The sequence below is a fragment of the Nerophis ophidion genome, linkage group LG15, assembly GCF_033978795.1.
Source record: "Nerophis ophidion isolate RoL-2023_Sa linkage group LG15, RoL_Noph_v1.0, whole genome shotgun sequence".
NCBI lineage: Eukaryota > Metazoa > Chordata > Actinopteri > Syngnathiformes > Syngnathidae > Nerophis > Nerophis ophidion.
The window spans coordinates 26,714,981-26,839,980 of record NC_084625.1 but is presented as its reverse complement, the minus strand read 5'-3'; the positions used below and the strand labels follow the sequence as shown (position 1 = coordinate 26,839,980).

At 40.0% G+C, this 125,000-nt stretch overlaps 1 protein-coding gene and 1 long non-coding RNA gene across 7 annotated transcripts; both read right to left on the bottom strand.

Annotated features, from left to right (window-relative positions):
- Window positions 1-15,064: 15,064 nt before the first annotated feature.
- LOC133569538 (uncharacterized) lies at window positions 15,065-30,602 on the bottom strand. The gene is made up of 5 exons (XR_009809826.1): window positions 30,307-30,602; window positions 28,321-28,372; window positions 21,727-21,765; window positions 18,952-19,027; window positions 15,065-16,140 (listed from the first exon to the last, which is right to left on the bottom strand). It is a non-coding gene; the product is annotated as an uncharacterized LOC133569538 (long non-coding RNA).
- A 6,615-nt stretch (window positions 30,603-37,217) lies between these two features.
- On the bottom strand, window positions 37,218-122,901 carry mllt10 (MLLT10 histone lysine methyltransferase DOT1L cofactor). 6 transcript variants are annotated; one of them, XR_009809825.1, is made up of 22 exons: window positions 122,488-122,901; window positions 111,830-111,909; window positions 100,483-100,537; window positions 88,512-88,621; window positions 88,336-88,439; window positions 88,088-88,181; window positions 76,571-76,663; window positions 65,881-65,979; window positions 62,779-63,115; window positions 61,941-62,153; window positions 61,122-61,559; window positions 50,598-50,746; window positions 46,441-46,558; window positions 44,218-44,290; window positions 43,072-43,271; window positions 42,643-42,792; window positions 42,505-42,551; window positions 40,747-41,006; window positions 40,622-40,642; window positions 38,713-38,800; window positions 38,379-38,611; window positions 37,218-38,164 (listed from the first exon to the last, which is right to left on the bottom strand). XR_009809825.1 is itself a non-coding variant. In XM_061921945.1 (21 exons), exons 1-21 carry the CDS (start codon window positions 122,648-122,650, stop codon window positions 38,597-38,599), a joined length of 2,907 nt encoding a protein of 968 aa, XP_061777929.1. In that variant the 5' UTR covers window positions 122,651-122,901; the 3' UTR covers window positions 37,218-38,596. The 6 variants fall into 6 exon arrangements, 5 of the variants coding, with proteins under 5 accessions (XP_061777929.1, XP_061777930.1, XP_061777933.1 ...); XM_061921945.1 differs by having other exon boundaries at window positions 37,218-38,611; XM_061921946.1 differs by lacking the exon at window positions 40,622-40,642 and having other exon boundaries at window positions 37,218-38,611.
- Between the last annotated feature and the right edge of the window lie 2,099 nt (window positions 122,902-125,000).

Genomic DNA, 125,000 nt, shown 5'->3' with positions numbered 1-125,000 from the left:
TCTACTAAATTCTATACCAAAAAAAAGGTTTGGAAGCACCAATTCTGTCATACTTAAAACATACAATGTAACAATGAGCTACTACAATATTGTGTACTATACTGCCATGATTTGTTGAGTGAATTCATAATAATTTACTAAAAAAAAAAAAAAAAAAAGTTCAGAAGTAACTATTCTATCATATTTAAATTTAATATTTTTTACAATGAGCAACTTTTTTTTGAAATGCTATAATACAGTAATTGTAAACCAAAAGGTCCATTTCTCTATAGCATGCATAGGTCCCCGAATTACGATCACCACACACAATCTAGCCCACGGGAAATCCCAAGTAAAAAAAAAAATATATATATATATATATCATACTTATATGTATATAGGGACAGCGTGGCGCAGTGGAGAGTGGCCGTGCGCAACCCGAGGGTCCCTGGTTCAATCCCCACCTAGTACCAACCTCGTCACGTCCGTTGTGTCCTGAGCAAGACACTCCACCCTTGTTCCTGATGGGTGCTGGTTAGCGCCTTGCATGGCAGCTCCCTCCATCAGTGTGTGAATGTGTGTGAATGGGTAAATGTGGAAGTAGTGTCAAAGCGCTTTGAGTACCTTGAAGGTAGAAAAGCGCTATACAAGTACAACCCATTTATCATTTATTTATATACATATAGACACTATGCATATATATCATACTTATATGTATATACATATATATATATATCATACTTATATGTATATATGTACATATATATACATATATACACTATACATATACATATATATATATATGTATATACATATATATATATATATATATATATATATATATATATTATATAATGTATATAATAAATATACATATATTTTTTTTTATCTTCCTGTTTGAATATTTTTAGTGTTTGGTACAGCCAGACTGGAGCAGGAAGGAATAGGAAGAAGGGGAAAAAAGAATACAGAGGGGGAAATTGTGGGGATAAGAGGGGCGACAAGTCAAAAAAAAAAAATCATAGTTACATATACACAAAAACAAATACATGGAAGTGGGAATGTCATTCATCCATTTATGCGCGTCACCAATTAGATGACGAGGCATTTGGCTACCTTAAGAGAGTCATAGTTACTCCCGCCGTTTACCCGCGCTTCAATTAATTTATTCACTTTGACATTCAGAGCACTGGGCAGAAATCACATCGAGTCAACACCCGTCGCGGGCCATCGTGATGCTTTGTTTTAATTAAACAGTCGGATTCCCCTGGTCCGCACCAGTTCTAAGTGAAAGTTCTAGGCCAAATTCTTAAACCCAATGAGGCCTTTGAGTCAAAATTTAGGGTACCCCTGCGCTATACCAAGGGTCCCCAATGTTTAATGTAGGATTTCTACGTGTGGCAAATAAATACAGCAAAAATAGGAGCGTCAAAGTGAGTCAGACTATATTTAGCCGGAACTTCCCCACCTCGCGCACTAGATCAGGCTCTTTCCCCCCCAGCAAGGTGACGTTCCACGTCCCAGGAGCTAGCTTATGTAGCTGAGGATTGGACCGCCATGTGCCCTGCCTTTGGCTGCCGCCCAGCTCACATTGCACCCAGCCTCTATGGCCCCTGCTATGGGTGGTGAGCCCATTGGAGGGGGGACCCACGTTGCCTCTTCGGGCAGGCCCGGCCACCAGGCACTCGCCATCGTGCCCTGGTGACCTGCGTCCGAGCGAGGGAAATCTGGGTCCTTGGTTTTTATTTTTCATAGAGGTCTTCAAGCTGCTCTTTGTCTGATCCCTCACTTAGGACCAGTTTGTCTTGGGAGACCCTACTAGGGGGCAATAAAGCCCCAGGACACAATAGCTCCTAGGACCATTGGGACACGCAAACTTCTCTACCACGATAAGGTGGCAGCTCAGAGAGGAGATGGTGGTTCGGGCATCTGGTCAGGATGCCACCCGAACGCCTCCCTTGGGAGGTGTGTCGGGCACGTCCGACCGGTAGGAGGCCACGGGGAAGACCCAGGACACGTTGGGAAGACTATCTGACACCTTGGGATCCCCTGGGAGGAGCTGGAAAGAAGTGGCTGGGGAGAGGGAAGTCTGGGCTTTTTCTGCTTAGGCTGCTGCCCCCGCGACCCGATCTTGGATAAGCGGAAGAAGATGGATGGATGGGCAGTTCTCCTTTAAGTTGGAGTAAATGTTGTTGTTTTTTTTTTGTTTTTTTTGTTTCTGTGCAGCCCAGTACTGTATGCTGTTGTATAGAGAAGTGGTTCTCAACCTTTTTTCAGTGATGTACCCCGAGTGAACATTTTTTTAATTCAAGTACCCCCTAATCAGAGCAAAGCATTTTTGATTGAAAAAAAAAGATAAATAAGTAAAATACAGCACTATGTCATCAGTTTCTGATTTATTAAATTGTATAACAGTGCAAAATATTGCTCATTTGTAGTGGTCTTTCTTGAACTGTTTGGAAAAAAAGACATAAAAATAACTAAAAACTTGTTGAAAAATAAACAAGTGATTCAAGTCTAAATAAAGATTTCTCCACATACCATTAATCATCAACTTAAAGTGTCCTCTTTGGGAATTGTAATAGAGATCCATCTAGATACATGAACTTAATTCTAAACATTTCTTCACAAAAAAATAAATCTGTAACATCAATATTTATAGAACATGTCCACAAAAAATCTAACTGTCAACACTGAATATTGCATTGTTGCATTTCTTTTCACAGTTTATGAACTTACATTCATATTTTGTTGAAGTATTATTCAATAAATATTTTTATAAAGGATTTTTGAATTGTTGCTATTTTTGGAATATTTAAAAAAAAATCTCACTTTGTACTAATGGTGACATCTTAGTTAAAAAAAAAAAATCCTATACTGTTAAAATTTACTCAGATTTCCCAACATTTATTCACAGTAAACTATCCATCCGAGGATGTTGTAGTCGTAATGATTTGTGCAGTCCTTTGAGACATTTGTGATTTGGGGCTATATAAGTAAACATTGATTGATTGTTTGATTGATTGATCCTTCCATCTTTCCAACTGCTTGTCTCTCTCTGGGTGGAAGGATTGCTGGACCTTACTGTAATCAAAATGTACTGTAACATTAGAAGAAATGAAAAAATACCCTTATATTTCACTGTCTTACTGAGAAATAGTGTTGTTCGGTATACCGGTACTAATAAAGTACCACGATACTAATTGATTGAAATCGGTACTATACTGCCTTTGAAAAGTACCGGTACCATTCTTTCATCTAAGTGCCGCTGTGCGGCGGTGACTACAAAGCCGAGGCGCATGATGTTGAGTGTGTCAAAATGCACACACAAAGTGCAAACAAGCAATAGCATTGTGTTGGGGAAGAACGGCAAAACAAGTCTACTGGTTAATAAAGAGAGTAGTATGGAGGTATTTTAACTTCAAAACCAACGGTAAAGTTGACGCTTTAACAAGGAAGCGCAACGCTTCAAGTGTTAGAACACGCCTCGCTAAATATGGCGATTAGTCTTACCATCTTTGCTTCAAACTTAGGTAAACATTTAAATAATGAACATTCAGATTTGCACACAGAGTTATAAAGAGTGACAGGATTAATGTAGTAAGTGCACCTGTCCCGCTGTCCGCTCCGGTGCAGACTGTAGTAGGGGAGCGCAGGGGAGATGTTCCCTTCAGTGCAACGTACCCCGCAATGGGTCTGCTAAGATACGCCTTCCGGTCAGAATTCGAGGCCACCAATTTGTGACAATCTTGTTACTTTATTATTACTTTTGCAGGACACAAACAAACCCATTAATCACTTTACTGCACGCGCTCCTCTGTCTGTACTCGCCCACTGACATTACTCAGATAACACGTTGACATTCTCACAACCACATACTGTACGCTACTCTCATGAGTTAACAGCTCTGTAGTGCACATGTATGTACAAAATATGTAGATATGTAGACACGCACATAGCTGCTTGGATTGACGCCAAATATTAGTGGAGTTAATACCGCACAGCTAACGTCAAGGAGTGCAAGTAAAATTACTGAATTTGGTAACAAATGTTACAATTTGTGTTTCATCTTTAACAGAAGTGTGTTTTACCTGCTACATGGCTTATCTGGGTACATTTATCCATAGTTTTATTTTTAATACTTACTAATAGTTGTATTTTTCCTAAAGCACATACCAGGATTGGAAACTATAAATCCTGACACATGTAATACAATGTAAGAGTTTGTATTATATTCCAATCGAATCCTTGATTATGACAGACTATATGTAATATGGAAAATTGTAAATTGTTCTTTGAGTGTAACAAGAAAAACGCAATGTGTTTAATGCCCTTTAAATTTTATTTTAACCTTTTTAAATTGTTCTTTGAGTGCAATAGGAAACATTTGTTTATTGTATTGAAATATTTTCTGTTAAAATGAAGCCCAAATTGACACTTTTTCGTAATTCCCTTTACTTGGAAAAGTATCAAAAAGTATCGATATACATATTGGTGCCGGTACCACTACCAAATTAGTATCGTGACAACCTTACTATGAAAGTAATGGATTTATTAGCCTCTACTGTAAATTTACAATTAACATTTTTACATTGTTGCTAAATTCTTACAAGAATAAAATGAGCTACCTTTTAGTGTGAAATACTGGGATAGAATCCAGCACCCCCCGCAAATCCGAGAGGGACAAGTGGTAAAAAATGGATTGATGCTACTAAATTCTTGTGTACTATATATATTTAGGTTTCATCCACAATTATGACTTGCCTTTTTTGAGAATTCCTTCGAAATCCTCCCAAAAAAGAATCACTTTTATCATATTTACATTATAGAGTAAATATGATAGCCTAAGTACTATATACTTAAGCTTAATTAATATTTACAGTAAAAAAAAAAAAAAATACTGTTGTGCTGTGGAATCCTGGTACATTTTTATACAATGCAGGATTTTGTATACAAACAAGGAGGGTATTTCGGTCCTTCAAGTTAACAAGTATTATAGCATTTCAAACAAAAAGTAGCTAGTCATTGTAATGAGTAGCAAATGTAATGATGATAGAATTTATTCTTTTGAGGGGAGCGGGGGAATTAGTAGGAATTCTACTACAAAAAGCAAGTCGATATGAATGTGAATGTGTGTGTTGCAGTGATGGGAAAGTTACTTGGAAAATGTAGTAAGCTAAGGTACAAGTTATTTTTGATTAAATGTAGCTAAGCTGAAACTACACCCGGCGAATTGTAGCAAAATACACAACAAGCTACAAACCCCGTTTCCATATGAGTTGGGAAATTGTGTTAGATGTAAATATAAACGGAATACAATGATTTGCAAATCATTTTCAACCCATATTCAGTTTAATATGCTACAAAGACAACATATTTGATGTTCAAACTGATAAACATTTTTTTTTTTGCAAATAATCATTAACTTTAGAATTTGATGCCTGCAACACATGACCAAAAAGTTGGGAAAGGTGGCAATAAATACTGATAAAGTTGAGAAATTCTCATCAAACACTTATTTGGAACATCCCACAGGTGTGCAGGCTAATTAGGAACAGGTGGGTGCCATGATTGGGTATAAAAGCAGCTTCCATGAAATGCTAAGTAGTTCACAAACAAGGATGGGGTGAGGGTCACCAATTTGTAAGCAAATTGTCGAACAGTTTTAGAACAACATTTCTCAACGAGCTATTGCAAGGAATTTAGGGATTTTACCATCTACGGTCCGTAAAATAATCAAAAGGTTCAGAGAATCTGGAGAAATCACTGCACGTAAGCGATGATATTATCGACCGTTGATCCCTCAGGCTGTACTGCATTAAAAACAGACATCAGTGTGTAAAGGATATCACCAGATGGGCTCAGGAACCCTTCATAAAACCACTGTCAGTAACTAGAGTTGGTTGCTACATCTGTAAGTGCAAGTTAAAACTCTACTATGCAAAGCAAAACCCATTCATCAACAACACCAATGAACGCCGCTGGCTTCGCTGGGCCCGAGCTCATCCAAGATGGACTGATGCAAAGTGGAAAGGTGTTCTGTGGTCTGACGAGTCCACATTTAAAATTATATTTGGAAACTGTGGACGTGGTGTCCTTCGGAACAAAGAGGAAAATAACCATCCGGATCGTTATAGGCGCCAAGTTCAAAAGCCAGCATCTGTGATGGTATGGGGGTGTATTAGTGCCCAAGGCATGAGTAACTTTCACATCTGTGAAGGCACCATTAATGCTGAATGGTCCATACAGGATTTGGAGCAACATATGTTGTCATCCAAGCAACGTTATCATGGACACCCCTGCTTATTTCAGCAAGACAATGCCAAGCCACGTGTTACAACAGCGTGGTTTCGTAATAAAAGAGTGCGGGTACTTTCCTGGCCTGCCTGCAGTTCAGACCTGTCCCCCATCGAAAATGTGTGGCGCATTATGAAGCGTAAAATACGACACCAGACACCCCGGACTGTTGAACGGCTAAAGTTCTACATAAAACAAGAATGGGAAAGAATTCCACTTTCAAAGCTTCAACAATTAGTTTCCTCAGTTCCCAAACGTATATTGAGTGTTGTTAAAAGAAAAGGTGATGTAACACAGTCGTGAACATGCCCTTTCCCAACTACTTTGGCACGTGTTGCAGCCATGAAATTCTAAGTGAATTATTATTTGCAAAAAAAAAAATAAAGTTTACGAGTTTGAACATCAAATATCTTGTCTTTGTAGTGCATTCAACTGAATATAGGTTGAAAAGGATTTGCAAATAAATATATTCCGTTTATATTTACATCTAACACAATTTCCCAACTCATATGGAAACGGAGTTTGTACATGGCAAAAGTAGCTTGCTACATCAAAGCTACTTTTAACGGTATTTATATCTATGGGAGCACATGCATGATATCAATGTTAATGTAACTGAGAGTGTACAAATGGACCCAATAAGAATCTGGTACTATTAACTATCTGTCATTTAGCTGGGGACACCCTACAACTACCGCTAGGGTAATTTATTAAGTTTCCCTTTTCTTTGGCCTACCCCTATGATGTTATTCATCTTCTCGACTTACAGTAAAAACAGCATCCATCTATATCTTAACAAAAAAACTACGACTTATGTGTTGTTTGGGAACATTTGGCAATGGCTATGTGCAGTAAAACCTTTCATGAACTCAACTCACCTTAATGTGTGTTCCTAAATTTGTGTAGGACGTATTAGATCAGGGGTCCCCAAACTACGGGCCCCCCAGTGTCCAAAATCCGGCCCGCGGGAAGTCCCAAGTTAAATTATTTATTTGTTTGTTTTAATTATTATTATTATTATTTTTTAATCTGTCCTTTGTATTCAATTTCCTACTTCTTGTTACTCTCAGTTTCTCCTAGCCGCTCAGGCAAATTATATTGTCTAAAAAGGCATTTTCCCCATTGATAACGTGACATCGCACTTGCGCGGCAAATACATGCTCTATCAGTCAATTAGTGGATGGGGAATATTAATGCAGTCGTGGTCAAAGGTTTATATACACTTGTAAAAAACGTAATGTCATGGCTGTCTTGAGTTTCCAATAATTTCTACAACTCTTATTTTTTGTGATAGAGTGATTGGAGCACATACTTATTTATCACAAAAAACATTTGTGAAGTTTGGTTATTTTATGAATTTATTATGGGTCTACTGAAAATGTGACCAAATCTGCTGGGTCAAAAGCATACATACAGCAATGTTAATATTTGGTTACATGTCCCTTGGCAAGTTTCACTGCAAAGAGGCTCTTTTGGTAGCCATCCACAAGCTTCTGGCAAGCTTCTGGTTGAATTTTTGACCACTCCTCTTGACAAAATTGGTGCAGTTCAGCTAAATTTGTTGGTTTTCTGACATGGACTTGTTTCTTCAGCATTGTCAACATGTTCTCAATGGGGTTTAAGTCAGGACTTTGGGAAGGCCATTCTAAAACCTTAATCCTAGCCTGTTTTAGCCATTCCTTTACCACTTTTGACGTGTGTTTGGGGTCCTTGTCCTGTTGGAAAACCCAACTGCGCCCAAGACCCAACCTCCGGGCTGATGATTGTAGGTTGTCCTGAAGAATTGGGAGGTAATCCTCCTTTTTCATTGTCCACTTTACTCTATGTACAGTAAGGAGCCAGTTCCATTGGCATAAAAACAGGCCCAGAGCATTATACTACCACCACCATGCTTGACGGTAGGGTGGTGTTCCTGGGATTAAGCCTCACCTTTTGTCCTCCAAACATATTGCTGGGTATTGTGGCCAAACAGCTCAATTTTTGTTTCATCTGACCACATAACTTTCCTCTAGAAGGTCTTATCTTTGTCAATGTAATCAGCAGTAAACTTGAAACGAGCCTTAAGGTGTCGCTTCTGGAGCAAGGGCTTTGTACTTGCATGGTAGCCTCTCAGTCCATGGTGATGCAAAACATGCTTGACTGTGGACACTGACACCTGTGTTCCAGCAGCTTACAATTAATTGCAGACCTGCTTTTTGACGTTTCTTGCTTGACTCTTGATCATCCTGAACAATTTTCTCTCAGCAGCAGGTGATAGCCTGCAATTTCTTCCTGATCGTGACACTGACAAATCTGTGTCATGCACTTTATACTTACAAAAAAATGTCTGCACAGTTGCTCTTGGGAAATGGCTCCAAGTGACTTTCCTGACTTGTTCAAGTCAATGATTCATTTTTTCAGATCTGTGCTGAGTTCCATTGACTTTCCAATTGTCGCGTTTGTAACCGAGTCTAATTACTGCATCACATGAGCCCTATTTAAATGGGCTCAAAGAAGTCAACAGGTGTCATCAATCATAATCACTCACATGCAGTTAAGAGGCCATGCCATGAAGCTAATTTGTTTTGAATGTAACTTTTCTACACCACCAAAATTGATAATGTATGTTGCTGTATGTATACTTTTCACCAGGCAGATTTGGTCACATTTTCAGTAGACCCTTAATAAATTTATAAAAGAACCAAACTTCATGAATGTTTTTGTGTTTTTGTGCTCCAATCACCCTATCACAAAAAATAAGAGTTATAGAATTGATTGGAAACCCAAGAAAGCCATGACATTACGTCGTTCACAAGTGTATATAAACTTTTGACCACGACTGTACATAATGTATATACAGGCCGGCCCCCGGCCAAATTGTTTCAACCCAATGCGGCCCCCGAGTCAAAAAGTTTGGGGACCCCTGTATTAGATGAAGAGAGCAGTTATGATTTTGGTTTACTAGGGTAAACAACTAAAAACTAAGGTATGCATACTGTAAATTTGTCTAAATAGGATTAAGGACACACACTATTGTGAGTTTAGCTCGGTTGGTAGAGTGGCCGTGCCAGCAACTTGAGGGTTGCAGGTTCGATTCCCGCTTCTGCCATCTTAGTCACTGCCGTTGTGTCCTTGGGCAAGACACTTTACCCACCTGCTCCCAGTGCCACCCACACTGGTTTGAATGTAACTTAGATATTGGGTTTCACTATGTAAAGCGCTTTGAGTCACTAGAGAAAAAGCGCTATATAAATATAATTCACTTCACTTTCCTGCGCATCATCTTTATCAATAAAGGAAAAATATAATCTGCAGGAAATAATCCCTCTGCCATTTTCAAGTATGTATTTTTGTTTTTCTTTTGAGTGGTCAGCCTGAAGGGTCCCACTGTCTCTGACTTCTTTGTCGTCATGTGACATGAGTGCGTGACTGTTATGGTTTTGCTTCCTTGTTTCAATGATTTTGCATCTACTTGGCCAGTCCATATCGTTTCACCCTAGCCTCAGCCAATTGTGACTCATCATACGAACACCAAGCAATGATTATGGATTTTCTCCGTATGGATGTTCTCATTCATTAGGTCATTGTATTTTCTCCATATTAGTTTGGCCCTGGATTCGCAGTCAATCAATCGCAGTCAATTGATGTAAACTACCTAGTTAAATGGGTGTAAAAGTACCAAATCTACTGCCAAGCTACTGGAAAATGTAGTTAAAAGGGAACATTATCACCAAACCTATGTAAGCATCAATATATACCTTGATGTTGCAGAAAAAAGACCATATATTTTTTTAACCGATTTCCGAACTCTAAGTGGGTGAATTTTGGCGAATTTAACGCCTTTCTATTATTTGCTCTCGGAGCGATGTGACTTCACCTCGGTAGTCAACCGCCATTTTCTCAAACACATAAACATCGAGTCAAATCAGCTCTGTTATTTTCCGTTTTTTCTACTGTTTTCTGTACCTTGGAGACATCATGCCTCGTCGGTGTGTTGTCGGAGGGTGTAACAACACGATCAGGGACGGATTCAAGTTGATTTACGTAGAATGTGCATCGATTAGCACGGTATGCTTATCGATGCTAAAATGCTATTTGGGCTAACTGTATGTACATTTGTAGCTATATTTGCATCCAGCCTTTCTCTCCACCCACATTTAATGCCAAACAAACACTTACCAATCGGCGGATTTAAGTTGCTCCAGTGTCACAAGATGCGAAAGTCCCGATCGTTTGGTCTGCACATTTTACCGGCGATGCTAAGGCAGACATGGCAGAGAGATGTATGGATATCCTGCAGACGCATTTCCAAAGATAAAGTCAACAAAATCACAAAGGTGAGTTTTGTTGATGTTATTGACTTATGTGCTAATCAGACATATTTGGTCGCTGCATGACTGCCAGCTAATCGATGCTAACATCCTATTTAGGCTAGCTGTATGTACATTTGTAGCTATATTTGCATCCAGTGTTTCCCTCCACCCACATTTAATGCCAAACAAACACTTACCAATCGGCGGATTTAAGTTGCTCCAGTGTCACAAGATGCGAAAGTCCCGATCGTTTGGTCTGCACATTTTACCGGCGATGCAAAGGCAGACATGGCCGAATAGCGTCAATAGCTATTCGCTCAATAGCTTCAGTTTCTTCTTCAATGTCATTATCGCTATCTGCCTCCATACTCCAACCATCCGTTTCAATACATGCGTAATCTGTTGAATCGCTTAAACCGCTGAAATCCGAGTCTGAATCCGAGCTAATGTCGCTATATCTTGCTGTGCTATCCGCCTGGATAGCATGTATATCACTGGATGACGTCACAGGAAAATGGACGGTGGCTTCACAGATAGCGAAAATCAGGCACTTTAAAGCCTTTTCTCGGAAAATTCCACAATGTGTAAAATTTTGAAAAAAACATCGAAAAATAAAACAAGCCACTGGGAACTGATTTTTATTGGTTTTAACCCTTCTGAAATTGTGATAATGTTCCCCTTTAAGCTACGTAGCTTAGCTACATGTATTTTGTTACTGTCCATCACTGGTGTGTTGTGTGTGTGTCCAAAATGGCTTATCACAAAGAGACAAGGAATGGTTGTTATTATTATTGCTTCTCTAGCAGGTTTTGGGTGTGGCTTGGGCCAGGAAGGTTGACCTGCTCTTTTTGCTTGCCGCCCCAAGCCACACCGTTTTATAATTTCCAACTGTCGGTGAAACCGTCGTGAATTCACACAGGCGAGTCCTGAGGCGCAAGGAAGGCAAGTAAAAGAGACTGGAGAGACTGTGTGTTTAGTTCAGCTTCTCGAATGTGCAACCCCTTGGCCAAGCTAACCATGAATACTTGCCAAAAAAGAAAAGAGAAAAAAAAGTTTTAATTTCACATGGATTTCCCGTAAAACAAAAAATAAAAAAATATAAAAACTTTTAAAAGTTTATAAGTTGTGTTACGTTTTGTGGCTCTGTACTATTTGTCTTTAGTGGCAGAGGAGGTAAAATGTCTCTTTTGATACTAAAGGTTGCAGACCCCTGCTCTATACAATACTTAAGTATTGCACTGATTGCATCATCTTAGTTTCTGTATTTAATCCTACAATATAAACCATTTTTTCCACAGTAAAATACTGTAATTAAAATGTCCTGTATGATTACAAAAATATTACAATACACTTATATTTCACAACAATTAGCTGTTATTTCTCACTAATATACTGTAAATTACAGGGGGGGGATGAGTCTGCATACAGAGATGAGGTCCTGAAACTATCAGCGTGGTGTTCAGTGAATAATTTGGCACTGAACACCACAAAAACCAAGGAACTCATCTTTGACTTCAGGAAAAACACTGCAGACCCCGCCCCCCTCTACATCAACGGCGAGGAGGTGGAGAGAGTCAGCTCCTTCAAGTTTCTCGGCACCCTCATATCTGCTGACCTGTCCTGGACCCAAAATACAACTGCGGTCATCCAGAAGGCCCAGCGGAGACTCCATTTCCTGAGGGTGCTGAGGAACAATAGACTGGAGAGGCAGCTGATGGTGACCTTCTATCGCTCGGCTGTCGAGAGCCTGCTGACGTACTGCATAACAGTGTGGTACGCCAGCTGCACTGAAGCAGACAAACAGGCGATTCAGAGGGTCATAAAGTCGGCACAAAAAATCATTGGCTGTCCCCTGCCCTCCCTGAAGGACTTACACAACTCCCGTTGCCTCAACAGAGCAAAAAACATTACCAAGGACAGCACACACCCTGGCTTCCACCTGTTCGACTTGCTACCATCAGGCAGGCGCTACAGGTGCATCAGAGCCAGAACCAACAGGCTCAGAGACAGCTTCTTTCCCAAAGCTGTCACCATGTTGAACTCTAACTTATAATAATAATAATTCACCCCTATACAATAAATGCTCTAATACCCTACTGTGCAATACTACCCTTCGAGTGCAATACGTCCGTCACTGATTGGTATTTATTACTTCGGTACTCCTGTCTTGCTCTGTATATTGTACAGTATTTGTATTTTGTACTTCTATAGTGTTTTGCATATTGTACAAAATTGCTTATTATTTTTATTGGATAGTAGTCTGTTTATTTCAATTGTTAGTTTTTCTTTTTTACCTCTTATGTCATTTATTTCACCCCATATTTGTTCCCACTACCGCACCTTAAGTTGGAGTCTTTATATAATGACAATAAAGTTCATTCTTCTTCTTCTTCTTCTTCTTCTAAATGTTTCTGTGAAAGTAATGCAATTATTAGCTCATAATATGGTGTGAATTTACAAGGAACATTTTTACAGTGTCACTAAGTTCGTATAAGAAATGGTAATATAATGAGCTATGTTTTTGTATAAAATGCTACAAAATTTTTACATACTATAACTGTATTTTTGCTCCGTAATGATCTGCTTAATGTACAAAATACTGCTAAATTGTCAAGGGAACAGGCTCAAAGAGGTCTTATAGGTCAGTTGTTTATTAAAGGCAAATCGTTACTTTTCTTTTTAAACCTACTACCAGTGTTGGCATGCTAATGGGAAAATTAATTTTGATTAGATGTAACTAAACTATAGGGGAAGCTTACACAGCAAAGTAGCTTGTTATATTTAACAGTTTTTACATCTATGGGCCCAAATGTGTAATATTAACGTTATTGTTAATGAGAATGTACAAATGGACCCAATTAAGGTCCATTACTATTAACTATTTGTCATTTTGCTGGGGACCTACAAAAACTACCATTAAGGGTATTTATTCAGTTTGCCTTTTTTTTTGGCCCACCCCTATAATGTTATTAATTTTCTCTACTTACAGCAATGACTTGTATGTTGTTTGGGAACAGTTGGTACTAGTTATGTGCAGTAAAACTTTTCATGTGTGGTCTCAAATTTGTATTGGACGTCTTAGATTTGGTTTACAGAGTAAATCATAAATTGTCATGTGACATGAGTGTGTTACTGTTATGATTTTGCTAACTAGTTTCGATTATCTGCCTTATCTTGCCTCTGATTGGCCAGTCCATAATTTTTCGCTCTAATATTAGCCAATTGTGACTCATCATACGAACGAACACCAACCAATCATGGATTTTCTCCGTATGTATGGATGTTCTCATTCATCCAGGTCATTGTATTTTCTCCATATTTTTTTGGCCTGGATTTGCAGTCCATTTTTTCTCTTTGTAGTTTGTATTTTTGACGTAAGCTACCGAACTACATGTGTCTAAAAGTAGCTAAGCTGCAGGGAAAGCTCCTCGTTGAAAACGGTAGCTACTGAGAAATGTGGTTACGCTATGTAGCTTAGGTAAATATAGCTTGTTACTGCCCATCACTGCCTACTTCATATTCAAGAAACTAATTTACTTACTAACAAGTTACTTTTTGTATAAAATCCCACTATATAGTACCACAATACTAATTCTACTATATCAGGGGTCGGGAACCTTTTTGGCTGAGAGAGCCATGAAAGCCAAGTATTTCAAAATGTATTTCCGTGAAGTGAAGTAAATTATATTTATATAGCGCTTTTCTCAAGTGACTCAAAGCGCTTTACATAGTGACACCCAATATCTAACTTACATTTAAACCAGTGTGGGTGGCACTGGGAGCAGGTGGGTAAAGTGTCTTGCCCAAGGACACAACGGCATTGACTAGGATGGCGGAAGCGGGAATCGAACCTGCAACCCTCAGTTTGCTGGCACGGCCGCTCTACCAACCGAGCTAAACCGCCCCATATAGAGCCATATAATATTTTTTAACACTGAATACAACTAAATGCGTGCATTTTTAAGTAAGACCAACATTTTTAGAGTATAATAAGTCTCTTATTATTTTTAACAACATTGTTATTCTAAAGGTGTGATAGAAAACAGATGGTTGGATTAAATACATGAAAATGTTTTATAATTTGAACGTTATTTTTAACACTGTGATTACCATCTGAATTATTAATTACTTATCGTGTTAAGGAATGTCAGCTAAGATTTATCTGAGAGCCAAATGCAGTCATCAAAAGAGCCACATCTGGCTCTAGAGCCATAGGTTCCCTAGCCCTGTACTATATGATACTTTTTGTATAAAATGCTATTGAATTCTTAAGCAAACAGGCTCAAAGGGCTTTCTATATGATCAGTCAGGCAATTAATCACAGGGAGTTACTTTTTTTTTGTTGAAATTATTGGATAGTTGTTAAATTGTTGTTAAATGCATACCATAGTTTGTATGAAATCCTACTAAATTGTCATGACAACAGGCTGAAAAGGACCAATCCTGCTAATTTCTAATAGTGTACTTTTATTTTGAAATAATACTAAATGTGCCTGTGTTATAGGAGATTTTTTCCTACATCTCCTGTGATGTTCACTTGTGAGTTAAATAAAGACTAACACCGTGTCGCTCTAGTGGAGGCACGATGGCCGCCATGTGGAATGAACACAATGTCGCACACAAAAGGAGCCCGGCGAGACGTGGGGGGGTAGTGTCAATCTTCACCTGACTGGAAGCCTATTATAGGGTGAGAGAAGAGAAGGAGAGGCGGCGTCCATTCACTGTCACGATTAGCGGCCATTATCAAGGCTGCCCGGCCATCATTATCAAGGCTGCCCGACCACCATGCTGGATTATTCTGCAGAGAATCGACGCGCGAGCGCTTGACCGATGAGTGCAGGAACAAACACCACGTCTGATTTCATTTGCAGGCCGTTCTGTCTTGCTGTTCATTGATTGGCTGCTGTGCCGCTCCTTTATTTCTATTACTGGGCTTTTTTTTTATATGTATATGTGTGCATGGGCGTAAAGCTGCAGTCTGATCCATACTAATGTTCATTGATAGCAAAATCAATGGAGCATTGATCCAAGACTTGGCTCTCGCAGTGCGGGTCTGCGAGGGGGAGGAAGTGTGACATGCAGAATGAGGAAGGAAAGGATTAGGCAGATGGGGATCACACCAAAAAAAAAAGCTATCCTGCAGGCTTTGCTGTGTGTTCACTAATGTCAGAGATGAGATCCCAGCCGAGGTGTGGAAGTACAAGTGTGAACAACCTGTCGTGACCTAACTACTTCTTTTTCCCTCCAACTCTCTCTCTCTTTAGAGTGCAGCGACAAATGGGAATAAAAGGAGGGAGAAAATCAATTTTCCCAGACAGATGCAGGTTGGTCTAATGGAGGTCTAAAAGACGAAGAGGAGGAAGGGGACATATTTTCCTCTGATTACCTCCTGTAGCCTCCTTGGCCAAGCTTCAAAGCAAGCTTGGCTACAACGGCCTCGCTCATCTGACCTTTTTTTTTTGCGGCGCCTCTTCCTCCTCCTCCTCCTCCTCATCCTCCTCCAATGCTTCTTCCACTCGGTACCAATCAGCCTCTGAGGCGGAGCAACTCCAACATGATTGCAGCTAAACGTCTAAAAGAAAGACATTTAGAAGAAAATATCCTCTTGAATTAAGTTATATGGATACATTTTTTTAGAGCATAAAGAAGAAAAAAAATGTTATTATACCCAGGGTTTTTTCATCAGATGTCATATGATGTTCAAGTTCATGTGTGGTGCTTGAATATTAATACATTGCTGGATGCAGAAGACGTTCAGCAAGATACTCACAAATGCAAGCAAAAATGTGTTACTTCATGTCCTCAACTTAAATATTCTGAGAATAATTTAGTACTACTGGTGACGTAGTTGTGGGGTTACTTAATGTCCATCATTAGTTTTTTTATTATTTCCCACTAAACGATTGTGATAACCTGTTGCTTGATTAAAAATGTCCTGTTACTGTATGCAATTTATCATATTTAAATGTATGCATTCACATAAGGAATCCGTTTTTGGTGTATTTCTTTGTCAGAGTTGCAAATTTCGCTAAAAAAACAACCTCGTTGTGCAAAACACAAATGTCCACTGCAGAGGACACTGGTTTGCAAATAATACATTTTTAATGAATACGGTATAGTATATTTTTTATCACATAGAAATTGATAACGTCCCACTTCAAATATAGCAGCTTCACCCCATTGCTGATTGAAACATTCTGGGCCTACGTTTAACATTTTCAAGCATAAAAGTGGCTAAATAATTTTTTTCTTAAAAAACTACAGTAGTATTGGCCACGAGATGAGAGCAAACCAATCAGAGCTCGCTGTTCAGTATCGTGTTCACCGATTGGCTCAGCCTCAGGCTTGGATTAAAAGCATGTAAAGGTGACTAAAGGGTGTTGTTTCATGTCAAGATGGTTCTCATAATATTAAAAAAACGTATTCAGAAAGTCATATGAAGGTATTTTTTGCTGTAAATATTAGATTTACAAATATTGATTCTTGTTTAGTGAAAGAAAATGTGTTTATCGCAGTCATACAGAACGAATTAACTGGGGCGACTATATCTCGGTTTTCATACAACCCACTTTGGGCAATATTTGCCAAATTTTGCCCTGATTTTCGTCTACTCATCGATTATCGTCATTAAACATTGTGCGTAGCAAACTAATCCATTTACCCGTGTATAATTCCTTGGAATCAAGTGTCCAAACAATGAAGGCCATGCGTCATTATTTATTGGCTACAACTATAAAATAAGCCCCATTGGGTCCAAAAAAGTTACGAGTGCCAACACTTTGATAATGAGAAACACTACTTAATTCAAGAAAGAACATGAAGACTTTGTTACTTAGTTTTTTATTTTCTAATAAAGAAGTGATGAAAATATGTGCAAAATCTAAAAAAAAAACAAAAAACGAATCACATACAGAAATACAAATGTCCAGATTGAAACTTTTTGAAAGTGCTGCTTTTTTTAACAAATTTCTGGAACTATGCAAAAAACAATGCAAAGTCTTACCTGTCCTGCGCTTATCCTGGTCTACAGTGTTTGCATGTACCATTGCTTCATAATGCAACATGTTACTGCAACTTATCTGGCTTTGTGGCCTAGTTTTTAGTATTTTATTGTAATTCCACATAGGCAAATACTGGTGGCAAGAGCAATGACAATAATGATATGATGTACATATTACACAAGCATGTGTTTGTGCATTAGTGAGAATACCATGGGCTTTAAGTTCTAGTCTTTTCTATTGATTTCTATTATTTACGGCATCAGTTAAACAAGGTGAACTTCAGGTGTCAAATGTGCCTTAAAGATGACAAAGTGTGTTAAACAAGTACCTCTGCTTTGGAAACGACAGTGCTCACACAGGTTTGGAGAAACCAGTGAAATGTTACCAAAGGATTGAGTTTTTCCTTCACCCTGCCTTTTTCCTTCTTCCCTCTCCTGTGTCTCTTTGTGCTCTCTCCTCCTATCTGGGCCTGAGAGGTGAAAGTGGCTTCCATGGTAACGGCACACTCTGTTTACGCCACTACGTCTCACTTCATCACAAGCTGTCGATGGCTATGATTTGCATGCACCGACCCGCCCACCTTTTGCTGGTGCCAGAGGCCCCCCGCAGGCACGACATGTAGGTATTTGCAGGTTATATGACACATCGTTGGCTTTTAAAGTTTATATTAAAATGATATATGTAAATGTAATCACTTCCTGATCCCAATTTGCACCTGCATTGAAATTAGTAACAGAAACAATGATTACGACTTATTTTTACGACAACCAGTCTCCTCCAATTAGTAGCGTGCGTGTGTGCGTGCGTGCGTGCGTGTGTGCGTGTGTGTCAGGGAGGGTGGGGGCGGTGGGGTTGTTCTGGCAAGCCGGACCCCCTGCAGGGCGAAAAGGGTGGGGAAAAATGGATTCCATACCAGGAAATCCATTAGGGCAGGGGCTGGCATGCACGCACAGAACGGTCAGCGTGTCTTTTTTGAAAATATCCTCATTAAGTGTCATTTCTAAATGACAATCATGAAAAAGCAGCTCAGAAACGCAAAAACACATTTAATTGGTTGTTTTTTTGTTTCGTTTTTTTTACTCGTTAGTGTGTTACTTTTTTCTCTTGAGGAACAGTGAAGAAGGTAGAGAAAAGAGAGAGAAGGTTAATTTGCACATATTAGAGAGGGCAAGATTTTTCATTAAAACGAGATTGAAGGTGATATATGCCTGTGTGCTCCTGACACACTGTACTCTCTGATTGTGTTAAGTCCTTGACAGAACAAAGGCTCACCCCCCTCTTCCTCCCTTCCTCTACCTCTCCCTCTAACAGGCATTGTAGCCCATTGCAAATCTGGAAGATAAGCAATGCATGCAACAAAAAAAAAGTCACATCAGTCTTACCTTGATATTAATCATGTGTACTGATGATGAACCCTTGTGATGCATCCAGCAGGTGTACACTCAGCATTACGAACACCTGAAGACCCAAACGAGATTGATCCCAAAGTCAGCTTTAACATAAATAGCAATGCTGAAGTGTCAAACAAACAGTCATTTAACACTGCTAATGTTATGGCCCTGATTTAAATGTCTAACGCAGGGATGTACCAGGGATGCCTGATGGTTCAATGCAAGATGAGTTTGCGAAGTGTAAAATTGAGCTGCATTTTTTAACTAAAGGAACCAGCTATTCTAAATTTTAAAGTTAAAATTAAAGTACACACTAAGTGTGGCAAAATTATTCTCTGCATTTGACCCATCACCCTTGATCACTCCCTGGGAGGTGAAGGGAGCAGTGGGCAGTAGCGGTGGCTGCGCCCGGAATAATTTTTGGTGATTTAACCCCCAATTCCAAACCTTGATGTTGAGTGGCAAGCAGGGAGGTAATGTGTGTCGCAATAGCAATTCTGTTAGGCAAGCAAATAATTCATACCTGGGCGAGCAAGTATACCAAGCAAGAGGTACACTGTAAAGCTGGACAGTGATTCCTCCCCCTTGACCGAACGTAAAATAAACAGGAGTAAAATAAACATTTGGTAACCCCACTTAAAATGCTGCATGAAACACTGCACATTGATATCGTTCTGTGAAAAATACTATCTTCTGTGCAAATTTAAAGCAAGTGAACAGTGGAAATGTCAAAAAGTTGATACATAAAAGAGTTTTTATTTATGCTTTATTTTGTTTTGTTCAATCCTAGGTGGGCTGTGACTTAAAGTTTCATTGCTTTGTAGATACACTGAAATTAGGTTTACGGTCATTGTGCATCATGGTGTTTTTGAAACTGCACCACTTTTTCGACAGAATGTTCAACTAGCATGAAGTGTTTTGTCAAGAGGATTATTAGTGATATTTACATTTTCAGAATATGCTTGTTCTATTTTGAGCCTAAGTAAAACAAAGAAAAAAATCTGAAGTTGTTTTAGTTGTATTTTTAAGGTATTATGCCATGATTACACCCGTCTGGTCCACGTGGGAATGGATTTTCCTCCATGCGGTCCCGGAGCTAAAATGAGTTTGACACCGTTGGTCTATACTGGACAGTGCAATGCTTGTTGTGTTTTTATGAGTCCCTTAAAGACATAAAACAAAAAAATCAGCTCGGACAGAGCATTCGGTACATTCGGACCTGACCGCGATAAATTAGTTTCTCTTGGAATATTTTGATAACTAGACCATCTAAAAACTGCTTACTACCTTCTAAATACAATTTACAACATTATGAGAGCTCTCTAAACATTAAATAGGATAAATAAATATATTAATACACAGTCACCTTTCCATTCTTTTAATATAGTATAGTTATGCTGTCTGAGGCAGAGCCAATCAGTGGCCACAATATTGAACAGCGCATTCAGATTGGTTTGGTCTCCTTCAGTGGCCAATACCACTGTAGTATTGATATTTTTAGTTAACTGGGCCATTTGTATGCTTGAAAATGCTGAATTTAGGGGCAAACATTTTAGACTACAATTTCAAAATATACATATATTTGGTAAACCTGCAATGTGGGGTAGCCACAATATTTGAAGCGCAATGTGGCGAGGAACGACAGTAATGTGATCTAAAACGAGAGCTTTACAAAGATAATTTTAAAAAAAAATAACTACAAATACATACATAAAATACAGAATTAAAAAGTCCATAAACACATTTTATTACTTCAATAATATATATTGTTTTACTGTTATAAAAATTTGTATTGTTATATTGTTAGGTTGTAATATTATGGTGAACATTTCACTGCATTATACTGACCAAAAAAATATTTTATGGAAAAAAATATCCATCCATCCATTTTCTAACGCTTGTCCCTCTTGGGGCGGCGGGGGGTGTTGGAGCCTATCCCACATTATGTTATTAACGTGGACCCCGACGAGTTGAAAAACTTATTCGGGTGTTACCATTTAGTGGTCAATTGTACGGAATATATACTAAACTGTGCAATCTACTAATAAAAGTTTCAATCAATCAATCAAAATAAAACATTCTACAATTTACTATTCTTTATTTTATTTTATTTTGCATTCATTAACACACTAACATATACATTTCTGGCTGGCTGCAATATTGTGTAAATTGTTCTAAAACGTATTCTGGTGCAGTCCTCAATTACAGAATGATTAGCAGGCTAAATATTGAATTTTATTAATTAATAGAAAAGGTTAAAACATTGTCATGCAGCAAAATGAAGCCACTCCTCCCCTGAAAATTATCTGTATGGGGTACAATTATTAATGATGAAAAATTATACTTATATGTGATTAATCGTGAATATCTTTGAGTTAACTATGAACAACATGTGTTTAATCGCTATTAAATATTGTAAATATTTGACAGCCCTAGTTTTTTATGTAATGTTGTATGCTGTTTTGGGGTTATTTCAACAACATATTTTATTGTTGTTATATTCATTACAGTTTTAGGTTTGTGTTTTGTCGTTTTTAACTAATCATGATTATTTGATAAATCACTCTATTATCGTATCTTTCATGCTGTACATTCCTGCATCATGAGAGAGACTACATGGAAATGCAATACTTGTAAGGTATATTATAGTATATGATATTGCATTAGAGTTCTTTTATTGAGTTTGTTGGATATAATTGTGCAGTGCATGTGTACTTGTAGAGTCCACTGAGTATAAGGTGACATCCTGAAGGCAGAAAGGTTGACCTGCTGTTTTTGCTTGCCGCCTCAAGCCACACCCAAAACCTGTGAGAGAAGCAATAATAATACCAACCATTCTTTGTCTATTTGTTATCAACCACTTTGGACACACACAACACACACACAGTGGACTAACATTGAGCTCTCCCTTTTTGCTCACTCTTTTTATCTCGTTTTACCTCCGGCCATGTCTGTCATTCCATTCTGGAGAGTTATATCTGACCTTTGACCTTAGCACAGCCCACAGACCTGTTTGGCATAGACACACACACACACAGAGCGGAAGATATCGATTGGCTTGGCGATAGATAGACAGAGGAGGCAGGCCTGATAAGGAGGCCATATTTGATGTTTGTAGTGAGATGAAATCACAATGAGCAGCCTGCTCTGTCCTTGGCTCCGTCCCACTTGAGGCCTTGCACGAGTTTAGAGCTGCGGCTTAAGGGACGACGCCAGACAAGAGGTGCCCGGTCTGCCCCCTGTGAGAGCCATTGATTAACACGGCCTCTGATATTATTCAAGGGCGAGTTTTTCTTCTACATCCCACCAACCATCTCAAGCTTTTAGATGTCTCTCTCTAATGACAAACCTTTGTGTTTGCCATCCTGTCTGCTGAAAGGCATCAATACTTGTTTGGAGCCTCAGAACAGATGACCAACAAAGCCTTCAACACACATACAGGAATGCTGTTGAATGGCCTTTCTGGCAAAACTGGTAATTTCTTATATGAAATGAGAATTATTACATTAAAACATGTCACAAAGCACATTTCTGGCGTCTCTCTCTCTATATATATATATATATATATATATATATATATATATATATATATATATATATATATATATATATATATATATATATATATATATATATATATATATATGTATATATACATATATATATATACATACATACATACATACATATATATACAGACATATACATAGATATATATACATATATATACAGACATATATATAGATATACATACATACAGACACATACATACACAGATATACATACATATATATACAGACATATATATACAACAGAAACATATATATATACATTCATATATATAGATATACATACATATACAGTACAGGCCAAAAGTTTGGACACACCTTCCCATTCAATGGTTTTCTTTATTTTCATGACTATTTACATTGTAGATTGTCACTGAAGGCATCAAAACTACATGTGGAGTTATGTACTTAACAAAAAAAGGTAAAGTACCTAGAAACATGTTTTATATTTATAGTTTCTTCAAAATAGCCACCCTTTGCTCTGATTACTGTTTTGCACACTCTTGGCATTCTCAATGAGCTTCAAGAGGTTGTCACCTGAAAGGGTTTTCACTTCACAGGTGTCATAGTTTAAATGCTTCAGTGACTTAAAATGATGACAGAGGTCTGTAATTTTCATCATAGGTACACTTCAACTGTGAGAGACAGAATGTGAAAATAAAATCCAGGAATAAAATCCAGGAATTCACAATCTACAATGTAAATAGTCATGAAAATAAAGAAAACGCATTGAAATGAGGTGTGTCCAAACTTTTGGCCTGTACTGTATATATATATATATATATATATATATATATATATATATATATATATGTCTTGATTGGATTATCCAGAGAATAGTGCTCGATACCGTGGTAGAGCGCAATATGTAGGTGTGGGAAAAAATCACAAGACTACTTCATCTCTACATGAAACAGTTCTGTAGAGATGAAGTAGTCTTGTGATTTTTTCCCACACCTACATATATATATATATATGTATATATATATATATATATATATATATATATATATATATATATATATATATATATTAGGGGTGGGCAAATTAATCCGTTAATTATGAGTTAATTCATCGATGTATTAACGCCGACAATTATTTTAACGCGCATTTGCGTATGTTGTTTACATGCTTTTATTTTGTTAACGCCTTTTCTTAACAAGATGGCGTCCCCCGGACGGGCTTCGGTGTCGAGGAGCTCTTGGTAAAGATGGAACATTTGGCAAAAATACCGGCCAATTCTGCAAATTTTATGGCTGGCTTACAGCGTGGTCACTCCGGGATCACTTACGACCGCCAGACAATTCTGAATGTGGATAGATCGGGCCGTTTTGGACTGAATGACGCGTGCTTGCTAGACCGGCTAGCTAGCATGGGAATACTTTGCCGGCTACATCCAGCGGCCTGTGAAGCAGCGGAGTATATGTGTCGTCTGTCTATTTATCAATAATGCAGACCAGGAGTGTTGGCTGAATTCTTAACGTTTACTTTCAGATCGTGCATATCACAACATACAAGATGCCGTCATGGCGACACACAACCTTTACCGGGCTATCGCGCATGCTCGTCACTCCTGTTGCATGCTGGGTAGGGTAGTTCTTTATTTCCCTGGCTCATAACATCACAATATAGTACCAGGTATATGATGCGTTCAATTTATCAAAGCACCAAGCAAACAATCACAAAATTCCCATCATATCAATTCCTAGATATGGTCATAATTATTTTAAGTGCACTACGTAGAATAAACACAACATTATTAATATTGCTACTACGGATAATTTGATCAAAAATTCCCTAAAACAGCCCACTACCTATAATATAGGTTTTTTAAACATAAGATCCCTGATAAAAAAAATGTTTCTGCTGTTACCTCAAAAAATTGCCTGTTCAGATGTTATGATTGTGGCTCAGAGATTTGTATGTAGATTATATTTATTTTCCATAACAAACAGGATAACTTAAATACCCTGGCAGTGGCAATAAGCTCAAATGTTTGTGTTTACATTTTTTGAGTTGATTTTCATAAAATATGCTATTTAACTGCTACTGTTTAACAAGGACTGATTTAAATTGTGTTTGCACAACAAATGTTTTGGCGCTTTTGTTCATGTGAGAGAATATTCCAATAAAGGTGCACTACACACTACTTTTGAATTCATTATTGGGCTTTGCGTATACAATGCAGTTAATCGCGATTAATTGGAGAAATAGTGCGATTAACTTCCCATATCCATCCATCCATCCATTTTCTACCGCTTATTCCCTTTTGGGGTCGCAACTTCCCATATTCAGTTGAATATGCTACAAAGACAACATATTTGATGTTCAAACTGATAAACATTTTTTTTTTGCAAATAATCATTAACTTTAGAATTTGATGCCAGCAACACGTGACAAAAAAGTTGGGAAAGGTGGCAATAAATACTGATAAAGTTGAGGAATGCTCATCAAACACTTATTTGGAACATCCCACAGGTGTGCAGGCTAATTGGGAACCCGTGGGTCCCATGATTGGGTATAAAAACAGCTTCCCGAAAAATTCTCAGTCTTTCACAAGAAAGGATGGGGCGAGGTACACCCCTCTTTCCACAACTGTGTGAGCAAATAGTCAAACAGTTTAAGAACAATGTTTCTCAAAGTGCAATTGCAAGAAATTTAGGGATTTCAACATCTACGGTCCATAATATCATCATTAGGTTCAGAGTATCTGGAGAAATCACTCCACGTAAGCGGCATGACAGGAAACCAACATTGAATGACCGTGACCTTCGATCCCTCAGACGGCACCGTATCAAAAACCGACATCAATCTCCAAAGGATATCACCACATGGGCTCAGGAACACTTCAGAAAACTATGGTCTCTAAATGCAGTTCGTCGCTATATCTGTAAGTGCAAGTTAAAGCTCTGCTATGCAAGGCGAAAGCCATTTATCAACAGCATCCAGAAATGCCGCTGGCTTCTCTGGGCCTGAGGTCATCTAAGATGGACTGATGCAAAGTGGAATAGTGTTCTGTGGTCTATCGAGCCCACATTTCAAATTTTTTATGGAAATATTCGACATCGTGTCATCCGGACCAAAGGGGAAGCGGACCATCCAGACTGTTATCGACGCAAAGTTCAAAAGCCAGCATATGTGATGGTATGGGGGTGCATTAGTGCCCAAGGCATGGGTAACTTACACATCTGTGAAGGCACCAATAATGCTGAAAGGTACATACAGGTTTTGGAACAACATATGCTGCCATCTAAGCGCCGTCTTTTTAATGGACGCCCCTGCTTATTTCAGCAAGACAATGCCAAGCCAAATTCAGCACGTGTCACAACAGCATGGCTTCGTAAAAAAAGAGTGTGGATACTTTCCTGGCCCGCCTGCAGTCCAGACCTGTCTCCCATCGAAAATGTGTGGCGCATTATGAAGCGTAAAATACGACAGCGGAGACCCCAGACTGTTGAACGACTGAAGCTCTACATAAAATAAGAATGGGAAAGAATTCCACTTTAAAAGCTTCAACAATTAGTTCACTCAGTTCCCAAACGTTTATTGAGTGTTGTTAAAAGAAAAGGTGCTGTAACACAGTGGTGAACATGCCCTTTCCCAACTACTTCGGCACGTGTTCTTGTGAGTTCAAAAATGAGCACGATCATCACAAGAACCTCCTGGGGGCTGGGCCCCACCTGTTCTTCAGACCTAGTGAATCCCCTGGGGAACACTGTATAAGTTAGTGCACCCGTGTAGCAGTATTGTGACAAATATGCTAAATATTTATAAATACATACATAATGCCACATGTGTTAAGCGCTCACTGCCGCTCATGGCTGATGCTTATGGAGCCACACAGGTGTGGTCCAGCAAGGTGTGGTCATGTGAAAAGGGCATGAGCTGTGCAGCATGTGTGTGCATGCATGACAGGCTGTCTATACTGGCCAGTGTGCGCACGGTCTCAAGGGTCGGGAGATTATGTCGACAAAAGGTGCACCTGGTGCTTTAGATTGAGTTTCTCTCCTCCCCTGTCTGCCCCTTCATCTCCCCACCAGACCCCCTCCGACGCTTTTCCTGCGGCCATTCCCCAACGTCACCCTGGGACTTTTAAAAGATTAGCTTGAAGAACGGCACCGGTAATAAGTGTCAACAGCTTAGGAACGAGCGACAGAGTTTTATATAGGGTGCGAGCTTGAAGCAAAAACCACTTGTTCTAGTTCTATACTTGTCTCTGGGTGTGTTTTGCTGTTGGGTAATAGAACTGCGTAACATAGATCAGTTTTAAATGAGGGTCAAAATATTACAATACTACTTAATTAAAAAGAAAGCCACAAGCCTTTCTATAAGGATATGTTTGCTTTACAACTTTTTAGGCAGTGTTGCGTGGCATTAGTTACATGTTACTTGCACACACACACACAACCAGCCTTGTTGATGCTTTTACACACACACACCTGTTATGAACCCCTAAAAACTGTACAACAAACTGTTATAATTCTAATACTTCACGAACTTAATCGTTTCTTCTCTTATCCCTTAGTACTGTGAAGTTTTGTGTTTTAGTTTTGTGTGTGTTTCTCTACTGATCATTGAATGTGAACTGCCCCCTCAATTCTCCTCTCTTCTCCTAACTTCCAAAACACACACACCAACCATCCCCTCCAGCCCAGTGGTCTCCAGTCTGCATAATAAATGAGGCAAGTGGATAGGTGCAGAAAGAAAAAGGGGGGTGCGCTCCCTCTCCCTCCTACACACACTTACACGCATACATTAAAAACGGACTGTACCATTAAACAAGCCAGGGTGCACAGCATAACAGCTGTTGACATTGGGAAAATCCCTCTTTTAATTCTTGTTAACCCTTTTCTTCTAAATCAGCGTGACAAAAAATGAGCCCTCATTTAGCGGAACTATAAAGTTTAGCAATAGCTTGAACTAACCAAATTGTGACTTGCAGTTGTAAACAAAAGTCTGCGGAAGTGTTTATTAATAACCGTTGTTACCTATTTACCATATTTCATCCTATAATTGCCTCTGCTTTAACAGACGCCATGCCTCAATTAGTCGCAGGCCTCGCTGACACTATTTTTATGTGCTTTGTTTGTTTCACGTGGGTTGTTGAAAATAAATAATTTATATAATAAAACTAAATATTGGCAAACACAAATAGATACAGTCGAGGCAGTAGTCAGTGGTCGCATTTATCATTCGATTAGAGTCTATGAAGTGATATTTAGCGCCATCTCTAATGCACTGCATTATTCATAGGAACTAATAATAAAAGTGTGTGCTAATAAATGTTGCATATACACAGTCATTCACTCGTATGCAAGTATTTGTACCAATAAAGGCCTCTTTTCAAGCAGACGCCGCATTCAAATAAACGTCTGGTGCTCTCTGCAGTTAAGTAATTCAATGTTAACTGTCAACTCACTCCTCATTTTTTATGAGCTAATAAGAACAAGATACACATGCACAGGTGGGTGCATGGAATCAGATGAGACGATTTCTTAATCATACCATATGCATGTGCTTCTTGATGAATACTAAAATCAAATTTATCAACCTGACAACTCTGACAAAAAGGGGAAATAATTAATAACACATCCCTCCACCCACTGCTAACACACACATGCAGGAGAGTCCCTCCTCATGCTGGCCTGAGAACAGTTCATACTGAGAATAGAGCACACAGCCAATCACGTGGAAGTAATTATCCGTAATGATCTGCTGGTGACTGATCTATTTTTACATGATGATCAAACCATCTCACATCTATATCCTGTCACATTCATTAGAAGCTTACATTCATCTCTGCCAGCACCACTTGTCCACTGAGCTCCTCGAAGGTCCATTTACTATAGGAGGCAAGAAATACAGCACGGGTCATTTGTGTATACTTTCCCACTTTCTCAGTCAAAAGAAGGAAAAGCAATGTAAAGACAGAAAAAAAAATAAAAGACATCTGGGGGAGTTTAATTATTGATACAAATATCAGTGACCTCTATATAGGGCAGTGGTTCTTAACCTTGTTGGAGGTATCGAACCCCACCAGTTTCATATGCGCATTCACCAAACCCTTCTTTAGTGAAAAATAAAGTGTTAACCATTCAAATTTTTTTCAAATTCAAGACAAAGTCAAATGTTTTTGGTAACACTTTAGAAAGGGGAACACATTATAAGTAACAAAGACTTAATTTTGAGTTATTCGGACAGTAGTGGAACATATTCTAAGTATTAAAGACTTATTTTGGAGTTATTTGGTTAGGGTTAGTGTCAGGGTTAGAGGGTTAGGGTTATAATAAAGCCATGCCGAATAAGGCATTAATAAATACCGTATTTCCTTGAATTGCCGCACGGCATATAGTATGCGCCTGCCTTGAATTACTGCCAAGTCAAACTCGCTTCCCAAAATAATTAGCGCATGCTTAGTATTATCGCCTGGTCAAACTCGTGACGTCACGAGTGACACTTCCCCTGTCATCATTTTCAAAATGGAGGAGGCTGATTTCAATACCGGTAATTTGAAATCGCATAAAGGGAAGAAGATTAAGAGCTATTCAGTAGGATTTAAGGTCCAAGCTTACATCACACTCAAATTTTTACTGCATACCTTTGGTAAGTGCCATAGTGAGAAGAGTTTTTAAAATAAATAGCGCATGCTTACTTTTACCGCATGCCTTTGGTAAGCGCAGGAGTGAGAAGGGGTTTTAAAATAATTAGTGCCCCAGCAGCAATTCAAGGAAATACGGTACTTAACAATGACTAGTTAAGAGCCAATATGTTACTAATTTGCATGTTATTAAGCAACTAATTAATGGTGACTATGTTCCCCATGCTAAAGTGTTAACATGTTTTTTTTTACTGGTGCACAAAATGAACCGTGCATGAACATCACCTTGTTCAAACAACAAAACCCAACACAGTGCATAAACTCACAACAAATTACACACCTGCAAATCAGTCAGCTGTTGTCGTATCCGTAATACGCCGACAAGGAGAAGTTTGTATTTACACGATGAGTCGGGTGTGTTTTGACCTCTGCCGAACCCCTATAGGGTTCGATCGAACCCAGGTTAAGAACCACTGGTATAGGGGTCATGTGAGCTTCACTGCCCTCCTGCCTGTTGGTGCTTAAAGGCGAGACAGCCATAAGTCTTATTGATTTTAATTGCATAAAATGCAATTAAAAACAATACACGCGCAACAAATCACATCGAAACAAAACTAGACTGTTTTATATATGTGTAAATATTTATTTTTTTAAATAAAAGGATTTTTGAAAGTCCAGGCTGACCATGAAATCATCAGTTCCAACTATGCTAGCTGTAGTTATATTTTCGAAAAACAAAGTTAGAAAAAAAAAAGAAAGCTACTTAGACTTAAACAATTCAGCTAAATAAATTAGAAACACGACTAGAGTTATTCAAAATGTAAATATTTTATATATAAATGATTGCACTCAGACCTAACTGGCCGTGAATTAATCAGTGCCGACTATGCCAGCCTTTCTACATTTTCGCCATTTTGTATTTAATCAGAAAATATACTTAAAGTTAATATGGTTGTTTTTAAACATACAACGCTATTCGGACTTATTCTGGGGTTTTGATTCGAGCTTCCTGGTCAAAGCTGACAAGGAACCTGCTCTATCTTCGCTGTAAAGCTGCATTTCCCTTTCAAAAGGGGGGAAAAGCAGACTCCAGACAACCCATTTAAAAGTCACATTCCGAATGTTTGACAGATATTGAATTAAAACATACATTTATATCCCCTCTAATCTACAACTCACCCGTTATTTGTTGTTTTTCTCGCGGGACCGCGAGCCGAGGTCAGCGGAGGAGTGACGGCAGGCTGGCCGGGCAGGGAGTCACTCTGGCCGGCTGGCGTGCGGAGAAGACACCGCCGCTCGCGACACGTACGGAAACATGATTATTTAGATGTAAAAAGTCCAAACACACAGTAAATGCAAAAATATTCACATAGCGTGTCCGAATAGAAATGTATCATTCGGGTTTTTTTTTTAATTTAAAGTTACAGCTGTTGTTTAGACTTTGCATCACGCATTAGCCCTAAATACACACCATAGTCACGCTGTCAGTATGTTGTTTTGTTACTGTACGTGCACTACTTTAGTACAGTGGTACTCAACCTTTTTTCAGTGATGTACCCCCTGTGAAAATATTTTTAATTCAAGTACCCCCTAATCAGAGCAAAGCATTTTTGATTGGAAAAAAAAGAGACAAAGAAGAAAAATAAAGCACTATGTCATCAGTTTCTGATTTATAAAATTGTATAACAGTGCAAAATATTGCTCATTTGTAGTGGTCTTTCTTGTACTATTTGGAAAAAAAAGATATACAAACAACTAAAAACTTGTTGAAAAATAAACAAGTGGTTCAATTATGAATAAAGATTTCTATACATAGAAGTAATCATCAACTTAAAGTGCCCTCTTTGGGGATTGTAATAGAGATCCATCTGGATTCATGAACTTACTTCTAAACATTTCATCAAAAAAAAAAAGAAATCTTTAACATCAATATTTATGGACCATGTCCACAAAAAAACTAGCTGGCAACACTGAATACATTGTAGTATTTTTTTTTCACAGTTTACGAACTTACATTTATATTTTGTTGAAGTATTATTCAATAAATACATTTATAAAGGATTTTTTATTCGTGGCTATTTTTAGAATATTTTAAAAAACTCTCACGTACCCCTTGGCATACCTTTAACTACCCTCATTTGAGAACCACTGCTTTAGTACTATTAACTACAACATGTTATTTTTTTTAATTTCCGCACATATGCTTTATTTGGAAAACAAACTCATAGAATGTATAGAATTGTTTTATAATAACCTTTTAAAAATATTGCATAAATTCTCCAAATGCTTCTCCCTCTTTTGTTGTTTAATACATTTACTGGTATAGCACAATTTATATATACTACACCACACTGATGATATATATATATATATATATATATATACATATATATATATATATATATACATATATATATATGTATGTACAAACCCCGTTTACATATGAGTTGGGAAATTGTGTTAGATGTAAATATAAACAGAATACAATGATTTGCAAATCAGTTTCAACCCATATTCAGTTGAATATGCTACAAAGACAACATATTTGATGTTCGAACTGATAAACATTTTTTTTTTCAAATAATCATTAACTTTAGAATTTGATGCCAGCAACACGTGACAAAGAAGTTGGGAAAGGTGGCAATAAATACTGATAAAGTTGAAAAATTCTCATCAAACACTTTTTGGGAGCTTCCCACAGGTGTGCAGGCTAATTGGGAACAGGTGGGTGCCATGATTGGGTATAAAAGCAGCTTTCATGAAATGCTAAGTAAATCACAAATAAGGATGGGGTGAGGGTCACCAATTTGTAAGCAAATTGTTGAACATTTTTAGAACAACATTTCACAACGAGCTATTGCAAGGAATTTAAGGATTTTACCATCTACAGTCTGTAAAATTATCAAAAGGTTCAGAGAATCTGGAGAAATCACTGCACGTAAGCAAAGATAATACCGACCGTTGAGGCGGTACTGCATCAAAAACAGACATCAGTGTGTAAAGGATATCACCACATGGGCCCAGGAACACTTCATAAAACCACTGTCAGTAACTACATCAGTAAGAGCAAGTTAAAACTCTGCTATTCAAAGCAAAACCAATTTATCAACAACACCAAGGAATACTGCTGGCTACGCTGGGCCCGAGCTCATCTAAGATGGACTGATGCAAAGTGGAAAGGTGTTCTGTGGTCTGACGAGTCCACATTTCAAATTATATTTGGAAATTGTGGACATGGTGTCCTCCGGAACAAAGAGGAAAATGACCATCCGGATTGTTATAGGCGCGAAGTTCAAAAGCAAGCATCTGTGATGGTATGAGGGTGTATTAGTGCCCAAGGCATGGGTAACTTACACATCTGTGAAGGCACCATTAATGCTGAATAGTCCATACAGGCTTTGGAGCAACATATGTTGTCATTCAAGCAACGTTATCATGGACGCCCCTGCTTATTTCAGCGTGGTTTCGTAGTAAAAGAGTGCAGGTACTTTCCTGGCCCACCTGCAGTCCACACCTGTCTCCCATCGAAAATGTGTGGTGCATTATGAAGTGTAAAATACGACAGCAGAGACCCCGGACTGTTGAACGACTAAAACTCTACATAAAACAAGAATGGGAAATAATTCCACTTTCAAAGCTTCAACAATTAGTTTCCTCAGTTCCCAAACATTTATTGAGTGCTGTTAAAAGAAAAGGTGATGTAACAAAGTGGTGAACATGCCCTTTCTCAACTACTTTGGCACGTGTTGCAGCCATGAAATTCTAAGTTAATTATTTGCAAAAAAAAGTTTATGAGTTTGAACATCAAATATCTTGTCTTTGTAGTGCATTCAACTGAATATGGGTTGAAAAGGATTTACAAATCATTGTATTCTGTTTATATTTACATCTAACACAATTTCCCAACTCATATGGAAACAGGGTTTGTACATATATACACACATATATAGAATATATACATATATAAAGACACACATATATAAAGACACACATATATATATATATATATATATATATATACACATACATATATATATATATACATAAATATACACGCATATATATGTATTACACATATATGTGATAATATCTATTACACATATACATATGTATACATACATATATGTATACATATGTATATATAAATATAACAAGCACGCCAGACTAGGAAGCAAAGATAATTAGAAAAAAAATAAGACAGACTTTAGCACAGAAAGTGAAAGGAAAAATGCAATCGAAAATTTACAAACTATTTTTATATTTTACCTAACATTAGTATGTTTTATGCATATTCCCAACCGTTTCAGTTAGTACACAGACTTTAAATGATTTACAGTTCTGCTATATTTTATGAAAAGTTGTAGATGTCCTTCATGGAGGGCTCTCTTGGAAAAGGGTGTGTGTATGTGTGTGTGTGTGTGTGTGTGTGTGTGGCAGGAGAGTGTCACTTTGCAGAAGAATACTGGCTGTCTGCGAATGAAGAGAGATGAAGCCGAATCCTGCTGCTTCTTTTCATCACCATTGTCCTACAGGAGAGGGAATTGTGACACACACACATGCACACACACACGCACACACACACACACACACAACTTTCCTGGGAAAAACTGTTAACTCAGAACTGGGGTTCCTCAGGGTGCTGTACCGGGCCCTCGGCACCCGACTGCAGATTGACAGGCAGGATTAAGCCCCTTAATGACAGCCACTCTGTGATGATTTACACTGCATTACTGTGCACTTACACACAACCTGTTTTGACTGCCTCGTCTGTTTTTTAACTCTTGATACTACTTTCGCTTTTGTTTTTTCAATCATTATTCGCTCCCCCTTCCTTTAAAGTAGGCCATTTGATTGAATCATTTAAGTAAATTAATAAAAAATGTAAAAAAAAAAAGCTTAAATGCATTGGAAGTAACCTAGTAATAGCACTTGAAGCAATTTCTATGAATGGTAATTATAATTGAAGGGCTCTGTGACATGATGGCGTGCATTTAAAAGGGTTTAATGAATTTTCCTCAAGTGGGTTTGAAATTAGAGATACTTGATCACTTTGAATAATAATATATATTATTGGACTGTCCATATACTTAAAAACTTAATAAAATCTGCATTTTGGAAGTAATTTAAAGACGTTTGCATTATATTACGGACAATAACGAAATGTCTGATGAATAAGAAATAAAATATATTTAAAAATTTCGGAAAGCCATCAGATTTAATGGTAATTTAAAACAAGACCCCAGAATTTGGACGCAAAGGCAATGTTTTTGAAATAACGTAATACAAGAACGTCATTTTAATATTTTAATTGAATGCATGTCATTTGCTAAAAACTTGATAACAATTTTAGCTGAAGTTTTGTCTGGGTTCATTTTAAAGTGAAATTTAACGTCTGCACTGACCTGATCTCTGAAAGTAAAACAACCCTCGCCATCTTTAAGGTGTCTGTCCGCGGTTAAATGTATAAACTCGAAACGTGGGCTGGAAATGAAATAGGAAAATACATCTGAGGGAAGACCATTTAAAAAAAAAAATGGTTGAAGTGGAGCCTTTATTTAGAAAAAAACCTTTTTGATACTTACAGAAACACCTTTTTCAAAAAGAGTTGCCTCTGGGATGGGTAGAAAAAAAATGTTTTCCCAAAAGCTTATTTTGTTTTATTTTATTGAACAAAACACAATTGCATTGATTCTATATATCTTTTAATGTTTGCACTTTTAAGATATGCCTTTAATCAGGTCTTAGTATAGTCATTCCTTCTAATAACGCCATTAACAATGTGTTTAAAAAAATAAATAAATGGAAGTGACGCCAGTTTCAGTCATAGCATTAAATTAGTAGATTTTAAAATATTTCAGAGTTGGATTTATATAGCGACAAATAAGCCCGATTAGTTATAAAAAAAAGCATAAAATGTATAATATAAGACGACAATTTGAAATAAATTTGTTTTTGCTTTCATCTGAAAGAAATCCTACTTTGCTTTGTCGGGAAAAATGAGGACTACAGCTAATTATGTATTTCACTGAAAAACATTGCATAAAAGAGACATTAAGCAAATATGTCATAATGTAATTATTCAAAAATGTATACTGATTCATATTAGAAACAAAAGATGTAACAAAATACATTGAATAGTTTATTTGCATTTTGAGCCAATGTATCCACCAATTAATTGCCAATAAAAAAGTGGTACATTCCACACACGCACACACCTGAGCCTGGGCCTGCTGCATTAGTGTAATCATCCAGGGGCTTAACCCTCCCCCCCTTGCACAGGTCTTCTGTTTCCGTCCACCAGGGCTTAGTCATGTCTTCACTTCACCATCAGGCACCTGGACAGGCGGCACACACATGGGGTCCTCCATCAGCTGGTAAGCCCTCTATATGGGTGGGTGGGAGTGATGATGGACACAGTGGCTCTGCTGTGTGCAGGGTGCAGAGTGGAGGGGAAGCAGCTTATAAAAGAGAAGGTCTAGGTGGGGTGTGTGTGTGTGCCATTTAAACAGGCCTGGTTTGATTGACAGGCCTGATAGTGTGCATGGAGGAGGGGGGTTGGGGGGGGATGGGTGTTTTGGGGGTGCAAGTGGTCGGTAAAGAGGAGAAGGGGGGGGGGGTCTGTGTCTTTGAATTCAGGTTACATTGTGTGCGTGCCTGTGAATGCAGGGGAGATGGGGAGTCACGGGGGGGTGTCTTGGTTGGGGGCGGCAGGGGTGGTGGAGGAAAGTGAGCTTTTAATTACCAGGGTAGAAGCAGATGTAGCAGAGTGGTGCCCCCACCTTAAAACACACACACACACATACATAGGAGTGTTCCTTGGCAGCTGGAAGTCATCAGATATGTGTGTGTGTGTGTGTGTGTTAGGACAGCAGTCTTGAAGCACGTTGTTTAAATGTAAAGATTTTCATTCACTAGTCCCACTTCTCATTACACTTTTTTCTCCTTTTACCTCTTTTTGTGTGTTTAAAAATACATTAAAAAAATCCCCATCCATTTTGTGGCCACCACAGCTGCATGTGGAAGTCCCCATGCAGTTAATAGCATCCGACATAAAGGCGGTCAGGTTGGTATCGTCGGTGCAAGTGTCAACTGCCTTTAAATAAAAAGTGTTTACATAGTCTCCGGAGACTGCAGACTGGTAAATATTTTCACAGCTTTTAATATGTTCCTTTAGGTCAATCCCACAGAGAGACCGAGGCCATATATCAACCAAGAGTTTGCCATCTTTTATCAAAGCATGGACAATATGTGAGCAATGCTAAACCAGTATACTATTTAAGTTCATCTAATGTGTATGACTGCTGACATATTACATGTTTCTGTGGTGCTTTTTTTTTCTTTTACAGTTTCACTTTCTTTTGAGCCTGTATCCACAAGAAATAAACAGTAATGCAACATTTGTACAAATCTGGCATTTTATTGTGTTTATTTGAATAAAAAGGGTGCATTTAAAAATATTTATTTACCACTAATAATTTCTTACACATTTTTAAATGTATTTTTTAGGAATGGCAGTGGTTCAGTGAAAAATGTCTTAAAATTAGAGTAGAAAATTGACGACAGAAATACATGAATAATGGTTATTCAAAAACATACTTATACATTTAAAAAAACATGTTTTTTGTTAAATGATTAAAAAAAATGTATTCAAATAAATCAAATTTTTGAATTTGGACTAATCGAGATTCATCCCAGGTCATTACTCGGTTGCATACGTAAAATTATTTGAAGACCCCAGTATTTGGACGCAAAGGCAATGTTTTTGAAATATTGTAATACAGGAACATCTTTTTAATGTTTTAATTGAATGCATGTCATTTGCTAAAAAATTGATAACAGTTTGAGCTGAAGTTTTGTCTGGGTTTATTTTAAAGTAAAATTTTACGTCTGCACTGACCTGATCTCTGAAAGTAAAACAACCCTCGCCATCTTTAAGGTATCTGTATGCAGTTAAAATAATGTCAAACAGGCAAAATAAATGTGTTTGCGTTCATTCGTAATTAATGCAATATTTTTTGTGATTAATCAGGAGTTAACTCATTTAATATGCCAGCTCTACTTTTTCCAATTACAATACACATAAAGACCTGTTAATTAATACAGAGTGTTTCTTTAATTTGTGATCTGAAATACAATGTCATCCCACCCACCCATTATTTTTTTTTATTTGTACAAAACTGATCCAAAGCAAACAAAAAAAGAAAAAGTGCAGAGATGAAAACATGGTGCCCAGGAGTATAAAATGTCAAGAAAAAAAAATGTCCCTGCACATATAAAAATAAATTAATACTTTTTGTGTCCAGTCACCTCCGACCTTAATGTCTGGTCCTAAGAAAAATTCACACATACATTGGCGTTCCTTTGCACAAACACGATCACTTATGTACATTGACGGCCAATGAAAAAGATCTATTTACATTTAACGAGGTAAAAAACAGGTACAATGACACCACTCCCATCATCAATGATCCGCTTTTAACACACTGAATTGAAGTCAAGAGCTTATTGGAAGGAGAAAAAAAAATATCAAATGAAAGCAAACTTTACACAGTAGTACAATGGGATGTTAACATCGGAAGGCTCGGAAGATGCATCATCTTGCAGCCGTGACATAAATAAATAAAAAGCACAATAGGAAAATTGCCTTTGATATTTGAGAATACAGCACAATAAGATTTCCTGGTTATCATTGACAGAACAGAGTGTTTTATTAGCAGCTGCCTCAGCAACTAGCAGCAGAAAGGTATGAGTGATGGGATAAAAGTACAAGAAAATTAAAGTTTGGCCTCAGGCACTTGGGCGTGGACCCTGATTGGCCGTTGTTTTTTGTTTGTTTCTTGGTCTTTAATTGGCTGCTGCTGTCAGCCATTTAGGTCCTGTGTGTCAAAAAGAGGTAGGTACAGCAAAAGGGGCTGGCCCAGAGAGTCAGATGCTAAGACAGACACAGCAACTGCTTTTGTGGAAGGGAAATTGTCTTTTTTTCCGTAGTCTTTTGTTTGCAGCCTAGCGCGTGTGCTAACATGTGCACAGAGGCCCCCTGAGAGTGCGACACAGCAGAAAGACAAGGTCGGGGTTGGAGAGTGTGAAGAGGACGGGGGGGGGGGCGGAACAAAAATAAATCAGTATGAAAATAATAAAAGTGGCATCACAGCAGATTTTAAAGCAGCACACAAATGAAAATAAATAACAAAAAAAAACTTCAAAATACAAAATTAAGTTTTGCTACTTTTCGTTGTAATAATGAATTTTACTTGGGACTTCATGTCTTCTGCAAAACGTTCCTCTCAGTCAGCCCTGAAGGGGAACGTGTAAGTGCAGTAGATGCCATGGCGGTAGACGAGCAGCTGAGGAAATGTGGCTGATCCTGATGCTGCTAGAGCTGCTGGGTGGAGCAAACATGATGGGGTGGAGCGGAGGGGGAAATAACGACGTTGTAGACAAGAGGCAGGGAAGGGACATAGGGGTAAAGTCAATGAAAGTGCTCCTTTAAAGAGGACGAGTATGGGGAAAAGGGGGGAAATAAAAAGATTTAAGAATACGTTTTTTGAAGAATATTGTGTGTGTGTGTGTGTGTGTATGTCATACCGCTGAGGGCTGGGATGAGAGCAGCTGCTGGAGTTGATGCTGCTGGATGAGAAGCCTCTGCGTGTCGGACAGGGCGAGCCGTGCAGCGCTACGCACACAAAAACAAGAAGCAGGACATGGTGGCAAGTGTCACTTTATTTACTATTTAGTCATCTCTCGAAACATTAAAATTACACCACTGTGCAAAAGTTGTTTGAGTTCAGGAGTTCATTTAATTCAGACTCAAGACGCGTTATTACGTTTTTTTTTTTCCATTTCATCTGCTCAGTAGAGCATGAAACATGCAATTAAACACATTATTGAATTATTTCACATTTTATTGTGAACCTTAGCTTCATACATTGTCAAATGTGGAACAGCCTGCCAGAGAGCCTCGGGACTGGAAAAAACGTTAAAAAATAACAAAAAAAAGGTAAGAAGCACACAACTTTTTAATCTTTTTAGTGATCACTTTAAACCCTCCTAGTTTTCTTCATTTTTATATTCTGTTATTTCCTTTTTTATTGCATTACTACTACTATTATTTTATCTATTTAAGATTTGTGTTAATGTATTATTTTTACATACATTTTTAAATGTTTTGTATTATTTTTTAGATGGCGCTGATTTGAGTTATTTTCCAGTGTGGATGCCTCAAATGTGGCGTTTTTCCTAAATTTTCAGTGCGATGTTTTGTTATTGGCAATAGTGCTTTATGTGTGTGTGTGTGTTTTATTTTTGGTGAGACACACGTTGTGTTGCAATTTGCCTGTGCATGAAAAGTGCTATACAAATACATTTTAATTGAAATATATTCTAGTTTATTGAGATGCACTTGTATATTCATCTTTTTTTTTTTTTGTATTTAACTATAAGAAGGGCTGTCCGGATCAACATTTCAGATCTGATTCAATTTCAAGTCCATACTTGTTTTATACGTATACTTGTATACAAATGTTTTATAGCAAGTAACTAATGTAAACATGACACATTTTTATAAAGCTTATCTTATTCAATTCAGAATTGTTGTAAATCGGACGTATTAAATTTGTGTTATGGAATGCTGCAAATTATTTTTCAACAAAACGACGTGGGTTGTGCACAATAACTCAACAAAGCAAAAGCTACTATTGGCTCCCATTTAAATCATTTGAGTTTTGCCCTCAATGCCCAAAGAGAATTAATCCTGAGTTTGTAAACAATAAAAATAGACCCAAAAAGATTTAGTAATAAGAACAATAAAAATATCCATCTAATCATTTAAGTATCATTTATATACTAATGCTATACTCGTTATCAACATCTGTATCGATCACTTCTACTTTACATCAAAGCTTTAGTGGTTAGCATTTAGTGTCGTCCTGCTCGGTCTGTGTGTGTGTGTAGCATGCTTAGCCATTCATTTTCCTGTAGTACTTCAGTAATAATGATACTTGGGAAAAAAAATGAAGTTTATTTTCCGGCCATGGTTGTTAGAATTACCATCTTAGAAGCAGCTTCGCACAGTGGATAGACGACGCGTTTGTCGCAGCTTGCTCTCAATTTCGAACCAGTGTTCTGATAAGACACGCACCCTTCTGGAATTCATGCAACTCCTGCATGTGTGTAATAAGAAATTTGAGAATGTAATTGTGTCTCTCTTGAAAAAAATCTTTCCTGTTAGCACACCTTTTAGCCATGTAAACATTTAGCACACGTTTTAGCCATGTAAACATTGAGACACAGCTGTGGTGAAGTTAAAAAAAGGCAAATAGTGGCCGCAATCGGATTCCATGAAATCAACTGTTACACATTCTTATGTTTTGCTTTCCCTATTGAGAACTGGTATCATTCAAACACAGGAAGTGAACAAACTATCGGTTTAAATAAGCTCATCATATTACATATCCTTTTCAAACAGGTTTGAAAAAAACAAACCCGTCTGTCTCACCTGGTCTTACTCGTTCCAGAGCTGCAATAATCCAACATGCCAGCCAAAGGAAACAAAAGTTCCAATCAAGCTCAAACATCGGACATGTCGTGTTTTAAGTACATACACATTAGCTAATACAATACCTGTTGTTGCCGGGCAGTGTGATGGTCGTGATGGCATGCGGGCTCCCTGCCGACGTCTGAATCACACCGTTCAGAGTGACGCCCCCCATGCCGAGTGCGCTCCCAGCCCCGAACGTGCCCATCAGGCCCGACACCGGGGTCGCCCCAGGGGCACTGATGCCGTTCAGCTGCGGCTGTGGCGGGCTCTGGGAAAGTGAAGGAGGGGTGGACAGGGAGGAGGTGGAGCCGCTACTGCTGTGGCCACCGGATGACGCACTATCCTAGAGGGAGTATAAATACTGACGTGTCATGTGGACTACTTGATGAGATCATACATTGGTGCTGTAGCTCTTTGAAAGGTCTGATAAAAAAATAATTTGCAGGCGATTACTCTAAGTGCATGGCAACTTAACAGGTGGCAATTTAACACCAAAGAGAGAAAGCTAAATCAAGTAATTTCAGGAAAAGGCGAAATGACAAAGTACAACTGCAGGCTGATGGATTTCAACAATCTAATACATATAAAAAAGAAATCACATTTTCAGAAAGTTTTTCTGTTAATCTGTGACCGAAAAAATAGGTTGTGCAAATGTGTAAATGTTATTATTCTAACTAGATATATATGGGAGATAACCGCAATGTACTGTTTACATATTAAAACCAACAACTTGGCTTTATCAATTGAATCTATGATACATTTGTGCCATTATGACAATTCAAGTGCAGTCGCCCCTCGTTTATCGCTGTTAATTGGTTACAGTCACAACCGCGAAAAACTAATTTCGGCAAAGTAAGAAATATTAATTATAAATCAAATATTTCATAGATACAGCATACACAAATCAGATTATTACCTAAATACGTTTTTCAACATTATGAGAGCTTTCTAGACATGAAATAACCCCCTTTAGTCAACTTTACACTCCTTCATTCCAATATAGCAAAACTTCTTGAGGCTGAGCTAATCTGTGGCCACGATACTAACAGCACTCTGATTGTTTTGGTCTCCTCTAGAGGCCAATAGTACAGTTGTATTAATATATTTAGAATTTTTGATTAACAGATACCCCAAAGGGAATAAGCGGTAGAAAATGGATGGATGGATAGCAGAATTGTATTACAAAAATAAATACAAATCTGCAATGTGGTAAAAAACACTATTTGAAGCGCGATGTAGTGAGGGACGACCATACTTGCCAACCTTGAGACCTCCGAATTCGGGAGGCGGGGGGCGGGGTTTGGTGGTAGCGGGGGGTGTATATTGTAGCGTCCCGGAAGAGTGCTGCAAGGGCTTCTGGGTATTTGTTCTGTTGTGTTTATGTTGCGTTTTGGTGCGGATGTTCTCCCGAAATGTGTTTGTCATTCTTGTTTGGTGTGGGTTCACAGCGTGGGGCATACTTTTAACAGTGTTAAAGTTGTTTATACGGCCACCCTCAGTGTGACATGCATGGCTGTTGATCAAGTATGCAATGCATTCACTTACGTGTGTTTGTAAAAGCCACATCTATTATGTGACTGGGCCGATGCGCTGTATATACGGAGTAAAAGCGGACGTGACGACAGGTTGTAGAGGACACTAGAGGCAGTGCCTTTAAGGCACAGCCCCCAATATTGTTGTCCGGGTGGAAATCGGGAGAAAGGTTGTCCCAGGAGATTTTCGAGAGGAGCACTTAAAACTCCCGGAAAAATTGGGAGGGTTGGCAAGTATGGGGACGACTGTAGCTAAACCTGACTGTGTTCTGTGCCCAGCAAGTTTCAAAACTGAATGTGAGGGTTTACCTGAGCTGCCACAGGTAATGATGAGTCAGTGACTGCTCCCTTTACATCTAGAACACAATGTTTGGAATAAATGACATGCACAGTTAATTTACTGAAGTGAGTTTAGTGACCTCTGTGTGTGTATGTGTGTGTGTGTACCAGAGGACGCTGATGCAGGCGTGAAAGGCACTGATAGCTGAGCACTGAGAAGCTGCAGTCTCTCCTTCTTCATGGTGAGCGTTTTAATTTGCTCCTCCAGCTTCCGATTCTCCTGCTGCAGCTGATGGAGGGACTTCAGCATGGCCACCACTGAGTGGAAGGGAGAGAAAGCAGACCACATTTGACAGTCAGCAGCTGAACTGTTGTGAGTTTATGTTTCTGAAAAGTCCTTCAAACTGGCACCGGTGACAATGAAACCCCTGCACAGGCTCCACATGGCATGTTTTCACAACTGGTTTGACATATAGACTCCACAGAGAGGTTAGAGGTCAAGACCAGCTACAGCACAGTCTGACACAGGGGGCTGGACTTGCCAAAAACAAAAACTTCAACCTGATCCTTGAAAGGATGTCCAATGTTTGCTCTCACCGTCCCCTTGCGCTCCCTGCTGCAGAAGGAAGCTCTGCCCTTCATTCCACTGCCTCTCCAGGAGCTGCTCAATGGTGGTGGCCACCGGGGGCAGCGCCTCCCCGACGCCTTCTCCTCCGCCCGCCCCTAGCAACCCGAGCCCTGGTCCCGGCAACGACCCTGATGGGTCATAGCGTATCTGCAGGCCACCAATAGGCGAGCTGAATAGAGGGAGCGCAAGAGAATGCGAGCACAGATAGAAAAGGAGAGATAGAGAGGTCAATAGGGAGATTAATGACCCAACATAAATGTCAGACAAACATAGACACTGCTGGCAATAAAACTACATCAATTTGTTGTTACAGTGGCCTCTAGTGAAAAGGGGCCAGGCTTTTAGTCAGAGAGAGAGAGAGAGAGAGAGAGAGAGAGAGAGAGAGAGAGAGAGAGAGAGAGAGAGAGAGAGAGAGAGAGAGAGGAAAGAAGATGGAGAAGGGCGGACAGGCAAGGTGAGACCGATACTGTGTTGACGCGGTAAATCTTAGAATGTCTGTGAATGTGTGTTTTCACAAGATATGGAATCAAAATCTTTTAAACAAAAAAAGAGCAAAAATATGGTCCTTTATTAAAATGGAATGTGGTAAAAGATGATGGATTACATCATCAAGAAGTTAAACTTTTAAAACTAAGTACAACTTTTTATTTGAAACTGTCAGGTATTCCAACATAAATTACTGACAATGTCACCCACCTTATCAAATGAACTCAGCTGTCCCGCAAAAAAAATGAAAAAGGATTTCTATGATCAACATCCCCGTCTTCAAAACATTTCCAAATGAATAAAAACACACTGGGAAGTCCTTCCATGGCCGATTAAAAGCTGGTAAAAAAAATCCAATTGCAGTTGAAGGATGGTTACCACCTTCAAAAACACAGGTTATCGTTGGCTGACAGAGCGAGAACTGCCTGTAGGCGTGTAGGAGCAAAATGGGAGTGTGTGTGTGTGTGTGTTTACGTGTGTGTGTGGTATGAGAGCAAAAAAGAGGAGATGAGGGGGCCAGCGGAGGGAAAAGCAGAGAGGGGGATGGGTGAAGAGGGGGGTCAGTTTGGAATGTAAATGGGGACGGAGGGAGGGAAGGAGAGCATCTGTGTGTGTGTGTGTGTGCTCACTGCGGGGTGGTCTTGGGAGAAGCCCTTATGGAGAAGCCCTGCACACCAACGCTGCCGTCTCCAGCCTCTTGATCTGTGAGCACACACACACACACACACACACACACACACACACACACACACACACACACACACACACACACACACACACACACACACACACACACACACACACACACACACACACACACACACACACCATACTTCCAATTAAACTGTAACAAAATAAAATAATTATTTGGACACTTTATGAGTCGGCACAAGTTAAGAGGTTAATTCAATTGGATTAAATTGTTTCTTTCTACTACTGTTACCAGGACAACAGAAGCAAGCAAAAATGGGTCACTCAATGTGGTTTGTAATTATTTATTTTTCCAAGATGGACAATAAATTGATGAATTGAATACACATAACTTGTCTATTGATGATAGGTACTTAATAGTCACTTTATGTGTGTCAAGGGAACGCTGCATCACTTTCAGGTGAGAATTATCTCTTCATTTTAATAGTGACATCATTACTCTGTAACAGTCACACACCAGCCTTCACTCAATTCCGCTCTCTCTCTCTCTCTCTCTCTGTCTGTGTGTGTGTCCAGTAGGCCTTGCTCGCTCTCTGTGTCCGCCTTCTTCTGGGCCTCTGGCCAGACGCTTCTTTTGATTTCCCTCAGAGACAGTAATGAATCACACATGCACGCAAACGCACGCTTTCGCATTTACACGCTCGTACCAAACTCCCCTCCACTTAAAGACAGTCAATCCAAGCGTTTACCCCACCGGGTCAGCACCCGTGGTCCCGCGCCCGACTTGTTTTTTCCCTCTCTCTCTCTCTCAAATGTGCGCTCCGTTCGTAACCCTTTTCCATCCTGACTCCTCCCACCGCACACTCAAAAAGCAAAGAGAGAAACGGCTGCCAAAGTAAACTGGCGGATGCGCACACGTGTTTACGCTACACAGACTGGATAACAATAACAATAAGGAAACCGTAGCTGTACTGTACAACAAACACATTTATAACATGTAAATAACATAGTTTACTTTAGTTGACTTCATCTAATTATTAAATAAAAAACTAGTGCTGTCAAATGATTATTTTTTTGCATCAGATTAACCACACTTGAATTTATATCAATCACAGGCTACTACTGGATTACATAATTTAAACTAATTCAAAAAATAGTCTAATACATTGACACAAACAACATTTTATTGTCAGAATTTCATAGATGAACATTTTTAAAAGTTTCACTTGAATTCACTCCATCTATTTGCTCAAAACTTGCTGGTAGTTGAATTGACATTTGCCAGAAAGCCCAATAGACGGAGTCTCCTCATCTTTGCACTGACGTTTGTATTGACCTGATCATTGACCGTATAACACACACTTTTTAGGTAACTATCTGCAATTAATGTAAAAGAGCCTGCACGTTCAAAATCATTTATTGTGATTCATCTGCATATATACATTTTTAATGCCATAATTTGTGTGGTAAGTCACATGAGTTAACTCTGTATTTTTGACAGCCCTACTATTTATAATTGTTTGTACTTTCATTTATTAATACAAACACACACACACTTTAACACATAAAATAAATATAGACGCACATTTAAATAAAACAATTTAGCAAGTAAATTAATTCCAAATAATGTGCCGTTAAATGTATAGGATTTAAATTAGTGTTGACGTTGGAATAGCCGTCATCATGTCTAAGAATTACACAATACGTTGCTACTCACACACAATGCAAGCACGCGCACGCACACACGCACGCGCACACACACACACGCACGCACGCACACACACACCCCTGTGGCCCTGTCATTCAGCCTGATTAGTGACTTGACCTGCGGGTCAAAGCGGATCTGGCTCTGATGATGGCGACATCAGTCGTCCTCAGGTCTTAACCTTCTCCTTTCAAACTCTCCACAATGTTTTGTTTCACAAAGTAGCTACTCTTCTTGATCATCATCACTGTAGATGCCATTTTTCACTTAGAGTCTGAAAACTTCCCATGTTCAGTTGATTGTTCATGGGGAAAAAAGGAAGTTGATGATGGAGTGTCACTCGAGCCGGCAGGGAGGAGTTTGAAAATTTCACCAGCATTGACCCTTGACCTTACCGCAGGACCACGAGAAGGGGGTGGTGACAATCCATTATCCCCCCCTCTCGCTATCTCTCTCACACACACATGCTTGTGTCACATGGTTGTGTGCGCCGTACCTGCAGGCGAGGCCTCCGACTGGGCGATGAGCGCCGCCATGGCCGAGTTGGGGTTCAGCCGGTTGCCGAACATGTGGGAGGGTGCCATGTTGAAGACGGACCCAGGAAGGCCGCTCACCTGCAGTAAAGAGACAGTGAAAACTTACAATAACATTTTAAGACAAACGCCAATACAGCTTGATGCTTTGTGCAATAAAACAAGTATATAAAGTAAAAGCCATTCTTTGACATGAAGCGATATTTATAATGAAATGTAATGGTCTGATATTTTAAAATAGTTTCAAAGTGTAAGCTACAGCATTAATTTGTATGTTCCATATAGAGTATTTAATGTACTGCAATTAGTAGAAATCCCACGAATACTGTAAGTCTCTTCCTAAAAATGCTTTTCATAATAAATACAAAAAGTGTTTTTAAAATTCTAGTGTAAATGTACTAAATGTTTGTGTAGAGTTATGAGGAATGTCCTTTTTGTGGTGCTTTGTTGTGCTGTTGTATTGATTGTCACTGTCATGGCAACAATTTTACATTATAGAGTACTTACCTTTATAAAGGTGGTTTTTTTAAATAAAGCATTGCAAAAACAGCAAAGGGCCAAATACAATGACAATTTAAAGGATGTGGGTATTTTTTCTTTGATCGATTGAAACTTTCATTAGTAGATTGCTCAGTACAGTACATATTCCGTACAATTGACCACTAAATGGTAACACCCCAATAAGTTTTTCAACTTGTTAGGTCGGGGTCCACGTAAATCAATTCATGGTAGCACATTTGATACATTTTTTACATTAAAAATGCTATCATCAAGCCAATGTACATCAATATAAATTATAAAACATCCATATCTTAGCTTTGGGATAGAAGTGACAGAGTAAATTAGTATAAGATCTAATAACATCTCAGTATTGAATTAATTCAATTTTTATAATATAGCTATGGCCAATAATAAACAGGCTAAGGGCTACAAATGGACACCCTTGATGTAGTGTGAAAAAGTGTTTAAATTTCCCTCAAACAACAATGTAAACAAGGACTACCACTCACAATTATGCTAATAGTCGACGAGTCATCAATTATTATTTTTTACATTAGTGGACTAGTCAAACGATTATTGCTTATGATCTGCTGTACAGTGTCTTGATTTTTTAACTCATACAATTTATTATAGTGAATTCAATTATAACAAAATAAACATTCAAAATATTAATTTTATTCCTCAAAGTATATAACCACAGTGAAAAATAAAACAGCTTTAAAGTGCAAAATGTCCTGTTAACATGACATTAAATGCAAAAAATATTTTTATCCAGTACTATACTTTTAGTGTTATTTTGCTCCAATTATTAATATGAAAGAAAAAAAGTGTAAACATGAACATTCCTGGTGGTCTAGCAATTAAAACTCTATTAAGCTACAATTTGACAATAAATCTTTGTTGATGAATTTCTAGAATCGACGTTGTTGATTATGTCGAATAATCGTTCCAACTAATTTACATTTAAACATTTCTAGAAATAATTTTTTTTAAAAGTGGGGATTTCTACTTGTGTTTTAATTTCCATCACTGCTCATGACGAGATATTGATAATGTATGTGCATGACATCCTTGTATGTCCATAAATAAATAAAGACAAATTAAATCTGCAGGTTTAACAAATCTGATTGTTTTCTACTAAAACATTTTTAAAAAACTATAGAAAAAAAGTTTAAAGAATATTGTGTTGCCACATCCATTGTGTTCTGTTTCACGCGTGAGGCCCGCCAAGCCCTTTGGAGAACCGCCACGGCGCCAACATACTGACAAAGTGTTACTGATGCATAGAGTTTAATCCAATTAAGGTATTTCCCCAAATAGGGGCCACGGAGCAAAGGGTGTGGTGAGGGTGAGAGGGCGGAGACAGACAGGAGGGGAAGGAACAAAATGGCCTACTGTTTTGCTACCTATCAGATTTATTAATACTGAAAGATGCGCAGTTTGGTTTTTTTGTTTATCATGACTATCGTGAATACTGCGAATTTCTAAAATAGACTAAAAAAAACTGGAAACTAGAGGTGGATGAAGGGTCATGGAAAGCGCTGTGGTCTCTCATTTACATTTGCTCAAATAAGATATCTTAAGGCAGGGGTAGGGAACCTATGGCTCTGGAGCCAAATGTGGCTCTTTGGATGACTGCATCTGGCTCTCAGATAAATCTTAGCTGGCATAATGAAATAATTCCGCTGGTAATCAGTGTCAAAAATAACGTTCAAAATATAAAACATTGTCATGCATTTAAAACCATCCAACCGTTTCCTACCACACCTGTGAAATAAGTGGCTTTAAAGGTAAAAGCATTTGATCTACGATTGGTTAGCTTCAGAATAACAATGTTATTAAAAAGAATAAGAGACTTATTATTCTCTAAAAATGTTGGTCTTATTTAAAAATTCTCGCATTTAGTTGTATTCAGTGTTAAAAAATATTATATGGGTCTATGGAAATACATTTTAAAATATTTGGCTCTCATGGCTCTTTCCGCCAAAAAGGTTCCCGACCCCTGCCTTAAGGGTTGAGACAGCCATTATCCCCCATTACTAATTAAACATCAAATATGGAAAAAATCCTGGAAAATTCCCTGCAAATGAAAAAACCAAAGAAGCAGCCACCACCAACCACCACCCGCTGTCCATTTTCCCTTCACTGAAATCAGTAGAAATTTTCCCCTCACTCCCCCTCCTCCTCCAAGCACCATATTCCTGCCTCCTTCCCATCAACATTCATTTTTCATTTACATTCATTTTTCATTCAAAGACGCTCTGCTTCTCTCTGTCCCGGGCTGATAGCCAATAACATGCAGCCAGGAGCTGGCTAGTGGACTGAAAATCGCAAATGGCCTTTGCGCTGTCTTCAATACACACACACAAGCATGTCGGAATCTTTTCGCTTTGTCAACTTTTGTGTGTCAAAGATATACAGGCAAAAAACACACACACTCTCTGTATGGGTCTACCTTTAACTCAAATAGCCGTGGTGTTCTATGCTCCCCGAGGCCTCCTGCCTGTCCTAAACAGACGGAACTGGCTAAGATGAGTGCCAGGCCTGAAAAAAAAGGTCACCCCAAGCACACGCACGCGCGCGCACACACACACACACACACACACACACACACACACACACACACACACACTTTCTACGGCCCATTCCATCCCTACTGTGGTGCCTGTCAGATGTCATTACATCACAGGACAACGAAGGGAAAAGGAGAGCGATGGATGAATTGGGCGGGAGGAAAAAGAGAAAGGGTGGATGAGCGAACAAATGACAGACGGAAAAAAAAAAGAGGTGCTGAGGGGACACAGAGAAAAAAATGGAATTGGGTGGGCAGTGACAGAAAATGCTCTCTGAGAATGTTTTGAAAAGCAGAACAGTGAGGTTACAGACTACAGATAAGGTGCACCCAGCCTCTTTTAGGGCACTTAAATGCTGCTTTTTTAAGATACAAAATAGCAAACATTAACATAGCAAGAACTAAAAGATGTTTTGAAAATGTTATTAGTGAAACCCAATTAAACACTTTGTTTAGTGAAATAGTTTTCAGCAGGTTTCAGCAATTTCGATTTTTTTGTCTTGCAACAAATTTACAATTTTATTGTTAATTAAAAAATATTCACTATTGTATATAATTTTTCCTTATTCTCTGTTTATTATGTGACAACCCCATCTCCACATTGTACAAACTATTCAACAACAAACCTGTATCAGTTGTATGTAGCCTATTCAGTTGTTAGGGATGATTTTCGCATTTTTGTGGTGACGCTGTTCAGTGTAATTATGAAGGCCATCGTATATTAAAAGAGTATCCAGCTTTCTTGAATAAACCCGAAAACCCCTCGGCGTGCACTGTACCATCAGCTGTCCAATAACTCACTGACAATAGACAATTCACACAAGGTCAGGACGCGCACGTCTCGCGTGTAATTAACGTGCTGTGGGAGATGAGATTTGCGATGGAAGACATTTAATTAGTGAACGGTGGTTTATTTGCGGTCCAGCAGTCAATTTGCACTTTATTGTAAAGATGTAAAAATAAAAAATAAATATTTTTGAATAAACTGTGGTTTTTGGTGTTGGGGAGGCAAACAGAAGGATGAGCACTCATGTTTTTGGGACTTACGTGTGTGACCGCCATGCTGGTCAGCGGTGCGGTGGCAGTGAACGGAGAGGGAGGGGTTAAGGACGGCGTGGGTTGCGGGTGCTCAGCGGGAACTCCGCCCATGGTGATAGTTCCTGGCCCCAAGGAAGCATCAACACCAGAGAAAACACCTGTAGGTATACGGTCAAAAAAACACTCCAAGATTAGAGATTTCGATCAATATCTGACATAAAAATTACAAATGGTGGCTGCGCATGAAAATATACACATTTTTCATTTTGTTTAAATAGACACCTCTCACTGTCATCTAACATCACAGTGGATTCTGCTAATTTAATAAATTTATTATATTTCTAGGGTGAAAAATGGTGGTGGTCGGTTTGTTTTGGACATGCTTACACTACCACTTTGCATTTAAAACAATTTGCATTTAAATACCAAACACAAAAAAAGGTATTTAATAAAAAGGATGTCAAATTAAAAAAAAAAAAACTATTTCATTGTGTGGCTCATTCATTATAGTTTGAAGCCAATAAACTTTGTAAGTTTTATTGTTCTTCAAATATTACGCTTTTTTGTGCTGAAATGAATGAATGAAAATGAGCAAGTCAAATCAAGTCCTCAATAACAGAGCTAGGGAGTTAATATTAAACATAATTTAAATAGACTTAAATGTGCAGGAAACCCCCCCAAATGTAAAAAAATATGCTGATAAAAAAAACAACGGAATTTTCTATTGCACATAGAACGAGACAGCCCATTTTCCACACATGCCATATTCTCTTATCTCTGCCTGCTTCCCTCACACACCCCCGTGCTCAGCCACTAACCAGGGATAAGCCCTGCCCCGGCCCCCTTTGACCCCAGCAGAGGAGGTGGTGGTGGCGGCGGGGGAGAGGGCCCCCCAGACCCACAAAAGCCTGAATGGCTCAGGGCAGCATACATTCACTGGGGGAACAAGAGATCTTTGTGCCACGAGGGAAGAAGAGAGATGATGGCGGGGGAAAAAGCAAGAGAGATATGAACGCTACGTGGGCCTACGTACTATTTATAACACGTTGTAATATGCACCCTAAAAAATGAATGGGCAGAGAAGAGTTGCAGTCACCCAGAGGGCATATACTCCTCTGGACAAGAGGCCAAACCAACAATTTTTTAGTCTTGCTTGAAAATTGTCAACAATGAAAATGCAAAAAAAAAAGATGGCATTGTAATGAATGCATCAACAGATCAAATTTCATTTATATTTGCTTAATCTGGTCTGCTGTAATTTCTAAATAACCCTCTGCATGACTGTTGAATACAATACATAATGTCTACTCATATTTAAGCAAGCTTGCAATACATGCAAAGAAACTGAAACTCAGACTTATTTATCCTTGTGATTGATAGGAGATATTGGCCGTGATTACTCCCTGCGTTAGCTCCTGTTCCCTTTCGCTTTCCCGCTCAGCACATCTGTGTGCTTTAAAATAGGCACCGTGATTAGGTCAGGCTGCTTTTCGCTCTACATAGGACATACAGTGTTTTCCTTTTATGGGCGGTTAAGTTGACCGACAAAGCAAATGCATGGTATCATGTTGTGGTTCGAAGGGCAAGAACAAGCACACGGAAGCTCCCTCTAAAAAAACAAAAAACAACTATGATGTGTGTGAACGCATGTGTGCTTACATTAAAAAGAATATGGTTTTGCAGTCGGACCACCAGGCAACGTCCAATGGATTCAAAACAAAATGCATTTAAATAAACTCCAAAAGCCATATTTATTTTTACATAACAAAATTTAAAAGTTTTTTTTTCCCCATAAATTCCAAATTGTTGAAGATGTTAACGACATTAATGTTAACCTTAATTTTACACCTTCACCTCTTTACACACAATTGTGATCTCTATAAGACAAAATACATATAATTATAAATAAAGTTTGTTATTTAGACACACACACACATTCATGCATGTCGAGCCCATATGTTCCACACAAACAAACACAAAACCCATCTGTAACTCCCCCCGCCATCAAACATTAACCTAACCAAAAACTAACCCCCTGCCTCTCACCACCCACCAGCACATATCTATCAAGCTAACTATCTATCCATCAGCTCGATGGAGTCGGCAGACAGAATGATGGCGGCCAAGGACCCTCCCCATTTCTGCCCTGCATTAACCCTCAGCTAAATATTTACAGTGGGGAAGACGAACACAAACACACACACACACACACACACACACACTTTGTGTGTGTGTGTGTGTGTGTGTGTGTGTGTAAGACCATGTATAACCACCACATCCTCACACTGGTCACAAATGAAACACCGCTGCGAGAAGCAAAAAGCAACAGACTGGTGATACTCATTGAATTGCAAATACATTTTTCCCAGACTACCAGAATACAACCAAGTAATGTGTCCTAAAGTCCCCTCAACTGTAATTTCAAACACCACTTGCTTTTAAATGACTTTGCCTTAAATGTGAGGCTTTGAAAAAAGGGGCTAATTACAGCATTAAGCATATATTTTTTAATAGTGGTAATTAAATATGATGGCGACTTGTCCAGGGTGTACCCCGCCTTCCGCCCGGTTATAGCTGAGATAGGCGCCAGCGCCCCCCGCGACCCCGAAAGGGAATAAGCGGTAGAAAATGGATGGATGGATGGAATTAAATATGACGTAAAGAACAGTAAAACAACGTATGTATGTGTAGAACCAGGAATTAGTTTAGATTACCTACTTTGATTAAGCATCTACTGTATATTTATATTAGGGCTGGTAAAAAAAAAAAGCAGTTAACTTGCGATTAATCACCAAAAAAAATAACGCATTAAACATGTACACACACCGTATTAATCACACAATATATTTTGACCATACACACCCCTTTACCCTAATTGCGGATGGTTACACTAAAAGTAAGTACACTGTATATGCCAGTGTAAAGGGCAAATTTCACTTCTAAATAAACCCAGATGAGAATTTAGAATTAACGGTTACCAAGTTTTGAGGAAATAAATGCCATGTATTCAAGTAAAACCATTTTAGAAAATGTTCCTGGATTACATTCTGACAATAAAATTGCATGTGTCCAAAGATTGGGCTAATTTCTAAGTGAATTTTAATTATGTAAGCGGGTAAAAACCAGTAACAAATCATATTTAATCCAAATTCAAAACTGATTAATCTAATTTAAAATATATGTAATTTAAACAGCACTTGATAATATTTATATATTTACTTGGAGAAAATATTTACTTGGAGAACAGACATTGGTAATTATAAGACAATCCTTAGGGTTTCTTAATCAACACTGTTATACACTTGTTTATCCATTTTGTCATGCAAGCTATTTTATTCTATTCATCAAGCATTACTTTACATTTAATTTGCTTATCTCTTTAGAAAAGGTAAAATAAAATCATCACGTTACAAAATGGTGACACTTGTACTGACGACAATAAAGTGTAGTATAACAAAATCTGACATTAATAGTTAAGTTAAAGCTGATAAATATTTAATCAGCAGTCAGACTCCCAACACGAGACACCCTGTTCACAGTTGGCTGATTCTCTTTAGTATTGGCCATAATTGTGGCTCACTTTCCAAGCATCATTTGCAATGTGGAAAACAGGTGAGCGTCACCAAGTGATGACAGGAAGCAGAGGGGAGAAAAGCTCAAAGTAAGAAACAATGGGGATAAACAAATAGGTGGTTATTCTGGAAGTAAGTAGAAAATGTGGGCTATTTGATGGCTGTACTGAACCATTTCCTCCAGCAGAGGGAAACTCCAAAGCAGTTGCCAAGCAACTGAACACAAAGAAAATTGCTAGCAAATATCATACAGTTCTGTACCTTGACAAACACGCCAAAATTGCAGTGCAAGAAGCCAATTACAAGGGTTTGTATAACTCTTGTTATGGGGTAATGTTAATATATTTCTGTCCAAAGAAAATGGGCAGTCATTTTGAGTCATAATCATCATTTGGATGAAAATGGGATGGAAGTACCAAACATAAGGGCCTGAAGAACGGAAAGATGCTGCAGCTATGTAGCAATGACTAACCCTATTAAGAGCGCACTTCTATATTTTAACTGGTCTTACAGTAAATACAGCACTTTAATCACTTTGCCGCCAACCACAATCTCTTCCAAAGAAATGGGTACATTACCTTACTGCCTTTGATGCATCCATATGGAGGGATGGGAATTATTTTATAGCATCAGTGTAATTTCCTTATATATATATATATACATACATATATATATATATATATATATATATAAACATATATATATATATATATTATATATATTTATATATATACATACATACACATACAAATCCGTTTCCATATGACTTTTCAACCCATATTCAGTTGAATATGCTACAAAGACAACATATTTGATGTTCAAACTGGTAAACATTTTTTTTGTGTGCAAATAATCATTACTTTTAGAATTTCATGGCAGCAACATGTGACGAAGAAGTTGGGAAATGTGGCAATAAATACTGATAAAGTTAAGGAATACTCATCAAACACTTATTTGGAACATCCCACAGGTGTGCAGGGTAATTGAGAACAGGTGGGTGCCATGATTGGGTATAAAGACAGCTTCCATGAAATGCTAAGTAATTCCCAAACCAGGATGGGGAGAGAGTCACCACTTTGTAAGCAAATTGTTGAACAGTTTTGGAACAACATTTCTCAACTAACTATCGCAAGGAATTTAGGGATTTTACCATCTACAGTCCGTTATATCATCCTAAGGTTCAGACAATCTGGAGAAATTACTGCACGTAAGCGATGATATTACGGACCTATGATCCCTCATGCAGTACTGCATCAAAAACCGACATCAGTGTGTAAAGGATATCACCACACGGGCTCAGGAACACTTCATAAAACCACTGTCAGTAACTACAGTTGGTCACTACATCTGTAAGTGCAAGTTAAAACTACTCTGCAAAGCAAAGCCCATTCATCAACAACACCCAGAAACGCCGCCGGCTTCTCTGGGCAAGGGCTCATCTAAGATGCACTGATGCAAAGTGGAAAAGTGTTCTGTGGTCTGACATTGCCACATTTCAAATTACATTTGGAAACTGTGGACGTGGTGTCCTCCAGAAAAAAAGAGGTAAAAAAAACATCCGGATTGTTATAGGTGCAAAGTTCAAAAGCCAGCATCTGTGATGGTATGGGGGTGCATTAGTGCCCAAGGCATGGGTAACTTACACATCTGTGAAGGTGCCATTAATGCTGAATGGGCCATACAGGTTTTGTAGCAACATATGTTTTCTTTCAGGCAACGTTATCATGGACGCCCCTGTTTATTTCAGCAAGACAACGCCAAGCCACATGTTACAACAGCGTGGCTTCGTAAAAAAAAAAAAGAGTGCGGGTACTTTCCTGGCCCGCCTGTAATCTCCCATCGAAAATGTGTGGCGCATTATGAAATTTGGTAAATAAATAACCAAAAAATTAATATTTTGTTGTTTTCTTACTGTACCGAAAATGAACCGAACCGTGACCTCTAAACCGAGGTACGTACCAAACCAAAATTTTTGTGTACTGTTACACCCCTTATATACATATATACATACATACATATATATATGTATATATACATATATACACATATATATACATATATACATATATATATATATATATATGTATATATATATATATACACATACATATATATATATACATATATATACACATCCATCCATCCATCCATCATCTTCCGCTTATCCGAGGTCGGGTCGCGGGGGCAACAGCCTAAGCAGGGAAACCCAGACTTCCCTCTCCCCAGCCACTTCGTCTAGCTCTTCCCGGGGGATCCCGAGGCGTTCCCAGGCCAGCCGGGAGACATAGTCTTCCCAACGTGTCCTGGGTCTTCCCCGTGGCCTCCTACCGGTTGGACGTGCCCTAAACACCTCCCTAGGGAGGCGTTCGGGTGGCATCCTGACCAGATGCCCGAACCACCTCATCTGGCTCCTCTCGATGTGAAGGAGCAGCGGCTTTACTTTGAGTTCCTCCCGGATGGCAGAGCTTCTCACCCTATCTCTAAGGGAGAGCCCCGCCACACGGCGGAGGAAACTCATTTCGGCCGCTTGTACCCGTGATCTTATCCTTTCGGTCATGACCCAAAGCTCATGACCATAGGTGAGGATGGGAACGTAGATCGACCGGTAAATTGAGAGCTTTGCCTTCCGGCTCAGCTCCTTCTTCACCACAACGGACCGGTACAACGTCCGCATTACTGAAGACGCCGCACCGATCCGCCTGTTGATCTCACGATCCACTCTTCCCTCACTCGTGAACAAGACTCCTAGGTACTTGAACTCCTCCACTTGGGGCAGGGTCTCCTCCCCAACCCGGAGATGGCACTCCACCCTTTTCCGGGCGAGAACCATGGACTCGGACTTGGAGGTGCTGATTCTCATTCCGGTCGCTTCACACTCGGCTGCGAACCGATCCAGCGAGAGCTGAAGACCCCGGTCAGATGAAGCCATCAGGACCACATCATCTGCAAAAAGCAGAGACCTAATCCTGCGGTTACCAAACCGGAACCCCTCAACGCCTTGACTGCGCCTAGAAATTCTGTCCATAAAAGTTATGAACAGAATCGGTGACAAAGGACAGCCTTGGCGGAGTCCAACCCTCACTGGAAATGTGTTCGACTTACTGCCGGCAATGCGGACCAAGCTCTGGCACTGATCGTACAGGGAACGGACCGCCACAATAAGACAGTCCGATACCCCATACTCTCTGAGCACTCCCCACAGGACTTCCCGAGGGACACGGTCGAATGCCTTCTCCAAGTCCACAAAGCACATGTAGACTGGTTGGGCAAACTCCCATGCACCCTCAAGAACCCTGCCGAGAGTATAGAGCTGGTCCACAGTTCCACGACCAGGACGAAAACCACACTGTTCCTCCTGAATCCGAGGTTCGACTATCCGACGTAGCCTCCTCTCCAGTACACCTGAATAAACCTTACCGGGAAGGCTGAGGAGTGTGATCCCACGATAGTTGGAACACACCCTCCGGTCCCCCTTTTTGAAGAGAGGAACCACCACCCCGGTCTGCCAATCCAGAGGTACCGCCCCCGATGTCCACGCGATGCTGCAAAGTCTTGTCAACCAAGACAGCCCCACAGCATCCAGAGCCTTAAGGAACTCCGGGCGGATCTCGTCCACCCCTGGGGCCTTGCCACCGAGGAGCTTTTTAACTACCTCAGCGACCTCAGCCCCAGAAATAGGAGAGTCCACCACAGATTCCCCAGGCACTGCTTCCTCATAGGAAGACGTGTTGGTGGGATTGAGGAGGTCTTCGAAGTATTCCTTCCACCTGTCCACAACATCCGCAGTCGAGGTCAGCAGAACACCATCCGCACCATACACGGTGTTGATAGTGCACTGCTTCCCCTTCCTGAGGCGGCGGACGGTGGTCCAGAATCGCTTCGAAGCCGTCCGGAAGTCGTTTTCCATAGCTTCCCCGAACTCTTCCCATGTCCGAGTTTTTGCCTCCGCGACCGCTGAAGCTGCACACCGCTTGGCCTGTCGGTACCTGTCCACTGCCTCCGGAGTCCTATGAGTCAAAAGGACCCGATAGGACTCCTTCTTCAGCTTGACGGCATCCCTCACCGCATACATACATATATATATATACATACATACATATATATATACATACATACATATATATATACATACATACATACACATATATACATACACACATATTTATATATATATATATATACACACACACACATATAGTACATACATACATACAAACCCCGTTTCCATATGAGTTGGGAAATTGTGAAAGATTTAAATATAAACGGAATACAATGATTTGCAAATCCTTTTCAACCCATATTTAATTGAATGCACTACAAAGACAAGTTATTTGATGTTTAATCTCATAAACTTTATTTTTTTTTGCAAATAATAATTAACTTAGAATTTTATGGCTGCAACACGTACCAAAGTAGTTGGGAAAGGGCATGTTCACCACTGTGTTACATCACCTTTTCTTTTGACAACACTCAATAAACGTTTGGGAACTGAAGAAACTAATTGTTGAAGCTTTGAAAGTGGGATTCTTTCCCATTCTTGTTTTATGTAGAGCTTCAGTCGTTCAATAGTCCGGGGTCTCCGTTGTCGTATTTTAGGCTTCATAATGTGCCACACATTTTCTATGGGAGACAGGTGTGGACTGCAGGCGGGCCAGGAAAGTACCCGCACTCTTTTTTTACAAAGCCACGCTGTTGTAACACTTGTCTTGCTGAAATAAGCAGGGGGCGTCCATGATAACGTTGCTTGGATGACAACAAATGTTGCTCTAAAACCTGTATGTACCTTTCAGCATTAATGGTGCCTTCACAGATGTGTAAGATCCCCATGCTTTGGGCACTAATACACCCCCATACCATCACAGATGCTGGCTTTTGAACTTTGCGCCTATAAAATTCGAATGGTTATTTTTCTCTTTGTTCTGGAGGACACCACGTCCTCTGTTTCCAAATATAATGTGAAATGTAGACTCGTCAGACCACAGAACACCTTTCCACTTTGCTTCAGTCCATCTTAGGTGAGCTCGGGCCTAGCCAAGCCAGCGGCGTTTCAGGATATTGTTGATAAATGGGTTTGGCTTTGCATAGTAGAGTTCTAACTTGCACTTACAGATGTAGTGACCAACTGTAGTTACTGACAGTGGTTTTATAAAGTGTTCCTGAGCCCATATGGTGATATCCTTTACACATTGATGTCGGTTTTTGATGCAGTACCGCCTGAGGGATTCAAAAGTCTGTAATATCATCGCTTACGTGCAGTGATTTCTCCAGATTCTCTGAAATTTTTGATGATTTTACGGACCGTAGATGGTAAAATCCCTAAATTCTTTGCAATAGCTTGTTGAGAAATGTTGTTCTAAAACTGTTCGACAATTTGCTTACAAAGTGGTGACCCTCACCCCATCCTCGTTTGTGAATTGCTTAGCATTTCATGGAAGCTGTTTTTAAACCCAATCATGGCTCCCAACTGTTCCCAATTATCCTGCACACCTGTGGGATGTTCCAAATAAGTGTTTGATGAGCATTCCTTAACTTTATCAGTATTTATTGTCACCTTTCCCAACTTCTTTGTCACGTGTTGCTGGCGTCAAATTCTAAAGTTAATGATTTGCAAAAAAAATGTTTATCAGTTTGAATATCAAATATGTTGTTTTTGTAGAATATTCAACTGAATATGGGTTGAAAATTATTCGCGAATCATTGTATTCCGTTTATTTTTACATCTAACACAATTTCCCAACTCATATGGAAACAGGGTTTGTACATACATAAAAAAAAATTCAAATATGCTTGCTTTGCCGTTCAGTGGTTTGTCCTTTAGTGTCTTTGTTAAAAATGGCTTTGTTGAAATCAAGAGCGCGCACACACACATAGGCGCGCACACATGCACAGGGGAAGCCACAGCTACAGCACCCGTGAAACAGTTGGCATTAGATGCCTTGGTCGAGGTAAGGGCACATTCAATAACTCAGCCCAAGTTTTTTTGCCTGCTTGTTGAGGGGTTCAAAACCAATGACCTTTTAAGGCTAGCTGTCCTGTTTTACAACTTCTAAACCAGGGGTATCCAAACATTTTCCACTGAGGGCAACACACTGAATAATCAAAGGATGCGGCAGCCATTTTAATATCTTTAAAATTAGATTTTTTGAAAGAAAAACAACCTGCATGTCAGCTTTGTTGTTATTAATTGGGGTGCATGATTAATACTGGATGGATATTTACAATGCTGTTATGTGGAATTATGACGTCACATTGATAAATCTGATAAGAGTGAAGAATACCTCCAATAACCGATTTAATAAAAAATTGTTCCAATCAGGTGATATCACCCGTACTATACTGTAGGTGGAGTAGGTGGCAGAAATCAAGCTCTCCTTTTTGAAAACATTTCCTGAGCGCATTGTAAACAAACATGACGTTGATCGTGTTGGACTGTTTCACTGTTTAATAAGAGGATGACATTTTGTGTGCTATTTGCACCAACTGTTCTGCAAAAATTCTGCAAGGAGGCGGAAAAAAACATTGTGCTTCAACACGTCAAACCTAATCAGCCGCCTGAACCACCATCGTCACTATAACAGTGTTTTGAAAGCCTGCCACAAAAGGTGCGCTAAAATAATGGCAATAAATGACTTAATCAGTTATCTGTATTGTTCTTGAGAAGCTGAAGTTATATGTATCAATATTGACCTAGATACTTAGTTTCTAGTGTCAACATTTCAAATTTTTCCTGTTACTTTACACCTATGCGCGTATGTATTCCACTTTTCATGTGTTTTTTTTGTAGAAATATTTTTAGAAACAGGCCGTTGAAAAATTGTGTTATGGCTACACTTTGGACTAAATATTTTTTTTAAAATCTATTTTAAAACAAGACACTAATCAAAATACATCTGGACTTGGGATTATTACTCAAAAAAAAAAGCAGCATGTAAGGTATGTTATGTTTTGGTATTCTCCTCACCTGACCCATTCCTGAGTAGTGAGGGTGACTTCTGAATCCCGCCGCCGACACCTATCACACCAAGAGCCCTCTCCGCACCTCCTCCCACTCCTAAGCCACCACTTGAAACTAAGCCGGGCCGACTAGAGAGCGCTGAGGACGAGGAAGGAGAGGCAGCGGAGGACGAAGTGTTGCCAGTGGAGGAGATGGGGAGAGTAAGGGAGGGTGCAGACTCTGACGGCTTGACGTCTGTGGTGAAGCAAGGTCCAAATCTGTTGCGCCAGTTGCCTTTCTTTTTCTTCTTTACGCCATCCTCCCCTCCCAACCCGCCTACGGCCGCCCCGGTGATCCCCGGTCCGGTGCTGGAGGACTGGGGCCGCTTGTAGGCAGCGGACCCACTGAGGCTTGTCGTCTCGCTGGCTGACAGACTGTGGGAATTCTCATACAGCTTTCCGCCCACTGCAATAATAAGAAAGAAGCACTGAATATTTTAAGTGTGGTTTCTTTTGAGTTTAGCCATGGGGAAAGGGAGAGAAGGGAAGGAGGTTCACTTGTGTGGAATGCTTGAGGAAAGAGACGCTCTTAAAAGTGTCAGATGAAAGGCATGTCATCATAAAAGCCAAGATTGTGTTAACTTTCTAAAACTGACTACTTAACGTCTTACACAATAAATGCAATACTGCAGGTTTGTCTTTGCAACCAGAAGAGGTTCTGATGGCTTTCTATATTAAAAAAGGTCACATGGTATGAAGCTTGCTCCAGATGAAAAGTGTCACCTGCTAATGTGATGTCGCACTGCATAAATCAAAGTTGGTAAAACTGCTACGATAAAAGTATCACCTGCCACGGCGGTAGTTGCGAGCGAACCAAACAGGTTTGTCGTTCCCTCTGAAGCGCCGCCTTCCGAGCTGGGCTTCACAAGGCAGCTGCTGAAAGATGGCGGCGAGGAGAAGGTAGTCCCGCCTCCCGGGCGCAGGGAAGCGTCGGAGAAGCTCAAAAAGTCGGAGGAGGAGGGGGCAGAGGGCGCCTTGCTGGCACTTGTCAACAGCAGCCCTGGGACAGGTGTAAGTACGAAAAGGCAGAGGAAACGGGATAAGACCAGTGAAGATGGAAGATCCAATAAAAGACAAGAAGAAGCAGACATTAAGGGTATGAATGTCTCAATGCTACTCTCCTGTGCATCACTGTGGGAACAGCAGAAACAAGATAACCGAAACAAGAGTTTCTTTTTTTTTTTATCAATCTCCACTATAACCCTGCTTGCATCTTTATGTAGTCCTCCCACAGAGGAAGCACGCAGGCGGATCCATACATACGCTACTCCTTCGACCGACAAAACACACACCTGATGAGAGCTCAAGGTTCTGATTATAGAAAACACAAGAGCTTAGTGTAAGCACCGACTCTTTCAGGCGCTGACCTCCCCACATGTTCTGCGTTTGTGTCTTTTCTCAGACAGGGCCCCAGATTACAGGAGCCAGAGGCCGGAGACAAAACACCGTTATCAAGGCCACACAAAAAAAGTCTGGTGTCTGGTCAGAATCTAGTCACACAGTATAAACACACACACACGCACGCAGTGGTATCCGTCATTTTGTTGCCATGTTTCTAACTGCAAGAATAATTCCCTGTTGGGTCCAGATTAACATACAGGAACATTTGCAGCTATCAATTTTACCTTGGTGGAAAGGCCCACTGGACACAGAGGCAGATGTGGAGGAGGTTGCCATGGTTACTACGGTGGAGGGGAGGGCTTTCCCTGAGGAGGTGAGCGACTTCCGCCCGCACCTCTGTCCCACTGTGTGACTTCCGCTGGCGTTCTTCTTGCTCTTCATGTCTGACGGCACCTTCCCGGGGTCTGTAGCCAGACAGTCCTTGGAGCTCCCGACGGAATGAGTGGATGAAACTTCCTGAAAGTTGGCGTTGGTGAAACGAGCGCTACCTTCATCTAGTCGCTTCTGCAAGGCTGCTGGTAGCGGGACGCCCCCTCCCACTGAACCGCTACTGCTGTAGGGCTGGAAGAGGACGAAAGGAAGGAGAAAAGGAAGAATGAATGGTCGTTGCAGGAGTGAGGCATGGTTAGCACAGGAGCAGAAAAAAACATCAAATCTATGGCTGTGTCTCAACTCGCGCACTTCCATAGTCACACTTCGCGTTTCGAGCGCATAAGTGTGCATATGCCAAAATGCATTGCGCCGTCAGTACCATGATGTTGCACTCAACATGCCTCGAATGGCAAGTATGCAGCAAATAACTCTGAATAGTAGCCATCTTGACTTCGTAGAAGATGGGGCAAGGGATTAACTTGAGTGGTGACAATTTACAATTAAAAATAAGACGAATAAAAATAATGGAATAACTACTAAATAAGATAGCCATATCTGTTAAGTGTGCAACAACAATAATTGATTTAGGACAGCCCTTCAAAGTCAAAATGACTGCCTCCAGGAACTACGCAGTGTACTGTGGGTGCTGGATAAAAATCGATTCACATCTGAATCGCAAATCTTATTGATTAGGATTCAGAATTGGCGCCCTAATTTTTCAAAAATATGTTCTTTACACCACCTCAGTGCTTACTCGCTGCACTTGCTGTCTGTCATATAACAATCTCTGTAGAATTTTGTTCCAGTGCACTACGAGCGGTAGCTCTCTAGCTTTAGATGTGAATGGTTCAGCATCAAGAAGAAAACAATACAGTCAGCCTGTTTTTACTAAAGGCAAATGTTTGGGGTGCACTTCAGATTCTATAATTGGGTAAGAAATAGCTTAACATGAAAAATTCAATGCGGTTAGGTTACAATGGCTTGCTTGAACTGGCAGCGCTAATGTTCCCTGTGTGTCTGCGTGTCTTATTGACACACTTGAGGACCTACACGAGATTCCCTCAAAAATTAGGCACAATAGCTGGTTGAATTTTTTTTTTATATTTCAATACTGGTTAGTAATGTGAGTTAGACTTTCCGCTTTATTTCAGTATCAAATTTACGTGCAGACATAAATCAGTGATATAAAAAAAAATACAACTTGCAAATGCAGTAAAACCCGTTCCAACCGTAAGATCACAACATCAGACTATGATAGAGTAAATATTCAGAACATGTCCTGTCATGTTTGCAACATCATACATACGTGTGAGTGAGTGAGTGAATGTTTGTGCTTTATTGATCTGTATGAGTGTGCTACAGACATAACTGACCACTTATGGTAAATATTTTAAGTCAGTTAAAATACAAAATTGTTCTAACACCTTTCATATGCTGAAATCTAAACCTGTTAAACATTTTATTGAGTTCAGATAAGTAATAGGAAAGATACTAAACACTTTATCAGATCTCACAGCTTCACCACATTACATAATTTTTAAAAAGCATATTCTACATGTTTTTAGGCTAAATTACTTTTAATGTTTATTTTGCTCTATTCACCACTGCACTCTTTTTATTAGCCTTGCACATACTAGCTATCTAAGTAATTGTTAACATTTGAGTTATTGTTAATATATATTTTTTACATTGTACCAAGTGAAATTGCTTGTTTGTCAAACATACTTGGCCAATAAACCTTATTTTGATAATACTATATGTTCAATCTTCTGCTGCATTGATATCCCATCTCCACATTGGTGAAACGTTAATGTGAACGACATCAGATGACAACAGCGGAAGTAGCATAGGAAATTCGGCACAGCCCTTCAGAAGGCGACCTGAGACTGCTATAAACTCGCAGCAAATGCCCGGTCAAAGTGGTGATGAACTCCTTTGATACACTTCCACATCCATAACACAACTTGGACGTGATTGATATGGAACGACAACGCAGACATGAAAAGCAAACATGGAATGCTAATCTAGTAACCTCACAACTAATGGTGTAGCTAAGGCCAGCAAGTTGACCAATGTTGTGCAGAATAAGTTATGCCAGTGGTTTCAGCACTCGAGTCTGTTCTAACATAAGGGGATTTATCCTGGATGTGATGTAGGGTGACAAACACATCAATGACGCCTGTAGGATTCTTGGGGCTACCGATAAGTACAGTACAAACTCAAGGCTAACTTAGTACAAACTCAAGGCTACTAAATAGGATGAGAGAGGGCTGTAAACATGTCTAAAAAAACACATTTAGGAGGTTATAATTGTTTTTTTATATGCTCTAATTAAGAAAATATTTGATTTATTAATAATTCTACTTGACGGAAATCATTATATTGTGTTCATGTCTGATCCCAATTAACCGCGATAAGAGCGATGACTGTAACCACTTTTTAAAGTTGTATATCAATTTCTTAGTTATTTGTCTAGCTCATAATTTTTTTCCAAAGTACAAAAATAGTATTGTCTGGTAAGCAAGAATTGGTTTGAATCGAGAATAATTCTGAATTGAATTGTACCCCAAGAATCTGATCAAATCATGAGTTGCTGAAAGATTCACATTCCTACATTGTACATTTGTACACATATGGATGTTTACAGACGGAAGTATTCAATTTGAGACACAGCCTGAGATGGCCCTCAAAGCACATTACTAGGCCAAGGTCAAAATATATTAAATTATTTGCCTCCATCTCAACCCACCTCCTAAAATTTGAGATGATAAATTATTAGCTGGGAAATATAGGACAAAGTAGAAAAATACCCTGCTTGGGCAATTCTTTGGTCCAGAAATTTAGCTTTATCCAGTAAAATACACAAAGGGGGTCCAATCTAGAAAAAATGTTTGGTAAAAACCTAAACTTGAAGAGCAGTTCTCCAAAGGAAAAAGTAGAAGGCTGCTCCTCACCTTCTCTGGGATCATGATGTTTGGAAGAACAAGGGAGGGGGACATGTCCATGGAGGTCTTCCTGTGTTTGGGTTTGTGTCTGTCCCGCTCTTTGTGTTTCTGAGTATTGACAACGGGGGTAAAACAAAAAAAAAAGAGGAAATATGATATAAGTAAGACTAAATAAGGGAAAAGCTGAAAATAACCAGGGCAACCAAGATGTTAAAACATGTAACCAATGCAGGAATTATTTCCAAAGAGATAGTGACAAAATCATTGGGACACGGCCGGGGGAGTAGAATTGTGTGAAGGAAAGAGAGCATTACATTTCAAAGGATCACTCTAAGATGAAAGCGTCACAAATACAAAGAGAGTGATGGAGGAGAGATGAGGGAGAAAAAAGAATTCAGCCAGCTGAAGTTTGGAGCAGTGTGTCTTAAGTGCCTCGTGCCCGAGTGCACAAGGTCTCATTGTTTCATCCAATCATACCCTCCTCCTCGGACCATCGCTGCTCAATTTACACCCTCTCCAACGTGCACACCGCCAAGCCTCCTCTCGCACCCCCGAGGTGGCAACCGGTTGCCGGCGCGCATTTACACCTCACATGAACACCCCACAGCCTGACACCTTACAGGCAGACACGTGCACAAAAACTTTTTTTTTTTTTTTAAACAAACCGTCGGTTACACAGGCTGTAAAATATGCATCAATTCTAATAGACCTATTGGTGATGCCTACGCTTCTACCCCTCCCCCAGAGCCTCTCCCCTCGGGGTTTCATTGGGAAATGATCACATGAAAGCTGGTGACAGTTTAGCCAGACTTCCGCAATGAGTGGCAGTTAACAGACCCAACCAGCCAAAGGAGGAGATAGCAGAGCTCCACTGAAACCTGCCTTCAAGCTGCTTTCCGCTAATGCTAATGTTTTGGGCCTTAGTTTATTTGTGGGTACAACTGTAAACTGCGACAAGAACGAGTCTGTGCCCATGCATCCATCCATTTTCTACCGCTTGTAAATCTTTTTAAAACACAGCTTCCTTTTGTTTACGTTCAATTGACAATTCAAACGAAAAGTAAACATTTGTGTTAGAGAGAAAATATTGCAAATTAAGTTATTTACAACTTTTTTCCCCTCTAACCACGTTTGTGGCGGTATTTCTGACCGCAGGCAGCAGGTGTTTTCCGTTAAAGGTGTCTGAAATGCAACACTACTGAATGAAGACCAAACCATGTTATGATATGATAACACAATTTCCCACACCAGCAAGTCACAATGCCTTTGCCAGCAGAGCTCGTCACTCTTCTAATACTGGAATTATTTTCAACAATAAATTAAGAAATACAGACTGGTTTGGAATTCCATCAACCTTCATATTGTTTTATAGAAATTAAATAGCTCCACATGTTCACACACACACCATAAGAATGTGATAGTTTTCCTCTTGCAGAGTGCAACAGATGTAAGAAACAAATAACTTATACTCAGTGAAGGAAGTAACCTGGTATGACAAGCTGGCGAAAAGTATGCCCCAAAGCCACAAACAGTTGCGTGACCAGTAGTGGACAATTTTTTATCGTATTTTTTTATATAAGTCTGCTAAATTTGACAATTTATAATAAATCTACTGTAAGTTGATAAGAAAGATGCACATATACACGTGTATTACCATAAATTAGACAATCTTTGAAAACTTAATTCATTTCAGTAATTCAATTAAAAAAATAAAGTTTTTGTATTCTACAGATTTACTAAACAGAGTGAAATATTTTAAAAATCTATTTAATTATTTTGAGCCGCTAATAAAAAAAAAAAATTTACATAAATATTCAAATTTATTGCGATGAACATAAATATAAATACATAAATGGCCATTACAAAAAAGCATCAAAAAACTGCGCTTCTAAATTGATTGATTATTAAACAAAAGCCTATAATGTTGATTACGCCAAGTGTAATTACAGTAAGGTGTTACTTACTTCATATAAAAAAAAATCTAATAGTGCGATTCAATCAAAATATTCCCCCAGAATTCACATTATTTTGCAATTGTCTTTGCTTTATTTACCTTGTTTGTCTTCATGTATTCTAACTAAATTATATTCCATTTCTTATTTTCATGTTCTTCTTATTCAATATTCTTATAAAACTCTTACTTTTATCCTTACTTTAAACTTTTTCTTTAAAACTGCACAAGATTGTTATTGCTTACAATCATTTTTCTTTTTAACACAGGAAGTGAACACAATTGAAATAAAAATATTTTTTAACAAGATGTGAATGAATGATCGAAAATAGATTTGCAGTAGGTGGAAGGCAAATAAGCTCTGCTACTTTATTATTTGGTTAAATGGTGCAAATGTAACCATATGATGTTCCTTATTTTAACTTGCTAAAAAACAAATAAACCAAACAAAAAAAAAAATCTATGTCATGACTGAAAAACAGGAAATTTACCAATAAAGCAATAAAAAATTAATAGAAACTACGTAAAAAATAAATAATACTAACAATAAGAAGATAGATAGGTAAATCCTTTGTTGTCTTTCATTAACATTCCAGAGGACTGTGTTGACTGAGAGAGGCAGAGCTGCCAGGGTCGGATATCACTTGTGCGCACACATAAACCCGAAGCGGCGGGCGTGGGAACACACACACACACACACACACACACACACACACACACACACACACACACACACACACACACACACACACACACACACACACACACACACACAAAATAACCTTATAAAGTATTATCAATCAGGTCAATTGATTATACAGGCAGACTTTCAGCAGGTCTACACCCCCTTTTTTTCCGACTCTGGTGCTCACCCTGAGCAGCGAGATCATTTGACATATCCAAGTGGTCTTTGAAAGTGTGCGCAGTAAATATGATTAGAGGGAGAGGATGAGGTCTGCGTCTATTTATCAACAAGGGCCTACACAATGAGCGGCGCAACAATGGACTGATAACCACTCAGTCCATGCAGGGTAAAAGATCATGAGACTCATTTGGGATGGAAACAGTCACCCAAATCAATGAAATAAATACTTTACACCCTAACAAACAGCAAGTATGAGGTAACTTTTGTGGATATTCCCAATATCTTATTTAGCATATAAAACTGTGGTAATTGCTGACATGAAAGGGAGGGAAAAACAAAATGGGAACAAATTAAATGATGCTGTAATAAAATAAACAGGCTAAATGCCAACAATGGAAGGATAACATAAATTGTCTGTTAGTATGATATACAATTCCACACAAAAGCCTGAGGAGGAAGAAGAGGAGGAGAGGGTACAGACACGGAATGGGGGCTAGCCTAGAGAGGTGAGGGAAGACGGGGTGTAATGGAGGAACAGGAAGCGAGGGGGGGTGGAAATAATCTGCCCTGGCCTGGCAGGAATTCCCCTGTGCCGTTTCCTGCGGCAGAATTTGAGTCTGTGTGTGCGTGTGTGTGTTTCCTGCAGGCATTTCTATGTGTAGGGTCAGGAGTCTTTTAGTCTCTGCTGTAGTTTGACTGTAGGGTCTAACATGGAAGGGCACATAATGAGTGGGATCTGTGTGTGCAAAGAAACACGCACACAAACATCTGAATTCTGTCATTTTAACCAGGAATATAGTGTTGCTGTCACATCTTAATTGTTTCCCATCAATTTACAGAGCTGGATGCATTTTGAGCGAGTTAAGTAAAAAAAGGCAGAAAAAGATGTAGGATGAAAACCCACTGAAGTTGAACGGATGTTTAAGACTAGACTTCTTTGCAACATGTGCTCGCTACAGACACCCTATCCGAAAAAAACTAGTCGCGTGGGGGGCGCATAGTTGAGAGTTTAAACCGGCTGTAAATTCAGATTTTACGCAACTTGTGATTACATATACTGCTAACAGGCATGACTGATTAGCTCACACTAATATAGCATTCATTATAAGCTGTGGTCCCTGGTGGGGGCAGGTGGCATGGTTCACATTCGCTGTTCACATTCACAATTTTCAAGCAGTCACTGTAGTGACAATTTGTGAGTATCAAAAAATAGAATTTAACACAGCGGTGCCTCAGTTTTTGAATACCCAACTGTTCGTATGATTCGGTTTGATAAACATGTTCAGCAAAATGTTAGATTAGACTAGATAGTACTTTATTTATTCCTTCAGGAAAATTACAATTTTCGGCAAAATCCCAATTAAGATCAGACAAACATTACAGGGAAACAGAACAGGATCGCTGACGGGTCTGTCGGCTTCCAGCCATCCTTACAAAAAAGATGAGATACAGGTAAACAAGTGGGGGGGAATGGGATCAAAAAATAGAAGATTAAAATAAAATTAAAAAATTGGTCTAAGCCTGGCAAAGGGGAAAGAAAACAAACAACACCTCATAGCCATAGTACACATCCCTCTCACATCAAAGAACACAAAGGACATTAAAGACATTAAAGCAGCCGATACAACCAGCCACTTCTACATACAGCTATAAATAAAAACTAAAAGAAACATATACACTGTGGTGGCCTCTGCGGTGTTCCACACCATCCTCCGCTGGGGTGGAGGGAGCATGGCCAGAGACAGGAGCAGACCCAACAAAGCAACCAAGAGAGCCGACTCCACTCTCGGCCGCCAACCAACTCTCGGCCAGTGTCCAGTCCGCATGGATGAGCGAGAATACGTCCAAGGAGACAGGTGTCCGACACCTACTCACCCAGCCAAGACATCGCTGTTGTAAGGTCATCTGTTATTGCACGGCCAAACATTGCACACAACAAACTAATTCGTTTGTTCGTGTGTCATAACACAGAATCGAATGCCGAAATTTAAAAAATCCCACACGTTGGTGACTCAGTCTCTGTGCTTTTTCTGTTGAGTACAACGGCAAAATAAGCCACCATGGAGCTAAAGAAAGTTGCAAGTATCAGCACTTTTATAATGATGGGTAGAAACACTGCTGAAATCAGAAAATAACTTGTTGAAAAGTGCAAAGTGGGCGGCTATCTTCTTCCTTTCTTTCTGATCACCAACAGGAGCCTTCAATAAATGTGCATTTATCCATCTCATTCATTTATATGTATATATGTACTAGGGTTTTCAAGCGACTCAAATATTCGCTGATCAGTCATGATTAATGGCCTTTTGTCCATAGTTAACTGGTAATTAATTGCAGTAAGTTTATTTTCACAAGTGTACCTTAGATCAGTGAGATAGATACGCGCGGGCGCACAGACGCGCGCACACACAGAACTTTCCTGCAGAAGGTCTCATTTTTTCCATGTGATGTCAGATGACACAAAAATTGAGCTGTTTGGCCACAATACCCAGCAGTATGTTTGGAGGAGAAAAGGTGAGGCCTAATCACAGGAACACCACTCCTACCATCAAGCATGGTGGTGGTAGTATTATGCTCTGGGCCTGTTTTGCTGCCAATGGAACTGGTGCTTTACAGAGAGTAAATGGGACAATGGGAAAGGAGGGTTACCTCCAAATTCTTCAGGACAACCTAAAATAATCCCCCCAGAAGTTGGGTTTTGGGCACAGCTGGGTGTTCCAACAGGACAATGACCCAAACACACATCAAAAGTGGTAAAAGAATGGCTAAATTAGGCCAGAATTAAGATTTTAGAATGGGCCTTCCCAAAGTCCTGACGTGTGGACAATGCTGAAGGAACAAGTCAATGTCAGAAAACAAACACATTTAGCTCAACTGCACCAACTTTGTCAAGAGGAGTGGTGAAAAGTTCAACCAGAAGCTTGTGGACAGCTACTAAAAGCGCCTTATTGCAGTGAAACTTGCCAAGGGACATGTAAGGAAATATTAACATTGCTGTATGTATACTTTTGACCCAGCACATTTGGTCACATATTCAGTAGACTCATAATAAATTCATAAAAAGCCAAACTTCATGAAAAAATTTTTGTGACCAACAAGCATGTGCTCCAATCAATCTATCACAAAGAAATAAGAGTTGTAGAAATTATTGGAAACTCAAGACAGCCATGACATTATGTCCTTTACGACTGTATATATATATAGACATACACGCACACACATCTGGATATTTTGCCTTAGCCTTGAAAGAACACTTGATGCATATAATCACAGCAGTATGATGAGTCTCTGTGTCTACATTAAAACATTTTTGTTCATACTGCATTAATGTATGCTCATTTTAAACTTTCATGCAGAGAGGGAAATCACAACTAAGTCAATTGACCAAAACTGTATTTATTAAACAGTTATGAAGCAGTGGCACAAACATTTATGTCATTTCAAAACTGAAAGTGCAAGATTGTCAGAGAAATTTTAAAACAAGGTATTAGTGCACTTTAGTGCATAGTGTCAATAAAATGACATATCAAAACAACACTAAATTAAAGTCCAATTTTTGTACAGAACGCCACTACAATAGTTTAAAACAAAGTGCACTTTCGTGCATGATGTCACACAAAATATTTCAATAAGTGTCAAATAAAAATGAACTGCATAACAGGAAATCAAATCCTTTGCTATGTGGTAGGTTCCAGTGGACATTATCGCCTTCTGTTCTTGACTATTTTTTTCCATACGGTGTTGATCTGAAAATGGTTGCTTCGGCATTTTGTTGGTGTGGCACCGGCCGGAGATGTTGACATGCGGAGTTTCGAGCACTCCTTATACTCTAGTGCAGTGGTTATCAAATGGGGATACGCGTACCCCCAGGGGTACTTGAAGGTATGCCAAGGGGTACGTGAGATTTTTTTTTTAAATATTCTAAAAATGGCCACAATTCAAAAATCCTTTTGAATATATTTATTGAATAATACTTCAACAAAATATGAATGTAAGTTAATAAACTGAAAAAAAAAATACAACAATGCAATATTCAGTTTTGACAGCTAGATTTTTGTGGACATAATCCATAAATATTGATGTTAAAGTTTGGTTTTTTTTGCAAAGAAATGTTTGGAATTAAGTTCATGAATCCAGATGGATCTCTATTACAATCCCCAAAGATTAAGTTGATGATTACTTCGACGTGTAGAAATCTTTATTTATAATTGAATCACTTGTTTATTTTTTAACAAGTTTTTAGATACCATATTTTTATATCTTTTTTCCAAATCTTTCAAGAAAGACCAAAACAAACGAGCAATATTTTGCAGTGTTACACAATTTAATAAATCAGAAACTGATGACATAGTGCTGTTTTTACTTCTTTATGTCTTTTTTCCAACCAAAAATGCTTTGCTCTGATTAGGGGGTACTTGAATTAAAAAAATGTTCACAGGGGATACATTACTGAAAAAAGGTTGAGAACCACTGCTCTAGTGGGTGACTTTTTAAATTATGCTGCCAATTAGCAGTGATGCTACTTTTTGTAGCAATGCTTTTGCCCCACACTTGACAAATTACGGTTGTCTGTTCGACACAGTCCAGCTTGAAGCCAAACCACCGCCAGACGATGGGCCCCCTGCTGTTTTTCTAGGGAATTAATTATTCTTCCTTCAATTGTTACCAGATTCCACCTTTTTTCTCTCGTATTACCACTCGCAACACACCGCTAGCAACACAGCTAACGTTACACATGTCGCTAACTCTGCTCTGCGAGGGCATATACGTATGTGCAAATATAAGAAGTTGCACTTGTTTAAAGGGGAACATTATGACCAGACCTATGTAAGCGTCAATATATACCTTGATGTTGCAGAAAAAGGACCATATGTTTTTTTACCGATTTCCGAACTCTAAAAGGGTGAAATTGGCGATTGAAACGCCTTTCAATTGTTCGCTGTCGGAATAATGACCTTTAATCCGTGACGTCACAACAGGAAGCAATCCGCCATTTTCTCAAACATATTACACACACCAAGTCAAATCAGCTCTGTTATTTTCCATTTTTTCGACTGTTTTCCGTACCTTGGAGACATTATGCCTCGTCGGTGTGTTGTCGGTGGGTGTAACAACACGAACAGAGACGGATTTCAAGTTGACTTACGTGGAGTGTGCCAATCAGACATATCAATGGTCACGGCATGCTAATCGATGCTAACATGCTATTTAGGCTAGCTGAATGTATATATTGCATCATTATGCCTCATTTGTAGCTATATTTGCATCCAGCCTTTCCCTCCGCCCACATTTAATGCCAAACAAACACATACCAATCGACGGATTCAAGTCGCACCAGTGGTGATGCGAAAGTCCCTCGCACACTTTACCGACGATAGCGATGCTACGACAGAGATGGCACAGAGATGTGTGGATATCCTGCGACACTCAAAGCAGATGCATTTCCAACGATAAAGTCAACGAAATCACAAAGGTGAGTTTTGTTGATGTTATTGACTTATGTGCTAATCAGACATATTTGCTCACGGCATGACAGCCAGCTAATCGACGCTAACATGCTCTTTAGGCTAGCCGTATGTACATATTGCATCATTATGCCTCGTTTGTAGCTATATTTGCATCCAGCCTTTCCCTCCACCCACATTTACTGCCAAAGAAATACATACCAATCGTTGGTTAGAAGATCGCCGAATTTGTCCTTGCTTCCTCCCGTTCTGCTGTCTGTCGTGATATGGCTCAATATTTTCAGTTTCTTCTTCAATTTTGTTTTCGCTATCTGCCTCCACACTCCAACCATCCGTTTCAATACATGCGTAATCTGTTAAATCGCTTAAACCGCTGAAATCAGAGTCTGAATCCGAGCTAATGTCGCTATATCTTTCTGTTCTATCCGCCATGTTTGTTTGTATTGGAATCACGCAGTGACGTCACAGGAAAATGGACGGGTGGATATAGCGATGGAGAAAATCAGGCACTTTGAAGACGTTTTTCGGGATATTGCGTGATGGGTAAAATTTTGAAAAAAAATTCGAAAAATAAAATAAGCCACTGGGAACTGATTTTTATTGGTTTTAACCTTTCTGAAATTGTGATAATGTTCCCCTTTAAGTCTCTGTGAATAGGAGAGACAACAAAGAGTGAGAAGAGCCTGTAGTGTAATGCCCGCAGCTAAAAGCAACAGCCTTAAAACGTATACTCGAATATCACGATATAGTCTTTTTCTAAATCGCACAGAGACAAACCTGCAATATATCGTCCAGCCCTCCTTACAGCATATTGATACATTTATACAAATATTATGCTTTGACTTAAATTACTGGTTAAAACAGTCCAAAGATGAACTGCACCAATAAATGCGAGGATTTTTGAATTTTATCAACAAGCACAATTAAAAATATATATTCATGACACAAATAGCACACAGCTATAGTGAAAGTGTAAGGATGTTTGCATTTGATTAACAAACACTTAAAAAAATTGTATTTATGATACAAAGAACACAAAACTATAGTGAATAGCCAGATGAATAAGCCTGGGGTAGATGATGAGCAGATCCAGCCAAAGTGAAACACCAAGCATCATGTAGCTGTATTGCTAAGTGCTAAAAATGAAATACAAACTCCGAACATAATAAACCAATTACTTAATGTACAATTTCTGTTTTCACTTTAATGACAACTGATAGGATGTTTATATCTTTCAGCAAAAGACTTGTGTTCTCCGTATAGATAATGAATTAAATATAATTTTCACTCCTCAGTTAAATAGAAAAGATGGGGCGAACGAGCATATATCTGCGTCTTCCTAGCAATGTTGTCAAGTTTAAATTGAATTTCAAACATCGACCAACTTCTTGGTTTACGGACACAACCTTCTACTATACACGTACGAGGCATGATTTATAATGTAGCACAAACTTATCAGAGGCAACGCGGCAGCAATAGCAGCTCAGTATGTCAATAGGTGCACTTGATAAAAGCGCCGTGTTACTAAAAGTAGTTCCTTGGTGTTAGCTTTTATAATAACCATGTTGCTAATACTTGATTAATATGCAAGTCAACGCATGTAAATGGAGTACTGTAGGAAGTTTTTTATGTTTCAGGCTCAGTCCGAATGTTCCCCCTTCCCCCTTTGTTTTTCGAGTTCATGTCAATCAAGTGGTGTCCAAATTCTTCATCAGTTAAGGGGGAAGGGCCAAGTGTGAGGGCCACAGGGCCGTCTTAAAAGAAATGAGCTCGGGGACCTCCCTAAGCTATCGAGAGAGAGAGAGAGAAGAGAAATGTTCAACATTACATTGTGCCTGCTAAATTACGATGGCAGAAACCAAACAAAGCCGATAAATATAAATTGTTTTATTTTTTTAACGCCTGTTAAAACAACCAAGTACCAGTATATTTTGCTTAAACAACTGTAACTATATTATTTGTTTTATCATGTAAAAAGAATAAACCGCACAGCCACTTAAGTCACCTTTTCAATTGTTTGTTTATTGTATGTTTTCACATAGGGATTGTGAAAGATAAAATGTACAAAAAAAAAAAAGTGTAGTTCTCCTTTAAAATAAATGGGAGAATCTCTCTCTCAATGTTCTGAACACCTGTTTCAATGCCTCAACTTTACAGAGTTTCAGACTGAATCAACAGTTGGTTGCCTCAATTCTTTCAACACGTCAATTCTAAACAACGGAGAGAATTACTTTATCTCCTCACATACAATAATAAAGAGTGATCAAAATAAATACAAAGCTGCTAAGTACAATTTCATCAATGGTTGCGCATGTCTGACCATCTCTCCACAGTGTAAGCATGTAAAAACAACATGTTTCTGGTGGATCCACAGTCATGGGTGGAAGGCGAAGCGAGGGTAAGATCTGAGGTCTGTCTTACCTGCTGGTCCTGGTCTGGGGGTCTATCCATACATTGAGAGGAAGAAGAGTCACTTAAGCTTTGAGATCTACTACCGCTGCCCCTGCTCCTTCGCTAAAAAGGTAAAGAGGAACTCCACGTTACTGGTTGAAGTTCAAAGAAAAAGAGGCTTCATCTTAAAAATGTTTTACTAACTAAATAAAAAAGAACAAAACCAAAAAAAAAAACAACTGAAGTGAGGTAAAAAATAAAATAAAATCACAATAAATTTGCATGATTATGTGCTCCTATGTAGTAAGAGATAGTGTTTTATAGTTCATAAATACACATCACCTGCAGGCATTCACTTAGATTTTGTAGTGATTTGTTTGTATATATATATATATACGCTAATATATCATTTAAATGTGCATTAAAGTCACATTCAAAACCTTCCTCCACGCAATATGCTATGCACCACGTTACATGCTCAGTGTATTTTTGAGGGTATGATTTTATGAGGTATCCTGGGATGCTTTGGGAGAGCCTTGGCAATCGATCTCAGTCCAAGCGTGTTTGGTATTGCTCGCAGCATCTCTAGCCATGGTGATTAGGAACCAGTAAGATTACCTCCAGGCATAGATTAAGGCTTGCATTCAATGCAGGTATGTGATTTTGTCTCTCTCTTTATTTCATACAAAAAAAAATCCTAAAAAGAAAACCTTGAATTTGACAACCTCATTACGCTTTATCTTGGTCACATGATGGCATCTATCTTTACAAAGGTATAACTCACTGGTGTTAGACTGAACCTTTTTTTTTTAATCAATCTTTAGTATCATGTAAATATATATATATATATATAAATAAAAACACAAAAAATAAAGATCCGACCAAAACCTAAACACCCAAAATAGTAATTGCCATAATCTTGCTAACAAAAACACTATTGTCCTTTTTTCATAATTTATAAAACCATTCCGCTAACATTGTGCACCCCATCACTGATTCACTCTCATACAGCAATCTGTATAATTCAACCATTTCCATCGGCGCAAGTCTCCAAAACCATTTGCACACAATCAATACGCCAGCATGAGTCTTTCCATTCGTGTTCGTTACCACTAGCAAAAATATAATTGATGTGTGCTCACGTAAAAAAAAAAAAGCTTGTGGCATATTTTCATGTTAGCACTGGTCTCGAAAGACTTCCATCCATCCATCCATCTTCTTTCGCTTATCCGAGGTCGGGTCGCAGGGGCAGGAGCCTAAGCAGGGAAGACCAGACTTTCCTCTCCCCAGCCACTTCGTCCAGCTCTATACCGGGGACCCCGAGGCGTTCCCAAGCCAGCCGGGAGACATAGTCTTCACAAGGTGTCCTGGGTCTTCCGCGTGGCCTCCTACCCGTCGGACGTGCCCTAAACACCTCCCTAGGGAGGCCTTCGGGTGGCATCCTGACCAGATGCCCGAACCACCTCATCTGGCTCCTCTCGATGTGGAGGAGCAGCGGCTTTAATTTGAGCTCCTCCCGGATGACAGAGCTTCTCTCCCTATGTCTAAGGGAGAGCCCCGCCACCCGGGCGGGGTAAACCCATTTCGGCCGCTTGTACCCGTGATCTTGTCCTTTCGGTCATGACCCAAAGCTCATGACCATAGGTGAGGATGGGAACGTTGATCGACCGGTAAATTGAGAGTTTTGCCTTCCGGCTCAGCTCCTTCTTCACCACAACGGATCGATACAACGGCCGCATTAGTGAAGACGCCGCACCAATCCGTCTGTCGATCTCACGATCCACTCTTCCCTCACTCGTGAACAAGACTCCTAGGTACTTGAACTCCACTTGTGGCAGGGTCTCCTCCCCAACCCGGAGGTGGCACTCCACCCTTTTACGGGCGGGAACCATGGACTCGGACTTGGAGGTGCTGATACTCATTCCGGTCGCTTCACACTCGGCTGCGAACCGATCCAGTGAGAGCTGAAGATCCCGGCCAGATGAAGCCATCAGGACCACATCATCTGCAAAAAGCAGAGACCTGATCCCACGGCCACCAAACCGGAACCCCTCAATGCCTTGAGTGCGCCTAGAAATTCTGTCCATAAAAGTTATGAACAGAATCGGTGACAAAGGGCAACCTTGGCGGGGTCAGACCCTCACTGGAAATGTGTCTAACTTACTGCCAGCAAGGCGTACCAAGCTCTGACACTGATCGTACAGGGAGCGAACCGCCCCAATCAGACAGTCCGATACCCCATACTCTCTGAGCACTCCCCACAGGGCTTCCCGAGAGACACGGTCGAATGCCTTTTCCAAGTCCACAAAGCACATATAGACTGGTTGGGCAAACTCCCATGCACCCTCAAGGACCCTGCCGAGAGTATAGAGCTGGTCCACAGTTCCACGACCAGGACGAAAACCACACTGTTCCTCCTGAATCCGAGGTTCGACTATCCGGCATAGCCTCCTCTCCAGTACACCTGAATAAACCTTACCGGGAAGGCTGAGGAGTGTGATCCCACGATAGTTGGAACACAACCTCCGGTCCACCTTCTTAAAGAGAGGGACCACCACCCCGTACTGCCAATCCAGAGGTACCGCCCCCAATGTCCACACGATGATGCAGAGTCCTGTCAACCAAGAAAGCCCCACTGCATCCAGAGTCTTAAGGAACTCCGGGTGGATCTCATTCACACCCTGGGGACTTGCCACCGAGGAGCTTTTTAACTATCTCAGCAACCTCAGCCCCAGAAATAGGAGAGTCCACCACAGATTCCCCTGGCACTGTTTCCTCATAGGAAGACGTGTTGTTGAGATTGAGGAGGTCTTCGAAGTATTCCTTCCACCGATCCACAACATCCGCAGTCGAGGTCAGCAGAACACCATCCGCACCATACACGGTGCGGATGGTGTGCACTGCTTCCCCTTCCTGAGGCGGCGGACGGTGGTCCAGAATCGCTTGGAAGCCGTCCGGAAGTCGTTTTTCATGGCTTCCCCGAACTCCTCCCATGTCCGAGTTTTTGCCTCCGTGACCCCTAAAGCTGCACACCATTTGGCCCGTCGGTACCCGTCCACTGCCTCCCGAGTCCTATGAGCCAAAAGAACCCGATAGGACTCCTTCTTCAGCTTGATGGCATCCCTCACTGCTGGTGTCCACCAACGGGTTCTGGGATTACTGCCACGACAGGCACCAACAACCTTGCGGCCACAGCTCCAATCAGATGCCTCGACAATAGAGGTGCGGAACATGGTCCACTCGGACTCAATGTCCCGCACCTCCCTCATGACATGTTCAAAGTTCTTCCGGAGGTGGGAATTGAAACTCTCTCTGACAGGAGACTCTGCCAGACGTTCCCAGCAGACCCTCACAATGCGCTTGGGCCTGCCAGGTCTGTCCGGCATCCTCCCCCACCATCGGTAGAAAGCTCCCCCCCTCTTTTCACCAGAGTGTCCAAAACATGAAGCCGCAAATCCGATGACACAACTACAAAGTCGATCATGGAACTGCAGCCTAGGGTGTCCTAGTGCCAAGTGCACATATGGACACCCTTATGTTTGAACATGGTGTTGTTATGGACAATCTGTGACGAGCACAAAAGTCCAATAATAAAACACCACTGGGGTTTAGATCCGGGCGGTCATTCTTCCCAGGTTTCACTGTCGTTGCCAAAATGAGCGTTGAAGTCCCCCAGTAGGACAGGGGAATCACCCGGGGGAGCACTTTCCAGTACGCCCTCGAGTGTATCCAAAAAGGGTGGGTACTCTGAACTGCTGTTTGGTGCGTAAGCACAAACAACAGTCAGCACCAGTCCCCCCCACCCGAAGGCAGAGGGAAGCCACCCTCTCGTCCACCGGGTTGAACTCCAACGTGCAGGCTTTGAGCCGGGGGGCAATAAGATTTGCAACCCCAGCCCATCGCCTCTCACTTCCGGCAACGCCAGAATGGAAGAGAGTCCAGTCCCTTTCGAGAGAACTGGTTCCAGAGCCCTTGATGTGCGTCGAGGTGAGTCCGACTATATCCAGCCGGAACTTCTCTACCTTGCGCACTAGCTCAGGCTCCTTCCCCCTCAGTGAGGTGACATTCCACGAGCTAGCTTATGTAGCCGAGGATCGGACCACCAAGTGCCCTGCCTTTGGCTGCCACCCAGCTCACAATGCACCCGACCTCTATGGCCCCTCCTATGAGTGGTGAGCCCATTGGAGGGATGCCCCACCTTGCCTCTTCGGGCTGTGTCCGGCAGGGCCTCATGGGGACAGGCCCGGCCACCAGGCGCTCGCCACTCATGGGGACAGGCCCGGCCACCAGGCGCTCGCCATCGTGCCCCAACTCCGGGCCTGGCTCCAGAGGGGGGCCCCGGTGTCCCGCGTCCGGGCGAGGGAAATCTGAGTCCATTTTGTTGTGTATCCATAGAAGTCTTCGAGCTGCTCTTTGTCTAATCCCTCACCTAGGACCAGTTTGTCTTGGGAGACCCTACCAGGGGGCATGAAAGCCCCAGGACAACATAGCTCCTAGGATCATTGGGACACGCAAACTCCTCTACCACGGTAAGGTGGCAGCTCAGAGAGGAGCTCGAAAGACTTATTTTCACAAAAATTGAGCTCATTTGTAACAGACTAGGAAATATGTCCATTTGACCATATAAAATTAGCGGCATTTTTAAAATAATTCAAGGAACTATTTTAACAATAGAGATACAAGATAGAGAGTAATGTCAATGTGAATGAAAGAAGGGGTGGATGGATTGATACAGGGAAAGCGAATGATCAACTAAATAGACATTTTGAAGCGCTCATTTAATTACTCTTTTCTTTCTTTTTGATCATTTTATTTGCCAGTGTCATAAATGGTGTGATGACACAGGATTAGTCAGTGGACATTGAATACAGATGCATCTGCAGACAGACAGCCTTTTTGAGCCCTAAATTTTCACAGGATGTTTAACTGCAACGGAACTTCAACACAGCAGCAGACTCTTTCGGATTTTATTCAAGTCAAAAAGTTGAGGTTGTGCAAAGCAAAAATGTTGCGTTTTCTTCAAGCCAAGTAAATGCTGTCACTTGAGGTGGGACCATGTCATTGTTTTGCAAGTCTCAAATCTTTGCCCTCAAGTCTCGGATCAAGTCCCGAGTCAAGACAGGCAAGTCCCGAGTCAAGTCCAGAGTCAAGACTGGAAAGTCTCAAGCCAGGTCCCAAGTCCTGAATTTTGAGTTTTGAGTCCTTTCAAGTCCTTTTAACCACAGACTAATATATTTACACAGATTGTGTATGCTTTTAAAATGCTGTATTTATTTATTAGAACAAGTGCATTTGAAATTGCAGGGAAAAAAATCGTGCTGACATTGCACTTCATAATAGCACTATTAACCAGTCATTTTAAACATTTAACCCATTCCTTTACAGAATAAACACATTTGAAAAAACAAGTGCAACTGTACTTATTTGCACAAAAGTGTTAACATTGTATTTCCATGGCATATTGCATTGTAACTAGTTCCACAACAGTTTCTATCCTTTTCTTACCTTATCTCATTGATTACATCTCATACTGTATGTGTTTATGTGTGCGTACACATGAAAAACATAACAATGAACAGTTGTTGTAGTTTTAGATGTCAGGGCCCTATGCAATATATACACATATTCTTAATATAGTATAGATTTTAACTGACCTTTATTTTACCGTTTGTCTTTTTGTTGGTGGCTAAAACACACGGTGCTGCTAACCGCCGTCTAACATTACGTTACTATGTGTGACACATTGACTAACGTAATGTTATGTGTGGGTACCTCATGCAACCCTGCTTAAAAAAATCACTTGACAAAAAGTATGAATAAGGTAACGAACTGCAGTGGACGTAAAACATTGCCGTGTTTGCAATGACGTTATAACATTGGCTGCTGTGACGCGAGCAATTTGGCCGCCAACTTGAAGTGGTGATGAGGACCTGGCGAGCAGCCTAATCATACAGTTGACAGGTATAAAACAAAGTTGCCTGGCTGGTGTTCAGCGTTTTTCTGCTCGAATGAGCGGACTGTTGAAAATAGCAATGGGGGATTACTTTTCACAAGTAAGATTTAACATTAACGTACTATTGGTTGCATTTTGTGAAAATAATATTACCACAGTGTTGAGAAGGAGCAAAGATAATAAATAATAAATGGGTAGTACTTGTATAGCGCTTTTCTACCTTCAAGGTACTCAAAGCGCTTTGACACTACTTCCACATTTACCCATTCACACACTGATGGAGGGAGCTGCCATGCAAGGCGCCAACCAGCGCCCATCAGGAGCAAGGGTGAAGTGTCTTGCTCAGGACACAACGGACGTGACGAGGTTGGTACTAGGTGGGATTTGAACCAGGGACCCTCGGGTTGCGCACGGCAACTCTCCCACTGCGCCACGCCGTCCCTCTTCAATATTTGTATGTGAAAATCACAAAGAAATCTTCTGGGGGAGGATGGCGCCCCTAGAGGGATTTGGTTTACAAACTTTCAGCCCCACCTACAACAAAATTCACCAGCCGCCACTGATTATGATGCATTCTCATTTTAGACAAAATATAAGACAATTTCTTAACAGTATAATTTTAACCAGGAATAACTTTTCAAGTAACAATATTCAAATAATCAGATTGTTGGGTTACACAGAATTTGGTTTTAGTCTGAATCCAGTGAAACAGATTGGTGGTTTTAGCTGATATAAAGACTTTCAGGTGTTTATATATGTTTAAGTATTTGGCAGACACTTTTATTCAAAGCGACATACATAAAAAATACATATAAAACAATCAATGTAAACATTATCATTTAGGGGAAGAATTTAATACAAAATATCAATACTAAGTGTCAAGACAGAATAAACTCTCTGCTGCTGCAGCAACAGAGATACCATCTATAGGTCCCTAAGATATATAGATAATTAATGTATTCATACATTGTTTATGTAGGATATACGCATGTATATATAACCTAATCATATTGTTTCTTCAACTAAAAAATAGCTGACCGTTTTTTCCCCCCTTCTCTGGGATTATATTCCCAGTTTTGATCTCGGACGTCTGGTCACTTATAGCATATAAGAATATTATATTACTGTTAAGCAAACTATGAATAATAAAACACGACAAAACATGTGTCCTTTATCATAGTTACACGTGTGACAAAAAAGCGCATCAAAATCATTAGTATTCAGTGAGGTAAAATGAATTAAATGCATTGACAGTTCATTGCTCCTGCCAAATGAATTGGACTGAGTGGAGCGGATAACCATTCCAAGATGGCGGCCCCGCAGTAGCGCTCGATGCTGTGTCTACTTATAAGATGTCTATGGTTATAGCGTTAGCAGTGAGTTTACAGCCTCACTGATTTAATTACACAGCAAATAAAAGTCACGTTACTTAGCCAATAAACGTTAGCTTGAATTCAAAACTTACCCTTCTTTGTGCATCTTCAAATGTCGAATGAAGTTGGAAGTTCTTGCGTCTCCATCTGTAATATTCGAACTGCATGTTTTGCATACTACAATCCTTTTTTTGTTGACCAAGTCGTAGTTTTTATACCCGGACAAAACCAACTCCGGCATAATTTTTTCTCACTGGCGCGTTGTTTGACAACTATTCTTCGTTGGTTGTCCTGCAATTTGATTGGATGAAGGCTGTGGGACGAAACAACGTACAGTGGGGCAAAAAAGTATTTAGTCAGCCACAGATTGTGCAAGTTCTCCCACTTAAAATGATGACATAGGTCTGTAATTTCCATCGTAGGTACACTTCAACTGTGAGTGACAGAATGTGAAAAAAAAAATCCAGGAATTCACATTGTAGGAATTTCAAAGAATTTATTTGAAAATAATGGTGGAAAATAAGTATTTGGTCAACCATTCAAAGCTCTCACTGATGGAAGGAGGTTTTGGCTCAAAATCTCACGATACATGGCCCCATTCATTCTTTCCTTAACACGGATCAATCGGCCTGTCCCATTAGCAGAAAAACAGCCCCAAAGCATGCTGTTTCTACCCTCATGCTTCACAGTAGGTATGGTGTTCTTGGGATGCAACTCATTATTCTTCTTCCTCTAAACACGACGAGTTGGGTTTAAACCAAAAAGTTATATTTTGGTTTCATCTGACCAAATGACATTCTCCTAATCCTCTGCTGTATCATCCATGTATCCATTTTGGTATAAACTCAAATTGTCGTGTTTGGAGGAAGAAGAATACTGAGTTGCATCCCAAGAAAACCACACCTACTGTGAAGCATGGGGGTGGAAACCTCATGCTTTGGGGCTGTTTTTCTGCTAAGGGCACAGGACGATTGATCCGTGTTAAGGAAAGAATGAATGGGGCCATGTATCTTGAGCTTTTGAGCCAAAACCTTCTTCCATCAGTGAGAGCTTTGAATGGTTGGCCAAATACTTATTTTCCACCATAATTTACAAATAAATTCTTTAAAATTCCTACCATGTGAATTCCTGGATTTTTTCACATTCTGTCTCTCAGTTGAAGTGTACCTATGATGAAAATTACAGACCTCTGTCATCATTTTAAGTGGGAGAACTTCCACAATTGGTGGCTGACTAAATACTTTTTTGCCCCACTGTAGATCTAATTTGATTGGCTATTGTACTGAGAGCACACACGCTAATAGGCACCACACAAGCTAACAGGCACCACACACGCTGACAGGCACCACACACGCTGACAGGCACCACACACGCTGACAGGCACACAGGTACAAAATGAAAGATACGAAGCGCTCCTAAATAACTTTTTAATCATTGGGTTTTGGGGAAAGTAGCAAGTCTTGTCAAGTAAAAAGGCTCAAGTCCAAGTGAAGTCACAAGTTATTGATATTAAAGTCTAAGTCGAGTTCCAAGTCTCTTTACATTTTGTCAAGTCGAGTCTAAAGTCATCAAATTCATGACTCGAGTCCAAGTCATGTGACTCGAGTCCACACCTCTGGCAGTCACAGATGCGCACGCCTGTGGGTATTGATGGACAGCAAAGGTCGAGACGTTCCGCAGTGTTTACTTAAGCACGTGATTAAGCGCGAATTCGCAAGATCTCGTAAAAGTCTGTGTTATTTCGCTGCACAGCAAAGCTCGAACAGAACGGAAGTGGGGACTGCCAGGCGGCAGATAGTGATGCTGTTTCATTTCGCTGCCTTTCCGCATCATGTTGAAATTAGGGGTGACGTGTTGAAAAGAAATGTAAAACCTGGTTGTGGTTGCGAAAACATGCACTGGATGACAGCAGAGGCTCTTTTGGGATGATCGACGTCAGAAAGAATGAATGTGAACAAAATTAAAAAATGTGAAGATTGAAAGTTGGGCTGAGCGATACGGTTGAAAACTGTATCACGATATAAGTGTTTTTTATAGATAATTATTTATATTTGTATGACCTATCGAAACTAAACATTTGTATTTAAAATGTAACCTTCCTCTAGGCTTTGGCGATATGGCCTAAAAATAAAATCCCTGATTTTTTTACAAAAAATTGCATTTTGGATTAATTTTTTTCAGATTTTTCCCTACTTTTTAAAGAAACCATTCATCTATCCATTTTCTACCGCTTGTCCCTTTTGGGGTCGCTGGAGCCAATCTCAACTGCATTTGGGCGAAAGACGGGGTACACCATTGAATACAAATGACAAAGATCATTCAAAACAAGCTTTTCTTTTATTTAATGAAACTAATAGTTTAAAATGAAACTGCATACAATGCATTTTACTCTTGGTAAAAATGTAATTTGCATAATATTTTCCTTTTAAGACCAGATATAAATTGTACTTTTTATGGAATAATTTTCAAGTTTTCAAATGAAGAGCTTCCCTTGGGAAGCAATACTTCTACTTGAATACAATACTTTTGTTAGCAAAAATATAGGATTGCACATTTTGCATGCAAATAATCTCCAACATTGAGATCAATAAAGTACAAACTTCGAACTCTGTCTTGAATAATACACTTCTGTAAATAAAAATGTAATATTATATACTGTATCCAAACAAATAATGAAGTAAAACACTGGGGAATGTAGTTAGGTTCAGTGAGCGAAAACAGTAAACACAGCCTTTTTTATTTACACATCGTGGCGGCATGCAGAGCAACTGCTTTAGTGATCGCTCTACGCATTGTGCTTTTTTCACATCATACATACATTGTGTAAATGATTCCTCCAGAGTGAATTATTTTTTAGCCCATAGTTCGTTTTTTTGTTGTTATGTCTTGTTTGTTGTGCTGATGCCTTTTTGAAACAAACTTTGCACAATGCAGTCACTTGTTCCACGCCTGTTGCCGCAAAACCTAAGTACTGACAACACTTTTTTTTTCTTTGAACCAAACGTCTGGCTCTAGTTAGCATTAGCCATGTATGACTCGAAGGATGGAAGTGGACGGCGCAAGCTATGGAAGCGCCGAAGGGGCAAAAGGTATGCTGGAGCAAGAGGAGAAAAAAAAATCGATTCTTAAAATATTTGAATTGTCTGCATCAAAAAAACTCTCATATATCGATAACATTTATATATCGCCCAGGCCTACCTTCCTTTGTTTATAACTCCCTTGAGCTATCAAGGCAAAAAGGAAAGAAAATGGCAACACATTGGAAAACACTCAATGTGAAGAAAATTCTAAAATCACATCGAACACTTAACAATAACCTCTTAAAGTGAAAGTGCAAACATGAGGAATATGTAAGGAATGCTTAATAAAGTGTAGAAAAATAGTGCAAAGTGTGAAAATGTAAACAGTGAAACCTGAGAAGAACTTTTTCCTGCAAGTTCAGTGCCAGTGCTGTGCTCTATTGTGGTATGGTCTTACTGGTCTTGGTGAGGACGAGCGCCTTGCATAAATTACAGACCACAATGGTCTGACTACGGTCAGTTTTTAAAACATCCCCAAAATATTGCCCTACTGTATCGGTGACTTTTCCTGTTTTATCGATTCATTTTCAGTTTCTCTACTTACTCCAAGCAAATAATCAACTGTTAGACAACAATATGGCGCAACCAAAATGGATAGTTGATACTGTTACCTGATTGGATGTTATCGCCCAGCCCTAATTAAGTGGCAATTGACAATGGAAGGCGTAGGTGCAACAAATGTGTATTCTGGGATTAATGCCAGAAAAAACAGATCACTAACTGCAAATATCCAATGTGTGCAAAGCCCATATAGCAGTGTACAAAAATTCATATCAACAGTCATATCCTGATGCTGGTGTAATCTGAGCATAGTGTGTATAATTCAAGCTAATGTCACAAAAACAAAACTGGTGCAAAAACATTTGTTTAATAAAAGCTACTAAAACAAACCAAATCAGACCAATTTACAGCACTGCTGTGACAGTGTCCCATAAGCTGGCAAATTTGATTATGAGTTTTAAATGCAAATTTCTATTATCAACTTAATGCACCATAAAAATGTGTCAGCAGTGATTATGACCAACCTTGCAAATATCCTCACCTTTACGGTAAACATAAAAATCCATGTCTTCCTACAATATGTGGACTTTCGTTAAAGCTGTGTCTGTGGACTATGTGGCAAACAGAAGGGGCCACTTACCAATTTGCTGTGGTGATATTTGCAGTAACCACAGTACTTGACGTTGTCTGCGTCCGAACCTTGCTCCTCACACAGCAACCCTGCAAACTGGGCACTGTGGCACAGATGGGAGGACAGAATAATGTACTTTTAACCTCAAATAACAACTTTTAGAAAGGAAGGGTGGGGCGGGGGCCATAACCAATCTGTAAAACGATGAAGAAATCTCCTTTGACCAGTGACGTAAATGTAATGTCAGCAAGTCTCACCATGTGACATGGAAGGCCTGCCTGCAGCCGTGTTTGTTACAGGTCATACAAGCACCACATGCCGCTTTACTCTCTCTGCCCTGGTCCTCACAAATGTAGCAGGTCTATAAATCACACATAATGGGGTAACAGACAATTGTTTTATACAGCTAACGTTTAGATGTGTGGTTTGTTACCTTGTTATAGCGATCGTTGGGTACAGACTGGAGCACTATGGGCTCCATCGTTGAGACATTTGCAAACTCTACCTCGGGTATGTAAAGGGCACACACCACATGAGCCCAGCCTGTAAGAGTAACAACAGAAAAAAACATCGATAAATATACATAACATAAACAAATCTTAATGAGCAGGCTTGGTGATAAAGTTCTCCAAATAATTGTTTATTTTGACTGCTAAAAACAAATTTTGTTAAGATTGCTCCATGTTTATACATGTTTATGCAGAAACTCTTATTTTTAAATTAGGGCTGAATCAACTCCTTAACTGATGTAATTAATAACAAAAAAATATTGCATTAACCATGAACACACTTAGATAAATCACTAGAGGTGTAACGGTAGTTTGTTGTGGTCTTTCTTGAACTAAATGGAAAAAAAGATAAAAATAACTAAAAAGTTGTTAAAAAATAAACAAGTGATTCAATTATAAATAATAATTTCTACACATAGAAGTAATCAACTTAAAGTGCCCTCTTTGGGGATTGTAATAGAGATCCATCTGAATTCATGAACTTAATTCTAAACATTACTTCACAAAAAAAGAAATGTTTAACAACAATATTTATGGAACATGTCCACAAAAAATCTAGCTGTCAACACTGAATATTGGATTATTGTATTTATTTTCACAGTTTATGAGCTTACATTCATATTTTGTTGAAGTATTATTCAATAAACATATTTATAAAGGATTTTCGAATTGTTGCTATTATTAGAATATTTTTTAAAAATCTCACGTACCCCTTGGTATATCTTCAAGTACCCCCATTTGAGAAACACTGTTTTAAAGACCACCGGCACATTCTAAAAATACTATTAAAATAAACAAAAACATAAACAAAAGTGAAATAAAAAAGCTTAAGGGCTGAATGTAATTTAGAAAAAGTTGCAACGTTGACTAATAACACAAAGCAGTTTTTTTTCTTTCAAACTGTCATTGCTCAAAACATAACATTGAATCAAAATCAATGGTATTATGAATTATTGACCTATCCAAGGTTCCCATTACTTCACATCAAATATTCCACTAAGAAAAATATTTTTGGTGGAAGATTTTGCAAATTTGGTAACTAACCAAAACATTTATATTTTGTTTTCTTACTGTACCGAGAATGAACCGAACCGTGAACTCTGAACCGAGGTACGTAACGAACCGAAATTTTTGTGTACCGTTACACCCCTATAAATCATACAATTTTTTTTGGACTGTACAAGCTCTTTTACCTTAACCACTATATGGTCAGGGATCAGATCAATGCATACATCAGTAAATAATTGAGTGAGAAGACTGACTTAGTGCTCACTGGCAAATATCACTGCAAAATGCAGCCTGTGAGAACATCAGATAAAACTTTTACAAAGTTTTGTGCAAATAAATTATATGCATTCAAGTAAAAATTTTAAAAACGCTCTTGGATCACATTCTGGCAATAAAATTACATTTGTGTACAAATATTCAAGTCTTATCTTAAGCAAATGTTATATGCAAGCGAATAATCACCATTGATTAATCCAAATTCCAAAATGTGATTAATTGTATTTTTTAAAAATCAATCATTTGACAGCCGTATTTTAAATATTTCGTTTTAAAGGTGTCACTTCACCACATGTTGCCCTAATGTTAAGATTAGGGATGTCAAACCAAAGTGTTAATTACGATTAATTAATAAGTCATATATATATAGGGCCTGATTTACAAAAGGTTTGCGTTTACTAAAACACGTGCAATCTTGATAGCGCACATAAAGCTATCTACTAAGCTGGGGCGCAGAGGAATGTGTCTCTAAAGTGAGCAAAATAAAAAGTACAATCGATTTAGCATGTCTGCCTTCGTGTATATGAAAATATATCAGAACAGCTACAATGCTGGGATGAGAAAACGCAAATAAAATCAACAAGCACAATGTGATTGATCAAGATCAAAACTGTTAACGCTATTAATTCACTTGCAAACGGGCAGAGTTACATACCTACTAACTGTAAGAAAGGAGGGGATCGCACCGCAAAGACACAGACGGAGAATCCTTTGTCCTACGTGTGTGTGTAAATCGTCTATTCAACAATATCATTTTATAGCTGTTAGCTGACTTAAGGGCTGATTAAAACTAATTAAATTATGTTTTGTTGTTTAAAATGGAGGTTTTTTTTTTCAATTCAGGAAATGTACTATTATAACATATCTCCTATTTGAAAAAAAAGTCTTGCAAGAGGTATTTTCTCCTGTTTCTTACAAATCTACAATTTAAAAAGGTGGTAAAAATTATAGATGTGTGCAGAGTGTTCAACAACATCGCACACAGGTTGGAGAGAATGCCAACATAAATGTGGACAGAAATGAGTGTTTACATGGGCACATCATTTGGGTAAAATACACAAAATTCATATTTAAAATGGGCCGTTTTCCACTCGTTATCAATTGTTGCAATCTTAGTAGATTACACACAACCAACCCACTAATAGTAAACACAATTTTATAGTTTGAATATGCTACATAGCAGTTATTTGAATCTTAGAAGATCAGGCCTTTAGTGTGCTATATTCTTTGATTAAGTTAATGATTAATAAAGATTGAGTTTTTCGTATCTCCAATTAGGGCTGGGCGATATATCGATATACAATATAAATCGCGGGTTTGTCTCTGTGCGATATAGAAAATGACTATATCGTAATATTCGAGTAAACGTTCTCACGCAGTTGTTTTTAGCTGCGGGCATTACACTACAGGCTCTCCTCGCTCTTTCCTGTGTCTCCTTCTCACAGACAAGCAGGCGCACAGTCTTACATTCGTCACATACTGTCACGTCATACGTCACAAACGTACACGCCCTCGCCCAGCAGAGAGGTAGCGGCATGGCTAACGTTAGCTGTAATGCTAGCGGGTTGTTGCGAGAGAATGTAGGTGCAAATCTCGTAGCAAATGAAGGAAGAATTAATTCCAAAGAAAAACAGCACGGGGCCCATTGTCAGGCGGTGGTTCGGCTTCAAGCGGAAATATGTCGAAGAGACAACTTTAATTTGTCATGTGTGGGGCACAAGCGTTGCTACCAAAAGAAGCATTACTGCTAATATGTAGCATCATTTGAAAAGTCACCTGCTAATAACTTTAATAAATACAGTTTTGGTAAATTGACTTAGTTGTGATTTCCTTCTCTGCATGAAAGTTTAAAAGTAGCATATGTTAGTGCAGTATGAACAAGAATGTTTTAATGTAGACACATAGAATCACCATACTGCTGTGATTATATGTATCAAGTGTTCATTCAAGGCTAAGGCAAAATACCGAGAAATATATCGTATATCGTGATATAGCCTAAAAATATCGTGGTATTAAAAAAAGGCAATATTGGCCCGCCCTAACTCCAATGTTATTTCTGTATGCAAGTGATCCTCTTGTGCTGGACTAGCAGAATAATTTTCGGGTCTGCTTTGGCCCAGGGTTTTCCCTTACGGCAACCAAATATGGCGTACCGCCATGGCTAAATCATGAATGCTACCCTTAAAATGTTTTTTTAATTTTTTTTATGTGAAACCAAAATAAAATAATGTAATGCATTTTACCCTCTAGAATAGGTAAAAGTCTGATGCTCACCATCTTTAACTTTTATTTTTTCAAAATCTTAGGATACCACCCGGCCCAATACCAACAAGTTTTACCTCCCGTGCAAACACTTGTCTCTGTGGCCGTGCTTTCCCGGATATATAACACTTCCTCAAACTCCGCCAATATGCAGTGACGCACGGATGGTGTGTTTGAGAACATTGGAAAAATAAACATCAAATCACAAAACCACACAAACATAAAACGTTGCCAACAGCAGAATTGCTATTTAGCCTATTATTTGCGCAGTATTTCCAAATTTGTCTCCAAAAAAAAGAAACACTTCTGAAACTGGATGTTTTGATGTAAACAAGATGCACGTGATTGTCTGGATTGTAGTCAGCATGTCTGAGATGAGGACGTAATTTTAATATACTGTATCCCATATATTACCACGGACAGCTATCTACAAAATGTGCAAATATTAAGATGACAGTGGCGACTTTTAAGGAGAGAAAGTCCGACTGCAGCAGCAGCAGCACAAAGCAAGTGTGACGCTCAAGCTCGCTGCAGCACGCTTTCTGTTGTGGACAGAAGTAGATTCTCTAAACATGAGTACAGTCTATAATAACACCAGACAAAGATGCTACATTTGTTGCAAGTCATTTTTAATAAATAAAAATCACAAAAAGTCTCTAAACACTAGAACAATTCTCAACACACTGCTTTGTACAATAAGCAGCAAAAAGCAGCAACAATTGAAAACAGAACATTATATAATATAAAAATATATTAATAGTCAGTAACACAGATTTGTTTTAAATTTACTGTATACATTTTTTTAGCCTTTTTAAAGAAATGATGCAATGTAGATTGTCATGGTGACCACGCTCCAAACCACGCCCCCATTGCCACAGGTATCTTGACAATCTATGGGAAACCCTGTGACTTTAAACTATTCTAACTTATCTGTGCATCAATAAGCGACATGTTACAGGTTCAAACATGTGTACATTATATTTCAAAATAAAATACACTTACATGGAAAAAAATGTAGATGCAATCGCCTGTGTGCCTCATCTGCTGCTTGACTAAATGAAAGTCTTCCTTGTAAGTAAACTACGGCTGGGCAACGATTAAAAATTTCAATCGAAATTAATCGCACTTTTTCTCAGATTAATCGCGATTAACTGCATTGTATACGCAATGCCCAATAATGAATTCAAAAGTAGAGTGTAGTGCACCTTTATTGGAATATTCTCCCACATGAACAAAAGCGCCAAAACCTTTGTTGTGCAAACACAATTTAAATCAGTCCTTGTTAAACAGTAGCAGTTAAATAGCATATTTTATGAAAATCAACTCAAAAAATGTAAATACAAACATTTAAGCTTATTTCCACTGCCAGGGTATTTAAGTTATCTTGTTTGTTATGTTATGGAACAGCAGGAACATTTTTTTTATCAAGGATCTTATGTTTAAAAAACCTATATTATAGGTAGTGGGCTGTTTTATGGAGTTTTTGATTAAATTATCCGTAGTAGCAATATTAATAATGTTGTGTTTATTCGGCGTAGTGCACTTAAAATAATTATGACCATATCTAGGAATTGATATGATGGGAATTTTCCGATTGTTTGCTTGGTGCTTTGATAAACTGAACGCATCATATACATGGTACTATATTGTGATGTTATGAGCCAGGGAAAAAAAGAACTACCCTACCCAGCATGCAACAGGAGTGACGAGCATGCGCGGTAGCCCGGTATAGGTTATGTCGCCATGACGGCATCTTGTATGTTGTGATATGCACACTCTGAAAATAAACGTTAAGAACTCAGCCAACACTCCACGTCTGCATTATTCATAAATAGACAGACAACACATATACTCCGCTGCTTCACAGGCCGCTGGATGTAGCCGGCAAAGTATTCCCATGCTAGCTAGCCGGTCTAGCAAGCACGTGTCATTCAGTCCAAAACGGCCCGATCTATCCACATTCAGAATTGTCTGGCGGTCGTAAGTGATCCCGGAGTGACCACACTGTAAGCCAGCCATGACATTTGCAGAATTGTCCGGTATTTTTGCCAAATGTTCCATCTTTACCAACAGCCCCCCCACGCCGAAGCCCGTCCGGGCGCCGCCATCTTTATAAGAAAAGGCGTTAACAAAATAAAAGCATGTAAACAACATACGCAAATGCGCGATAAAATAATTGTCGGCGTTAATAGATTGATGAGTTAACTCGTAATTAACGCATTAATTTGCCCACCCCTAAAGTAAACATATTCATCTTCTATGGTTAAATAAGGTTTTAAACACAATACTGTTGCATATTAATGTCTGTGTACAAGAGTACATGTTTCACAAAACAAAACATCTATTTGTTACCAATATACCGGTCGACATTTATTTAAATCACCAAAATGATTCCAGAGCACAGCCACCGCTGTTGCTCACTGCTCCCCTCACCTCCCAGGGGGTGGAACAAGGGGATGGGTCAAATGCAGTGGGTAATTTCATCACACCTCGTGTGTGTGTGTGTGTGTGTGTGTGTGTGTGTGTGTGTGTGCGTGTGTGTGTGTGACTATCAGTGGTACTTTAACTTTAACTATTTGTTAAATGTGTTTTCTATAATAACTATTGCTAACATATGCTAGCACTGTGATTAATAGGGATGTTTTAATTATTTAAAAATTATCTGAAGCAGAGGAAAAGCAACAAGTTCAACATTCAATTGCTCACAAAAGTTTTCTTGGCACCTTAAATGAACCTGATGTTTTATTCTAGGGAATAAAAGAGGCTGAATCTTTAAATTGACATTATAGTGACACTTTGTGTTCATATATCTTTCTTCCTAATAATGCAATGTATTTAAAATACAAATACCTCTCGTTGAGGGTTTTTCTCAACATTTTTTAAGCTTAGAGGTAGGACTGGGCGATATGGCCTTTTTTTAATATCTCTGTATTTTTAGGCCATATCGCGATATACATCTCGGTATTTTGCCTTAGCTTTGAATTAACACTTGATACATATAATCACAGCAGTATGATGATTCTATGTGTCTACATTAAAACATTCTTGATCATACTGCATTAATATATGCTCATTTTAAACTTTCATGCAGAGAAGGAAATCACAACTAAATCAATTGACCAAAACTGTATTTATTAAACAGTTATTAGCAAGTGACTTTTCAAATGATGCGACATATTAGCAGTAATACTACTTTTGGTAGCTACGCTTGTGCCCCACACCTAAAGTTAAAGTTAAAGTACCAATGATTATCGCACACACACTAGGTGTGGTGAAATTTGTCCTCTGCATTTGACCCATCCCCTGGGAGGTGAGGGGAGCGGTGGGCAGCAGCGGTGCCGCGCCCGGGAATCATTTATGGGGATTTAACCCCCAATTCCAACCCTTGATGCTGAGTGCCAAGCAGGGAGGCAATGGGTCCCATTTTTTTTAATAGTATTTGGTATGACTCGGCCAGGGTTTGAACTCCCAACCTACCGATCTCAGGGCGGACACTCTAACCACTAGCCCACTGAGTAGGTCACTTGACAAATTAAAGTTGTCTATTCGACATATTGAAGCCGAACTACCGCCAGACGATGGACCCCGTGCTGTTTTTTTGGGGAATAAATTCTTCTTTCATTTGTTACCAGATTCGCACCTTCTTTCTCTTGTATTACCACCCGCAACACTACGCTAGCATCACAGCTAACGTTAGCCACGCTGCTACCTCTCTGCTCCGTGAGGGCGTATACTTATGTGACGTATGACGTGACAGTAGGTGACGTGTGTAAGTTTGTGCGCTTTCTGTCTGTGAGAAGGAGAGACAAGAATGAGTGGGAAGAGCCTGTGGTGTAATGCCCGCAGCTAAAAACAATTGCGTGAGAATGTATACTCAAATATTACGATAGTCATTTTCTATATCGCACAGAGACAAACCCGCGATATATTGGGTATATCGATATATCGCCCAGCCCTACTTAGAGGTCCTAATACATGAACGTTTTTTTTAATCGTTTAAAAACCCCAATTTGGGATGGCCACTTTCTATTGGTAAGGAAGTCATTCCCAAACTGCATTTTGTAAGACTTTAAGAGATATTTGAAACATTAATGGCTTCTCAGTATGTGTGATGTGTTATTGCTGCTCTGTATAGTTGGAATGACACCTGTGTTTGTTTAGTAAATAACATCTGACTATAAAAGCAATTAACCGTTATGCCAACCTGCGCGTGCTGATTAAGGAGTGTTTATTTAGACTTATTATTTTCAAATAAATTTGCTGTCATTTTTTATTTATAAGGACATAAGAGGTAGATATATTTATTTAACTAGATGACACAATAATATAAAAGACCCCCCACCCCCTCACACACACACACACGCACCCGCCCGCACAGCACCACATACATATTGCTGTCCTGTAGCAAACACTGTCACATACAGGTGCTGGTCATATTATTAGAATATCATGAAAAAGTTGATTTATTTCATTAATTCCATTTTAAAAGTCAAACTTGTAGAATGTATACATTCATTCCAAACAGACTGATACATTTCAAGTGTTTTTTGCCAAAAAGGAGATGATTATAGCTGACAACCAATGAAAACCCTAAATTCAACATCTCAGAAAATTTGAATATGGTGAAAAGGTCAGATATTGAAGACACCTGGTGCCACACTCTAATTAGCTAACTAACTCAAAACACCTGGAAAAGCCTTTAAATGGTCTCTCGTTTTGATTCTGTATGACACACAATCATGGGGAAGACTGCTGACTTGACAACTGTCCAAAAGATGACCATTGATACTTTAAAGAAAGCGGGCAAGACACAAAAGGTCATTGCCAAAGAGGTTGGATGTTCCCAGAGCTCTGTGTCCAAGCACATTAATAGAGAGGCAAAGGGAAGACAAAGATGTGGTAGAAAAAAAGTGTACAAGCAAGAAGGACAACCGCGCCCTGGAGAGGATTGTCAATCAAAACCGATTCAAAAATGTGGGGGAAATCCACAAAGAGTGGACTGCAGCTGGAGTCAGTGCTTCAAGAACCACCACACACCGACGTATGCAAGATATGGGCTTCAGCTGTCGCATTCCTTGTGTAAAGCCACTCTTGAATAAGATACAACGTCACAAGCGTCTCGCCTGGGCTCAAAACAAAAAGAACTGGACTGCTGCTGACTGGTCCAAAGTTATGTTTTCAGATGAAAGTACATTTTGTATCTCCTTTGGAAATCAAGGTCCCAGAGTCTGGAGGAAGACAGGAAAGGCACAGAATCCACGTTGCCTGAAGTCCAGTGTCAAATTTCCACAATCGGTAATGGTCTGGGATGCCATGTCATCTGCTGGTGTTGGTCCATTGTGTTTCCTGAGGTCTAGGGTCAATGCAGCAGTCTACCAGGAAGTTTTAGAAAACTTTATGCTGCCTGCCGCGGACCAATTTTATGGAGGTGAAGATTTCATTTTCCAACATGACTTGGCACCTGCACACAGTGCCAAATCTACCAGTACCTGGTTTAAGGACCATGGTATCCATGTTCTTGATTGGCCTGCAAACTCACCTGACCTTAACCCCATAGAAAACCTATGGGGTATTGTGAAGCGGAAGATGCGAGATGCCAGACCCAACAATGCTGAAGAGCTGAAGGCCAATGTTAAAGCAACCTGGGCTCTCATAACACCTGAGGACTGCAACAGACTGGTCGACTCCATGCCACGCCGTATTGCTGCAGCAATTCAGGCAAAAGGAGCTGCAACTAAGTATTGATTGCCGTACATGCTGAAACTTTCCATGTTCATACTTTTCAGTTGGCACACATTTCTAAAAAATATTTTTTGGTACTAGACGTAACTAATATTCAAATTTTCTGAGATACTGAATTTGGGATTTTCAGTAATTGTCAGTACTAATCATCAAAATTTAAAGAAATAAACATTTCAAATATATCATTATATCACCTGTATTTCCAAAAGGCTGTTTTCAAACATTGGCAAGCTGAGCTTTGAGTTGTCTTATCCTACTGAATTCAGAGTTTATCACAGACAGTAGCCGCTGTTGGCCACTATGTTCCACAACATTTTGTCACAACCAAAAAAAAAACTTAACAGTACTCTCAGTTACCGTCACTCATTGAGTGACTGCACATAATGAACTCATGCTAGGACTAAATTCCCTTCCACGGTTGGTTAGAGTTCATTTGAAACACTCGAGAGAGGGATATTTTGCATAGGCCGCACAAATGAACCCTGACAGGTCACTCATATGTCACCACACTCACGAAAAAATTGTCTTCTGATTGCATCTGCACAAATGTATAACATGTGATGCACTCTCAGCAATTCTGGTCTTCAGCAATCTTCTATAAACGCTTTCATCAGTGAAGAACAACTACAGACTATAGTTATTAGAGGTGGGAATCTATGAGAACCTCAGAATTCGATTAAGATTACGATTCAGGAGCTACGATTTGATTAAAAATAGATTATTAATGAATCTTTAATTTATATATATTTATGCAGATTTACATTTCCTTTAATTTGACTAAATAAGTGTTTATCACTTGCAACTTTAAAAAACAGTGCATTTCTAAAAAGAAACAGTTAAGTTAATTCCCACATTAATGGAAATGTGTGGAAAATTGGAAAATAAACCTGAAATAAAGGAGCTGGTCGGATCTCTCGGTGAGGTGGCTCGCTGCAGTCAGCCATATTTTAGAACTTTCTGCATTACTTTATTTATATTTAATAAATCGATGATCGATTATTTACATTTACTAATCGATTCTATAAACGTCCATTTTCGTATTACAATGCAACTAAAAATCAATTATTTCCCCACCTCTAATATTTATCCATCTAAATTTGGGAGTATACCCAAACAGACTTTGAATAACCTACAAATTCAGTCTCAGTATGGTTGCTGTTAATATCTTTACAAATAGCATAGCCGATGACTGAAGGAGGAAGGCTGCGATTGAATTTGAATGCTTAATACCATTGCAATTAAATTTGGCAGCTCTTTATTGTGCCACACAAAAGCTGCCTGTCAGAAAAGACAAACTCACAGCAAAATTGATGACAAATTGAGGAGGAGCAGGAAAGGTGAGCGGGGGGTCATATGGAGGTGGGAGTGTCCTGCCATGCAGGGGGTGTCTGTCTTTTCCCCCGCAAAGGAAACAAAAACAAGCTTAAACTTACAGTTGAACCCCTGACCTGCCTTTGACCCAGCGGGCAGGACAGGGGGAGCAGGGCAGAGAGCGGGACAAGGAAAAGGCAGCGGGTGTGAAATGGGGCATGTTGTTGTTTTGAAGTCCCTCCAAGAATCTGGAAGAGGCCTATAAAAGAGGACTATAAAAGTGGCACGGCTTTGCTCCTCCAGCTAACAATTCATCACAACAAAAAATGTGACGAGAGCAAGTCCAATGTGTTGGGATGGTGAACTTTTGTCAATGCATTTTGTGGTGTGGTTCAAATCCAAGCGACATTGAGAACCATGACCAGCTAAACCAAAGAATGCCAACTTCAAAACAGTATGGCCTTCATTGTTCAATGCAGATTTGTACATGAATATTCATTAATAACAGATTCGGCACAGACTTGAATGAAGTTGTCCTCTTGCAGCTTAATGTTTTATATTGTAAAGCTGCACAATTACAATGAACATGAATGTTAGTGTTACAACAAATATCACTGAGTATTGTCATGAACCTGATAGTCATGAACTGTTTTGTTATGCACTAGCACCATTTAGACGGCATTCTTGTTGAAAAATGGTGAACATGTTGCACGCAGTCCAACAAGCTGAGGAAGAGGAACTGATGGGACAAGATAATGAAAATGTCGCGGGGAAAGAGGGCGAGTGGAAAGGGACAAGAGAGAGATTGGGGTCATGGGAAGGGTAAAATTAAGGAGAAAGTAGTAAAACGGTGTGTGTTAGTGTTGTCATGATTCCTCCCTGCAGGCCTGGACACAATCCCACAGCTGTGCCTCTAACTGATTCAGCACACACACACGCGCACAGAATATTTACAGTCTCCACTAAATTGACCTCCCGGTGAACCCGGCAGGGAGACTTCTCACAGGCTACGCACTATACCCAACTGGCCCACCCCCTCATAAACATACAAACACACACACACACACACACACACACACACACACACACTCGTAAAAGATGGAGTGGAGAGGCAAGTACAGAGTAGGCAGCGCACACACACACACACACACACACACACACACACACAAACAAACACACACACACAGAGAAACACCAAACAGCAGCTTGCACAGCACACTCACACCCCTTTCACTTGCTGCCGATACGCAATTAACGACACAAGGGGGAGACGTGCGTTTGTGTGACGCGGCGTACCTCCATTATCCGTTCTCTTCAGGGCGCCATCTTTGTGGGGACACAGCTCACATCTCTGCGGGTAAATGAGAAAAAACACACACCTGGTCAGACATGACAAGCGCTGGACTGATTTTATCGTTTCAACATGAGGAATGAAAATGTGATGCTTCAGCACGGGTAACACAAAAGCATGTTGAGTTTAACATATGGTCCTGACCTGTAGGGACACAATGACTTTCACCAACTATGATTTATTTCTCTTTTCCCAACAATATTTTTCTGTTTCATGTCAAAGTTCACACCTCGTCGGCAAAAAAAAAAAAAAAGTGGGGATCAATGCTCTTACTCCACATTCCCATCAAAGAATAAAGAATAAATCATAAATCATTCTTAACTGCTTTCCATATATCTTAATGGTGTGTTGACTATTTTCGCTGCACACACACTCACGCACACAAACACACACACAAACCTGGTTGTGAGGCATCAAGTTATACAACAAACAATAAGGTCTTTAATTTTGTAATACGAGAAAGCAGTGTACGTGGCTCAAGTTTAAATACAATACAAATATGTGCAAGTGGAAAAAATACTGAGATACAATATAAACCTGGTCTATACCCATGTGCGTAGAATTGTCAAATTGCCCATTAAATAGTTCATTTTAAAGCTCCTATTAAAGGGGAACTGCAGATTTTTTGGGGAATTCATTCAAAATCCCTTTTTTTTTTAAATTTATTCTAACTTGTAAATGCACATAGCAATGTCAACTAACAATTGAGCTAATGGCAGTCATGACGACACTGCATCTATAAAACACACAAAAAAACATCTAAAAACCACCAACAATACTCCATTAAAATTTTGTGACCTGAATATCAACCAAGTATTAGGGATATTGTTATTATAAGCACTAACAGCAATGACCTACTTTTTGAGAAGCATTGATCACAGAGCGGTAACTAGTTTATGCTGCTTTATAGACGTCATGAGCTGGTGAAATGTTCTCTTGCCCCTGAGCTGGTGAAAGTTATTACTAGATTATAAATCATGCCTCTCACCTGGATAGGTGAAGGATGTGGCCATAAACCGAAAGAATGCCAAGAGTGTGCAAAAAAGTAATCACAGCAAAGGGTGGCTATTTTGAAAAAAATAGAATATAAGACATGTTTTTAGTTATTTCACCTTTATTGTTAAGTACATAACTCCACATGTGTTCATTCATAGTTTTGATATCTTCAGTGACAATCTACAATGTAAAAATAGTCATAAAAATAAAAAAAACACATTAAAGGAGGTGTGTCCTAATTTTTGGCCTGTACTGTATATCAATACATACTTTAACGACCAGCTTGTGTTAATGTTTTATCTTTGTGTGGTTTGGATTTGATAGTAGTTTTTCGCATGTTTGCAAACACACCATCTGTGCTTGAAAGTTGATTGGCGGAGAATGAGGAAGTGTTGTTTTGTGTCTGGTGACACGAGGTTTTACCGAGACGAAAGTGTTTGCACGGGAGGTATAACCGGTTGGAAATTTGCCATTTGTTATCATAAGATCAGTAGTGAAAGTTAAAAATTGCATCAGACATTGTGTGATATATTTTGGGGGATACATTATATTAATTTAATTTGTTTTCAAGTTAAAAAAAACAGAAACCCTCATTTTCAAGACGTGGCGGTAATGAAAATGACGTGGCTGCGGACCACATTCCATTATATTAAGGGGAAACCCTGCATGACTTGTACTCACTCAAAAAATCCTAATTAAAAGCAAACTACACTAGCTAATTTATAAATATTGTGTCTTTATTCAGGTCTCACATTACATCATCGATGACCAGGGCTAATGATTTTTTTGTTACTTTGGAGAAATGTTTTTCCCTCAAAATGTCTAATTGCACATTTTTTTAATGTTATGCATATCCATCCAACCATTTCGGGGTCGCAGGGGGTGCTGGAGCCTATCTCAGCTGTACATGGGCGGAAGGCCGTGTACACCCTGGACATATCCCATGTCATCACAGGGCCAACACAGATAGACAACATTCACACTCACTTTCACACACTAGGGCCAATTTAGTGTTGCCAATCAACCTCGACACAGAAAAATCCAGAGCCTGGGATTGACCTCAGGTATTCATGACAATATTTCATTTATTCGAGAAAAAAGTTAATTAGGGATCTGCCGATCGATCGACCATTGACCTGTATCGGCCAATTTTCATGAAAAAGTATGTGATTGCCACTGCAGATTATTGCATTTCAATGCCGATCACAAACACAGACTCCCTCTGGCAGACACTTTATTTATTTCTAGTACCCGGGTTGACAAGCTACCAGCTAATTGTGTATCTTCAAACACAGTAAGTAGCTGCTCCTCAAACTTAATATAAAATCACCTCCATTGTAGCAAATAAACTGCATTTCGTTGTATCTTAAGTATTATTTTCACTGGAAGACGAGGTTAAACATGTTAGACACAGAGCAAACCAGGAGCAGGCATACTTATAGCTAAAATAGACGCTAAGCTAGCTTTAAGCAACACCAAAAAAAAGAGCTTGGTAAAGTTTGGGAAGTGTAGATGGCACCACATTACAGGAGAAAGTAAACAGTTAACAAGTTCAGTTCATTTTTGAACATGCATACAATACAATACGATTACAATGTAATGCATCACATATTTCCAGTGGTATCGTTACAGCGTGTCTGAAAAGGAGTAGGAAAAAGCGAAACTTATTGAATCCTAACCCCTTTCATATCACAGCAGTCTTATCTCATTGCTTTGTTCTGTTTGTAACAGATCCGTGAATAAATAAATAATAAATAAATTTACCATAAGTCAGTATCTTATACTCCTCTCTGAGCTGCTACCTTACCGTGGTAGAGGAGTTTGCGTGTCCCAATGATCCTAGGAGCTATGTTGTCTGGGGGCTTTCATGCCCCCTGGTAGGGTCTCCCAAGACAAACAGGTCCTAGGTGAGTGATCAGACAAAGAGCAGCTCAAAGACTTCTATGGAATTACAACAAAATGAACCCAGATTTCCCTCGCCCGGACGTGGGTCACCGGGGCCCCGCTCTGGAGCCAGGCCCGGAGTTGGGGCACGATGGCGAGCGCCTGGTGGTCGGGCCTGTCCCCATGGGGCCCGGCCGGGCACAGCCCGAAGAGGCAACGTGGGTCATCCCTCCAATGGGCTCACCACTCATAGGAGGGGCCATAGAGGTCGGGTGCATTGTGAGCTGGGCGGCAGCCGAAGGCAGGGCACTTGGCGGTCCGATCCTCGGCTACAGAAGCTAGCTCTTGGGACGTGGAACGTCACCTCACTGGGGGGGAAGGAGCCTGAGCTAGTGCGCGAGGTAGAGAAGTTCCGGCTGGATATAGTCGGACTCACCTCGACGCACAGCAAGGGCTCTGGAACCAGTTCTCTCGAGAGGGACTGGACCCTCTTCCACTCTGGCGTTGCCGGCAGTGAGAGGCGACGGGCTGGGGTGGCAATTCTCGTTGCCCCCCGGCTCAAAGCCTGCACGTTTGAGTTCAACCCAGTGGACGAGAGGGTAGCTTCCCTTCGCCTTCGGGTGGGGGGACGGGTCCTGACTGTTGTTTGTGCTTACGCACCAAACAGCAGTTCAGAATACCCACCCTTTTTGGGTACACTCGAGGGAGTACTGGAAAGTGCTCCTCCGGGTGATTCCCTTGTCCTACTGGGAGACTTCAACGCTCATGTTGGCAACGACAGTGAAACCTGGAGAGGCGTGATTGGGAAGAATGGTCGCCCGGATCTAAACCCGAGTGGAGTTTTGTTATTGGACTTTTGTGCTCGTCACGGATTGTCCATAACAAACACCATGTTCAAACATAAGGGTGTCCATATGTGCACTTGGCACCAGGACACCCTAGGCCGCAGTTCCATGATCGACTTTGTAGTTGTGTCATCGGATTTGCGGCCTTATGTTTTGGACACTCGGGTGAAGAGAGGGGCGGAGCTTTCTACCGATCACCACCTGGTGGTGAGTTGGCTGCGATGGTGGGGGAGGATGCCGGACAGACCTGGCAGGCCCAAGCGCATTGTGAGGGTCTGCTGGGAACGTCTGGCAGAGTCTCCTGTCAGAGAGAGTTTCAATTCACACCTCCGGGAGAACTTTGAACATGTCACAAGGGAGGTGCGGGACATTGAGTCCGAGTGGACCATGTTCCGAACCTCTATTGTCGAGGCGGCTGATTGGAGCTGTGGCCGCAAGGTTGTTGGTGCCTGTCGTGGCGGTAATCCCAGAACCCGTTGGTGGACACCAGCAGTGAGGGATGCCGTCAAGCTGAAGAAGGAGTCCTATCGGGTTCTTTTGGCTCATAGGACTCCGGAGGCAGTGGACGGGTACCGACGGGCCAAGCGGTGTGCAGCTTTAGCGGTCGCGGAGGCAAAAACTCGGACATGGGAAGAGTTCGGGGAAGCCATGGAAAACGACTTCCGGTCGGCTTCGAAGCGATTCTGGACCACCATACGGCGCCTCAGGAAGGGGAAGCAGTGCACTAGCAACACCGTGTATGGTGCGGATGGTGTTCTGCTGACTTTGACTGCGGATGTTGTGGATCGGTGGAGGGAATACTTCGAAGACCTCCTCAATCCCACCAACACGTCTTTCTTTGAGGAAGCGGTGCCTGGGGAATCTGTAGTGGACTCTCCTATTTCTGGGGCTGAGGTCGCTGAGGTAGTTAAAAAGCTCCTCGGCGGCAAGGCCCCGGGGGTGGATGAGATCCACCCGGAGTTCCTTAAGGCTCTGGATGCTGTGGGGCTGTCTTGGTTGACAAGACTCTGCAGCATCGCGTGGACATCGGGGGCGTTACCTCTGGATTGGCAGACCGGGGTGGTGGTCCCTCTCTTTAAGAAGGGGGACCGGAGGGTGTGTTCCAACTATCGTGGGATCACACTCCTCAGCCTTCCCGGTAAGGTTTATTCAGGTGTACTTGAGAGGAGGCTTCGCCGGATAGTCGAACCTCGGATTCAGGAGGAACAGTGTGGTTTTCGTCCTGGTCGTGGAACTGTGGACCAGCTCTATACTCTCGGCAGGGTTCTTGAGGGTGCATGGGAGTTTGCCCAACCAGTCTACATGTGCTTTGTGGACTTGGAGAAGGCATTCGACCGTGTCCCTCGGGAAGTCCTGTGGGGAGTGCTCAGAGAGTATGGGGTATCGGACTGTCTTATTGTGGCAGTCCGCTCCCTGTATGATCAGTGTCAGAGCTTGGTCCGCATTGCTGGCAGCAAGTCGGACACGTTTCCAGTGAGGGTCTGACCCCGCCAAGGCTGTCCTTTGTCACCCATTCTGTTCATAACTTTTATGGACAGAATTTCTAGGCGCAGCCAAGGCGTTGAGGGGTTCCGGTTTGGTGGCCACGGGATTAGGTCTCTGCTTTTTGCAGATGATGTGGTCCTGATGGCTTCATCTGGCCGGGATCTTCAGCTCTCACTGGATCGGTTCGCAGCCGAGTGTGAAGCGACCGGAATGAGATCAGCACCTCCAAGTCCGAGTCCATGGTTCTCGCCCGGAAAAGGGTGGAGTGCCATCTCCGGGTTGGGGAGGAGACCAAGTACCTAGGAGTCTTGTTCACGAGTGGGGGAAGAGTGGATCGTGAGATCGACAGGCGGATCGGTGCGGCGTCTTCAGTAATGCGGACGTTGTATCGATCCGTTGTGGTGAAGAAGGAGCTGAGCCGGAAGGCAAAGCTCTCAATTTACCGGTCGATCTATGTTCCCATCCTCACCTATGGTCAGGAGCTTTGGGTCATGACCGAAAGGATAAGATCACGGGTACAAGCGGCCGAAATGAGTTTCCTCCGCCGGGTGGCGGGGCTCTCCCTTAGAGATAGGGTGAGAAGCTCTGCCATCCGGGAGGAGCTCAACGTAAAGCCGCTGCTCCTCCACATCGAGAGGAGCCAGATGAGGTGGTTCGGGCATCTGGTCAGGATGCCACCCCAACGCCTCCCTAGGGATGTGTTTAGGGCACGTCCAGCTGGTAGGAGGCCACGGGGAAGACCCAGGACACGTTGGGAAGACTATGTCTCCCGGCTGGCCTGGGAACGCCTCGGGATCCCCCGGGAAGAGCTAGACGAAGTGGCTGGAGATAGGGAAGTCTGGGCTTCCCTGCTTAGGCTGCTGCCCCCGCGACCCGACCTCGGATAAGCGGAAGATGATGGATGGATGGATGGATGGATGGACAGTATCTTATACATAAATAATCATTGTCTCTGCTTTTATTTTATTTTTTAGATACAATATATTTCTGATAATTGTTCATTTTTGTACTTTCTGAACACTTGTAGTTTAAACAGTCCCTTAAACTGAATTATATTAACCCTTTGCTTGATTTTTTAGCTTAATTAATTCCATAATTTATTCCACTTACTAATACTGTATGCTAAAGATCTAAGTGTTATACAGGCAATGAAATGTTTTAAATTAGATTTTCCTGAGGTTATATTTCTCCTCTTTTGTTGTGAAGAATTGTGCATTCTTGGGTAGCAGGTTATATAGTTTCCTTCGTACATTATTTTAGCTGTTTGGAAATGCACTAAGTCGTTGAATTTCGATATTTTTAAATTCAAATATTAAAGTGTTTGTATGTTTTCTATATCCAACACTATGTATCATTCTAATTGATCTTTTTTGTAACACCGTTAGTGAATGAAGCGCACGTTTGTACAAACCCCGTTTCCATATGAGTTGGGAAATTGGGTTGGATGTAAATATAAACGGAATACAATGATTGGCAAATCATTTTCAACCCATATTAAATGATAAATAGGTTGTACTTGTATAGCGCTTTTCTACCTTCAAAGTACTCAAAGCGCTTTGACACAACTTCCACATTTACCCATTCACACACATTCAAACACTGATGTACGGAGCTGCCATGCATGGCGCTAACCAGCAACCCATCAGGAGCAAGGGTGAAGTGTCTTGCTCAGGACACAACAAACGTGACGAGGTTGGTACTAGGTGGGGATTGAACCAGGGACCCTCGGGTTGCGCACGGCCACTCTCCCACTGCGCCACTACAAAGACAAGATATTTAATGTTCAAACTCATACATATGAGGTTCTCTCCAAGGTTCTCATAGTCATCATTGTCACTAGCGTCCCACTGGGTGAGAGTTTTCCTTGCCCTTATGTAGGTTCTTCCGAGGATGTCGTAGTCGTAGTGATTTGTACAGTCCTTTGAGACATTTGTGATTTAGGGCTATATAAATAAACATTGATTGATTGATTGATTGATTGATTGATTTTACACTTTGCAGTCCATCTTAGCTGAGCTCGGGCCCAGCAAAGCCGGCGGCGTTTCTGGGTGTCGTTGATAAATGGCTTTTGCTTTGCATAATAGTTTTAACTTGCACTAACAGATGTAGCGACAAACTGTAGTTCCCGACAGTGGTTTTCTGAAGTGTTCCTGAGCCCATGTGGTGATATCCTTTACACACAGATGTCGCTTTTTGATGCAGTACCGCCTGAGGGAACGAAGATCCGTTATATCATCTCTTAAGTGCAGTGATTTCTCAAGATTCTCTGAGCCTTTTGATGATTTTACGGACAGTAGATGGTGAAATTCCTAACTTCCTTGCAATAGCCCGTTGAGAAATGTTGTTCTTAAACTGTTTGACAATTTGGTCACGCATTTGTTCACAAAGTGGTGACTGTTTCCCAATCCTTGTTTGTGAATGACTGAGCATTTCACAGAAGCTGTATTTATACCCAATCATGGCACCCACTTGTTCCCAATAAGCCTGCACACCTGAGAGATGTTCCAAATAAGTGTTTGATGAGCATTCCTCAACTTTATCAGTATTTATTGCCACCTTTCCCAACTTCTTTCTCACGTATTGCTGGCATCAAATTCTAAAGTTAATGATTATTTGCAAAAAAAAAAGCGTTTATCAGTTTGAACATCAAATATGTTGTTTTTGTAGCATATTCAACTGAATATGGGTTGAAAATGATTTGCAAATCATTGTATTCCATTTATATTTACATCTAACACAATTTCCCAACTCATATGGAAATGGGGTTTGTAGTTGTTTCCCCATATTTTTTGTACAACAACTCAGATATGGTAACACTATTGAGCAGTAAAGAATATGGAGCAGTGTTTCCCACAGGTCAGGCATCTATTTGTGGTGGTGTGGTCTGGCAAGTAGTTTTACTTGTCCTGCCTAGGTTTTTTTCTGCCTGTGTAGTGCTCATGGCTTATATCTTACTAAAATCCTTCCCGTTGACTATTTACAACACTACACAGTATTTATTAATATTATTATTATTATTATTATCTATAATTACATTTAAATGGCATTGCATACATGTAAAATTAAATGTTATTTCACATTATTTGACCAGTAGCGGTTACACCCATCTGAACAGGTGAGCCACCTGTTTAAAGCCCGATCACAGTTGAAATCTTGAAACAGACATGTGATTTGACCACAATGAAAAAGACATAGGCCCCCAGTCAGGTCCAGGTGCCCTGGTAGGGGGACAAGGAGGGCAACACCCCCCAAAGCTCCTGGTTTTTCACCAATTTAACATGCTAAAATTAACAAAGACAGCACTATTTGAAGAAAATATTTTTGTATTTAAAGACATGAAAACATCATTAATGGAACATACATACCCCAATTATCCTAATGAATCACTGTATATCAGGGGTGGGCATTACGTCGATCGCGATCGACTGGTCGATCTCGGAGGGTGTGTCAGTCGATCTCAAGCCAGGCATTAAAAAATATACATAAAAATGAGCAATCATCAATCATATCAAGACTTCACTTTCGTCAGTTGTTTGACATTCTCGGCACCCGATGATCTTGTGAGATGACGCTGGCTGCTGCGAGCTCATATTTAAGAAAAAAATCACTAACAGGGCGGACGCAGAGAAACACATTTTATTTCTAGAGACTCCGTACCTACTGTCAAAACTCTAAAGACCGACTGCACAGTTCCTCTCTTCACCATAAAAGACCTGTTTCATCCTGCCTGTGCTAACAAAATAAGAGTCTCAGAAAGCTAGCGTGCACAAGCTAGCAAGCTACGGAGTTTGATACCAATGTATTTCTCCCCCGCCCTCAGCGACCACTTTCTCACTTGCTTGCCCACCCGCACACTCACTGACGTCACTCACCTGCTGCCAGACATTAAAGGGCACACACATATGCTACTCTCATAAAGTGTTTAAAAACGAGTATGCAAGTTGGACAAATGAGATGCCAAATCCAACCACTTTCATGTGGTATTGGACAGAAAGGAGGACTTTTTTTTTCCTCCATTTGAAAATGCGGACGTTATCAGCACCACTGTCTAATTCCAATCAATGCAAGTCATCAGAATCAAATACACCAACTTATATTCTTGTCTTCATGAAAGAAAGGAATCTATGTGTGTTAAACATGCTTGTATTATCATTAAACACCATTAACTTGTTAACAAAAATGTCTCTTTCATAAATAAATAAATATAAATTATAAATAGGAATGAGGTAGATCTCCTCGACTTGGTCAATTGAAAAGTAGCTCACCTGCAGAAAAAGTGTGAGCGCCCCTGCTGTATATGGTTCAGTCCCAACAGTATTTGTCACTAATATTTACATTTTGTGTTCCTTTCACATCCACAGGTGTCACATTGATCAGTGTTATTATCTACAGTTTTTTTACAGTATTACCATATTACTTCAGTTCACTTCCTTTAAAAAGACAGAAATGTAGAAGTCAATATTGCCTCAAATATTTTAATGTGGCAGGGAAGTTAACATCAACGCGCATAAAGACGGAAACGGAAGTGAAATTTTCAAAGTAAACGGTTTCAAAAGCAAGAGTCTTCACTAAAGACGAAACAATAAAAATTATGATAATAGACCGTAAAATTATTGTAAAACCGTGATTGATAACACAGAACAATTCCCATTATATATCAATAAAAGTTGTCTAAGTCTAAACTGAAGGACCGGAGAAGCTCGCCAGCACTAGCTAGCTTAAATGCTAACACTAAAACAATACATTAACCTCTTTCTTCGATGAATAACGACATACCCGAATATGAGCGAGTATAACCACATAACTGTGTCAGCAATTAAGACATTAAACTGCGCACATTAAAGCCACATGACGCAGTAGGCCTGTGAGCTCAAGACTGATCGATCGATCGATACTGTAGCAACGGCAACCGGAAGTTGATTAACATGACGTCACCAAAACCGGACAGGATGCTCCCAGCAAACGTGTCTTTCATTGTAAAAAATAAGAACAATAACTTTAACAAAAAAAAAAAATACAGATTTGCATATACAAACACTCAAATAAAAATTATTTTTATTTGAGTGAAAGCGTCCTTTCTCTCGAGAACCGACATCGTTTACATTTTACTTTTCCCCCCCCCAAGATTAAAAAAGACGGAATTCCGACTTGAGACGGAAAAATCACATGCCTGTTGAAATGAAGGGCCTTTAATGGCTAAAACATTAACCTGGGCAACATTTTAACAGCTGGTTGTCTAAGATTTTATTATTTTCATTGCAATCACATGCTGCAGTGGACAGTGCACAATTTAGCTTTCAGTATTAATGCAGTATCTGAAGCACCGTCTGCACGTGTGTTTATTGACAACAGGGTTATAACCTGGACACGTTAGCTCGTTGGTATGGTAACAGGTGACTGTTACTGCGTGCGTCTGCCCCGGTCCCGAAAATAAAAATCAAGAAAATCCGAGTCTGTGCTGCACACTGCACAGGTTCAGACCACTTTTGAACTTGTTTGCCAAGACGTCTTATCCTCGTATTTTGATCCGGTCGGTCCGTTATTCCTTTACTTCGTCGTCGTCGTCTTCTTCTGACCCACCAGGTGAATTAAGTGCAATTGGCGGAGTTACAATGCATAGTAAGCTACCGCCACCTACTGCACCGGAGTTGTAACTACAAGCTCCATTCACAGAAAGAGTCCCATTGCTTTTATGAGCGGTCGAGCGAGTCAAAAGCTGAAAAATGTATTTGTGGCGGCCGTAATTCTTTCGTGGCGGGCCGCCACAAATAAATGAATGTGTGGGAAACCCTGTGGAGTGACTTTTGATCCACAACATATTTTGCTTTAGTCATTATTGACGTGTTTCTTGCTACTTTATATTGTATATTTTATAACTTTATATTGCATATTTTATATGAGGTTTTCAGTTCATTTTATCATCTATTATTATACCCAAAATGTGTTCTCTTTTACCCTTTCAATGTCTTATCTCTCTATTTGTATTTGTGTTTAAATTTCTCTTCTACTGTTGCAGAATAGCATTCATTTAGTTATGCTGAGGCAGGTAGATTAATAAGAGTACATAGAATGTGAGACTCACCACACGGGCCGCTCGTTCCTGGGATTCACACTTTCTGCAGAACCACGGGCCAGTGGGCACCTGCACAATACCATAGCAGGCTGCAGAGAGAGGAGAACAAAGTAAATTCACCAAGTTGAACAACAATATTGGGACAAAAAAATTTATCCAATACCTAATCCTATACCAAAACTAAAATTTGGCAATGGCAAAGTTTAATAATAGGAAGACAAGAGTGGGCAAATTATCCCTGAGAAGCCATTGGAAAAGCACATTTTGTTTATAATTGTTTATTCCAATTTCTGGGAAATTAACTAATTAATCCAATTATCATATTATTCCACAATCCAACATGAGCGTTGTATCCTCATTTCACTCCTTGCTTCAAAGTTGTAGTGCAGACAGACAACTCCGTAAATAGCCAACCTCTACACATTTTAGATTATCTCTGATCTGAGCAGAGCCCATAATCCAAATCAGCTATAATCCAGATTTCTGAGAACCAACGCGCCTAAAGGTCCCAGAGTTTAAAGGAAGAACAGTGGTGACACCAAACACGCATTTTAAGTAGAGAAAAAGTCATTCTTTACTAGGGGTGTCCTGGTCCGATATTAATATTGGCTCAATATTGAAAAAAATAACAAATAAGAATCTCTGATACAAGCAGTCCTGCGGGTGTAAACGTGCAAAACTGTAGAGCTAGGTAATATCAAAGGCTACGTTCACAATGCAGGATCACGTGTCTAATTCTGATTATTTCGTCAAGTCCGATCTCTTTATGAGGTGGTTCACATTACAAAAAAATGTTTTTCTAATGTGAATGCAATCTGACCTGTATGCGGACGTGACATCATGACGTTGCACGCACTGCAGTGTTTAAATAAGGAAACATGGCTTCAGCGCTAGTCGGTCTCAGTATTGTTGCATTTGTGGCAATTTAAAGGATTTTGTGCAATCAAAGTCAACATTATGTGAACCAAATTACTGCACGTAAAAGATTTGGAAGGAGGAGGACAAGTATTTGGGCTCTGGCTGTTTTACGGTGTATTTTGTTTCAATGCCTCCTTGAAGAGAGCGTGTCTGTGGGCAAGCATTAGGAAACAAGAGTGCTAAAACTTTCCTATGAGTTCCTAAAACATTCTATTTTCACCAGTTTTCTGCTCCATTGTAAACTATTTATTTTGGCGAATAATTATGACGCTTATCGCTTTTTGATGACATTCTGGTCAGATAAATGCAACCTGAAAGGCGAGAGAGTTCACATTAAGGATGCATGGCATATGTATATGATTTATTTCCACATACAAAAGAGGCCTGGGCAGATATGAAAAATTCTAAATTGCACTTTTCGCACTGACAAGAAAAAATATGAGAAAGGTTGCATATGGGCGGAAAAATTGATATTGACCTGCATTGTGAATGAGGCCTAAATGTCCTCAATAAGCAATGTATTTTAGTGACATAATATGCAAAAGGAAATCTTAGTAGGCTGTAGGGTACTACGAGCTAACAGCTACACAACAGCTGAACACATGAGTAATTAGTGTCTTTAATTGACCAGTATTGCAGTCCAAAACATCATATTTATCGATATAACCAAGTATAAAATATTTATAGTTGCATATTATTTACAGATACAAAGTCTACAAAGCGGTTTTTACCGGTCGATCTATGTCCCCATCCTCACCTATGGTCATGAGCTTTGGGTCATGACCGAAAGGATAAGATCACGGGTACAAGCGGCCGAAATGAGTTTCCTCCGCCGGGTGGCGGGGCTCTCCCTTAGAAATAGGGTGAGAACCTCTGCCATCCGGGAGGAACTCAAAGTAAAGCCGCTGCTCCTTCACATCGAGAGGAGCCAGATGAGGTGGTTCGGGCATCTGGTCAGGATGCCACCCGAACGCCTCCCTAGGGAGGTGTTTAGGGCACGTCCAGCTGGTAGGAGGCCACGGGGAAGACCCAGGACACGTTGGGAAGACTATGTCTCCCGGCTGGCCTGGGAACGCCTCGGGATCCCCCGGGAAGAGCTAGACGAAGTGGCTGGAGATAGGGAAGTCTGGGCTTCCCTGCTTAGGCTGCTGCCCCCGCAACCCGACCTCGGATAAGCGGAAGATGATGGATGGATGGATGGAAGTCTACAAAGCGGAAGAAGAAAGTGTATTAGAAAATCTCGGTTAACCAACGTGTCTGTATCATTAAAATTACTGTGTCATGTGCTTAACTACCACTAGGCCTACTCAGTGGCCTAGTGGTTAGAGTGTCCGCCCTGAGATCGGTAGGTTGTGAGTTCCAACCCCGGCCGAGTCATACCAAAGACTTTAAAAATGAGACCATGAATTGATTAACGTGGACCCCGACTTAAACAAGTTGAAAAACTTAAAACAAGTTGAAAAACCTATTCGGGTGTTACCATTTAGTGGTCAATTGTAGGGAATATGTACTGAACTGTGCAATCTACTAATAAAAGTATCAAACCCATTGCCTCCCTGCTTGGCACTCAGCATCAAGGAATTGGGTGTTAAATCACCAAAAATTATTCCCAGGCGCGGCACCACTGCCCACTACTCCCCTCACCTCCCGGGGGGGGATCAAGGGGATAGGTCAAATGCAGAGGACACATTTCACCACACCTATTGTTAGTGTGACAATCATTGGTACTTTAACTTTAACTTAAAGAACTATTGTGACTAGGGCCGGGCGAAATATCGATATATGTCGATATATACGATATATCGCGGCTTTGTCTCTGTGCGATATAGAAAATTACTATATAGTAATATTCGAGTATACATTCTCACGCAGGACTTTTAGCTGCGGGCGTACATACACTTCAGACTCTCCTTGCTGTTTTCTGTCTCTCATTCTCAGACAAGCAGGCGCACATTCTTACATACGTCAAATACACGCCCTCGCAAAGCAGAGAGGTAGCGGCGTGGCTAACGTTAGCTGCTAGCGTAGCCGTACAAGAGAAAGATGGTGCGGATCTGGTAACAAATGAAGGAAGACTTAATTCTCAATAAAAACAGCAGGGTTTCCATCGTCTGTCGGTGGTTCGGCTTCAAGTGGGAATATGTCGAACAGACAACCGTAATTTGTCAAGCGTGTGTGTGTGTGTGTGGGGGGGGGGGGGGGGGGGGGGGGGTTGCTATAAATAGTAGCATTACTGCTAATATGTAGCATCATTTGTAAAGTCACTCGCTAGAGAATGAAGAGAATTTAATAACCTTAGTAACATACCACGTAGTGAAGGACGAATACTATTTGATTTCCTATTATGCAGCATATTTTTATTTGACACTTAAAATGTCTCTGACAATCTTGCAATTTATGTTTGGAAATGACTTGAATTTTTGTGCCATTGCTTAATAACTTTAATAAATACACTTTTGGTCAATTGACTTAGTTGTGATTTTCCTCTCTGCATGAAAGTTTAAAAGTAGCATATATTAATGCAGTATGAAGAAGAATGTTTTAATGTAGACACATAGAATCATCATACTGCTGTGATTATATGCATCAAGTGTTCATTCAAGGCCAAGGCAAAATATCGTAATATATATCGTATATCGCGATATAGCCTAAAAAATATCGCGATATTAAAAAAAGGCAATATCGCCCAGCCCTAATTGTGACAACTAAGTAGTCAATTTCAAACTCATAAATCTTGCATAGGGTTGGATTTCATACCAACCATTTTTCTCTAAGTAGTTTGACTTAATCAAACTTGTTTTAGAATTTCACATTACACAATAATAAAAGTATGTACTATGGTTCGTGCAGGTACGGTATCGGATTAATATCGGTATCGGCCAATAATCAAGTCTCCAATATGATTATCGAATCGGGAGTGAAAGAGTTGAATCATGGCACCCTACTTTTTACTGTGTGGGATTATTAAAAACTATTAGGACAAGCATTGCAATGCATCCTGCAGCTTTAGTTGGATTTAAATAAACAGAAAACACATCCAGTGTTGCAGTGCAGTCATGTGACAACAGTCCCAGCATGGTGTGAGAAGGCAAGTGCATGGCTGAGCAGTCCAGTTGAAGTTTTTCTTGTTTTTACGTGATATATTTCTCCGTTATGTCACACCGGCCTCCCCTCTGGCGAAAGAACTAGCAGCACCTTGTGCTATGGTGCGCATCATGAAAAATAAACCCCCAAACTGTCAGAGCAAAATGTTGTGCTGACTGCATTAGTCTATTATGTGCAATTTCCTGGTTTCGGCATAGCTAACAATGTTTACATTCATACTCATTATAAGCTGGCGCTTGGCAGCGGGCATTTTAATTGCTGCCATGAACTGTATAAATGTTTGTGCTCGCACGGTGATTCAAAGTTGTTTGCTTAAAAATGGTCCTCCATTAAAGTCGGTTGGCCCCTTGCTGGGCTGTGCCACCAAAACGCGTTCCAGTGCAACATTACTGCCGCTGATAGTTTCAATGCAATTGCCACAAGAAAACGCATTGCTGTGGCAACGCCCTTAGCTCGTCACCATTTACTGACATCGTCACAACGCTGATACTACCTTGTATCAGGTTAATTAGCACGGCATTCTGTTACACCTCATGGTTGCTGTGCAGTTTACGAAAAGCAAGATAGATGCACACAAGAAGATATTTAATATCATCTTAGTGATAGAATGCTTATTAATGATGAGTCAGAAAAAAGGGCAGTTCGGAAACCCTAATAGTCTTACGGATGTAGTGATATAAAGATTTCATATCACGGTTATTGTGACCACGGTGATAATTCTTATCACGGTGACTTTATCACCGTTATCTTATCAGTCTATCCTAGCCCGGTCGCTGCTAGCATGCTAGCAAAAGAGGAGATGTCTGGTGCTAGCAGCGATTGGGCTACGATAGAGGGACCATACGTCCTCTTTTCACCAGACATGTCTCCTTTTGCGGGGCTGTCCGGGTGGAGATTCTTAAATGCCTCAAATCAGAATCAGAATCAGACATACTTTATTAATCCCCAAGGGGAAATTAAAATTTTCAGCAAATGTCCGGCATTTTGAGTTATGGTTGCGTGTATTAACAATGTAAGTTCAGGGTTCAGAAGGGGTTAAAAACAAAACAAATTGTGCACGCAGCAGCAGCATTCGTGAGGGAGGGGCAGAGACAGAGAGAGTGAGAGAGTTATGATAAACGTGCATGCGTCTCCAGGCTCTGCTTTTTATACATTGATTTATCAGATTTAATTTTTTATTATCTATAGCAGGGGTGTCAAAAGTGTGCCCCGGAGGCCATTTGCGGCCCACAGCTAATGTTTTAAAGGCCCACGGCACATTATAAAAATACTATTAAAATAAACAAAAACATAAAAGTGGAATAAGAAGCTTACAGGTGAATGTAATTTAGAAAAAGTTGCAATGTTGACTAATAAAACAATTTTGTATTTTCTTTAAAACTGCCATTGCTCAAAACATAAAATTTTATCAAAATCAAGGTTTTTATAAATGATTTACCTATCCAAAGCTCTGATTACTTCATATCAAATATTCCACTTTGCAAAATATTTTTTGTGGAAGATTGTGCACATTTTGTGGGTTTGCCATGAAAAATATGTTTTCTTTGACAAAAAGGGCAAAATACACAAACAAAAAACAACAAAAACACTTGACGGATAGATCAGAAGTTGATGAAGACTCTAGACATTTAAGGGTTAAATTAATAACGCATATATGCACTGGCACGCAATCCATCCATCCATTTCTACCGCCTATTCCCTTTGGGGTTGTGGGAGGTTGCTGGAGCCGATCTCAGCTGCAATCAGGCGGAAGGCGGCGTACACCTGGACAAGTCGCCACCTCATCATAGGGCCAACACAGATAGACAACATTCACACTCACATTCACACACTAGGGCCCATTTAGTGTTGCCAATCAACCTATCCCCAGGTGCATGTTTTTGGAGGTGGAAGGAAGCCGGAGTACCCGGAGGGAACCCACGCAGTCACGGGGAGAACATGCAAACTCCACACAGAAAGATCCCGAGCCCGGGATTGAACTCAGGACTACTCAGGACCTTAATATTGTGAGACAGATTAACTAACCCCTGAGTCACCATGCTGCCCATATGCTTATAACTGAATAAATTTACATATGCATAAAAATGTGTTTTCTTTTGTATTTTTGGTCAATAAATTTAGTAACATTTACAACATCCAAGGGTTGGGCGATATATCGATATACATGATATATCGCTGGTTTGTCTCTGTGCTATATAGAAAATGACTATATCGTAAAATTTGAGTAGACGTTCTCATGCAGTTGCGTTTAGCTGCGAGCATTACACTTGAGACTCTTCCCACTCCTTGTGTCTCCTCACAGAGTGTAAGCGCACCTTCTTACATACGTCACATACGTGTACGCCCTCGCGGAGCAGAGAAGTAGCAGCATGGGTAACGTTAGCTGTGATGCTAGTGAAGCCGTGCGAGTGGTAATACGAGAGAAAGAAGGTGCAAATCTGGTAACAAATGAAGGAAGAATTCATTCCCAAGAAAAACAGCACGGGGTCCGTTGCCTGGCGAAGGTTCGGTTTTAAGCGGGAATATGTCGAATAGACAACTTTATTTGTCAAGTGTGGGGCACAAGCGTTGCTACCAAAAGTAGAATTACTACTAATATGTAGCATCATTTGAAAAGTCACCTGCAAAAAACTGTTTAATAAATACAGTTTTTGTCAATTGACTTAGTTCTGATTTTCCTCTCTGCATGAAAGTTTAAAATTAGTATATATTAATGCAGTATGATCCAGAATGTTTTAATGTAGACAAATAGAATCATCATACTGCTGTGATTATATGCATCAAGTGTCAATTCAAGGCGAAGGCAAAATATGGAGATATATATCGTGTATCGCGATATGGCCTAAAAACATTGAGATATTAAAAAAAGGCCATATCGCCCAGCCCTATAACAACCTTTTTCCAATCAAAATCAGACATACTTTATTAATCCCTGAGGGGAAATTAAAAAACACAATATAAATAAATGATAAATGGGTTGTACTTGTATAGCGCTTTTCTACATTCAAGGTACTCAAAGCCAACGTTCCCTCTAAGGTACGCACCTGTGCAATTGCACACTGCTCACGCGTCCTCTGCGCACGGCAAATCTAGACCGCGCATAAAATCGAATAAAAAGATAAGCGCATAACAGTGTACACATCTGCCGTCGCTCACATGTGCGCCACTGAATGCTCAAGGAGTTTTGCCGTTTGCTCACACATATGAAAAATTGGAGGGAAAATTGCTCAAAGCGCTTTGACACTACTTCCACATTTACCCATTCACACACACATTCACACACTGATGGATGGAGCTGCCATGCAAGGCGCTAACCAGCACCCATCAGGAGCGAGGGTGAAGGGACGAGGTTGGTACTCGGTGGGGCTTGAACCAGGGACCCTCGGGTTGCGCACGGGCACTCTGCCACTGCGCCACGCCGTCAAAAGAATGTGAGATATAACAGGATAATGCATACATTCATCATTTGTTTTCAAAACGAATACAAAAAAGTGGTACCCAAAACATTTACTGTGAGACCCCATTTTTATGACTTGATGGGGTCCCTGGGAGCCCAATTTGAAAATTTGTAGCGCCAACACTGCATGTGACTGAAACTTTCCAACAACAAAATGCACTTCTTTTGCCAATAATAGTTCAATCGTTCATTATGTCACATGTTAAATAGTTGCACTGTTTGGGGTGGTTTGACAGCAGTATTGTTGTTGTAAGCACAATACCAATGGGCGCATTTTGCAAAATGCGCAACTGCATTTTGCAAATTGAATGTCAAATCAAATCAAATAAAATGTTTATTGGATTCATCACTATACAGTAGGGGTGTGGGGAAAAATCGATTTGAATACGAATCGAATCGTTTAGGTTGTGCGATTCAGAATCGATTCTCATTTTTTAAAAATCGATTATTTTTTTCTTTTTTTTTTTAAATCAATCCAAAAAACCACTACACAGCAATACCATAACAATGCAATCCAATTCCAAAACCAAACCTGACCCAGCAACACTAAGAACTGCAATAAACAGAGCAATTGAGAGGAGACACAAACACTACACAGAACAAACCAAAAGAAGTGAAACAAAAATGAATATTATCAACAATAGTATCAATATTAGTTATAATTTCAGCATAGCAGTGATTAAAAATCCTCATTGACATTAACATTAGACATTTATAAAAAAATAAAAAAAAGTGTCACAGTGGCTTACACTTGCATCGCATCTCATAAGCTTGACTGTGTCCAATATTTTCACAAAGATGAAATAAGTCATATTTTTGGTTCGTTTAATAGTTACAACAAATTTACATTATTGCAGTTGATAAAACATTGTCCTTTACAATTATATAAGCTTTTTTTTTCAAATCTACTACTCTGCTAGCATGTCAGCAGACTGGGGTAAATCCTGCTGAAATCCTATGTATTGAATGAATACAGAATCGTTTTTAATCGGAAAAAAAATCGTTTTTGAATCGAAAATCAAATCGAATCGAAAAAAATCTATATATTATCGAATCGTGACCCCAAGAATCGATATTGAATCAAATCGTGGGACACCCAAAGATTCACAGCCCTACTATACAGTGTAAATCCACAACACAACTACTGACTAAACTACTACAACAACTTGGATTACTATTTATAAAATATAATAATGTAGGGTTACCTGAAACTTGAAATAGGCCACCCGGCGCGAATCCACACTTGGTAGTAGTTTAGTCAGTAGTTTAGTCGTGGATGTACACTGTATAGTGATGAAACATTTGATTTGACATTAAATTTTGCGCATTTTGCAAATTGCGCCCATTGGTATTGTGCTTACAACATTGTTAAAAGGTCCCTTCCTAGCAGGCAATCGCCACTGAAGAGTGACATTTTGACATGTGGCCCCCAGCCTCCCACATGGCACGTTGCAGCATTTGTAAACACCAGTAATCATCTAGCAACCATTGGTCATCCCAGGGTGTTTTAAAGGCCTATTGAAATGAGATTTTCTTATTCAAACGGGGATAGCAGGTCCATTCAATGTGTCATACTTGATCATTTTGCGATATTGCCATATTTTTGCTGAAAGGACTTAGTAGAGAACATCCACGATAAAGTTCACAACTGGAGAATAGCCGTGCCTCTACCGGAAGTCGCAGATGATGACGTCACTTGTTGAGGGCTCCTCACATTGTTTATAATGGGAGCCTCCAACAAAAAGTGCTATTCGGACCGAGAAAACGACAATTTCCCCATTAATTTGAGCGAGGATGAAAGATTTGTGTTTGAGGATATTGATAGCGACGGACTATAAAAAATAAAATAAAAAAAACGCGATTGCAATCGCGTTGCATTGAGACGGATTCATATGTTTTTAGAGACATTTACTAGGATAATTCTGGGAAATCCCTTATCTTTCTATTGAGTTGCTAGTGTTTTAGTGAGTTTAACAGTACCTGATAGTCGGAAGTGTACGTCCACGGCCGGGTGTTGACGCGCAATGTCTCGGGGAAGTCGACGGCAGCTGTACGGGAGGCGCAAGCTCAGCTGATGTCCGGTAAGAAGCAACTTTTTAACCACAATTTTCTCACCGAAACCTGCTGGTTGACAAGTGGTCGGGATCCATGTCCGCTGTGATCCATGGGAAAGTTTCAACTCCGTGAATTTTAAACAAGGAATCACTGTGTGTTTGTGTGGCTAAAGGCTAAAGCTTCCCAACTCCATCTTGCTACTTTGACTTTTCCAATATTAATTGAACAAATTGCAAAACATTCTGCAACACAGATCTCCAAAATACTGTGTAATTATGCCGTTAAAGCAGACGACATTTAGCTGTGTGCGTGCGTAGCGCTCATACTTCCTAAAAACTGGTGACGTCTTGCGTACACGTCATCACTACACGACGTTTTCAAGACGAAACTCCCGGGAAATTTAACATTGCAATTTAATAAACTAAAAAGGCCGTATTGGCATGTGTTGCAGTGTTATTATTTCATCATTGATGTATAAACTATCAGACAGCGTGGTGGGTAGTAGTGGGTTTCAGTAGGCCTTTAATGGAGTATGAAGAAGAATATTTTAATGTAGACACATAGAATCATCATACTGCTGTGATTATATGCATCAAGTGTTCATTTAAGGCCAAGGCAAAATATCGTAATACATACCGTATATCACGATGTGGCCTAAAAATATCGCGACATTAAAAAAAGGCAACATCTCCCAGCTTTAGAAGAGTGGCATTTTGACATGTGGCCCACAGCCTCCCACATGGCACGTTGCAGCATTTGTAAACACCAGTAATCATCTAACGACCGGTGTTTTAAAGCAGCCGGAGAACTTAATTAAGGTTATGTAGCTTTTTACTCAGCACATTGTTGTTGTTTGGATTTTGCAGCGAATGCTCATTTCGTTGCCTCCACTAACAGTCCACGTCGTGTCAGCGCCTAATTCCCATCGTGTCACTGCTTCATGCAAATACTAAAAATGTGTCACGAACATATGTTAAAAGAAGTTGACATGCCATTAAAATACAACACAGGGAAAGAAGTCGGGTTGTGTGAGCCTCGAGCAAAGCATGGCCTTGAGCTAGCCGCTCCATAACCTTGCTGCAGGCTAGCTGGCTAAGCTAACTGCTAGCCTAGCAAGGACCTAGCAGCGTACCTTGGTGAACGGCGACGTTACAGCCGTGTCCGTCGCAGTAAACCAGGGGATTCTCTGCCCAGCCTCTCTCGTCCGAGCAAACACAACAGCCTCCAATCATCTCCTTCATGTTACTCGTCGACAACTTGTCGGCCGTCAACAAACAACGCTCTCCGGAGACCATCTACGAAGAAATAGTACATGCGGAGGAATACGTGAAGACGAGTCCAATCCTCCGCTTAACGCGACCCTCGGTCCTCTGCTAGGTCGCCATGAGTCCAATTGGTTCGGAAAGCCATATTTTAGACGTCCCTCCGAGATGCAAGTTGTTGTTGTTGTTTTTTTTTACACCAAAACATCCACTTCACTACGCAATGTTGAGGTAATGGACGTAGGCGGAGGGGCGGGGGGATCCGAGGAGAACCGGAAGTGCGTCATGACGTAAGGCGCATTGCTGTGCGTACCGCGTGACCGGAAGTAAACGACAATCATGTGCATGTGGTTTTAGACTATATTAGATTGGATATTACTTTATTTATTCCGTCAGGAGAGTTCCTTTAGAAAAATTTAAATTTTCAGCACAATCCCATTGAAGATCAGACAAACATTACAGCAGGGGTCTCAGACACGCAGCCCGCGAGACGTTATTTGGCGGCCCCCACCTTAATATGAAAGTTAAATGTTAGTGCGGCCCGCAAGTTTCATATGAATGGTGCTTGACAGCATTGTGTGCGGAGCTGAAGGATCAAGGTGTGGTATGTGGCTCTCGAGGGCCGAAAATTGACATCACTTGCATGTTTTGCCCCCCTTCAACGATTTTTGTTTTTTTGGTCCAAAATGGCTCTTTCAACATTCTGGGTTGCCTACCCCTGCATTAGTGGAAAAGCGGCAAATGAGTGAAAGCGACAGAAACGTTGCCATGGAGACAAGGGTTTTCTTACGTGCCTGGCTGCAGTTGTACCGCGACACCTGTCCGTCCGTAATAACAATCCCAGATAACCTGGACCTATTCAAACCGTTATTTTTTTTTAATTATTATTATTATTTATTTGCATTGCCTCGCATTACTTAATGCTCTTTTTTTTTTTCATTTATATTTTGGTTTTATTTTGTGTTGAAAATAAAAATAAAGACATTTAAAAATATTTTTTTTAAGTATTTTTTCTTGCGGCCCCTGCCTCCCCCAGACTCTGCATCCAGTGGCCACCAAGTAAATTGAGTTTGAGATCGCTGCATTACAGGGAGACATAACAGAATGGCTGACTGGTCTGCCGGCTTCCAGCGCCCCTTACATAGAAGGTGAGATACAGGTAAACAAGTGGGGGGGGAATGGGAGAAAAAAATAGAAGATTAAAATAAAATTTTAAAATCGGTCTAAGCCTGGGCCCTGGAGAGGGGTATCAGACTGAGGCCAAGGGAAAAAAACAACTCATAGCCATAGTACACATCCCTCTTACATGTGTGTAAGAGGGACACATCAAACATCAAAGACATTAAAGACATTAAAGTAACAGAGCTGATGCAACCAGCCACTTCAACAAACAGATATATGAATAAAAAGTAAAAGAAACATATACACTGTGGTGGTCTCTGCAGTGTTCCACGCCATTTTCGACCGGTTTTAGTGTTCAGTTCAGTTCAGTTCAGTTTATTTGGAACATGCATGCAATCCACATACATCACATATTTTCAGTTGTTTCATTTCAGCACGTCCGAAAGGAGTAGGAAGAAGCTGACCTTATTTAATCCTACCCCTTTTCATACCATAGCAATTTAATCTTATTTCCTTGTTCTCTGTAACTGTTTAACGTGACAGTGAACAAATAATAAACAAATAATATATCATAGTAAGTAAACAAATATTAAATACATGAATATTTGTCTCAATTAAATTAAATAAACATTGCAAGTAACTCTTTCAAACGCAATTCCTTTAATATTTCATTAGTGTTTTTCACCATGGTAATTGGAAAGTCAATTATTTGTGTGTTGACGTTTTTGTTATTGTCCCTTGTGCTTAGTGTACTAAGTTGCTAATTACGTGATGAAAAAAAAACATAATAATATTAGATCATATACACAAAGAAATACGAAAATTTATAGAACACATAAATTAGAATACCTTTTGAAAGATTGATTGAAACTTTTATTAGTAGATTGCACAGTTCAGTACATATTCCGTAAAATTTACCACTAAATGGTAACATCCGAATAAGTTTTCCAACTTGTTTAAGTCGGGGTCCACGTTAATCAATTCATGGTATAGTTCCTTTATTTCAGCAACAAAATTCCAAAAGCGAAATATTGTTCAAATTCTGATTATGATGCACTGATTAAAATATTCCAAGATAGTATTTCATAATGTTGAAGACTATAGTTTGCAAATAATTCAGTACAAAGTACTGACCAGCAAAGTTCAAATATATCTAAATATATATGTATGTGAATGTGAGTGTGATTGTTGTCAGTCAATCTGTGTTGGCCCTGCGATGAGGTGGCGCCTTCCGCCCGATTGTAGCTGACCCCGAAGGGTA

Coding starts and splice junctions, on each gene's coding strand:
- mllt10 (XM_061921945.1), bottom strand. CDS start 122,650: ATGGTCTCCGGAGAGCGTTGTTTGTTGACGGCCGACAAGTTGTCGACG. Junction 111,910..122,487: donor TAACGTCGCCGTTCACCAAG/GTACGCTGCTAG, acceptor CTCTCTCTGCAG/CCTGCTATGGTATTGTGCAG. Junction 43,272..44,217: donor TCTCCCAAGACCACCCCGCA/GTGAGCACACAC, acceptor CCCTCTATTCAG/CTCGCCTATTGGTGGCCTGC.